This window comes from Micropterus salmoides, unplaced genomic scaffold (assembly GCF_014851395.1).
Source record: "Micropterus salmoides isolate LMB-PRFRI ecotype aquatic unplaced genomic scaffold, ASM1485139v1 Ms_hic_scaffold_16, whole genome shotgun sequence".
NCBI lineage: Eukaryota > Metazoa > Chordata > Actinopteri > Centrarchiformes > Centrarchidae > Micropterus > Micropterus salmoides.
The window spans coordinates 3,851,213-3,983,094 of NW_024040707.1; the positions used below are offsets into that span (position 1 = coordinate 3,851,213).

At 40.3% G+C, this 131,882-nt stretch overlaps 5 protein-coding genes, 1 long non-coding RNA gene and 11 other non-coding genes across 21 annotated transcripts; 4 read left to right on the forward strand and 13 right to left on the reverse strand.

The window, feature by feature from the left end:
- The first annotated feature begins 1,460 nt into the window (after positions 1–1,460).
- Positions 1,461–71,150, forward strand: LOC119905023 (neural cell adhesion molecule L1.1-like). Of its 3 annotated transcripts, XM_038721703.1 has the most exons (29): positions 1,461–1,646; positions 18,076–18,432; positions 20,217–20,231; positions 21,955–22,057; positions 23,017–23,186; positions 25,523–25,645; positions 26,285–26,455; positions 27,086–27,200; positions 29,271–29,455; positions 30,534–30,665; positions 31,880–32,023; positions 32,133–32,244; positions 34,769–34,929; positions 53,414–53,573; positions 54,103–54,230; positions 54,363–54,464; positions 55,832–56,038; positions 56,736–56,806; positions 56,904–57,129; positions 59,203–59,309; positions 60,347–60,605; positions 60,718–60,840; positions 61,820–61,996; positions 62,162–62,275; positions 62,653–62,802; positions 63,571–63,702; positions 63,792–63,855; positions 64,983–64,994; positions 66,713–71,150. In XM_038721703.1, exons 2-29 carry the CDS (start codon positions 18,294–18,296, stop codon positions 66,969–66,971), a joined length of 3,861 nt encoding a protein of 1,286 aa, XP_038577631.1. In that variant the 5' UTR covers positions 1,461–1,646; positions 18,076–18,293; the 3' UTR covers positions 66,972–71,150. The 3 variants fall into 3 exon arrangements, with proteins under 3 accessions (XP_038577631.1, XP_038577632.1, XP_038577633.1); XM_038721704.1 differs by lacking the exon at positions 64,983–64,994; XM_038721705.1 differs by lacking the exon at positions 20,217–20,231.
- On the reverse strand, positions 37,630–37,702 carry trnak-uuu. The gene has a single exon. It is a non-coding gene; the product is annotated as a tRNA-Lys (tRNA).
- trnak-uuu lies at positions 39,250–39,322 on the reverse strand. Its single transcript has one exon. It is a non-coding gene; the product is annotated as a tRNA-Lys (tRNA).
- Positions 40,871–40,943, reverse strand: trnak-uuu. Its single transcript has one exon. It is a non-coding gene; the product is annotated as a tRNA-Lys (tRNA).
- On the reverse strand, positions 42,495–42,567 carry trnak-uuu. Its single transcript has one exon. It is a non-coding gene; the product is annotated as a tRNA-Lys (tRNA).
- Positions 44,124–44,196, reverse strand: trnak-uuu. The gene has a single exon. It is a non-coding gene; the product is annotated as a tRNA-Lys (tRNA).
- On the reverse strand, positions 44,819–44,891 carry trnak-uuu. The gene has a single exon. It is a non-coding gene; the product is annotated as a tRNA-Lys (tRNA).
- trnak-uuu lies at positions 46,439–46,511 on the reverse strand. The gene has a single exon. It is a non-coding gene; the product is annotated as a tRNA-Lys (tRNA).
- Positions 48,063–48,135, reverse strand: trnak-uuu. The gene has a single exon. It is a non-coding gene; the product is annotated as a tRNA-Lys (tRNA).
- On the reverse strand, positions 49,684–49,756 carry trnak-uuu. The gene has a single exon. It is a non-coding gene; the product is annotated as a tRNA-Lys (tRNA).
- On the reverse strand, positions 51,313–51,385 carry trnak-uuu. The gene has a single exon. It is a non-coding gene; the product is annotated as a tRNA-Lys (tRNA).
- trnak-uuu lies at positions 52,008–52,080 on the reverse strand. The gene has a single exon. It is a non-coding gene; the product is annotated as a tRNA-Lys (tRNA).
- Positions 55,077–55,817, reverse strand: LOC119905026. Its single transcript, XR_005444775.1, has 3 exons — positions 55,707–55,817; positions 55,326–55,430; positions 55,077–55,218 (listed from the first exon to the last, which is right to left on the reverse strand). It is a non-coding gene; the product is annotated as an uncharacterized LOC119905026 (long non-coding RNA).
- Positions 71,151–75,438: 4,288 nt separating the features above from the next.
- LOC119905024 (6-phosphofructo-2-kinase/fructose-2,6-bisphosphatase-like) lies at positions 75,439–91,466 on the forward strand. Of its 2 annotated transcripts, none has more exons than XM_038721707.1 (14): positions 75,439–75,839; positions 79,980–80,105; positions 80,696–80,792; positions 80,989–81,055; positions 81,634–81,708; positions 81,799–81,855; positions 82,924–83,045; positions 83,963–84,170; positions 84,265–84,411; positions 84,615–84,719; positions 85,812–85,941; positions 86,550–86,612; positions 86,727–86,791; positions 88,379–91,466. In XM_038721707.1, exons 1-14 carry the CDS (start codon positions 75,758–75,760, stop codon positions 88,436–88,438), a joined length of 1,404 nt encoding a protein of 467 aa, XP_038577635.1. In that variant the 5' UTR covers positions 75,439–75,757; the 3' UTR covers positions 88,439–91,466. The 2 variants fall into 2 exon arrangements, with proteins under 2 accessions (XP_038577635.1, XP_038577634.1); XM_038721706.1 differs by lacking the exon at positions 75,439–75,839 and adding an exon at positions 77,933–78,505.
- A 571-nt stretch (positions 91,467–92,037) lies between these two features.
- Positions 92,038–98,825, reverse strand: ndnl2 (necdin-like 2). Its single transcript, XM_038721708.1, has 11 exons — positions 98,724–98,825; positions 98,369–98,432; positions 96,998–97,117; positions 96,825–96,888; positions 96,313–96,392; positions 96,109–96,203; positions 95,357–95,436; positions 95,218–95,260; positions 94,495–94,557; positions 92,503–92,617; positions 92,038–92,415 (listed from the first exon to the last, which is right to left on the reverse strand). Exons 2-11 carry the CDS (start codon positions 98,417–98,419, stop codon positions 92,326–92,328), a joined length of 801 nt encoding a protein of 266 aa, XP_038577636.1. The 5' UTR covers positions 98,420–98,432; positions 98,724–98,825; the 3' UTR covers positions 92,038–92,325.
- Positions 98,826–100,703: 1,878 nt separating this feature from the next.
- Positions 100,704–110,299, forward strand: si:dkey-150i13.2 (mitochondrial carnitine/acylcarnitine carrier protein). The gene is made up of 9 exons (XM_038723725.1): positions 100,704–101,075; positions 104,014–104,106; positions 105,502–105,629; positions 106,521–106,611; positions 107,291–107,408; positions 108,002–108,074; positions 108,186–108,295; positions 109,463–109,584; positions 109,724–110,299. Exons 1-9 carry the CDS (start codon positions 100,974–100,976, stop codon positions 109,784–109,786), a joined length of 900 nt encoding a protein of 299 aa, XP_038579653.1. The 5' UTR covers positions 100,704–100,973; the 3' UTR covers positions 109,787–110,299.
- A 1,311-nt stretch (positions 110,300–111,610) lies between these two features.
- Positions 111,611–118,512, forward strand: taz (tafazzin). Of its 2 annotated transcripts, XM_038721710.1 has the most exons (13): positions 111,611–111,694; positions 112,544–112,611; positions 113,056–113,198; positions 113,339–113,467; positions 113,547–113,592; positions 113,697–113,782; positions 113,872–113,952; positions 114,524–114,565; positions 114,659–114,721; positions 115,397–115,449; positions 116,629–116,706; positions 117,721–117,756; positions 117,854–118,512. In XM_038721710.1, the coding sequence occupies exons 3-12, from the start codon at positions 113,090–113,092 to the stop codon at positions 117,730–117,732; spliced, it is 699 nt and encodes a 232-aa protein (XP_038577638.1). In that variant the 5' UTR covers positions 111,611–111,694; positions 112,544–112,611; positions 113,056–113,089; the 3' UTR covers positions 117,733–117,756; positions 117,854–118,512. The 2 variants fall into 2 exon arrangements, with proteins under 2 accessions (XP_038577638.1, XP_038577637.1); XM_038721709.1 differs by lacking the exon at positions 117,721–117,756 and having other exon boundaries at positions 111,612–111,694.
- The last annotated feature ends 13,370 nt before the right edge of the window (positions 118,513–131,882 follow it).

The following is a 131,882-nucleotide window of genomic DNA, read 5'->3' on the forward strand; positions in this document are numbered from 1 at the left end:
ACATGAGTGTCACAGGCCTTCATAGTCTGGGTGCAAGAGGACAGAATTTCCATTTGAGAGAGGGAGAGGAAGGAGTGGAGGAGGAAGAAGAGGAGGAGCCAGCGGGAAAAACAATACAGTGGAACAGGGTGAAGGAGATTTATGGGTACGAAGATGTGGACTGCTTGTGCTGTGCTGTCTGAGTGCAGCAACTGAAACCGATCTTTCAATCAAATAGAGGTCACCCGGACTTTTGACCGAGTTGGAATTCCATATTAGTGGTTAACAACAGATTAAATATGTTTTCAAGAAAATTAAGAACATATAAATAAGAGGTGTTTAATATTCTATTAAGCCGTGTAAATCACATTTTTTTATTTAACATGAAATAATATGAGTAATATTAAATAATATGATTTATCATCTAGTCTGCTGCCTATCAGCCTCTTTTAGCTCATTCCTTTGTTTTACTGGTTCGGTCTCACAGCTCTCATCAGCCCTGTGTTTCCGGCAACAGCAGCTTTCAGAAAACAAGCTCTGAAAAACCCACTGACAGACTAGCTGGTGAAGAAGGTTTAACATTTAGCAACTCAAAGACCCAGATACTTTCTCATTGATTACTTAAGATCTCCACAGAGATGACAGAAGTTTGTTTTAGAGTCGTCTTCACACTTTGTTAAGGCTGTAAAATGTCCTGATAGAGGTGATTCTGCAGCATCAACCAACAGCAGCTCTTAAAAATTGTCGTAAGTGATGATGCTGTCAGTGTAGTTATCTTGATGGTGAATTTCTTAACTTTTAACTTAACTTTTAACTTTTTCATGCTGTGGTATTGTTTCACTGACATAACGTCATCGACACTGTCAAGATGCAATTTACAATGTTGTAAGGCCATTATGAAAGACTTTTACTAACTGTAATGCTGTGGTTTTATTGGATAAATGAAAAATGCATGCATGAAATCATTAAGCAAGAAAATCACATCGGAAAATGTTTAAAATCTTGTATGAACATCATGATCACGAATGAACAAATTCCAACATTATTTTAACATCATTCCTCATCATGACACATAAATGATTGCATAAAAATAATAACTGACAGGCAAAGTGCATTTTTAAAGGATTTTTTGGAAGTAATAAACACAAGTCCTACATTTGAGTTTAAATTATTAATTCAAAGTGAGCTGTACCGTTTTTACCAGATGGTTAAATGTAGTTTTTATTCACTGATGTTCTTCCAACCAGCCGGCCGCCAGTAAGACTAGAAAACCAGAACAGAGAGGAGACACAGAGGGATGGAGAGAGGTAAAAATAGAGGGGGGGGGGGGGGGGGTGCATGGAGGTAAAGAATAAGGGAGGGGCAGAAGGTACCAGGGGAATAGAGAGAGAGAGAGAGAGGATGTATGAAAGAGGCTGATGTCATTGATTGAAGCAGCCAATCAGAGAGCAGCAGGAAGGGAAGGAGGGAGGGAGGAGAGGCAGAGCTCAGAAGGGTGTGTTTTATGTACCACTGCAGCATCAGTGCAAAAAAAGACACGAGAAAAGGCACGACAGACAGGAGAGAGCAAATAAAGACAGAGACCGAGAGAAGAAGAGAGACAGACGAGGAGAAAGGAGGATAAAAGAAAAGCAGAGAGAGAGAGAGAGAGACCAACACCTGCGGAGGTAAGAGGAACACAATAGCATCCCACCACGCTGCTTGTGTCTGGGTTTCCATGCACGACTGTGTGTGTCTATATCTAAGTGTGTGTGTGTGTCAGTGGGCCGGAGGGGCAATGATGTCTTACATAATACGATGGCAGGTATGAACAACTGTGCACTGAGATCAATACTGTAAATATATGTGTGTGTGTGTGTGTGTGTGTCACTGTAGATACATTCGTGTGTGGGTGTATGTCTGCTCTCACTCTCTACACCTTTTGGACTTCACTACATCAAACATAAAACGACCATTCATGATTTGCCGCGTGTAGACAAACGGGCTCTGCTTTGGGTAAATCAGCCTTTAGGGAGTGTCTGACTGACTTGATTCAGCTTTTTAATGTCTGATATGTCATCTCCTGCAGCATGTTTTTATTAATATTAAATGAAATGATGCACTATAGAACATTACAGTAATTAATTATTCACGACTGGTTTGCAGATTCCTTTTTTTCAAGTGTTCAGGGCAGAGGTCTGTCAGGTCGAGTTTGTCGCTTTTTTATCCTTGCATTGCAAATAAAATCCTGGACATAAGCAGCACGATGTGCATCCTGGCTTCTCACACTGACCACCACTATCCCTTCATCCCCTGGTGCTGAAGACTGAACAGGAGATTGTTGTTTTGAATTTGTTTTCTTATGTTAGGGAGTTAGAGAGGAGCGCCACAGGGCAGCGACTAGGACTTTCTCACCTGCCAGCTCATATTATTTGATGCAACTAAGAATAATTTTAATTTTTGATTCATCGGCAGATTATTTTCTCAATTATTCGATAATTGTTTTCTCTGTAAAATGTCAAAAAAATTGTGTAACAAGCGTCAAAGCCATAACGATATTCAGTTTAGTAAGAAAAGCATAAAATCATCTGTTTTAAAAAGCTGGAAGCCGGATATTTAGGAATTTTTGCTAAAACAATTATTCGATTATCAAAAAGTTGCTGATTACTTGTTGATCGACTAATCTTTACAGCTTTACTTTGATGTATGAAATGCTTTTCATAAAGTTCAACAAAGAGGATTCATTCCACTTTGTCTCTTTCGCTCCCTGGTGCGTCGGCCCCTTTCGCACTTTTCAGCAGGTTTCTGTTTGACTGTTTACTCTTGAATTCCTCTTTTCACTCGCGGCAACGTCATTTAAGCCACACAAACATCTCCCCTTCTGTCGTTTGCATTGTGGGGTTTTTCTCACTGCGATTGCTTTGGCAGTGGATCACCTCAAATTAGGCCAGAACCTGAGAGGAGGAGGAGGAGGAGGAGGAAGAGGGGGAGAGACTGAAGGAGAAGATGAGGAGGTTGAAAAGCAGGAGAGAGCGAGTGGTGGAGATATAAGAATGAAAAACGGGCTAAAAGGCAAGGTTGAACAGGGGAGGAGGAGAGATTTAACCCAAAAGAGAATGACTCCAAAAAGAGCAGGATGGGGAAGAAGACCGAGAAATGAAAAGAAAGTCTGGACTGGGAATAGGATGAGACAGTTGAGAGGAGGATGAGGAGGTGGAGGGAAAGTTACAATCGACTGGTGTAGGAGGATTTTTCTGCCCAATTTTTTTCCTCTCATGCTTGGCATTAGTCAAGATGACTGAAACCATCTGGTGGGATTTTATATTAGCGCTCTTTTGTATTTCACAACCCACAGACTGACAGACTAGAGGACAAATAATATGGCATAATAAAGGAGGCAGATTTACTGCTTAAAAGAAATAGTCATTTTTTGAACAATAATATCTCCGGCAGATGAGAGAACCCTGTACAAAGGTCTTTAATGTGCATAATTATTGGGCAACTCCATGATTGTGTGCTGAAAGACTGAAAGACTAAAAAAAACAAACTGAAAATTAATGAGTAGTAGGGGTGGTGATGGCGCAATGGATAAGATTCCTGCCTTTGGTGTGAGAGACCCAGGTTCAATCCCTCACTGTGACCCATCCATCATTGTCCGCAAGACACTTAACCCCTCGTTGCTCCAGAGGCGTGTGACCTCTGCCGCTAAATGTAGTGTGGTATTGCAGAATGGTCCTAGTGTCATGAGCATGGTTCTGTAAAATGTAAGATCAGGCTGGTATGTTGTTCTAATGTAACCCTTACAGCTTAGCTTCTAGAAAAACTGGGCAGGCAACACAGCAGCCAGATGTTTCAAATAGTATATTACTACATAGTACTACTTTGTGGTTCAAAGTTATCTGAAGTATGCTTGAGTGAAAAACACATGTGTTTGTCATATTTAAATAATTAATATTGTAGCAAGGGCTTTACTGTACAGAGTTTTTTGCTGATTCATTGCAGTGAATTTTTTATCACTTTTAAATCAAAGTGAACTTTTCAATCAAAGAGCAATTATTATTTTTTACATTGTATACTGCCCTGTGAGCATTTAAGGGATGGAGGTTTGCAGAAAAATCATCTAATTGTCGAACAGAAAATGCAGTTTGCAATAGCAACACACAAACACAAAGGTCGACATGCATATATTTACTGACTTAGGTTTAATCGCTAACTTCTGTGACGGTAAAGGTTAGGGTAAGTTGCCTCGGGGGCTCTGTGAGATGTGGCTATTGAGACGTCTTGCGTACAGTAGCCACGTTTTTTCCAAAGCATGTATGTGTGACGCCTGAGCATGAGAACAGGCTGCAAATGAATATCAAAAACTTTTTACTGTCCCCAAAAAGTAGGTATCAGGTAAGGCGTCTTCTCAGCTTCCATTTTTGTCCTGTATCTGTACTAGTTTACATATTTTAGGGTCAAAATAACTATTCGGCAAAAAAAAAGCTTCAGAATCCGTGCAGTGGATGGCTTCAGCCGGCAGCTTCCTTTGGGACAATTGTGCTTCTTTTTGCAACCGACAGGCTCAGACTGTTATAACAGGTGTCGGACAGCATCGTGGAATGGTTCCCTACGAGGGACTCCTGGTGACACCCTTTGTTTTTAGCTGGAAACTGAAATTCGGTGAGAGGCGAGTTGCTGCAGGAAGACGACGGTGGAGTGAGTTGTACATAGTGGAACTCATAGCAAGACATTATTTCCTAACATTACTCCAACAAAAACAAACTTCTCTCTCCAACTCTGACTCACATTTGTGTCGTCTTCCTGCAATGCCGCGTCTTACGAGACTTCGCGTCTCACGAGATTTCAGAGTGAGAATTGTCCTTGAGCGAGACTTCAGTTTCCTGTTAAAAACAAAGGGTGTTACCGGGAGTCCCTCGAATGGATCCTTTCCTTGATGTTGTCAGAAACCTTTAATAACAGTCTGAAGCACTTCTTGTGGACGTCAGTTTCACGAGTACTTACTAGTCATTACAACCCCAAAACATCTAAAAATAGGGCCCCAGTCTGGCCTTTGTTTTCTGCCTGACTGTTTAAGCATCATACTGTACCTGGTAAACTGCAAACAGACAGACTGTCTGCCTTCCTGGTAGCATCCAGATTTGTACGATAGTGTGCGGAGCGAAAGGACAACATGAATTTCTGTTGTCCTGGCAAGTCTATCAAGTCAATAAAAGTCCCAGGAGAAAGGTTGAGGAGGCAGTTTGGAGCCAGACTAAAAGGTTTGAACTGCAGGACTGCGGGTCAGAGGGAAGTCTGGGCCAAGAAAATGAGATTAGTCTGACTTTTGCTCTTTCTCTGTTCCTCTCAATCTCTGATTCTGGCTTCCTCTATGTTCCTCATTGTGCTTGTTCCCATCCATCTTCATCCATCTCTCTCACGCCCCCGCTCCCTCCCCTCTCTTTCTCCCTCATCTTTCCTCTCTTTCTTTCTCTTTCTTTTCCCCTTGCTTTTTCCATTTCTCTTCCACAGAAAGAGGCTTTTGTGTTGAGAAATGGGAGGAATGCCCCTTACTCTATTTCCCCCCTTCTTCTTCTTCTTGCTCTTCTTCCGCACGTCTTCTCCTTCCTTCAACCCTTCTTTTCCAGTGTGTGTGTTCCTGTTTGTGCGTGTTGAGTTGTGTGTTTGTGTGTGTGTGTGTGTGTGTGTGGTGGGTTTGGGGGTGCATCCATTAGTTCGGATTAGAGACTGTAGGAGGGTCTTAACAACCCCTCTGTGTTTGGGGTTTTAATCTCCTCAGAAACAGCTAATCTAACTTCAGTGGCTTTAACATGTACAGTGCACACACATGTGCAAACACACACACACACACACACACACACTCATACACTTCCTCCTGCAAATATGTGACTTCTGACTGTTTTTCTGGCCACTGTGGTTGAGTCATAACAAGAGTCCATTCATGAAGTGACGACAAACACAGAGGGCACTTTATCAGCCAAATATCTGAACAACAATATCATAAGTCACTCCGATGACAAATAACCACATGGGGCACATTATCTGTACAGTGAGCAGCAGATGACTGAAATATGACATACATCTGACTCAACCCACCAGAGTGTTTTCACAGACCTGGACTCTATTAATTAATTTGATCAGGAGCTAATTTTAATCCATATCTTTGTGAAATACCCCAATGCTGTCCCATGTGCAATAATAACTGGGTTTTGTCTTGCAAATCTTGCTCATTCAGCAGAGATGAATTGATTAGTTGGTCAGTGGTTAGCACTGTCACCTCACAGTAAGAAGGTTGTGGGTTCAAACCCAGGTTTCCCCGGCCGTTCTATGTTGAGTTTGCATGTTCTGCGTGGGTTCGCTCCAGCTTCCTCCCACCATCCAAAGACATGTGGAGGTGGAGGACTAGGTTGATTGGTAACCCTAAATTGTCATTAGGCGTGAGTGGTTATTCATAAAAGAAAATATCAAACATTCTCTGGTTCCAGCTTCTCAAATTTGAGAAATTGTTGCTTTTCGTTGGTTTCTATGATAGTAAATGAAATATCTTTGGGTTTTGCACTTTTAATAAGACAAAACAAGACAGATGAAGAAGTTACATTATTTTATAGACAAACAACTGCTCAATTAATTGAGAAACCAAACTACAGATATATTTGTGAATATGAAATATTTGTCTAATATAGTTGAACTGAATCACCAGTGACCAGTGTCCAGTGTCATTCAACAGTGAAAGCTATTTGCATAAAGGTTGGGTTCATGACATTCAGTGTATCATTTTGCACCAAGACATCAAGATGCCAAAAATGAATGCATTGTTTCTCAATTTCTAACTCTTAAAAACATGAAGAAGATGATTTTACTTACTTAAATCTATCTTAGTTAACTAAGATCAGCTGTTTGGGTGGCACTATACTAATGAATTCAGAAAAAATAATTGCTGTTATAATAACAGTGTAGAGTATCTGCAGAACCTTTCTTGGGCAAAACCACAAATTTCTTAGTCTTAATTAAATGCGCTCTATAATTTCCCCTCCTTCTGTTTCTGTTTTTGTTTTATTTTATCTTGTTTTCTCAAACCTGCAGTTAGTCCCTGATACCATAACTTCTCCCCAAGCTGACCATCTGTCTCCTTGTATCTGCGGGATATTGATGTGTTTGTGTCGCTTCGCTTTAAGAAACTGCACAAAAAGTAAAAAAAATTAAATAATGTTTTCCCAAAACCAGACGGGTGCTTTGACACACTGCAGACCAGTCGAGTCAATCTGAGGAGACAATAGCAAGAGAAATTGTGTGTATGTGCATTTATGTGTGTGTGTGTGTGTGTGTGTGATTCAGAGAGAGAGAGAGGAAGAGGTGAATCGAGGAGATGCAGGGAGTGGCACTGGAGAGAAAGGGAGAGGTGTGGAGGGACGGAGTGGGGGATGGGAGAAAAGAAGGAGGGGCAGCATGGGGGATGGGGGAGAGAAATATTGCTGTGTGCTGCTGGAGTCAGGGGGTTACCATGGTGATGGGGGAAAGACGGAAAGGGATGGGAGAGAGAGAGAGAGACTGGCTGCACACATATGCATACACTTACATGCAATGCAAATTGACATTTTCACCGACTGATTGAATAATGTGATAAGCATCAAATCTCCTTTTAATTTAAACCTTCCTTCCTGTTATCTCAGGGTCGGGGGGTTGGGGGGGTGGGGGGGAGAACGGGAGATGAAGAGAGAGAGAGACTCTCTGACTTGAGTGGAAATGGAGAAATGCGATCTCCCACCTGGGAGTGGTGTAACTTGGAGATAGAGTTGTGGCTTTTTGGATAAAGGGCATAGAGACGTGATGTCAGACGCTGATTTGAAAGTGCATCCAGGAAGACTTTCACTAAAGTATCATTTTTAACATCTTTGTACGGTGGCCCTGAGAGCTCAATGCAATGCAAGATAAAACAAAAGCAAATGAGGAAAACTTCCATTTGTCAAAACGCTGCAAATACAGAAGAAAAGGTGGCACAGAAAGTGAAGGAAACAAGTTCTAAAACCATTTCGTTCACATCATGGAAATGAGCTACTGCTGTTTTGAAGTTTTAACACTCTGATTACATGATTGAGATATCATGTACCATTCTTTGAATTGGTAAGCTAGTAATCAGCAAGAGGCTGACGCTAGGTTAACAGCAAATATCTGCAATACTGTCTGAATTTTTTTTTAACTCAGCTCAGTTGTGATGTGCATCTTGCAGTGTTTCTGTATTTAGTTGTGTTTTCTCACTTTGCAGCTTTTTTTGTTTGTTGTTGAAACTGTTTCTTCGTTTGCTTGTGTTTTGTCTCTTTCCGTGTTGTCATGTGCTTCTAAAGTTTGCTGTGCTTTGAGCTGTCAATCTTTGCTCAACAATTAATCTAAAAAAAAAAACTCCAGATCTAAAATGTTTGCTCCTTTTTCCGGCCGATCCTCTCGAGCTGGAAAGCAGCCGTCGGGTCTGACCCCACACCTTGAAGATCAAGAGGATGAGGTTATTATGTGAAGAGCCAAAATCAAAGCACAGGGTAACTTCTTCTACCTGCCAGCAGGGATTAGGTGTGATGTGCGTGGCTGCTGAAGCTGCTGGGAGTCTCGGCTCTCAGTGGATTGGCAGCAGCTGTGAAGAACAAGGTTCCGCCAGACGAGCCTCTGGGTTGTGGTGGGTGTGCGTGGGTGGGTGGATGTGGTGGGATCAGGAGAGAATAGGCAGGTGGATGATTATCTGCGTGTGTGATGAAAACTGAACATTTCAGTGGAACATTCTATTTTGGCCTATTATTGCCTCAGGCCTCAAAACGTTTTACAGCTTTCAAAAGGAGCAAGACTGCCCAATCAAATTATTTTATAGAAATAGAGATGTACAGATATAAAGATATGTGAAAAACTGTTATAATGAATATCTTTATATTAATAATGGATCAAATAAGTACATGCATGTTAAATGGGTCACTTGTAGTGATTACCAGCCATTCCCTTCAGCTGTATGAGCTTTTGCTTTCATGGCCTACAACTTAAATGTTGCTTCACTCTCATAGTTCTCATCACTGTTGTTTCCAGCAGCAGGCATCTGTTTTTTAGCAAAAAGGCTTTGAGAAACCCACTGAACATTACCTTCCGAGCACCAAACAGCACACGGACACAGTTAGAGACTAGCTGGTGAAAACAGTGCAGCACTTAGCAGCTAACTCAGGAGTTGGTGGAGACCAAACACAGACCTAAAAGAGAGAGAATATTCTTATTGATTACAATGTTTGCTATGTTGCTATGTTTTGCACAAAAAACCCCCAAAGAGAATCAAACTGTGGCCCAACTCGAGGCTGAGAAGAGGGAATCAGCAGGTTTATACATTTTATAGCGCTGGCAAATGACACTTTCTAGTCAGCTCGCTCTCAGTGACTGTTGCAAGTTTCTGACTTGAGGCACCCTGATTTTGGTTCCAGTCAGCGCCCTTAAGATTATGTCTGTAAACCCCTCACACTACAGGACAATTTGGGTGATAATCTGTTCCGAACAGATGATGGTAGGGCCAATCGGCCCAATTATCCTCTAGTGTGCAGCCGGCATCACAGTGTGTCACAGTGTTGTCGCTTCATAAACAGATTTATTTTTCAACAGTGTAATAGTTTTGAAAGGCACAGACAAATTACTGAATGTCTATGTGGTGTTGTATTTTATAGGACTTGTTGGCTGGCTTCTTTTTTAAAATTACAACAGCTGATTTCACCTGAATAATAAGAACAGATTTATGTTTTATGGTAGATTCCTTTTGTGCAAAGACATTATCAGATTTAGAAGCAACACACAGAATTTCAACATATTAGGATTTATGCTTATGAGAGTAACTGTGTCTCGGCAGATAATTATCGATCTGCACGTGTCGGAGGCACTTCCTCTCTCAACTCTGTTTTTTTTTTCACTTCTCTCTTGGAGTAAAAGCAGAAAAAGCAAATGAAAGAAGAGAAGAAGGAGTAACAGAGTGAGTGAGGCAGTGTTTTAATGGCGTTGGTTAACTGGGCCCGTCCCAGCCATGTGATATACGATCATGTCAGGTATTGATTGACATGAGAGTACAGCAAACCTTCCCACTAGCTCAATAAGCTGGGTCGAGGCTGGACAGCATTATTCTGAGTTCACCACTAATAACGTTGATGATTTCATGTTTTAATCCAGGCTGTGTTGATATCATTAGATTAGTTTAATCAGTGACTGTCTGGTAATAGGATTACATCGTTTTAAACTAAGATCATTCTCTTATATGACCTGTTTCCTGTAGATCTTCTACTGTTATTGTCAATTGAATTCATTAATAGTTGCATTACTGTATAGCTGTCTTGTCTCCGCCCGAGTTTATTTTGTGCGAAAGCAGTGATAGATGTATTGCCGTGGGTATTGTATATACCGCCCTGAGCGCTCCGTTACACTGTGGCCCTTCACAGCTGGTGCCACTCGCCCCACAGCTAAATTTAAAAGACCCCAGCCGGGCCAGAAAGCCACCCAGCGCGGGAGCCGCTGTTTATCCATGAACATACCGTCACTAATGACTGATTTATGCGCTCCTATGCAGTCGCTTCGTTTGTCATGTGGAGAAACGCAAATTAGAAACAAACATGCAGTACTGGCTTTGTGTCTGCGGAGGTGTGTGCGTGTGTGGGTGGAGGAGGGGTTAATCCAGAGGTGGCTAAACAATGTCACGCCAATAAGAGCTGATTTGAATGTGAAAGGCGTTGGTTTGTGCTGTGGGACCAGTGGGTAAAGACTTCCCCCCTATCCCATCTGAAAGGCAAATAGAGAGAAATGACTCACTGGTAAAGGCTGATTTCTCTACACTGGAAATGATTTGTCGTTTCTTTTAATTAGTTTTATTTTAAAGTACAAATACTAACATTTCTAATTTCAGATTCCCAGTTGTGAGGATTTTCTGTTTGCTTTGCCTTGTGCGATCGTAAATTGAATATCTTTGGGTTTGGAGCTGTTGGTCGGACAAAACAAGCTACTTGAAATACTTGAAGTCACTTGGAAAAGTGTGATTGATTAATGGAGACAATAATCAGCAGGTTAACCAATAATGAAAAGAATTGTTTTTTTTGTCTTATTTGGTCTTGCTGCTCATGTTAACTACGAATTTCTCCGTCTTTTTCTTTATCTGTGTTTACTCATTCCAAGCAAATTGTTAAGATTGATCAGATTTCAAGTTTCAAAAGTGTTTATAGTTGATCTGAACAACCACACTGGAAGGCCGATTGAAAAAAGCCAGCTGTCATGGAGAGGGGGGAAACTCAATATCATGTAATTATGTAGATAACAGCACACACTTCTAGACCGTCGTGACTTTGCTGATCCTGTCAGAGGATCAACAAAGTCAGTAGGCTTCATCCTGAGGGAAACATTCTGTCTGGACTAAATGTCATGGCGGTAAATCAAATATATGTTGAGACGTTCAGTTTGGACCAAAGTCAAAAACATCTCTGCCAGCGATTACACCCATCACCAGTACATTTTTCAGGCAAATGTAGAGTGTCTCAGCTAATGGGGGTTGGATGCTCTTCTTCTTGTTACAGCCTTTCTTTTGTGGTTGCAGCTGATAAGACAGGCCAGTTTTCGTGTTTAAGCCTCGCCTTGAGCAGTTTCACAGACATATCACTGGTGTGGAGCCAGTAAGAGAAGCTGCACACAAGCAGAACGGCAGCAAAGTAGGTAATGACGGAGGAACAGACACAAACAGAGAGAAAACAAAGAAAGAGAGGAGACTACAGTGGGTGGTTGGAGGCCTGTCAGTTGATGTGCTTTGTTTCAAGGTCAGAAAGCTCCTCGTGTTTATTGAGTTATTCATCCCCTCTCTTCTACAGGTACTCCCACTCTAGTTAGACATGGGCACAAAGACACTTGGCTCTTTGAGTGTAGAGGTGATGGCGACATGATGATGACATCAGAGGAGTGACTTGTTCAGAGTGTCACGCCGGAATAAAGCAGCGAACAATCGAGTGTGTCCTTTCACCGGAAACACACTTAGTTGTCTCAAGACTGAGTGCTCGGAACAGGATATGTTGACATCCCATTTCATACTGGGCATTGAAACATCCAGCTGCAGCAGGCATCCAAAAAAAACAAGAGATGCGGACAACAAATTCAATACTTAGGACGTAGAGCATACACAGAAGCATGTGTTCACCAGGCAGAGAAAGCCTAAGCAGTAAGTCCCTTTACCAGAAACATACTTGGCTGTTACAAGACCGAACGCTCAGAAACGGATGTGTCGAAATCCCATCTCATATTGGGCAATAAATATCCAGCTGCAGCAGGCATCCAAATAAACAAAAGCCGTGGTGACAACAAACTGAATGCAGTGTCCAGTTTCAGTTCGTTTGTTGCCAGAACTTTAAAGGGGCATTTAAAGGAGCCTAAGTCTAAGAATGATGTCATAGTGTCATAGTGAGGTCACCAGGGTCATCTCTGTTCAGCCTAGGACATTTTTTTCAACAGATAGATATATACTTTATTGATCCTTCACAAGAAATTACATTTCTTTCATAAGCAGCTATTGAGTTGCATTATGGGACATAGTTGTTGTTGTTTAAACTGTCTCTCATAAAATCCCCCAATTTTAATAATACTAAATAATTCTTTATGCTTGACAGTGATTGAGCCATCACAGCTGCACACAGAACAAAACCCTATTCCTGTGGTTGAGGTTAGGAACAGATCAGAACAAATGCAGTAAACAGTGTCATGTCTCGGGTGTCAAGCCACTGCTGATTGCTTTTCAATATTTAACCAAGATCATGATCTTTCTTCAACCTTAACCAAGTAAACATAATCATAAACACAATGTTATTAATTTCTGCAAGCAGGTATTGTATATGCTACGAGTGGATATTCAAAACACATTTGCTTTTCTAAATCGGTACTATGTAAGGGTTCTTCACACACACACACAATCTCCCTCCCATTCACACACACAGACATGTTTAACTCAGCGGTGCTTTATAAAAATGACAGCTCTATCACATATTCATGAGGCCTGATGTGAAGGACATCAGCAGTGTGATCTACAGACTTAGATGAAATCACCTATAGGTGGCTCACCCCGCCTCTTTGCTTCAGGCTGTAGCATGGTCAGCATTTATGTGCATGTGTGTGTGTGTGTGTGTGTGTGGAGTACTAAATGTGAGGTATATAATGAATAATGAATTTAGGTGAATTTAGGTCACACAGCCAACTGGGAGGGACAAACTGGAAATAGCTCTTTCTTTCTTCATCTTCATGTGTCCCATTGTGTGTGAATCTGCGTGTGCGCTGGGGGGGAAGTATATCCTCCCTCTCCTCCTTGCCTTTGCTTAATCTCCCCATCCACACTTCCCAATTCTTTCCTGCAGATCGGAATCTATCAATGAATTAATTTCTCGCTCTGTCGCGCACTATCCGTCTACCTGCACCCCCACCCCCCACCCTCACTTTGAGGTCTCCGCCCCCCTGATCCCCCGTCCCGCCTCAGGCCTCCCAATAGACTGTCCCACCTGCACCCGCTCTGCCTCCCCTCCTCCCACACCTCCCCACTGGCCTCCCAGTGGACTGGCTGGTCCACCTGCCCGCCCTCCAAAGCCCTCAGGTTCTGTGGGACAGCTCAGGACTCTGGAGTGGGGGGTAGGGGTTGGTACAGTATGTTTAATGTTAAGTGGTACAGAACGGAAATATGGCTGCCTGCGGGGTCGAAACTGTTTGGGGTCCTGGAGACCACTGGCTGTCTTTAATAGCGCCGATTCATCAGCTTGAAACTTCATGACTTTTCCTAATTTGCTTATAAACATTGACATACAACATTTTTCAGAGGTCTGCTGGAGAAAATGAGATATTCTGTTTGGAGCTGCTTTAAAATATTAATGCTCTACAGTATGACAATGGTTGGTAATGACAGCACTACACCTCCCAAATACCAAATCTGTTTCAAATCAAAAAGCATTTGAGGTAAACTTCTCTGTGGTTTAACTGACTAACTGATTTGTGTTTTATATTATGAGTAATATGACTACATAGGATAATATTCTGCAGTTGAAAAACATTTAAAGCAAAATAAAAGTTAATTTTGCTGTTTTTCCCCTATGTTACTTTTGAAAGAAGACATAAGACTCTGTTCTTAAAAATGAAAATTTGTATTCATGAGAAGTAAAAGTCACTCTTGCTCACGTCAGTAAGTTCAGGGTTTAGGTTTAGGTCTGTTGTGACATAAAGCATTAAACATCATCCTGTAACAATAGTGACCGTCTATAAATGATTATCTACAACCTTGTTCTTCCATTCCAAATTTATATTTTTCTACATTTATTTATGTTGACTGTATGTTTGTCTACGTGTAGCACCTTATCACCACAGCAAATTCCTCATATGTGTAAAACACTACTTGGCAATAAAGCTTCTTCTGATTCTGATTCTGATTCTGATTATTTTTATTATCAGTTGTCCTGCAAGTTATTTTCTCCATTAATAGATTTATTGTTTGATCTAAGAAAGTTCAGTCCAAGGTGACTTCTTTAAAAAATCTTCTGTCCGATGAAAAGTTAAAAACTTGCATTTGAGAAGCTGGAACCGGAGAAAGGTTGTCATTTTGCAAACATGCTTTTCAATGCAATCATTGTTTTTAACTTTTGATACTTCAACAATTAATCCATTATCAAAATTGTTGCCAGTGAACTTTCTGTGGATCGATTAATCAACTCAGCTCTACAGCTATTATTATGATGTTTAGACATGCAGCATTGTGGTGTGTACATGGGACAAACAATGCGTAAATAAAGTCATTGTCAATTGAACACAAGGGTTAAAACATGAACCTTTAATATGTGTACAGTATTGTTAAATATCTCTACCATGCATGTGTGTGAGGCTGCACTTTATTCATCTCTAAATGCTAAATGGACTTTCCTCTTCTAATGGATCCATGTCTGATTGAATTCAAGAGGCCATCATGCGCCGGGGACACTAACATTGGCGCTGTGATGCCAGCGTGCGCAGTGAGAGGATTCTCTGTCAGGAGAGGTCAAGTATCTCTAAGCTGCAACCTCAATAAAGACTCAGCTACACTCCATGTGTGAAAAGGAGACAATCTGCCATCATGCATCTTTAGATTAAGACTTAATACATTAATGAGCCCTCCCCCCTCCTTAACTCAGCGCCACAGCAGGACCTCCATTAATATTTAAATTAAAGGAAGTCTGCATGAATTAAAACCATAAACCAGAATCGGTGTGTTTACTGTCACCATATTATTACTGGAACTGGAGCATGCCGGGACATTTCCATCACCACCCATCATTTATTTTCTGTATGTCTGTTACGTTTTCTGTCTGCCCCCATTACATCTGGGGAACCCCTACTGCTGGTCGTTATCTTCCCCTCGTTAATGCCCAACACACACACACACACACACACACACACACACACACACACACACACACACACACACACACACACACACACACACACACTTTATATCCCACTGTTCTGTTTGGGTCATTTATTTTGTAAATAAGCCTGGCAGGTAACAGCAGCCCCAAGAGCCTGGGGCAGGTGTGTGTGTGTGTGTGTGTGATTAAGTGACCATGAAGCAGTGCAGATGTGTGTGTGTGTGCGAGTCAGGAATCATAATTGACAACAACAGCAGACTGGATTGGTGAGGACCTGGTAACAATAGGAGCTGAAATGGGGGTCATGTATGTTTCCTGTCTATCTGTGTGTGAGTGTGTGCTAGAGAAAGAGAGAGAGAGAAAGTGAAATAGAGAGACGTGTGCTGGGGACAGGTTGCGTAATTATGAGATGTAGGCGGGGGTCTACATTAGCCAGCTGTCACTCTTTGCCCCTCACCCCTAGTGTGTGTGTGTGTGTGTGTGTGTGTGTGTGTGTGTTTTAAGGCAGAAGGACTGCAGGCGGTTACATTCAGAGATTGATAAGTTATGACACCTTCTGTAACCTCCTCTGCCCTTGTTGTCTGTTCTTCTTTCTGAGTAACCAGCGTGTCAGACTGGTGTCAGTGCAGTCCGACCAGTTTGAACCGGGCCGGCGGAAATTCCTACATTATTTTTCCTTAGCTGACACCTTTATCCAAAGCGACTTACAATAAGTGGATTTCACCCATGTGGATACAACCGAAAAACTTAATCAGACATGCTGAATTGCTTGCGGTGCTACATTTAGAAACAAGTTTTTTATGGGCCACGGTGCAGTTGGAGCAGATTAGTTTTCAGTCTGCTACCAAAGATGTGGAGGTTTTCTGCTGCCCTGATGTTAGTGAAGAGCTTGTTTCACCATTGTGGAGCCAGGACGGCAAATAGTCGTGCTTTTGTTAAGCAGTAGCTGGGCCACCCTCATAGGGAGAAAGTAGCAAGCCGATTGGCAGTAATAGATGGACTAGTATGATGTTACCTTGTCCTGGATGTATTTGGGCCAGAGCCATTCAAAGCACAGCAAGGAAGTACCAGTGACTGGAATCTGATTGGAGCATCGGTGGCCAGTGCAGGGTGTGGAGAAGCTGTTAAGTGTGGCGAACATGGTTGAAGGTTGAAGACCGGCCGGGCTGCTGCATTCTGGATGAGCTGCAGAAGTCAGATGGTCAGAGGTCACACAGAGCAGACATATGTTTAGGCACTCAGAACACTTAAGGTTAGGGAAAGTAGTCTTGTTGAATACTTAAAAAGTCAAACCTGACTTAAGGCACGAGACAGGACTTGTTTACTTTGTTGACATTTATTGAAACCTTTCGCATTCTTCTTCTTGTAAACAAAAAGTTGAATTCATGAGAACTGAAATGAACCCTGGCTCAGTTCAGGACACTCCGGTACAGGTATTGCTGCTGTACAGCCTTACTTGGTCCTGTGTGGCCAGTATGGTTGCTAATATTAGCTTACTTTATGTAGTTGATAGATGAGTCAGTTTCCTGACTCTGTGCTACTGTTACTCTACATTTTTGCATTTTCCTGCACTTTATACGCCAACTATCCACCCTTAACACCTCTCCACAACTAACACTAGCTGACAAGCAGCACATCCTTTACTAGAAAAAAACATTGCAAGGGAACAAAATAAAATTCCCCATTTGCACCAAGTGCAAAATGTGACTGGCAAAGAAAGTTTGCAGTAAATAAACGTAATTTCTTGGAGGTAAGAAAAAGATAAGGAACTCTGTTTTGAATTTGTAGACTCCGTCTGTGCCAGTTCGTTCATCAGAGGGATCTCCTTGACTTTATTTCATTCTTGTTTAATTTCATGTACGTATTCCCATAAATGGAGCCTCAGCCTGACATCAAGGGCTTTGAAGTGCCAGTCAGTTGTTTTTAGGAGTGAATGGTGCGGATTCTGAAAGGATTTTGCAAGCTTTAAAATCAACCCACGGAGGGGCGTGTAATCCCCCACTTCAAGTAAAAACAAGAAAATGACCAAACTTGGAGTTGTGAGGTTTTGGCCCTGCATGGCGAGACGGCGATATGAAGGAACAAAGGGGGAAAGCCTGATCCATCTGTGTCTGCTTTCACCCCCAGCCCCGACACTCCTGCTGTCACGGGTCAATGTTCAGTCAGCAGCCAGGGACAAAAGAGAAGATGTTTAGATGAATGGAAAAGCGGTCGATGTGACTAAACACACACACACACACACAATCTCTCTTTGTAATGTCATTAGCTGAGATGATGTTTCCTGCTGCTTTGATCTGATCTTCTGTCTTTATCAGGGTGACCTAATGCCTTCGTCTTTCACACACACACACACACACAGGCATCCACTGTCTGAAATATTTGTGTATTACAGAAATATTTCGATTCCAAACTGTGTTTAAATATTAAGATTAATGTTCAACATCGCACACACTCACATGCCCTGGAGTTAATTGTGCATTTTTTATTTGTAGGTCAAATTAATTAAAATCTCTCCTTTGGAATAGATTAATATTTGTCTTGTTCTGGGATGACTTATGTTTGATGAAATTAATGATGTCTTTTTCTCTCTCTCTCTCTCTCTCTCCCCCTGTCTTGTGCGCCCTCCCTTCCTCCCCTCCTTATCCCTCCTTTGTTCTCGGGGTCAATCCTCCCTCCTCCTCTCCCCTCTTCTTCCCTTTCTCTCCCTCCACAGCCGGAGAAGGGATCGCATCATTCAGAGCTTCACTTTGGGCTGTGAAAGCAACACACACACAACTTAAAACGCTGTTGTTTACTCGTCACCTTTCTCCAGAGGGTCTGGCCGGTCCCTGGAGTGTGTGTCTGGTTGGGTGCATAAGGAGGGTGTGCGTTTTTTTTATGTGTTGATGAGTGTGTGGGTGTCTTGCGTCACTTTTCATGGGACATTGAAAGATGTGTGTGTCACAGCGTCGGTGGACGGGCTATAGGGGGCCATGCTCCCCCGCCCTCCCCCTGATCCTCCTCCTCCCTCTGTCCTTCCTCTCGTCCATGCCTCTTCTTGCTAAGGGAGCCATTCACATCCCCCCAAACTGTGAGTACTCCTCCACCGTAAACATCCCTCATTGTTAATAAAGAGATGTGAAGTGCGTTCCCCCGTTCACTGTTTTCTATTCATTTCAGCTTTGTGTTAAAATCAACTTGGAGTGCAGTTTGAAAGCGCTGACTGCTTTTAAAAGTCTGCATACATTATCACACACAAGATATTTGTGAGAAAAATAAAAGTAGACCACATGCAGGCCTGGAATTTCATAATTTGAGGGGCAAAACCACATGCCAGGGCACCAGGGCCACAAGACAGAGAGAGACTAATGTTAGCAAGTTCTGGCAATCAGGTAACGAAATGCTTGCTAAAAGTCACAAACAAACTAGCAACAAATCAATGTACCTGCTGGTAAATGTATAGTTTGATTTGATTTTGCTTTTACGCTTTCGCTAACACTTACCGTTATTATCATGTCGTCTTCGGGGTCACGGGCTCGCTGTGCTGAGCACCTTTGCTGTCACCAAAGAAGGTCGTGATGTGCATGTGCAACTCTCAAAAAACATCAGAAGGAAGCGAGGTGGCTCACTCGTTAGCTGCCTCATCATCAGCTCCAGAAAAAACAAAGCGTTTAATTCAGAATGTCATTTATTAGGACTGTTTTTTTAAACAAGTTTCAATGTCTTCTGGATGCAGTCTGATGAGTGTATATGATTTTGGTGACTTATGTTTTTACCTCATAGCACAGATGCGTGAGACAAGCGTATTCACTGTATAGAGTTCACATATTTTGTCATATGTCAGATTTATGTATGTTGTTTTTTCTCTAGCTGATGATGTACAAAGTTAACAAATGAGTCATTTCAGTTCCTTCTCACCTCTGCTGAGAGTTGCACAGTACCAATCGGGCAGAATGTCCTTGCTTCAAAACGAGAGCTCTTTGATGCTTGCATTTTTGTTGGTCACACCAAACATGATGATTGTGATGCTGTTTAATCAAGTACATTCTGTCGCCGGGGCAGACATGACAAGAAAGTGTCAACAAGGTTCTTTTCATAACTCGCTAAAATGAAAGTAAACAGGAAATGACTTTTGGTCTTACTTCTTTTTTCTTCTTACATATCCTTTTCTTGTCTGGTTCATTTGTCTGTTTGCTCTGGTCTTTGTTTGAAATAGCCTTGTGACAAATCTTAAAAACACACAAAGACAAAATGTTTGCACCTGTTTTTAACAAAGAGAAACTTAACATTTAAACACATTCACATAAGCGCAAGCACAAACACACTTACCCACTCAATCAGGTTTAGATTGACCTCTGGTCCCTGAGGTTAAGTTCAAAGGTCAGCAGGTTTTGCTACGATGGTCCCCAGAGGAGAGGAAGGAGGGGACGAGAGGAGGAATCGGGTTCAGGGTGACCTTCAGCCAGTGACCTCTGGGTGTGGCAGAGAGAAGAAGATCCAGAGTAGATGAGGATGGAAATGAAAGACTGGGAGCGCTGAAGAGAGGGAACAAGGAAGGTGAAGACAGAGTAAAGAGGAGAAAGATAGAGGGAGGGAAGGGTAGGGAAGGAGACACAGACTGGAAAGATGTAAATTGATCAGGGACGCCAGCATGTCTGAGACAGGAAACCGAGTCATTATAATGTCAGCGTTGTTTATAATCAAGTCAGTGACTAAATATGCTCCAGCTCTGATCAATCTCTGTTTAAAATCTCTCATCAACATCAGCATCTTTAACTCATATCTGTGTGTGTGCGTCTACAGCATTTAAAACATTTGCCTTTGTCTAAAATTTCCTTTCTGCTTTCTTTTCCTTGCTTTCGTGCGGACAAACAGATAAAGGGCAAAACAGTAAGTGACTTTCCTTGTTGTGACAATGAAGAAGTGTGCGATGGCTCTCGACCGCTCGTGTCACTTTGTCCTATTGTTTCTGCTGTTATCGCTGACTGTTTGTCCTCCATCATCCGCCCCTGCTGCCCTGAAGTCACACAGAGCAGACAGTGAAGACCGGTACACCAACACATTTCTTGATTTTATGTGTCAGATGGGAAACTTTTGCAGAAAATAGCTGCAGCGTCTCAAAGTTTAGACACTCACGGCAGAGGTTGTCTCTGCCCACACAGACAGGTAGACCATCCAAGTTAAAAATAAGTCACTGATGTCAAAATGAAATAATGACATTTCTCCAAAATGCCTACTTCTCCAAAATTAAAAAGGATCTTATTTAAGTGCTGATCTCGTGCATTTTTTTGTTTTTCCATTTAAAATTTCATGATGGGTTTAATGAAATATTCATTTAACCCACAAATTAAAGGAAGAATTTGACATTTTGGGAAATATACGTATGTGCTTTCTTGCAGAGAATTAGATGAGAAGATTAATACCTTTCTAATATCTGTATACTAAATATGAAGCTAGGGCTAGACCAGTTAGCTTAGCTTAGCATACAGACTGGGAACGGGGGAATCATTTAGCTCCTTAACTCCTACCAGGATCTCTAAAGCTCATAACGTAACAAGTCTTAATTTATTTGTTTAATCTGTACACGAATCGATAAGTTAAAACAAAAAGTTCTGCTTTTTCAGGAGGTCATGTGGTCAAGCTAAACTGCTGGCCCCTGGCTTCAAATTGAATGGAAGGCAGGCAGACGTGAGAGTGGTATCAATCTTCTCATCTAAATCTTGGCAAGAAAGTGAATCAGATGAAAATGATAACTTTCCCACAGTGTTGAGTTATTGCTTTAACAAGCTGCAGACTGCAAGCTAGCTGCAACAGTTTTTATACACTTTGAACAACTTGTTATTATGAAATTAAACATTTGCTATGCATTTTTTAGCCTCCCTTACAACCGTCTAATAAACCCAGCAAAGTTCAAGAGATGGAGAAAACTAGTCATGACAAATCAAGCTCAGACTTACAGCTGGTTACTTCAGGTAGCCTAGTCTCAGTTAATTCTTAACTAGCTAGTTAAAAATAATGGATGCACAAAAAGTTACTGAAACTAAACAGTGAGCTAAGCGTAACGGACAAATTGTCATAATACTTTCTAAAATTAAAAGGTGAAATTATTTAAATGGTTAAAGAAGTTCCAAAAAGGTTTGAAGGTTAAAATTTTTAAGCATTAGCTAAAAATAATGAATAAACAGGTGACCTGGATGATAAAGGATAAACGGTTTAGCTAAAATATATCATTGAATGGTTGAAATAAATAGTCAACAATAATGCATAAACAGTTTAATTAGTTCACTAAAAGTGTTTGATAAATGGTTGTAACACTATGCTTCTGTCACTCCAAATAGTATTAATATAAATGCAAACTAATAGTGTTTAATATTTGGAACATGACAGGTGGTGCTGATGAAGGAGTACTTGAGCTCACCTGACAGGGCTGTGGTGGCACATCACCCCTGTAGATCATGGATGTCTCCAAATATAGGAGAATGTACTCCTGTATTTTCTTGCCTAAACTCTGTATTAATTACTGCACATATATCTGTACATCCAACAAGTATTTCATTACTGTGTGTGTGTGTGTGTGTGTGTGTGTGTGTGTGTGTGTGTGTGTGTGTGTCAGTGTCAGAGCCTCCGGTGCTGACGGAGATGCCGATATCCTCCACAGCCTTTTCTCGAGAGGACATCAATCTGCCCTGTGAGGCCACTGGTAACCCGAGACCCATGTACGTACAGCAGCTAGACCTGTGTGTCATTTACCGTGTGTGTGTGTGTGTGTGTGTGTGTGTGTGCGTTTCTGGGTGTATATATATATATAAAACAGAGTTGATAAATATAATGGAAAAAACTGTTTGTCCACTTCCTCCCTCCGGTCTTTCTGTTGGCATGGCGATAAATGTTCTTCTAATAAAATCACAGCAATAACCAAATCATCTCTCCATTTTTCCTTTGTATTTCCCTCCCTCCCTCCTTCTCTCCCACTCCTCCCTGCTCACTCTCTCTTCTCCTCTATCCTCTCACCTCATGCCCTGCTTTTCTCTTTCCCAAATTTAAGCTTATTAGTTTAGGGGTCTCCAAACTGTTTCGTGTGAAAAAATCTTACATTAATTATCAAAAGGAGATGTACAATAGCCTAAATGTGAGTGATTTGGTTAAATAGATATCGTACTTTTGGGGTATTTTACAGTTTTTCCCACATTCCCAGATTTTGATAAATGCTATAAGACAGGCCTTCATTATGTATTTGGTGTTGTCTGCGTGGTCAAACATCAATAATAGGTTGTCCTGGCTTGATTATGTCTGTCTATATGATCATATAAGTAAACTAAGGGAGGGGCAGCTTATACCAAGCTTTTTCTGAGGGGAGGCCCACAGTCTCATTTCCTCCAATTTGTTTGATTAAAACTACAAAACAATATATTTGTGAGTTTTTGTTAATATTTAGGTCTTCTGCAGGAACCAATGAGCTTGGATCTGAGAGCCATAGACAGGAAGTCAGAAAGTACTGAGAGACAGACTAACACATTGTCGGTTGTGGTCTTTTTCATGGAGTTTGTTGACGCTAAGAAAAATATAGAATATTAAGTGCTTCCTTTTTCAGTGCCACACGTCACCAAGTCTACACATGTATTGCTTTGTTTTTTTTGCCATGAAAACTAAGGTATCGTCCCCTTTTTCTCTGTAGTTTCCGCTGGGTGAAGGACGGGGAGCCGTTCGGGGTGGAGCGTAAAGAATCCGGGACGTTGCGAGCCGAAGACGATGAGCCCCTCGAAACGTATGAAGGCTACTACCGCTGCTACGCCTCCAACATCCTGGGGACCGCCATGACACAAACCATACAGGTCATAGTGGAGCGTGAGTCTCTCGCACACACACACACACACACATACTGTATACACACAAACACACAGAGTACTGTATATCTAAAGTGATCTTCACTCGTGCTGATTCATAGACAGTTCACAGTTACATGAATGAAATGTGATGTATGATGTACAGTAAGGCACAAATCCCTCTCTGTCTATCTATCCTCCACACACAAACACACACACATTTGAATGACTCAGTGAGGTTGACTCGGGCCACCTGTTCTGCTCTCTCATCTCTTGTTACTGTGGCAACCATTTCCTGGAGACAGAGCAGTGACGTCACTCGGCCGGGAGGGTGCATGAGGTTATTGAGCAGGAGATGGTGCTGGGAAATTATTGTGTCACCTAACCTGAGCATAAAAAAAAAAAAGATGGGACGTATCGACTGCATTTACAGCGGCATAACGTCCAGCGGGAATACTTCGTTAAAAAATGTTGATATGCCCATCTGAGTCTCCTTTAGTTATCACTGTGCGCTCACAGAAAAAAAACAGACTCTTTACCAGACTTCCTTTGCCCTGGATTTAACCTCTCAGGCATTATACTGGCTACCTCTTTAATGGTGGAGGTTGTTGGGGCTGTAGACAAAATGGGAAGGAAGCTGTTTGCACTACTCAGGATTCAGGGCTGAAAAAGTAGCTTCATCTCTCCATCTCCATGTTTTTGACATCTATTTTGTTAATCACAATATTGTCCTAAAACAGCCTGTCCTCCCCAGTAAAACAACAATATAGGTTGTTTGTTGAAAGATGTTAATTTACTGCATATTTACTTTTAATGGGCCTGTGACCACTAGTGGCTTTTTGACAGAGCTAAGACGGAAGTCAGGTGATGTATTATAAATGCCGAGATGGGTCAGACCCAGGGCTTTCACACAGGAGACTCATGTGAAGCCGAGTAGGCCTAAATGAGTTTTAATTTAAAGAGCATTACTGACTTTTGTCCCGTGAGTGAAGTCACGTGATTTAAGTGACTTAAGTCATGAGATTTGTGTCACCTGACTTATGCAGTGTACTTACTTTAACCCAAACCACAATGTTTTCCTAAACCTAACCAAACTGCAACCATTTCAACATTAACCGTGGGAGGTTAACATGACTCATATAATGTAGTTACGGTCCGGTCACCTGTTGCTGGACTGGTACAGGAAATACTCATCTGTGTCGTTTTGGGAGGCATTGACATACAACCTATTTTGTCATTCAGAGGACACAAAACTTTTTTATTCATCATAAAGTATTAGGAAGGAAACTAAATGTGATTATAGTTTTGTTGTATTTATAGTACAGTATTTTAAATAGTATCAGCATATATTTTTTGTTATACTACCATTAGGACAGAAAGCATAAAAAGCAATTTCAATCATAGTTTGTTTATTGCTAAATTGTTTGAAATGTATGCACAAGCAGGAAATTTTGTGATTATGGTTATTGCTGCTATTTTGCGAACTGCCATTGCTGTTGCTGGAAACATTTACAATCACCGTGTACTAAAAATGTTTTTCCAGAGGTTTGTAGTGCAGAAGATCCCTCACTGGCTTCCCACTTGTGAACGCATAATATATTTAGACAGATTACTTTACAGCCGAACTGATCTTTATATTACCGATGGAAAATTATTATTTTAGTTATCCAGCCGGAGCAGGCTGCTGCTTACATTAAAAAATCTCTGATAAACCAAATGTGTGCTACGAAAACAGCAGACAGAAAGTTAGAAACCAGCTGGTGAACATAGTGAAGCATTTAGAAGATAAAGAGCCAGATATTTCTCTCAGGAGCTGGTAGAGACCAAATCAGATCTAAAAGAGAGTCTGCTGGATTTGTAAATATGAAACTGTATGCTAGTTTGCCATATCAACAAATCTGCTTTAAAGCACAATAACCATCAGGATGTGAAATAACAAAGGGTGAACAGTCACATAACGATGTAAATAAGCTGTGTTTTCTATGCATCTCTCATTTCATTCCCCTTTTGATTATGAGAAATCTTGCCATTGTTGGTAAAGTCAGTTTAATGGTAACAACCTCTGCTAAAATTGAAACAAAAAACTGTGAGGACAGGAACACTGACTGACTGCAAGCTTGCTGCAGCATCTTGTTGCATTATTTAGCTCCTGAACAAAAGAAAATACTGCAAATGTGACAGAGAGATAATAGATAGCACTGTTATTTAAAGAGCAGAATGTAATCCAGACTTTTCTGTCTTTCTTTACTGAATCAACAGGAAGAGTGGGACAGTATAACATCTCATCAGAAACATGTTGATGATGTATGTTGAAGTATATAAAGTTCTTAACTAATAATCTGTTTCTTTGTGTTTCAGCTCAACCAGTTCTTCTAAAACAACAAAAAATACATAAAAGAGCTTCAGAGGGAGACAGCATCATCCTGTCCTGCAACCCTCCAGAAAGCTCCACTCCTCCACTCATCCACTGGATGGACAAGAGTGAGTCTGTTTTTCATTTTGGCTTCATGTTTTCTGTCCAGTGTATTAGCTGCCATTCCGTGTGACAGACAGGCGGACACTTTGTGTATATTGGCTGTCCAGTCTTCCTGTTTTACTGCTTGTCTGTCTCTGTAAGTCTCTAAAATCTGAGCAGCTTTGTGGGAGTTACTCCGCATCTGTCATTCCAGCTGAGGGCCGTGTTGGAGGGATTTGCATCGCTACGCTGCATTGCAGAGCATTTCCACTCAAACTAATGAATGCAGTACTGTCAGCTGATTTTTCTGGGCTCTTTATATTTTCCTTTTCTTGTCCTACCTTCTCTCTTTCTCTCTCTCTCTCTCTACCTGTCTAATGAAGTAGTGCCTTTCGAGTTGTCAGTTTTGTTTAACTTGAATGAGAAAGTCAATACAGCAGTGCACTAAGTTCCTCCAACTTGATGCCATAAACACAAACATAAGCAAAGCTTTTGTTTCACTGGTGCACATTTAGGATACTAAGAGTGTTTTTGCACCACAATGCTCACAGTCACTATATATTACATGACAGAGTCTTCCAGTTGCAACAACTTTTACAATTTCTTTCCCCCCTCCCGCCTACAGTTGTACCTTAACTTTCCTGGTTGTGTCTCGTTCACCTCAGGGATGGTGCACATCAAGCAGAGTGACAGAGTGATGGTCGGCCTGGATGGGAACTTGTACTTTTCTAATCTTCTAGTGACTGACAGCAGAGACGACTACATCTGCCATGCCCAGTACACAGCAGCCAGGACTATTCTCCCTGAGACTGCGGTCAGACTCATTGTCACGCCCAGTGAGTGCACACAAATACACACACTTTCATACTTGCATTTCCCATAATGCAACCCCTAACCACCAACCCTTACTAAAAGCCCACTTCTGTAAAAAAAAACCACCTCCACTGTGAAACGTAGGTTTTCTGTTAAGAACTGTAAGTCGAGATAACCCTGATGACATCATCACACAATTCCCCAGTTCTGCCTAATGAGGTCATACTCAGGTGCTGGTTTAATAGGAAGACAAGGCAAGTTTATTTGTATATCAGCAACGAGGCAAATCAAAGTGCTTTACGTAAAACATAAAAGCATTATAGGGAAATAAAAAAAGACATTAAAATACAAATTTAAAAAAGATGAAATAGAAAATAAAATAGGATAAAACAGGACAGTAGAAATTACAGTGCAGTGTAAGTTGTGAGTGAGATTAGGCTAAATAACAGAAACACCTCTCTGTGTACTGCAATCAACAAACCATTAATCCTTCCATTTGATCTAAAATCCATAAGAAAATTCACTATTTTACAAGATTCTGTAGCAAGGGGGGAAAAGATCATGTGCACTATCACAATGATTTCATTTGTTTAGAGTGTATTGATTTCATATGCTCTCTCTCTCTTTCTCTCACCCACTCTCTCTCACTCCAGGTAATGATGTCGTTCGTGGTAGAAAACCCCACTTCTTCCGTCCCACTGACATCCACACCTCTGTGCTGGCCCTCAGGGGACAAAGCCTCACCCTGGAATGCATCCCCAAGGGCCTGTAAGGATCTCAGTGTGTGTTTGTGTGTGTAAAAGTGTGTGCGCTGTCTGACACACTGTGTCTTCCTATCTTAACTCCTCCACCTTCATTTCATATCCAGCTTAACATGTGACCTGTTGAGGTCATAGTGACGGGAAATAACACTCATTTTCAATAATGTAACAATAGAAATATGTCACAGCATCAGTTAAGTTTTAATTAATTTTTAAAGTGACTTTACTAGTTTGTATGTTTTTTGTTTTTTTTTAAATGCTTAGTTTTAGTTTATTTTTTAGCAGGATAAATAAGTTTTAGTCTTTGGGCCGCTTTCGTCAGGAACAGCTAAGAAATTTGAAGATAGATTTCATATCCACCTGAAATACTAGGCTTATGTAGGGCCTATTAAATTAATTGACAAAGACAAAAGCTAAAGATACTTAGTCTAAATTTTAGTTTATTTTAGTTAGATTTGAAAACACACAATACATTTTCACAAGCCTCGTTTGTATTTATTTTTTCACACCTAGTTTCATTATTTTATTAACTATAATACACTTGCTTGATATTTTGGAAAACAGACATAGAGCACTATTTTAATCACATGAGCACGGCAACAAGTGCAGAGCAGCAGCTCTCGGGCGCACAGACTGTGTGGGCATCTCCACCTGCTGTTTTGGTTCATGTATGTGCCGCAAGCGCAAAGTGCAGAAAAGGTCTGGGTGAAGGTGAATACAGTGCAGATGGTGTGGTGAAAAACAAATACACGCTCAGCCAATCACATCATCTCATCCTCTGACAAAGCTGAGCCAATCACGGTGAAGCATGACACCAACAGCTCAGCACATAAGGTAATGGCCTCATGTTGTTGTCTTTATGGCACAGCACAATGTGAAAACACAGAACTGTAAATCTGCAGCCATGGAGGTGGGGCTTAAACAGGTTAACATTTAGAACAGCAATGATAGAAATAAATATAGTAATAAAATAATGCTTGATGAGGAAAGCTGTTAATCCAGTGTTATTTCATAAATGGTCGAATCATATCGTACTTGATCCAACACAACAGCATTTGCACTGTAATTATAAATTTAAAAAAATGAAATGCCACATTTGCTCTGGTAATCCAGCGTCTCTATTTAAACACCGAGTTATGCCTGTATCATTTGCATGTAGTTTAATGAAAGTAGACACTGTTTGACGGTCGTGCTTAATGACTCTGACTTCTCATGTCAGAGCCTGCAGATTTATCAACATGTATCCTGCTGCCTTCAGATGGCTGCAGGAATTTAAAGAACTAAAGGGGAAGTGTTTCATGCAGTATGAAGAAGCTGCAGAAAATAGATAAAGAAAGAATCACCCACATTAACTGTAGACTGCTTTAATGGCTTTACTGCTTTAACAACATTAGATGTAGATTTCAGATGCAGATTTGAATGCATCTACTGGTTAGAGTGTGTTAAGGTAGGATATATAAAATTAAAGCATATGCGTGAGTATGTGAAAGTTCAAAATAGTGAAATATACAGTAGGTGTGGCACCCAAGCATCAATTAAAGTCTAAGAAACAGCAAGTGAACACTACATGCTACCTGTGACCTGTAATCAGTCGTTATTCATGTTAAGTAATTTCAGAAATGTGCTCATATCTTCAGCTTGAATGTTCATTACTGAGTGTGGTGATAGCAGTTTGATGTTTAATTAGCTATTTCATATCTTTAATGTTTGTATCTGGCACCAGGTAAGCAACCAATCCTGGTTCCCCACACACGCACACACGTACACGCACACACAAGTTTGATACTAATCCTTTTAATTAAATAATTTTATCTCGCCTCTGGTTCATTGCTATTTTGTGTTCGCTCTAATTATCCTCCTTCCCCGGAGAGTTCAGTCTCCATGGCAATAAATGGTGAAATAGGATATTACATCATTAACATGATCATCTGTGTTCATTCAACTCTAATTTCCTCCATATCTCTCTCAATCAATTCATCTCCCACCATCGCCCTTCCCTCCACGATCGACTCTGTCATCGTTCTCTTTCTGCTCTCCTTTCCCGTTCCTCTTTTCATTCTTATCTCTGTGTCTGCAGACCCACTCCAAAGGTAGAATGGAAAAAGAAGGACAGTGCGCTGGGTGAAACAAGTGGCAGACTGGAGAGCCACAACCGCATGCTTCACTTCGAAAGCATCGCCCTGGAAGATGACGGAGAGTACGAGTGTACAGCCCTGAACAGCCACGGGTCCGCCACACGCTCCTTCACTGTCACTGTGGAAGGTGGGCTGCTGGACACACAACAGCAAACAGTACATGACTGCTGCTGTATGTTGAAAAGTCACTGCCATGTTAGTTCTGAGACTTGAGTGCTTGGTGGCAGAGAGCAGAAAGATGATGCTTTTCTTTCTGAGGTTGTTTACTAACCTTCACTTTGAACATGTTAAATTAAAGCCAGTAAATGTTTGACAGACTAAAAGTCCCTCAGGAAGCATCAAAGGGAAATATTTTCACAGACAACTTTAAAGCGGTACTTTAAATGAAGTGTTGCATTTTTTTTTTAGTTGTGGGATAGATATCTTGAATTTTTTTTTGGTATCTTGGTTTTAATATTTGTCCTCATCTGTATCCTAATATCTCCATGTAAACATATCTGCGGAGAGAAAAGACGTTGGAGCCTAAGCACCAAACTGTATGTTCTGCTGTAATAGACATTTCCCGTGAGTTGTCTGGCTGAACTAAAAGTAGGTGAAGCGCCTTTGGAACCTACATTTCCCATAATGCAACATAATAGCTTTTTTTATTAGACCCTCAGTGCTTGGTAAATTGCCATGTCTATTAAACGCAATGCCCCAAGTCCACAATACAGGCGTTTTGTTATAAATGTGTAGCCCCTCCTTTCTGAGATGACCCCGATGACATCATCAGGGTTATTTCTCTGATGTTAAAGGCTCCCACATGTATGTACGCTGACAGCTCCCCCCAAAAATGATTAAATAATGTTAAAAAACCTTCACACATTGGCTCAAACTCACCGTTAACTTTCCAACATCAGCAGTGAGTTGTTCTGTAATTTAGAGATTTTGTTGTGCTATTACAAATGTGTATCTTTAATTTTGTGCTATTATTTTCACCTTCTTTATCCGTCTCTGTTCTTGTTTAATTGTTTCATAGGTATTTTTCCTCACGCTGTGTTGTTCTGTACTGCATCAGTAAAAGATGTAATGCGGATGATTGGTTTAAGTTCATGTCTTTGCCTCAGTTTTCTTTTAAATGATAAGGGGATTTTATAATTGAACTGTTACATCAACAGGTCTGTAGCAGCAGCAGTAAATTAGAGTGGTTTGTTGTGTGTTTGTAGCGGCTCCCTACTGGCTGAAGCAGCCTCAGAACCTGCTGTACTCTCCCGGGGAAACTGTGCGACTGGACTGTCAGGCTGAAGGGATCCCGAAGCCCAACATCACCTGGAGCATCAATGGGGAGCCAGTCGCAGGTACGGCTTTCTTTTTTTATGTGTTTATTTGTTGTCCAGTCTGCTTGTGTTATTTTTACTTCTATTCCTGAAGAAAACAGTCAAGTACTTGATGAGCTTATACTGAAGTACTGTTTAAAACTATAGCTTAAAATGTACATGTGAAAAATGCCAAACAAACAGAACAAACAGCCTTTGAGACAAAATGTATTTTCCTGCTCTACCTCTACCTGCAAATGACTTAAACTGTTCTGTGGTAAAGTTCTCTGCCCTTTCTGACTCTGATGCCAAATTAAGTCCAGTGATCAGCACTTTTCATGATCAACTTTTCTTATGGTTCACTTAAAGTCTGACTTTATATCACACAAAGCTTGATGACCAGAGAGATTTCAACGATCATTTCCTGGCTCCACTCTGTCCACTACAACAGAGAGCCTCTTTTGCTTAGATGAATTAGACAGGGTACTTTTGTTGAGATGGACTCACCAAGATCCTCATCTGACTGACTGAAAGAACCTACAGGAAGGAAGGAGGAAAGAAAGGGAGGAAGAAAGAAGGAAGAAAGGAACGAAGAGAGGATGGTTGGGTGAAAGGAAATCAAAGAAGCAAGGAAGAGAAGGCAGGAAGAGAGGGAGAAAAAGAGGGAGGAGGAAGAAAGGAAGAAATGGATGGTAAGAAGGAAGGAAGGGAGAAAGAGAAGACAAGGAAGACAGAAATAAAAAGAAAGAACGAGACAGAGAAAGGAAAGAAGGAAGAATGGAAAGAAAGAAGGGAAAAGGAAGCAAGGGAGAAAGAGAGGAAGGAAGGAAAGATAATAAGGAGGAAAAAAGGAAAAAGAGATGAAGGGTGGTAGAAAGAAAGAAAGTAAGATAGTAAAGAAGAGTAATAGACAGGAACAAAGGAAGGAAATGAAAAGAAAGAAAGAGAATGAACAAAAACACTTTGGCTACATTAGAATTACACCTATGCTAAAAACACAAACAGGAGTTGGAACAAAATTTAAAAACTGAGAACCACAGCTGCTGAAATGAGACAGGAAACAGAGGAACAGAGAGACGAGGAGCCTGAAACAGCTGCTGCTTCGTCCGTTGGACGACAGCTTCTTGGTCAAACAGTTCTTTGTATGCAGCCTGCAAAGAGTTTCTGTTTGACAAACTCACAGTAATGCTCTATTTTTAACCTCTTCGCCTGCTCCGTCTTCTTTCTCACCGCTCTTCTCCTCCCCCGCTGTGTAGAGGTGGACGACGATCCCCGTCGGAGTGTATCGGGTGGTGTGTTGATACTGAAGGACGTCGAGTACGCTGACACCGCTGTGTATCAGTGTGAGGCCACCAACAAACACGGCTCCATCCTCCTCAACACCTACCTCCATGTCGTTGGTACGCTGCAACGTCACTTTCCCCTCAGCCTGTTAGAAGAGAGCTGCTTGTTCTCATAACATGGGATGGATTAGTAACTGTGTTTATTTCTGTCCTCTGTGTCTCTCAGAGCTTCCTCCTCAGATCCTGTCCTCTGATGGAGTGGTGTACAGAGTCACTGAGGGCAAAGACATCAAGCTGCACTGTGAATCCTTCGGCTCGCCACGACCACATGTCACATGGTGAGACACATACACACACACACACATTATTCAAACTCAAAGGTAGTGTCTGAGCAACATATTCTCACTCCCAACTCGTCACATATTGATGCTGGTCAAGGCCCCTTTTAACACCTTAACCACCTCCTTACTCTTTTCTGTTAAACATCATATACCTACCTTTTTACGCTACAGGACTTCCCCCACTGCGTTGAACTATGACGCTAAAGGGATCCCCTGGGCATTGCAAACTGACACTTTATGGGTCTTGACCTTGCGTCCACATGTGACGAATCAGGGATTGAGAACGGGTTGGTCTAAGAGCGCCTATAATACATTAAAACTTACTGGGAACAAGCCTACGGAGAGTGAAGGCCGGCTATGGTCCAAAACAGGTAAGAAGTCCAAACATTAGGACAGGTGCAAACAATCAACCAAGGACAATACAAAGACGGGAAGTAAAGGTTCAGACGCGACCGAAGAGACTGAAAACTTTTCAGGTATTTATCTGAAGCTTAAAGACCTCCATCTAAAACTCTGAAATCTGCATCTGTATGTGCTGGTGAACCCATTTGGTCTGAGTGCAGCAATGTAACTACATATAATGAGTATCAGCAGTGGTGTAATCTAAGTATATTACTCAAGTGCTGTACTAATGCAGTGCTCAAGTACAATGTTGAGGTACTTGTATTTACTTGAGTATTTTCATTTTATGCAACTCCACTACATTTGTCCTACAGTTACCAGTGAATACTAGTACTACAGTACTGGTGTGGATCAGCTGAAAAATGCATCGTCACGAGGTTGAAATATAGAATATAATGCACTGCTGTAGATTAAACTACCCAGAAGTATATAAAGGAGTTAATATGAGCTCAACCTTAAACATCTACAGCAAAAACAATGCAACAAAGACATTAATGCAGCAGCAATGTTAATCCAGAAACATCCAATGTAATAGTGAAACTCTTACAGGAACATTTACTGCACAATGAATACTTTTACTTTTCATACTATACGTAAATTTTGCTGTTACATACATTTAACAAAGTAAGGTTTTAAATGCAATACTACGTTTACCAAGACCAGTTGACCTTGATTTTAACCTTGCTTTGATAACTATGACCTGGATAACTGATCTGAGACTTTCTTTTCCCCAAAGACATTTTACAGAAGGAAAAACTCCGGTGGAAATAATAAAATGAATGTTGGTTGAATTTAGCTGCTCTCAGTCAGACTGTCATGATCTTCTGGGACACCTGAACAGACAATGCAGCCATCGATGTGATTATTTACACCTCTGCTGGGCCTGTAGAAAAGGCCCATTCTGTGGTTATCCAACCTCAAGTGACTGCTGCTGCTGTTACAGTCAAATGACTGGCTTATTAATGGACACTAACTAATCCCATGTATCTACTAGCAGGTTCTGTGTGTGTATCACAGTCTGATCTCTCTTCTTCCTCTGAGCCACAGAGCTCCATTGTTGTCCAAAAACTATTAAAAACACATCAATGAGCCTCACTGTCGCACTGGGTGACGTGTCAGCATATCTGGTGTTTGTCCGTCCCTCAAAACTTTCTGACGTTCTTCTTATCTTTTAAGTTGTAAAACGAGATCTCTAAAGTATCAGATCATATTTAAAATTCTTTAAAATCCCTAAACCTTGGAATGGAGTCTCTATCTTAAAGTCTATGTTTATGTAATACAGCCTAAGGTATTTTCTCTCAATGGAGCAGCGCCCTCAGGTGGTTGCATTAACAAAAAGCACTCCGGGAGCAGCCACATCAGTCAACTTCAATCAGCCCCTTCAGGGTTCCGTGTTTATTGTTCTTATGAAAAAAAAAAAAGCTAAACTTGTGTAACTTAATTGACAAATTTCAGTTGGTTTGCAATTTCCTGAAAGCTCATATCACCACTGTATGTACAGGGCCGTAGCTCCCACTGAGGTCACTGAGGTCACATTTCTGGGAATCTGAGGGCACATATATTACACATGTTGTTCTTTAAAGGCTGATTCTGGTATTTCTTTAAAATTGACTGTTTTTAAGCTAAAACATGTACATACCTGGCAGAGACAGCAATTTAACATTTAGACCATAACAGAGAACACATAATAGAAAAGATAAATGAAGAAATATCATGTTAAATTATGATTTTGGAACAGTTTTCTTTTTGCTGTCAACTCTTTCATATTAATAGAACACTGTATTATGTATTATGCAAAGTCTGCTTTTCCCCAGTGAGAGGTTGTTTTGCAGGCTTTAAACATTATGCTCACAATGTGCAAACTGAAATAGTTTCTTTCTCTCTCTCTCTCTCTCTCTCTCTGGTCATTTATTGATCTTTTTCCATCTACCGTCCATTCACTGATGAGCCGGGAAACACACTTCCATTGATGGAGTTACGGGAATTTACTGTTGCTATAGTATTCGTTTCTGGGCGCCTAATGTTGTAATAAACCTTGAAAGACTCAGGAGGGACACCTCTGATTAATGTACGTAAGGATCAATATCTGTGTGTGTGTGTGTGTATGTGTTCTTTGTAGGGAGGGTGAGAACAGGATTCCTCTGCTGTCGGACCCTCGTGTCTCCCTGCTGACCAACGGGACGCTCGAGCTGTCCAATGCTGGTCATGATGACAGCGGAGAGTACACCTGCTCTGTCAAACACTCCAACATCTCCATCACTGCTCACCTGGAAGTCTTCAGTGAGTCTCACACACTTGCCATAAAGTAATCCTCAGCTCTGAACAAGCAGACTAACACCTGTGACAAAGTATAGATTGCTATTATTAGACAGACATGGATCAAAACAAAAGAAGAAGACATAACAGACAGAAGTTATGATATGAATTTGGTTTTTAATTGCTTTTGTTAGTGGGAGATCTATGAATAGATATTTCAAAATTTGTATGTGTTTGTGTGCATGAGTGAAAGTGAGTTGTGTATTCATCTGCATAAATAAGTGTGACAGGAGGAAGGTTTAGGTATGTATGAGGATGAGGCGGAAAAAACAACTACAAAATAACAGCAACAATATTGATAAATAAATTAGATGATTTTGTTTAAAGAACAAAAAGTAATGAATAGAAAATATATGTATGTGCACACTATGTATTTAATATAGTAATACTACAGTATAGTAGAAAAGGAAACTTGAGTTTTGCATTTTTATGGTTTTTAATGTTTTGGAAGTTGTCATTTAATGCAGAGCAAATATTCATGTACCCATATTGTTGGGTTAAATATGCAACAAAGGTCACTTGTTGCTATAATGCGGCATGCACATTGGACAGTAACCACCGGGCTGCCAAGGCTCTCCCCACTTAAAATTATATGTTGAGTTGAAACCATATGATACTGAATTAAAACAAAACTGTACTGGACAAATAGACAAAACTAGAGAGGAACACGTTACAGAGTTTTTAAACACAAGAGAAAAACACAGTTGGAGAACACTGACTTCTTTAGAAACTTAAAATTACACAAATATTTCTTAAAAGAGATTAGGGAAGCAAATATTGACAAATACTTAACCGAACAGAATGACAATATTAAGTTTAAATGATAAAAAAAAAACAGTAAGCAGTAGGCAGTGTTTGTCATTATGCCAGAAGGAATAACAGGAAATTACAGATACTTCCTGAGAGGGAAAACGGCAATCAGTCGTAAATGGTTGCATATTGATCCGCCTAGATAATTGGCTTGAAATCATTAAAGAGATCCATGAGATGGAAAGACTGACTTATATTCAGATTGAGAGATGATTTATATCTTGGAATAAAATTGATGCTAAATTTGTTGGAAAATTTAACACATCCAACTTTTTCTCCTTTGTATTTGATTCAGCCTTCTATTTAGGTTGTATTCTCCAATCATGGATATTTATGTGCAATGATGTAGAGCTACATAAAGACTGTGATGTGGGTGTCATGATGCCTGATAACAGTGTTGTTCTTTTCTTTGTTAACATATTTTCTAATAAGATTTAATCCTTAAGAGCCACAATTGAAAGTCTACTCACTTCCACTGTACTAGAGCAGAGGCAGAAATCGCCCAGGTTGTTAAAAACATGCACAAATGAAATATTTGTGATCTGTCCAGAAGGCACACAAATATGTGGCCATGTGCAATGAAAGTGTTAAGGATAAACAGGGTCTTTCACTCTTTTTTACTTAACATTCATGTCAAGAAGCTCAATTCTTACATTTATCAATAATGAAGATAGTAGACACAACCCAAGACTTTCTGCAAACTTCCCTGCCCAGCACACATGTCCGAATAAACCAAGCTTCCATTCATGAACACTGACACTGGCAGGCGCAACAAACTGGTAAAGTTTGTTGCGCCTGCTAAGACATGCACAACAACCTGTGTAAAATAGTCATTTTTCATGGTATTGGTATGAAATTGAAACTAGGACAAGGTGAGGCTTTATGCCGTGTCCCTACAGTGCTTTCCAGATAATAAGTCCCAGCTATAGTTGTCTACATGCATTTGTTAGCAAGCATTTTCAAGCGGAAATGTAAAGTATATTAGTTTTAGTGTCTTTAAACTTATATGAATCAATTACAATCATTCTGACCTTTGTGTTAGACACTCCAGAGTGTTATCTTTCAGAGAAACTCAAAACCAGGCATACACTCCAAATGGTTCAAGAACTGCATTGAATTTACTTTGGATATGCCTTGAATAGGTGTTTGACATGAATTTGACAGGAATGTTAAGAGGTTAAAAGACTTTCTAAAAACCTCCAGGTGCCTTTGTTGTGGTGCAGCTAAACTGTTATGCTTAGAATAACACTGCTTAAATGGAGACGTTGCTGTTCTTCTGGCACTTTTGACAGTTTACAATGAGCATTAGGCCTATTACCACCTACTTGTCGAGTGGGTAGGGTCGACCCTTATTTGCATGTGGTCTTCGAATTACAATCAGATTTATGATCAGGCTAGCACAGATGCAAATATGTGCAGTGTGTGCTAATGACAAGGGTAAAGGGGGTCTTTTGGACTTGTGGGTGTAGCACGCACATCCAAGCATACCACCCTGCCATTCATGAACAATGACACTGGCAGGCGCAACAAACTGGTCGCCTGAACAGGGACTTGAACCCTGGACCCTCAGATTAAAAGTCTGATGCTCTACCAGCACTTTTGAGAGTTTACAATCAGCATTAGGTCTATTACCACCTACTTGTCGAGTGGGTAGGGTCGACCCTTATTTGCATGTGGTCTTCGAATTACAATCAGATTTATGATCAGGATAGCACAGATGCAAATATGTGCAGTGAAAGTGTGCTAATGACAAGGGTAAAGGGGGTCTTTTGGACTTGTGGGTGTAGCACGCACATCCAAACATACCACCGTGCCATTCATGAACAATGACACTGGCAGGCGCAACAAACTGGTCACCTGAACAGGGACTTGAACCCTGGACCCTCAGATTAAAAGCCTGATGCTCTACCGACTGAGCTATCCAGGCTTCACGAAGACATGCCTGACAAGGAAATCATCACGCTAAGTCCAAATCCCAATTTACATACCACTACACCAAAGAGGACTATGTGGATTGTGCACTTTCTTTGCAGTTTGTATTCAAGAAATGTTTTATCTTCACCAGGCAGTCATAGCACAATCTCACATGGTTCAACACGTTCTGAACTCTAACCTTTCGAGTGACACCAAATCCGACCCAATAGGAGCTCACATGTCCGTTTCACAGCCTTCAATAGCCAACGAGCACCCGCGCTGTAAGGAAGGGCCAGCCCCTATTATTTCGTGGGTAGGCCGAGCCAATCGCAAGCAATTGTGCCGATGACTGGCACTTCGTGTAGCCAATAAAATTCTGAAAATAACGATATCCAGCTTTAAGTAGGAAGTCCATGATCTACCAGCAAAAAAACACATCTGCGTCAAACTACGGCGTGATGCAGCAGCAGCCGCCTGCCGCCAAGGGGTGGTGCTGTTTTAGAAAAAGTACGCTAAGACATGCACAACAACCTGTGTAAAATAGTCATTTTTCATGGTATTGGTATGAAATTGAAACTAGGACAAGGTGAGGCTTTATGCCGTGTCCCTACAGTGCTTTCCAGATAATAAGTCCCAGCTATAGTTGTCTACATGCATTTGTTAGCAAGCATTTTCAAGCGGAAATGAAAAGTATATTAGTTTTAGTGTCTTTAAACTTATATGAATCAATTACAATCAATCTGACCTTTGGGTTAGACACTCCAGAGTGTTATCTTTCAGAGAAACTCAAAACCAGGCATACACTCCAAACGGTTCAAGAACTGCATTGAATTTACTTTGGATATGCCTTGAATAGGTGTTTGACATGAATTTGACAGGAATGTTAAGAGGTTAAAAGACTTTCTAAAAACCTCCAGGTGCCTTTGTTGTGGGCAGCTAAACTGTTATGCTTAGAATAACACTGCTTAAATGGAGACGTTGCTGTTCTTCTGGCACTTTTGACAGTTTACAATGAGCATTAGGCCTATTACCACCTACTTGTCGAGTGGGTAGGGTCGACCCTTATTTGCATGTGGTCTTCGAATTACAATCAGATTTATGATCAGGCTAGCACAGATGCAAATATGTGCAGTGTGTGCTAATGACAAGGGTAAAGGGGGTCTTTTGGACTTGTGGGTGTAGCACGCACATCCAAGCATACCACCCTGCCATTCATGAACAATGACACTGGCAGGCGCAACAAACTGGTCGCCTGAACAGGGACTTGAACCCTCAGATTAAAAGTCTGATGCTCTACCAGCACTTTTGACAGTTTACAATCAGCATTAGGTCTATTACCACCTACTTGTCGCGTGGGTAGGGTCGACCCTTATTTGCATGTGGTCTACGAATTACAATCAGATTTATGATCAGGCTAGCACAGATGCAAATATGTGCAGTGCAAGTGTGCTAATGACAAGGGTAAAGGGGGTCTTTTGGACTTGTGGGTGTAGCACGCACATCCAAACATACCACCGTGCCATTCATGAACAATGACACTAGCAGGCGCAACAAACTGGTCACCTGAACAGGGACTTGAACCCTGGACCCTCAGATTAAAAGTCTGATGCTCTACCGACTGAGCTATCCAGGCTTCACAAAGACATGCCTGACAAGGAAATCATCACGCTAAGTCCAAATCCCAATTTACATACCACTACACCAAAGAGGACTATGTGGATTGTGCACTTTCTTTGCAGTTTGTATTCAAGAAATGTTTTATCTTCACCAGGCAGTCATAGCACAATCTCACATGGTTCAACACGTTCTGAACTCTAACCTTTCGAGTGACACCAAATCCGACCCAATAGGAGCTCACATGTCCGTTTCACAGCCTTCAATAGCCAACGAGCACCCGCGCTGTAAGGAAGGGCCAGCCCCTATTATTTCGTGGGTAGGCCGAGCCAATCGCAAGCAATTGTGCCGATGACTGGCACTTCGTGTAGCCAATAAAATTCTGAAAATAACGATATCCAGCTTTAAGTAGGAAGTCCATGATCTACCAGCAAAAAAACACATCTGCGTCAAACTACGGCGTGATGCAGCAGCAGCCGCCTGCCGCCAAGGGGTGGTGCTGTTTTAGAAAAAGTACGCTAAGACATGCACAACAACCTGTGTAAAATAGTCATTTTTCATGGTATTGGTATGAAATTGAAACTAGGACAAGGTGAGGCTTTATGCCGTGTCCCTACAGTGCTTTCCAGATAATAAGTCCCAGCTATAGTTGTCTACATGCATTTGTTAGCAAGCATTTTCAAGCGGAAATGAAAAGTATATTAGTTTTAGTGTCTTTAAACTTATATGAATCAATTACAATCAATCTGACCTTTGGGTTAGACACTCCAGAGTGTTATCTTTCAGAGAAACTCAAAACCAGGCATACACTCCAAACGGTTCAAGAACTGCATTGAATTTACTTTGGATATGCCTTGAATAGGTGTTTGACATGAATTTGACAGGAATGTTAAGAGGTTAAAAGACTTTCTAAAAACCTCCAGGTGCCTTTGTTGTGGTGCAGCTAAACTGTTATGCTTAGAATAACACTGCTTAAATGGAGACGTTGCTGTTCTTCTGGCACTTTTGACAGTTTACAATGAGCATTAGGCCTATTACCACCTACTTGTCGAGTGGGTAGGGTCGACCCTTATTTGCATGTGGTCTTCGAATTACAATCAGATTTATGATCAGGCTAGCACAGATGCAAATATGTGCAGTGTGTGCTAATGACAAGGGTAAAGGGGGTCTTTTGGACTTGTGGGTGTAGCACGCACATCCAAGCATACCACCCTGCCATTCATGAACAATGACACTGGCAGGCGCAACAAACTGGTCGCCTGAACAGGGACTTGAACCCTCAGATTAAAAGTCTGATGCTCTACCAGCACTTTTGACAGTTTACAATCAGCATTAGGTCTATTACCACCTACTTGTCGCGTGGGTAGGGTCGGCGCTTATTTGCATGCGGTCTACGAATTACAATCAGATTTATGATCAGGCTAGCACAGATGCAAATATGTGCAGTGCAAGTGTGCTAATGACAAGGGTAAAGGGGGTCTTTTGGACTTGTGGGTGTAGCACGCACATCCAAGCATACCACCCTGCCATTCATGAACAATGACACTGGCAGGCGCAACAAACTGGTCACCTGAACAGGGACTTGAACCCTGGACCCTCAGATTAAAAGTCTGATGCTCTACCGACTGAGCTATCCAGGCTTCACAAAGACATGCCTGACAAGGAAATCATCACGCTAAGTCCAAATCCCAATTTACATACCACTACACCAAAGAGGACTATGTGGATTGTGCACTTTCTTTGCAGTTTGTATTCAAGAAATGTTTTATCTTCACCAGGCAGTCATAGCACAATCTCACATGGTTCAACACGTTCTGAACTCTAACCTTTCGAGTGACACCAAATCCGACCCAATAGGAGCTCACATGTCCGTTTCACAGCCTTCAATAGCCAACGAGCACCCGCGCTGTAAGGAAGGGCCAGCCCCTATTATTTCGTGGGTAGGCCGAGCCAATCGCAAGCAATTGTGCCGATGACTGGCACTTCGTGTAGCCAATAAAATTCTGAAAATAACGATATCCAGCTTTAAGTAGGAAGTCCATGATCTACCAGCAAAAAAACACATCTGCGTCAAACTACGGCGTGATGCAGCAGCAGCCGCCTGCCGCCAAGGGGTGGTGCTGTTTTAGAAAAAGTACGCTAAGACATGCACAACAACCTGTGTAAAATAGTCATTTTTCATGGTATTGGTATGAAATTGAAACTAGGACAAGGTGAGGCTTTATGCCGTGTCCCTACAGTGCTTTCCAGATAATAAGTCCCAGCTATAGTTGTCTACATGCATTTGTTAGCAAGCATTTTCAAGCGGAAATGAAAAGTATATTAGTTTTAGTGTCTTTAAACTTATATGAATCAATTACAATCAATCTGACCTTTGGGTTAGACACTCCAGAGTGTTATCTTTCAGAGAAACTCAAAACCAGGCATACACTCCAAACGGTTCAAGAACTGCATTGAATTTACTTTGGATATGCCTTGAATAGGTGTTTGACATGAATTTGACAGGAATGTTAAGAGGTTAAAAGACTTTCTAAAAACCTCCAGGTGCCTTTGTTGTGGTGCAGCTAAACTGTTATGCTTAGAATAACACTGCTTAAATGGAGACGTTGCTGTTCTTCTGGCACTTTTGACAGTTTACAATGAGCATTAGGCCTATTACCACCTACTTGTCGAGTGGGTAGGGTCGACCCTTATTTGCATGTGGTCTTCGAATTACAATCAGATTTATGATCAGGCTAGCACAGATGCAAATATGTGCAGTGTGTGCTAATGACAAGGGTAAAGGGGGTCTTTTGGACTTGTGGGTGTAGCACGCACATCCAAGCATACCACCCTGCCATTCATGAACAATGACACTGGCAGGCGCAACAAACTGGTCGCCTGAACAGGGACTTGAACCCTGGACCCTCAGATTAAAAGTCTGATGCTCTACCGGCACTTTTGAGAGTTTACAATCAGCATTAGGTCTATTACCACCTACTTGTCGAGTGGGTAGGGTCGACCCTTATTTGCATGTGGTCTTCGAATTACAATCAGATTTATGATCAGGCTAGCACAGATGCAAATATGTGCAGTGTGTGCTAATGACAAGGGTAAAGGGGGTCTTTTGGACTTGTGGGTGTAGCACGCACATCCAAGCATACCACCCTGCCATTCATGAACAATGACACTGGCAGGCGCAACAAACTGGTCACCTGAACAGGGACTTGAACCCTGGACCCTCAGATTAAAAGTCTGATGCTCTACCGACTGAGCTATCCAGGCTTCACGAAGACATGCCTGACAAGGAAATCATCACGCTAAGTCCAAATCCCAATTTACATACCACTACACCAAAGAGGACTATGTGGATTGTGCACTTTCTTTGCAGTTTGTATTCAAGAAATGTTTTATCTTCACCAGGCAGTCATAGCACAATCTCACATGGTTCAACACGTTCTGAACTCTAACCTTTCGAGTGACACCAAATCCGACCCAATAGGAGCTCACATGTCACAGCCTTCAATAGCCAACGAGCACCCGCACTGTAAGGAAGGGCCAGCCCCTATTATTTCGTGGGTAGGCCGAGCCAATCGCAAGCAATTGTGCCGATGACTGGCACTTCGTGTAGCCAATAAAATTCTGAAAATAACGATATCCAGCTTTAAGTAGGAAGTCCATGATCTACCAGCAAAAAAACACATCTGCGTCAAACTACGGCGTGATGCAGCAGCAGCCGCCTGCCGCCTGCCGCCAAGGGGTGGTGCTGTTTTAGAAAAAGTACGCTAAGACATGCACAACAACCTGTGTAAAATAGTCATTTTTCATGGTATTGGTATGAAATTGAAACTAGGACAAGGTGAGGCTTTATGCCGTGTCCCTACAGTGCTTTCCAGATAATAAGTCCCAGCTATAGTTGTCTACATGCATTTGTTAGCAAGCATTTTCAAGCGGAAATGAAAAGTATATTAGTTTTAGTGTCTTTAAACTTATATGAATCAATTACAATCAATCTGACCTTTGGGTTAGACACTCCAGAGTGTTATCTTTCAGAGAAACTCAAAACCAGGCATACACTCCAAATGGTTCAAGAACTGCATTGAATTTACTTTGGATATGCCTTGAATAGGTGTTTGACATGAATTTGACAGGAATGTTAAGAGGTTAAAAGACTTTCTAAAAACCTCCAGGTGCCTTTGTTGTGGTGCAGCTAAACTGTTATGCTTAGAATAACACTGCTTAAATGGAGACGTTGCTGTTCTTCTGGCACTTTTGACAGTTTACAATGAGCATTAGGCCTATTACCACCTACTTGTCGAGTGGGTAGGGTCGACCCTTATTTGCATGTGGTCTTCGAATTACAATCAGATTTATGATCAGGCTAGCACAGATGCAAATATGTGCAGTGTGTGCTAATGACAAGGGTAAAGGGGGTCTTTTGGACTTGTGGGTGTAGCACGCACATCCAAGCATACCACCCTGCCATTCATGAACAATGACACTGGCAGGCGCAACAAACTGGTCGCCTGAACAGGGACTTGAACCCTGGACCCTCAGATTAAAAGTCTGATGCTCTACCAGCACTTTTGACAGTTTACAATCAGCATTAGGTCTATTACCACCTACTTGTCGCGTGGGTAGGGTCGGCGCTTATTTGCATGTGGTCTACGAATTACAATCAGATTTATGATCAGGCTAGCACAGATGCAAATATGTGCAGTGCAAGTGTGCTAATGACAAGGGTAAAGGGGGTCTTTTGGACTTGTGGGTGTAGCACGCACATCCAAACATACCACCCTGCCATTCATGAACAATGACACTGGCAGGCGCAACAAACTGGTCACCTGAACAGGGACTTGAACCCTGGACCCTCAGATTAAAAGTCTGATGCTCTACCGACTGAGCTATCCAGGCTTCACAAAGACATGCCTGACAAGGAAATCATCACGCTAAGTCCAAATCCCAATTTACATACCACTACACCAAAGAGGACTATGTGGATTGTGCACTTTCTTTGCAGTTTGTATTCAAGAAATGTTTTATCTTCACCAGGCAGTCATAGCACAATCTCACATGGTTCAACACGTTCTGAACTCTAACCTTTCGAGTGACACCAAATCCGACCCAATAGGAGCTCACATGTCCGTTTCACAGCCTTCAATAGCCAACGAGCACCCGCGCTGTAAGGAAGGGCCAGCCCCTATTATTTCGTGGGTAGGCCGAGCCAATCGCAAGCAATTGCGCCGATGACTGGCACTTCGTGTAGCCAATAAAATTCTGAAATTAACGATATCCAGCTTTAAGTAGGAAGTCCATGATCTACCAGCAAAAAAACACATCTGCGTCAAACTACGGCATGATGCAGCAGCAGCCGCCTGCCGCCAAGGGGTGGTGCTGTTTTAGAAAAAGTACGCTAAGACATGCACAACAACCTGTGTAAAATAGTCATTTTTCATGGTATTGATGTAGCACGCACATCCAAGCATACCACCGTGCCATTCATGAACAATGACACTGGCAGGCGCAACAAACTAGTCGCCTGAACAGGGACTTGAACCCTGGACCCTCAGATTAAAAGTCTGATGCTCTACCGACTGAGCTATCTAGGTTTTCGAAGACATGCCTGACAAGGAAATCATCACGCTAAGTCCAAATCCCAATTTACATACCACTACACCAAAGAGGACTATGTGGATTGTGCACTTTCTTTGCAGTTTGTATTCAAGAAATGTTTTATCTTCACCAGGCAGTCATAGCACAATCTCACATGGTTCAACACGTTCTGAACTCTAACCTTTCGAGTGACACCAAATCCGACCCAATAGGAGCTCACATGTCCGTTTCACAGCCTTCAATAGCCAACGAGCACCCGCTGTAAGGAAGGGCCAGCCCCTATTATTTCGTGGGTAGGCCGAGCCAATCGCAAGCAATTGTGTCGATGACTGGCACTTCGTGTAGCCAATAAAATTCTGAAAATAACGATATCCAGCTTTAAGTAGGAAGTCCATGATCTACCAGCAAAAAACACATCTGCGTCAAACTACGGCGTGATGCAGCAGCAGCCGCCTGCCGCCAAGGGGTGGTGCTGTTTTAGAAAAAGTACGCTAAGACATGCACAACAACCTGTGTAAAATAGTCATTTTTCATGGTATTGGTATGAAATTGAAACTAGGACAAGGTGAGGCTTTATGCCGTGTCCCTACAGTGCTTTCCAGATAATAAGTCCCAGCTATAGTTGTCTACATGCATTTGTTAGCAAGCATTTTCAAGCGGAAATGAAAAGTATATTAGTTTTAGTGTCTTTAAACTTATATGAATCAATTACAATCAATCTGACCTTTGGGTTAGACACTCCAGAGTGTTATCTTTCAGAGAAACTCAAAACCAGGCATACACTCCAAACGGTTCAAGAACTGCATTGAATTTACTTTGGATATGCCTTGAATAGGTGTTTGACATGAATTTGACAGGAATGTTAAGAGGTTAAAAGACTTTCTAAAAACCTCCAGGTGCCTTTGTTGTGGTGCAGCTAAACTGTTATGCTTAGAATAACACTGCTTAAATGGAGACGTTGCTGTTCTTCTGGCACTTTTGACAGTTTACAATGAGCATTAGGCCTATTACCACCTACTTGTCGAGTGGGTAGGGTCGACCCTTATTTGCATGTGGTCTTCGAATTACAATCAGATTTATGATCAGGCTAGCACAGATGCAAATATGTGCAGTGTGTGCTAATGACAAGGGTAAAGGGGGTCTTTTGGACTTGTGGGTGTAGCACGCACATCCAAGCATACCACCCTGCCATTCATGAACAATGACACTGGCAGGCACAACAAACTGGTCGCCTGAACAGGGACTTGAACCCTGGACCCTCAGATTAAAAGTCTGATGCTCTACCGGCACTTTTGAGAGTTTACAATCAGCATTAGGTCTATTACCACCTACTTGTCGAGTGGGTAGGGTCGACCCTTATTTGCATGTGGTCTTCGAATTACAATCAGATTTATGATCAGGCTAGCACAGATGCAAATATGTGCAGTGTGTGCTAATGACAAGGGTAAAGGGGGTCTTTTGGACTTGTGGGTGTAGCACGCACATCCAAGCATACCACCCTGCCATTCATGAACAATGACACTGGCAGGCGCAACAAACTGGTCGCCTGAACAGGGACTTGAACCCTGGACCCTCAGATTAAAAGTCTGATGCTCTACCGACTGAGCTATCCAGGCTTCACGAAGACATGCCTGACAAGGAAATCATCACGCTAAGTCCAAATCCCAATTTACATACCACTACACCAAAGAGGACTATGTGGATTGTGCACTTTCTTTGCAGTTTGTATTCAAGAAATGTTTTATCTTCACCAGGCAGTCATAGCACAATCTCACATGGTTCAACACGTTCTGAACTCTAACCTTTCGAGTGACACCAAATCCGACCCAATAGGAGCTCACATGTCACAGCCTTCAATAGCCAACGAGCACCCGCACTGTAAGGAAGGGCCAGCCCCTATTATTTCGTGGGTAGGCCGAGCCAATCGCAAGCAATTGTGCCGATGACTGGCACTTCGTGTAGCCAATAAAATTCTGAAAATAACGATATCCAGCTTTAAGTAGGAAGTCCATGATCTACCAGCAAAAAACACATCTGCGTCAAACTACGGCGTGATGCAGCAGCAGCCGCCTGCCGCCTGCCGCCAAGGGGTGGTGCTGTTTTAGAAAAAGTACGCTAAGACATGCACAACAACCTGTGTAAAATAGTCATTTTTCATGGTATTGGTATGAAATTGAAACTAGGACAAGGTGAGGCTTTATGCCGTGTCCCTACAGTGCTTTCCAGATAATAAGTCCCAGCTATAGTTGTCTACATGCATTTGTTAGCAAGCATTTTCAAGCGGAAATGAAAAGTATATTAGTTTTAGTGTCTTTAAACTTATATGAATCAATTACAATCAATCTGACCTTTGGGTTAGACACTCCAGAGTGTTATCTTTCAGAGAAACTCAAAACCAGGCATACACTCCAAATGGTTCAAGAACTGCATTGAATTTACTTTGGATATGCCTTGAATAGGTGTTTGACATGAATTTGACAGGAATGTTAAGAGGTTAAAAGACTTTCTAAAAACCTCCAGGTGCCTTTGTTGTGGTGCAGCTAAACTGTTATGCTTAGAATAACACTGCTTAAATGGAGACGTTGCTGTTCTTCTGGCACTTTTGACAGTTTACAATGAGCATTAGGCCTATTACCACCTACTTGTCGAGTGGGTAGGGTCGACCCTTATTTGCATGTGGTCTTCGAATTACAATCAGATTTATGATCAGGCTAGCACAGATGCAAATATGTGCAGTGTGTGCTAATGACAAGGGTAAAGGGGGTCTTTTGGACTTGTGGGTGTAGCACGCACATCCAAGCATACCACCCTGCCATTCATGAACAATGACACTGGCAGGCGCAACAAACTGGTCGCCTGAACAGGGACTTGAACCCTGGACCCTCAGATTAAAAGTCTGATGCTCTACCGGCACTTTTGAGAGTTTACAATCAGCATTAGGTCTATTACCACCTACTTGTCGAGTGGGTAGGGTCGACCCTTATTTGCATGTGGTCTTCGAATTACAATCAGATTTATGATCAGGCTAGCACAGATGCAAATATGTGCAGTTTGTGCTAATGACAAGGGTAAAGGGGGTCTTTTGGACTTGTGGGTGTAGCACGCACATCCAAGCATACCACCCTGCCATTCATGAACAATGACACTGGCAGGCGCAACAAACTGGTCACCTGAACAGGGACTTGAACCCTGGACCCTCAGATTAAAAGTCTGATGCTCTACCGACTGAGCTATCCAGGCTTCACGAAGACATGCCTGACAAGGAAATCATCACGCTAAGTCCAAATCCCAATTTACATACCACTACACCAAAGAGGACTATGTGGATTGTGCACTTTCTTTGCAGTTTGTATTCAAGAAATGTTTTATCTTCACCAGGCAGTCATAGCACAATCTCACATGGTTCAACACGTTCTGAACTCTAACCTTTCGAGTGACACCAAATCCGACCCAATAGGAGCTCACATGTCACAGCCTTCAATAGCCAACGAGCACCCGCACTGTAAGGAAGGGCCAGCCCCTATTATTTCGTGGGTAGGCCGAGCCAATCGCAAGCAATTGTGCCGATGACTGGCACTTCGTGTAGCCAATAAAATTCTGAAAATAACGATATCCAGCTTTAAGTAGGAAGTCCATGATCTACCAGCAAAAAAACACATCTGCGTCAAACTACGGCGTGATGCAGCAGCAGCCGCCTGCCGCCTGCCGCCAAGGGGTGGTGCTGTTTTAGAAAAAGTACGCTAAGACATGCACAACAACCTGTGTAAAATAGTCATTTTTCATGGTATTGGTATGAAATTGAAACTAGGACAAGGTGAGGCTTTATGCCGTGTCCCTACAGTGCTTTCCAGATAATAAGTCCCAGCTATAGTTGTCTACATGCATTTGTTAGCAAGCATTTTCAAGCGGAAATGAAAAGTATATTAGTTTTAGTGTCTTTAAACTTATATGAATCAATTACAATCAATCTGACCTTTGGGTTAGACACTCCAGAGTGTTATCTTTCAGAGAAACTCAAAACCAGGCATACACTCCAAATGGTTCAAGAACTGCATTGAATTTACTTTGGATATGCCTTGAATAGGTGTTTGACATGAATTTGACAGGAATGTTAAGAGGTTAAAAGACTTTCTAAAAACCTCCAGGTGCCTTTGTTGTGGTGCAGCTAAACTGTTATGCTTAGAATAACACTGCTTAAATGGAGACGTTGCTGTTCTTCTGGCACTTTTGACAGTTTACAATGAGCATTAGGCCTATTACCACCTACTTGTCGAGTGGGTAGGGTCGACCCTTATTTGCATGTGGTCTTCGAATTACAATCAGATTTATGATCAGGCTAGCACAGATGCAAATATGTGCAGTGTGTGCTAATGACAAGGGTAAAGGGGGTCTTTTGGACTTGTGGGTGTAGCACGCACATCCAAGCATACCACCCTGCCATTCATGAACAATGACACTGGCAGGCGCAACAAACTGGTCGCCTGAACAGGGACTTGAACCCTGGATTAAAAGTCTGATGCTCTACCAGCACTTTTGACAGTTTACAATCAGCATTAGGTCTATTACCACCTACTTGTCGCGTGGGTAGGGTCGGCGCTTATTTGCATGCGGTCTACGAATTACAATCAGATTTATGATCAGGCTAGCACAGATGCAAATATGTGCAGTGCAAGTGTGCTAATGACAAGGGTAAAGGGGGTCTTTTGGACTTGTGGGTGTAGCACGCACATCCAAACATACCACCGTGCCATTCATGAACAATGACACTGGCAGGCGCAACAAACTGGTCACCTGAACAGGGACTTGAACCCTGGACCCTCAGATTAAAAGTCTGATGCTCTACCGACTGAGCTATCCAGGCTTCACAAAGACATGCCTGACAAGGAAATCATCACGCTAAGTCCAAATCCCAATTTACATACCACTACACCAAAGAGGACTATGTGGATTGTGCACTTTCTTTGCAGTTTGTATTCAAGAAATGTTTTATCTTCACCAGGCAGTCATAGCACAATCTCACATGGTTCAACACGTTCTGAACTCTAACCTTTCGAGTGACACCAAATCCGACCCAATAGGAGCTCACATGTCACAGCCTTCAATAGCCAACGAGCACCCGCACTGTAAGGAAGGGCCAGCCCCTATTATTTCGTGGGTAGGCCGAGCCAATCGCAAGCAATTGTGCCGATGACTGGCACTTCGTGTAGCCAATAAAATTCTGAAAATAACGATATCCAGCTTTAAGTAGGAAGTCCATGATCTACCAGCAAAAAAACACATCTGCGTCAAACTACGGCGTGATGCAGCAGCAGCCGCCTGCCGCCTGCCGCCAAGGGGTGGTGCTGTTTTAGAAAAAGTACGCTAAGACATGCACAACAACCTGTGTAAAATAGTCATTTTTCATGGTATTGGTATGAAATTGAAACTAGGACAAGGTGAGGCTTTATGCCGTGTCCCTACAGTGCTTTCCAGATAATAAGTCCCAGCTATAGTTGTCTACATGCATTTGTTAGCAAGCATTTTCAAGCGGAAATGAAAAGTATATTAGTTTTAGTGTCTTTAAACTTATATGAATCAATTACAATCAATCTGACCTTTGGGTTAGACACTCCAGAGTGTTATCTTTCAGAGAAACTCAAAACCAGGCATACACTCCAAACGGTTCAAGAACTGCATTGAATTTACTTTGGATATGCCTTGAATAGGTGTTTGACATGAATTTGACAGGAATGTTAAGAGGTTAAAAGACTTTCTAAAAACCTCCAGGTGCCTTTGTTGTGGTGCAGCTAAACTGTTATGCTTAGAATAACACTGCTTAAATGGAGACGTTGCTGTTCTTCTGGCACTTTTGACAGTTTACAATGAGCATTAGGCCTATTACCACCTACTTGTCGAGTGGGTAGGGTCGACCCTTATTTGCATGTGGTCTTCGAATTACAATCAGATTTATGATCAGGCTAGCACAGATGCAAATATGTGCAGTGTGTGCTAATGACAAGGGTAAAGGGGGTCTTTTGGACTTGTGGGTGTAGCACGCACATCCAAGCATACCACCCTGCCATTCATGAACAATGACACTGGCAGGCGCAACAAACTGGTCGCCTGAACAGGGACTTGAACCCTGGACCCTCAGATTAAAAGTCTGATGCTCTACCAGCACTTTTGACAGTTTACAATCAGCATTAGGTCTATTACCACCTACTTGTCGCGTGGGTAGGGTCGGCGCTTATTTGCATGTGGTCTACGAATTACAATCAGATTTATGATCAGGCTAGCACAGATGCAAATATGTGCAGTGCAAGTGTGCTAATGACAAGGGTAAAGGGGGTCTTTTGGACTTGTGGGTGTAGCACGCACATCCAAACATACCACCCTGCCATTCATGAACAATGACACTGGCAGGCGCAACAAACTGGTCACCTGAACAGGGACTTGAACCCTGGACCCTCAGATTAAAAGTCTGATGCTCTACCGACTGAGCTATCCAGGCTTCACAAAGACATGCCTGACAAGGAAATCATCACGCTAAGTCCAAATCCCAATTTACATACCACTACACCAAAGAGGACTATGTGGATTGTGCACTTTCTTTGCAGTTTGTATTCAAGAAATGTTTTATCTTCACCAGGCAGTCATAGCACAATCTCACATGGTTCAACACGTTCTGAACTCTAACCTTTCGAGTGACACCAAATCCGACCCAATAGGAGCTCACATGTCCGTTTCACAGCCTTCAATAGCCAACGAGCACCCGCGCTGTAAGGAAGGGCCAGCCCCTATTATTTCGTGGGTAGGCCGAGCCAATCGCAAGCAATTGCGCCGATGACTGGCACTTCGTGTAGCCAATAAAATTCTGAAAATAACGATATCCAGCTTTAAGTAGGAAGTCCATGATCTACCAGCAAAAAAACACATCTGCGTCAAACTACGGCATGATGCAGCAGCAGCCGCCTGCCGCCAAGGGGTGGTGCTGTTTTAGAAAAAGTACGCTAAGACATGCACAACAACCTGTGTAAAATAGTCATTTTTCATGGTATTGATGTAGCACGCACATCCAAGCATACCACCGTGCCATTCATGAACAATGACACTGGCAGGCGCAACAAACTAGTCGCCTGAACAGGGACTTGAACCCTGGACCCTCAGATTAAAAGTCTGATGCTCTACCGACTGAGCTATCTAGGTTTTCGAAGACATGCCTGACAAGGAAATCATCACGCTAAGTCCAAATCCCAATTTACATACCACTACACCAAAGAGGACTATGTCGATTGTGCACTTTCTTTGCAGTTTTCAAGAAAGTATTCAAGAAATGTTTTATCTTCACCAGGCAGTCATAGCACAATCTCACATGGTTCAACACATTACAGTCTGACACAAAGACCTTTCAAAAGACTTTCTGAAAACATCCATGGAGCTTGTTTTTTTGGTGCAGCTAAACTTTAAAGGTTAGAATAACACTGCTTAAGTGCAGACGCTGTTGTTATTCTGGCAATTTTGAGTTCACAATCAGTGTTAGGTTTATGGCACTTACCCATTGCTGGTAACAGCTCAACTTGACTCTGCTCGACTTGTTTTTGTGCCCTATCCTCTGTTTTCCATTGCCGACATAATACCCCCTCAGTATAGTTAGTTATTGTGGTGATGTGGCACAAAACTGCCATGACGTAATCTTCATCATGACATACACACTTTGGCCCAAACCTCTCCACACATGTACCTCCAGAGACGGCAGCATGGTTTTGCGTTTTGCCATAATAATAAACAAGGTAATAAAGTACATAGAGTATCTTTACAGTTATTATCTCACATTCTCTGGATAAACTATTGCAAAATGGTAGGTTTCTTCGGGACACCCCATCTGGCGGGTGCAATGATTATGCAGTGAATAGTGACAATTCTCTCTGACAAATCAGGAGCCTGCAGTGTTTTCAGACCTTGTTGTGTCGCCACTGCTCGCTTGGAACCTCGACTTTGGTGACACCAAAATTTCTACAAGGTAAACATCTACCAGGTAGATTCTGCCCAATGGGGAGTCCTAAAAAGGTGATTAGAGTCAAGGCAAGTCGAGCTGGTACCATCCGGTGAAAAACTGACTTAATGAATACACCATCAACTAGGTGGATAGGTTACCAAATGTATCATCTTTACTTCACCAGGCAGTCATAACACAATCTGGCATGGCTCAACATGTTTATTACAGTCTGAGACAAAGACAAAGACTGTGTGTGTATGGCTGAGAAACTATGCTTTTTCATAAATTGAGTGAACTGATGCTGTAAGAGTGACCCATCATACCCCTTCTGCGCACATTTCTCCCCTTGAAAATTATTTTTAGAGTTAAGTCATGAATAAATGCAACATGTATGAAATGTATTAATATTTATAAACGGGAGGAAATGACTGATGTTCCAGATGTGCACATGTAAAGCAGATACCTGAAAGGACAATATAAGCTCAGTATAAATAAACACACCTGCACACAGTAACCTTTCCTGTATTTTGCTGTCCCTGTCAGATCGAACAGTGATACTGACGAGCCCCCAGGACGTGCGGACGCTCAGAGGAACCAGCGCTCTGCTGGACTGTCACTTCCTCATAGACCCTCAGCTGCCTAATCCCCAGGTCGTCTGGAAGAAAAATGGACAGAAACTGCAGGCATCGTCACCAGATGACAAGTAAACACACACAAACACACACACACATACTGAGATGTTTCATTAAAAAAAGAAACTCTTGATATAACATATGTTGGTAGGTTGTTATAACTGGACATTTCCATATGTTGTGTAAATGAGAAAAACATCCAGCCTAGTATATTATATTATATTAGTGTTACTAAAATACTACTACTATTGCTGCTGCTAATGTAGCCTAACCCAGCTGCCTGAGTGTGAAGCAAGGAATGACTAAAAGATTTATGCTAAGTTAATCAAAATTTTATTGAAATTATTGACTTGCAAAAACAGGCAGATGTCACAGTGCTACCATTTAAAAAACTGATGAATGTTACTTACACTTCTTCCATGCAGTTTATAAAATACTTATAAGAAAATAATGCATTTAAATGAGAAGCAGAAACTTGTAGCAGTTTAATGGTAACAGTATCCCATTAAACTAATACAAGTTAACTAATTTGCCAATTAGTAGTCCAGCCGCTAAAATAATAATGTATATAATTGTGTACATGTGTGTGTGGATCTGTAGGTACACTGTCCGTGACAATGGCACCTTGAAAGTGACTGACATCCAAGCAGACGACAATGGTTCTTATTCCTGTGAAGTCATCACCGACCTGGACAACATAGAGGCCAGTGGCTCCATCACTGTAGTCGGTATGTCACTGTGTGTGTGTGTGAGAGAGAGAGAGAGAGAGAGAGAGAGAGAGAGAGAGAGAGAGAGAGAGAGAGACTGACACATGTGTTTATGTAAAGGTGTGACAGTTTAGTTTTCTGTTGGGCCCTCAGCACCCCCGGACCCCCCCAAAGGTCTGACTTTATCTGATGTTGAAGACCACAGCCTCACTCTCAGCTGGATCCCAGGACACTCACACAACAGCCCCATCACAGGTACTGAACACACACACACACACATACACAACCCATACAGCAAAGACTTGTTCATTATTATTATATTGACTACAGTGTTAGTGGAAGAAGTACTCAGATCTTTTACTCAAGTAAAAGTACAATATATATAAGTACTCCATTATAAGTGAGAGTCATTAATAATGAAATATCCCTGTTTTCAACATTCACTACTAAACCTTCCAGGTTTTCACCACAGACAAACAAAGATTATAATATTAAATGTGCACTTACATAGACATTTATCATGTTCTGTCCCACTCATTATTACCTAACCTGATATAACATCATCAACAATGCACCACAGCCATGGTGCGTGCTGAAGCTCATACAATATGGTCCCCCTAAACTGATCACCAAAGCAGTGATCAGCCTCTGACAAATGTTTGCACTATTCATTAAACAGCCATAAACACAGAGTAACAGAGTGAGCTGTGTTAAACTGTCCACCACCTTATTAATATCCAGGGCTCTGACCAGATAGTTAGATGCTAAAAAACGAATTCTGCACTTAGAGCAAACAGGGTATCGAGCAACATCGAGTTATTGTTAGGCCAGGCTGTCTAGGATTCAGGAGTGGACACAGAGGCACGGTTAGAAACAGGTACAGGGGTTTTATAGAACAACAGGTAGGAGTGGTGCTTTGAAATCCTCTGTGAGGCTGGGGCTGAGTGGGCAGACAGGCAAGAGGCTGGTCCAAAAAACAACTTGGTTCTTCCAGAACTGAAGCGGGTATCTGGAGCAGAAGCAAAAACATGCAAATTCAGACAAAGATCAAAACAAGAGATTCAAAAGGCAGACTAGGCAAAACACTCTAAAGCTGGCCGTAGCAAAGGTTACTACTTGGGTAAACGGACGATCTGGCAGAAACTGGTTGGAAAGCCGGGGTTTAAGACAGGAGAGGTGATTGTAGAATCTGCTGCAGGTGAGTAGGAAGCCACAGGTGTCCTGATGAGGAGAGAGAACCAGGAGCGTTATGCCCACACAACACACGACAGACAGGTGACAAAACAAAAGCATAAGGGAGAGGGGAAACAGACAGAACACACTAGGACTGGGGAGGCAGCAAGACAAATCATGACAGTTATCCTTCTTTAGATATTAAACAGTTTCCACCAATAACTTTTGCACTTTCTACACCTTAAGTCACAAAAACAACTCAAGTTGACCTTCTTACAAGCACTCAGTCATTCTGGTTTGTTTGCTACCAACATTGCGCCATACCGTATGTGGGGACTTTGCTATAGCCTGTCAGTAAAGGGGTCCCTCTGGCTATCCTGTCAGTTTCCTGCTCAGGGTCCATAGTTATTTTACAGGATGTAGTATTAACATCATGGCGTCTGTCTCAGAGTTCATCGTGGAGGCCCGAGAAGAGCAGCACACAGAGCAAAAGAAGTGGCAGTGGGAGGAGTGGAAGAGAGTGCCCGGGGCCTTCAACCATTTGGAGCTGACCCTCCACCCATACTGCACCTACCGCTTCCGGGTCATCGCCGTCAACGAACTCGGCCGCAGTGACCCCAGTGAGCCCTCAGAACACCACAGCACGCCACCAGCTGGTAAGTGACACCAGGTGCTGACACAGTTATGATTTGTAATTTTGATTGAAAGTCTGTAATGTTTTGATGACATTTTCATTAAAGTCCCACACTTGTTTTTTCTACTTTCAGTTAAGTTAATTCTTAAAGAAATAATTCAACATTTTGGGAAATAAGTAAGGGGTATCTTGTATCTGTTTTCAAATTAAAATCCCTCTAGTTTCCATGCAGACTCCCTTTATTTCCTCACAAAGCTTTTATTGAGAAACATTTGCATACTGTTGTGGAAAATTCAGTCACTTGCAAGGTTCTCATAAAGTACTTTTAACTCTTGCCATCTTGTGCCGCAGGCACCAAGAGTTTATCCACCATGTATTAGGGGCCAGCCTTTATTTGTTCATGGCCCCCAGCCAATGTTTGAGACCCGGTTTATTTGAGAAAACCCAGTATTCACTTTTTTGTTAAGAGTTCGTTGAGAAGATCAATGGCAGTCTCATGTTAAGCTGAATGTGAAGTTACACCCAGGATAGCTTAGCTTAGCACCCAGCAAAGAAATAATCAGGCACATAACCCCCCTATAAACCACAACTTGTTTTGACACTTTTAAAGTCCTGTTTGGCTGTTTTGTAACTGTTGGATAGTCTTTGTACAGAAAGCAAATACTATTCCTCAGCCTATCTCTGTAAAAGTGTCTTTCTCCCTCTGCCTCCTTCCTCAGTTCCTGACCGTAACCCCACTGGTGTGCGCAGTGAGTCCATAGACCCAAAGACTCTGATCATTGCATGGGATGTGAGTACTTCAGTTTGTATGCACCTGTGTGTAAGCATGCTCTGATGCACGCCAAAATGTGTCTAAATTAATTGTATGTTCCTGTGTGTCTTTGCAGGAGATGGACAAGCGGTTCCATAACGGCCAGGGCTTCCTGTACAAGGTGTCATGGCGGGAGGCTGGGAGGAGCAGCATACACTGGGAAAATGTTGATGTACAGTCTCCGCCGGTCGTTATAAACAACACAGGAACGTACACGCCGTTTGAAATCAAAGTCCGGGCTGTCAACTCACTCGGAGACGGGCCGGAACCAGAGCCTGAGATCGGATACTCCGGAGAGGATGGTACGTCACCATAACACTGTGGATCATTCATTCTAGTGTCAGAGCCAGAGATATAGTGATGAGAGGGCAAGTCTGAGCTAACATCTATGAGCTCACAGCATCAGGCTCATGAAACTGTGCAGTGGGCAAGTGATTAAATACACATAAACACTGTGTATAGTAATCATCAATATGCAAATATAGCTGTGCAAACACAATCAATTTAGGTGCAAACATCATTACAAAGAATGATGCGACCAAGCACTACACACTGGTTAACAGTTAAATTAAGAAGAAAAAAATAAAATAAACTGGTTATGTGGGTACACTATATTCTTGTTGGTCATTTTCCCCCAAAAGGAAAACAAACAAACAAGTTCAGTTTCAAAACATATGCATGAAATTTAGCACCTCAAATTTCCATCTGGACTGAAAGTTCACTGAGTGAAACGTCTCTGGTGTCAAGCAGACTCTATGAATCAGATTAAATTGTAATTAGCTGCATCTACAGCCCGTTCTCATTCCCTGAGCGTCAAATATCTACGCTTTGTCACGTCCTTCGGCGTCTGGAAACAACACACATGGCAGCTTTAGCGCAATTTTTCAACACACTGGGTAAAGGCCTTTAATGCCATTGTTCAACGCTAAAAGTACAACTATAAATGACTGGAGAAAGTCTGGAGGTGGTTCCTGTTGGATGGCTCAGAACTGGGCTTTCACCCAGGGGACCGGTTTTTGTTTCCCACATGAAACAAAAACTTGACATTGATTCCTTTTAGCGTTGTTACGTCAGTAGCATTATTTAACTTACATAATTTAAGTCACGTAAGTAACGTAGTTATTTTAAGCCAGACCTAACCTATAGTTTTGTTGCCTAAACCTAACCGATCTGCGACATTTCACAACGTTAGCACTAGTTTTATTTTGAAAGTGTAAACAACCATTGCATATTTATTCTCGCTAACTTGATCGCGGAGCCCTACACGTACAACAATGATGCTTAAGGGTACCCGGGGCGTCTTGAGAAAATATTCATATGTGATGCCCGCACGTTAAGTATGCAAGTAAACGTCTCCATGGCCAATAAGAAAAAAGTCAGATGTTTTTGAAAATAGTGAAAAATTCCATCTGACTAGATGTCGTGTCTGATCTGAGTAATGCCATTTCTCCCAAATTCTCACATATAAAAGGAATGAAATCATCTTACAATAAGATTGCTTCACAGTGTATCCAATGTCTCTCTCTTTCTTTGGAATTAAAGTAGTAACTTTTCAACATGAATGCTGTGGTCTGTTGTGATCTGGTTTATGGGGGAAAGCAGGCGTTCAAATATGCAGTTAGACAGTGAGATAGTTGCTGCCAGTTGTCTGAGAAAAAATGTCTTTTGGTCAAGACTCAAGATCCTTAATGAGGGATGGATAGGCATTCAGTGGAAACAGAACTTCATGCCAGTGTGAGGGAAAATTCTCCCCATAATTGTTATCCTGCCTTGCTCTCTTGCTTTATGCATTGAGAATAGAAGAGTCTTATGCATCCAACATTGTGAAATCATGCTTAAGTTGCCGGGTAACTAAATATAAGTAAACTTAAAGTCCCTGCAAGTCATATTGGTGTAAGGCTGATGATGGCTCGTGCTTGCAAGCATTGAAAAGATCTGCTGAGAAGAAACATTGAGTCTTGACTCTTGTTACTTGAGTACCGACTGCAATAGACAAGAACAGATTTTTCAGTTTCAAGTTTTAAGAATTGGGAGTGCGCTCTCTGCTGGAGCCCTTTGAGTTAACACTTCATGTAATTCATTAATATCAATAACCCACTCATTATTCAAGTGGGTGCTACTGTCACAAATTTGGGTGGCGCAGGCCCATGCAACCCTACAGGGTCTGACTATTTCACTCAAATGACAAGCTAATTTATTTAGTAAAAATAATGTCTGGAGTAATTTATAGTAAAAATACACAATGTAAACTCATGCAAGAAGGATCACACAGTAGTAGCCTAGAATATAACACATGTTTTCTTAATTTAAATAATTTTGCTGTTTTTTGAATACCGGCAAGCTCATCATCTTCCTCTTCTCACTCTTTCTCTCAGAGCCTGAGGAAGCTCCTACTGGAGTTACAACAACCGTGATGAACAGCACAGTCAGAGTCAAGTGGAACGAAGCCCAGAATGTCCGAGGTCTGCTGCTGGGATACAAGGTACCGGTTCCTCTCTTGTCCTGAGCAAGAAAGGTAGCTGTGCTCTCTGTTGGCTCATACCACAGAAACTATGACTTAAAATTAACAGAATTCAACAACATTTTGTGGAGAGTTCGGCCATGAGTCAAGGTGGTGCATATAGCACCCCCATGTGGCCACGTTTAAGCAATTTTTTCTGCCTCCCTTCTTTGTCCCCTCTCCTCTAAGGGGATTGCCAAAATTTTATTATCTAAACTTTTGACTTCTGACATTTTAAAGTTTTGCCTTTGGCAGTCGCAATTTAATAACAGATAAATACACCTTAGTTAGTTTATTAGCAAAATGCTTAACTTTCCATCCCTGTACTAAGACTAACAATGACTGACAGGATTTGGGTGTTCTCCAAAAATCATAATGTCTATATCCAGATGCATATTTAAAGTATTTCTGTTAATTAAATTACAATTTAAAACAGAGGGTTGTGCAGATGTATGCTTTGTCTGAGAACTTCCTAGTTATCCACAGTTCGTGATATGCTTTCTAGTAGAACTGCAGCAATCGTTGATTGAGAGAAAAAATGTTAAACAGCTTCTCAAATGTTAAAATATGCAACTTTTTCTTAACATAATTATAAACTGAATATCTTTAAGGTGTGGACCATTGGTTGGACAAAACAAGATGATGCTTTCTGCTTTCTAAAGCTTTGTAGACCAAATGATTATAATATTTGTTATGAAAGCCCCACTTCCCAGAGACACCTTTAAATTTTGTACAAATTCTGTTGATAATGATGTAAAACAGAGAAAAGTGTAAAGCATCACCTTTAAGAAGCTGACACCTGAGAATGTTTAGTATTTTTGCTTCATAAAAGACTACAATCGCTAATTAAAATTGTTGCAAATGAATTTTCTTTCTCAACTAACAGTTTCAGCTGTTGTAAATGTACAAAAGCAAAAGATAAGCCATACTATAGTTCCATCACTAATCCCTCATTGTTGTCCTGCTCGAAACACTGGTTGACCTGTACATTAATTTAATTTTGTCTGCCTCCATGTCAGCTCTACATCAAGAGGTTGGGTCCCCAGGTGCAGAGGGAGCGGAGGTCTCTTGGAAAACAGCATCAGGGGAAGGAGAAAGAGGGGAGATTTGAGCAAGGGCAGGAGGGACACAGGGTGGTGCTGGTACCCAGCATGAAGACCTCAGAGGAGGTAACAGGGCTGCAGCTGTACTCTCGCTATGAGCTGTCTGTCACTGCCTATAACAGCAAAGGGGAGGGCCCTCACTCCCCCCCTCACCACTTCAGCACCCCAGAAGGAGGTGAGTTTAAAAGCAATGTTTTGTTTTAAATGACTACAGTAAGTACTTTCTTCTGGATGTATTTAGCAGATATGCTAACTGCTGTACGCATGTGTCCCATGTGTCCGTGTAGCTCCTGGTCCTCCTGCGTCGTTGACGTTTGAGAGCCCATCAGAGAAATCGCTGATTCTCTACTGGACCCCTCCAGTTGAAACCAATGGCATGCTGCGGGAATACATGGTGCAGTATCAACGAGGTAAGGTTTGCAACTGTAGAAAACTTATTTGGGTGGGATGAATTTATATTCTATTTCATAAAAAAGGCAAGGCATAAGTCATGTTTCCATTGGATTCTCCTCTTGACTTGAAACTGCCAGTTTAAGAATTATAGTCTAAAGGAGTAGAAGGTGAGGCAAGGCATGGATGGTTCATGATGAAGCAGGGGATCAGAATTGTATTTAGGCCCTAAACTATTCAGTGCTTTAAAAACCAACAGCAGTATTTTGGAATAAATTATTTGACAGACAGGAAGTCGGAACTGGAGTGATGTGATCCACCTTTTTGGTCTTAGTGAGGACTCGAGCAGCAGCGTTCTGAATCAGCTGCAGCTGTCTGATGGATTTTTTAGGGAGCCCTGTAAGGACGCTGTTACAGTAGTGAGAGAGTCCTTTAATCCTTGATATATTCTTCAGGGGATAGTAGGCTGACTTTGTAATTGTCTTAATGCGGTTCCTTAAATTCAGGTCTGAGTCCATGACTACACCAAGATTTCTGGCTTGATTTTTGGTTCTTATTACAGATAGAAGCTGAGCACTGACTTTCAATTTTGGCACATCCAATCGTTGACCTCCTCATTACAGTTACTCAGCGCTTGTATGGGATCCCGGTCCCCTGGTGAAATGGTTATGTAAATCTGTGTGTCATCTGCATAATTATGGTAACATATTTAGTTGTTTTTCATAATCTGAGCCAGTGGAAGCATGTAAATGTTAAACAGAAGAACCCCAGAATGGAGCCTTGTGGGACCTCAACAAGAAATTTTTGTTAGCACAGATGTGTGATTACCTATAGACAAAAGTAGTCCCTGTCCTTTAAGTAGGATTCAAACCTGTGCTAGAAGCATAAAATAGAATAAAATGGAAATGCTCAAGTAAAGTACAAGTACCTCAAAAAGGTACTCAACAAACCTACATCCCACCACTGCTGACATCTTCCTGGTTTGTGTTTCCTCTGTAGAAGTGGAGACCAGAGACCACCTGTTGCAGATAGAGAGTATCAATGATCCCAGTGTGACTCAAATTGAGTTGGACAATCTGGACCCCAGCAGCTATTACATCTTCAAAGTCATAGCACGCACCAGCGCTGGAGATGGACCCGCCATCACACGGAGGGGCGCCACCCAGCTTGAAGGAGGTGAAATCAAAGAGATATTTTTTTTTACAGCCAAGTGCTTTTATATGTTATTGCCTTACAATTTGAATTGATAGAATTTAAACTTTAGCCGCACCTTTCATAAATTCCTCATTCCTGTCCCCCTTCCTTTCTCCAAAACCTCTAACTGTGTTTGTGTCCTTTCAGTTCCTCCATCCAACATCTCCATAGTTTCCGGTAACACATTACTCAACCTGAGCTGGGTGCCCGGAGAGCGACGCAGGAACCACGCCTTCCACATCCGCTACCTCAGGAAAAGTGGTAAGACTAGGGTGGGAGGAGGAGGGGGGGAGAGAGAGAGAGAGAGTGAGAGAGGAGAACACAAGGTGATGATGGAAGAAATGCAGCTTTTACTTTTCTGCATAATGACTAAGAGAAAAATGGAGGAGGGGGAAGCAGAGAAGGAAATGGAGACAAAAGAGGATTCCTTTATCAATTATTAAATGTGCACATGTGCTTTTAGGCTTATCCATTTACAAAGTTACCTGCCTTCCAAGATCAACACGTACCTGAGGCAACGACGAACGCGTGAAAATATTGTTTGGTAGAAAGACAGAAGAGGAAGAGAGTTAAGAAATGTTCATGAGGAGAACTTTACTAATCAATGACATTCCTGTGTGTGTGTGTGTTTGCTGCAGCCGGTGGTCAGTGGGAGGAGTCAGAAGTGGTGAACTCCACGCAGGGTTTCTATTCACTGACAGGCCTCCAACCAGGAACTCAGTACCACCTTGTGATCATGCACGGAAACGACACTCAGTGGGAAGATGAGCATTGGACCATAGGACCAGGTATTTGTCTAGAAACATGCACAAACACACAATATTTGGATTTTCCTAACTTGATACTGTAAATTCTGGCTGGAACGTGAAATTACCTGCAGCCTACTAACAGAGCTGGCATGTAAATTGTCCACAGCACTAATTCCATCAGTACACGGTGACGCAGTTGAACAGTGGAATGGAGGGAGAGACCTGAGATAATGTGTGTGGTGAGAGGGACAGGTGCATGCTGGTGTTCTGAAAACCAGAGGAAGTTGTAGTTTAGCCGCTGATTTGGCCCTTTATCACAGTCAGTAGTTGGAGCTGCAGCAGTGGCTGCGACACACAGCTCACACACAGCTCATGGAGGTGATTATGGTAAAGCAGCTGCAAGCGACCATTTGCCAAGGGCATCTACAATCTCCGAATAATAGAAAAAAGACTGTCCTTATAACTCCAGAATATGTCTTCATCAGGTTTTAAAGATTTCTTTCTGTATGTCCATGGGTACACTGCAAACAGAAGAGGTAATAGCTCACATTTAGCACACATTTAACGTGCCAATTTGTAAACAAATACAAGCTAAAAAACAGAGCTCAAGTAGTAACCCACAGCTTAGTTCACTGAAAAATTTAACTGAATGTCCTTTAATTACATTACCTAAACTTTAAAGTATCATAATGCCCAGAAAAGAATAGGAGTGACAAATTGCATTATTATTAACTTTGCTTGGGTTGATGGGGGGTGTTGGTATTAATCATTTTCTAGTATTGCTGATGATCTCTGTCCGTCTCTCAGCGCCGACGGAAATGCCCAATAGGTTCCCCGCCCAAGGTTGGTTGATAGGACTCATCAGCGCCATTTTACTGCTGGTGCTGATACTGCTCATCCTCTGCCTTATCAAACGCAGCAAAGGCGGCAAATACGCAGGTAAGACAAACAACACACACACACACACACACACACACACACACACACACACACTGAGGTACAATCAGACTTTTGTTTTTTTCCAACAGTGAAGGACAAAGAAGACAAAGAGATGGACTCAGAAGCTCGTCCGATGAAAGATGAGGAGTACAGGTGGGTCTTTCCTCACCCTGAGTCATGTAATTGTTTCCAAAGGGAAACAGAAAAGCATATGAACATTAATAGTGTTTTATTATTATAAGGAAATGACAAAATGTATTTGAGGAAATATTAGAATGGCTCTTACAGCAGCTGGCAGGCTGAGCTCTGGCAGGTGAATGTAGCTACATGTCATGGGAAGACAGTGTGTTGTTAGTTGCTGGACCACACCAGCATCTAGCCAGAACAAAGGGATGTTTGCAGGTATGTTTACATGCTGTTTAATGTGCTGCAGCTGAGCAGCTAATTAGCTTACTTCAGTGTCTGTGGCTCTTGTGTTGTGTAGCAGGCTGCTGGCAGTGTGACTGTCTGCTCTGCCGCTGAATTCAGGGGGTTTTATTGACTGTATGGGTATAAGTTGTCCATATTACAAAGATGAAGAACTAGGAATATTGCAACAAATGAATGCAAAGAATCATCATGAAACTTAAACATATATATAAATATTTTTCTCCATTTCTTCATTTTGGTTTCTGACTTTTTTTCACACACATTTCTCACAGTTTGAGAGCTTTACAGAGCAGATATGTGAAGTGTAATTTATGTTGGACTTTAATGCAGTGGGGTAGAAGTATAAAGTAGCAGACAATGGAAAAGTAAAGTAGCCTACCTACCTTCCTAATTGTACCTATATACTTATAGGTACTTATAACTTATTGTAAGTAGTCAGTATCATGAGCTTTTCTCCTAAGTGTACTGAGATTTATGATGATGCTGTGATAGTCTGAACACAAGTTTCCTCTCAGGAAAGGCCAGTGTGGACTCTCCTCTCCATTACAGAGTGCACTGCTTCTAAGAGGAAAGACAGGAGCTTATTTGATCGACTCAGTGTCCGGCCTCTGGCCCTGTGCTGCTTTACCTACTTTTGTAACAATGCATCACTGATTCAGTCAAACAGGAATCTGAGCGGTTTAATTTAAAAATAAATTACTGTTCCATCCATTTCGATATGTTCTCGATATTTTTAATTTTTTTGTACTAATGTTTTTAGCTGCTTGCTTCATTAAGCCGTACAGCTCTAACACTCCCGGCTCTCCTTCCTTTTTACACTTTTCTTTCTTTCCTTTATGCTGTGCCTGCAGATCCCTGGAGAGGTGAGGAAGTTACCTGCCTCTTTAACTCTCACATGCATGTGTTGCTTCTTGTGCCCATGACTGTGTTGTGATGGTGTGTCATTTAATTTAATTAAACTACCACAGTGGTAGAGAGAGCCCGACCTTTATTCCTAATTTCCCCTGTTCCCCAGTTAATGCACACTTAACGCTTCCTCCTTGTTCACTCTTTGTCTTCGCACATTCAGTATAAAGTCCATTTCCACTGCAGTAATTCTGTCAGTGCAACAAGAGTCCTGTCAGGTGTTCCACTTTGCCTGTTTTCCTCAACAATGTTAAGCTACCATAAATTAAAACTCAACACTTACTTCTGAATTTTACTTGCAGCCTTCATTTAATAGATATACTTTTAATGTAAAAAATCCAACAGGAAGTCCTGGGTTTTGTTGACAGTTTAACATTGATCAGGAGTATGACAAAGAAGAGCTGGAATTAACCGGAGTAGGAAACATTTTCTCTGTTAAAAAAGACAAACCCAGAGCAGCAGAGTGACGAGAATTCCACGACTTCGTTGTTGTACTGATGAAATTAGTATCATATTATTATTAAGTTATATTATTATATTTATACTAAATTAAGTATGTGGGCTGTTGTAGTAAGGTAGGGGAGACCGGGGATTGTTGTAACACTTTTGACATTTCTTTCTGTATCTTGGAGCTCTTTTAAACCAGTATGTTTAAAATCTGAAACTAGTAACATTTGTGCTATTAAACGGTGTGGCTGTCATCTCTGCAACACAGACAGAAAATGTCTCAAACACAAGGAGTTAAACGTTACAATGCACCCCATAGTCTGGGTTAGTTGTAAATACACTGTGGTGAAATGTAATGTATGCAATAAGGAATATGAGAATAAACTGATTTGTAAAGGTTTCAAGATTCAACAGTTAAATTATAATTTTATTTTTACAGTAACAGTGACATAGTAGTGAATATAATAATACAATTTAACAAACTGTGCAAATCTGCACCAGCTGAATATTAGTGTGAGTTTGTGCTTGTTTGTCTTGCACCGTCACAGTGGTGATCGACATATGGCACTCCAGGAGCGCACATGTGCTCATGGGCCCCCAGAGAAGCCTACAGGTCTGACACTAACATTTGAACATAATAATAAAACAATTCATCATTACTGTGTGTGTCAGACTCATCCAGAAATTCAAAGAAAACATATAAATAGAACAAAATATAATCTTGGTGTAGGTTGTAACATTTACACTGCTGTAACTATTTTAGACTCTTGTAGCCATGACCTAGCTTACCTTTCAGCTAAAACTTTGCATAAAGGATATCTACATAGACACAAAAAAAACATGATGTTCGATGAGTTTAACTACAAAGCTGAAAAAAAAAAAATGAAGCAAAATGTTTTTTTATCTCAAAATAATTTTTGACCTTATAAAATTGGCTGTGCTGCCACAGTTTGCTACTTTTTCCCATGCAGAATAAGGACTAAACTGAGCATGTGCAGAGTGAATCAGGTGATTCGTAACTTGTTTCTGATTGGAGAAACCTGGATGTGTTACAACTGACCTGGGTTACAACCACCCCCGGTCTCCCTTACAAGTCTCCTTCCGTGTGCTTCTATCAGGGACCGGCCCTTTAGGTCCTTGCTCGCCATGGCCTATTATTTGAATTCCAGCTTTTATATGAGAGTTTACAGTAATTACTGACGGTGTTTCTCCCTCTGTTGTCTTTCAGTGATCCAGATGAGAAGCGCTCAGACAGCCAGCCGTCCCTGTGCCCGGAAAGTAAGCTGGGCAGTGACGACTCTCTGGCTGAATACGGGGACAGCGTGGACATCCAGTTCAACGAGGACGGCTCTTTCATCGGCCAGTACAGCGGCCGGGGGCCCGTTCCCCACGGCAACGAGAGCTCTGGTCCCGCCTCCCCCGTTAACGCAGTCCCGCCCCCCCCCATCGCTCCATCCATGTCGAGCATCCTGAACCGGCCCACCTAGACGCACACATTACAAAAACACACACATATACACTGCCTGCCTGCAACAAAACACAAAGGGACAGACCACTCCTGACTCCACTGCCTGTGATCTTATTGTGCAAGAATACACACATACATACATACATATACACTGTCTCAATACATTCCACAGGTTTATGCAGTGAAGATGTTTACAGGATGTCTTGCCTTTTCTACTACAAGTTTACACACACACACGCACACACAAACAAACACACACCTACAAGCAAACACATACAACCAGATAGCCCTTCACTCTTCTATAAGAAAGAAAGACAGAGGGAGGTGGAGCCAGCTGCACCAGCTGTTTGTAAATTCAATATTAGCCAAGAAAGTCTTTACTAAGTCAGAATGTATGCATCACTAAATTAAAACAGGTTGCACCACACAAACCTGTCGTAACGTGGAGAGAAGACGTTGCTAAATATTCACATCTTGTAACTCCCGGATGTTACGGCTGAGTAGCTGATAACCAGCTGAACAATTTGCCTGCTACAAGAATAAAAAACACATACAAAAGTTTATTTAACTTTATGATGGATCTCTGGCTGAAACATGATGCAGTGGGAGACTTCCTTGTTTCCATTTGTGAATGCTTTCTGATTGGACAGTGCCATAGCGTTTTACTTAGTGCCTGATTGACACATTAATAAGTGTTATACTAGCTCAGTTTGAAACTAACCAGTGGTTATCTGTGAGGGTTCTTAGTCATCCAGGTCAAAGTTACCCAAGGAAAGTTAAAATCAGGGGCAAGTGGTTCGAGAATCTTTAACCAAGTCCAGTTGCCCTTGATTTCAACCTTCCTCGGATAACCAGTAGTTACTAAGAGCTTATGAAAGACTTAGCGTGTCTGAAATAGTGACAGATTTACAAACAGCTGGTGCAACCCGGTCCAGGTGAGGAAGATGATGGCTGATGTAATGAAGAGTGAGGCAAAAATAAAGAGGGGAAAAAGTCATTTCATCCTGTACAAACATACCATCTCTTTCTGTTCCTTCATTAATACATTTCATATCATATATCAATGTCAAATTCCTTTTTTATATAAACATCATCATTTTTAGTTTTAGTTTTTTTTTACTTTTTGTGCATTATTGTCAAACATCACCACTATGTGTCTTTGTTTATGCTCTTTGCGAGCTATTTATTTGTGTTTGCGTGCATGCGTCTGGGAATGATTTAGCTATTTATGATGTGTGCGCGGACGTCAGAGTGGCTCCCAAACCTGAGATGCATGCCCCTCCCTGAGGCATTTAAAAACCCTTCCGTTGATATTTAGCATATGAGTTTACAGACTGACTGTTCGTGTGTGCTTGTTCACGCTCTCCGTCCCTGCCCTGTAACCTGCAGCGATGGGAGATCTGTTGCCTTAAGAGAGTCCAGTTGGGCCTCCTCTCCTCTCTCTTTCTGTCCATCCATCTGCCAATCATCCATTTCTTCCTTTTCCATCATCCTCCTGTTTGCTCAGCAGGTGATATGCAGGACCAGGATGTTACGGTGGCCCTGAGAGCTCATAGTGCCGCAAACACATGCAAAGAGAGAACACAACAGAAATGATTTCAATTCATGTCATGGACACAAGCAAACATATTCAGATATTATGTAATATTGTATGAACTAGTAGGCTAGTAATCAACAAAAGGCTAACGTTGCATCCACAGCAAATATCTGCAATAATACCTGAATGTGCAATCAGAATGTGAAAACTAATAACCAACAAAATCAAACAAACCCTGTCAACAAAAAGTGTGTCCCAGGTGTGCTTAACACTTTCGGGTGTCCCCTGGAAGCAGTTCATTTGTAACTAATTCACACTGACTTCTGTGCGACTTGCAGCATATTTCTGCATTTTTCCCCTAAATGCTGCACACTTGTCATGAAATTGTTGAAGCTGTTTTCTCTGTATGTTGCAGTGCATTGAGCTTTCTGGGCTACCGTAGATTACAAAACAGAAAGACACTCCTGTGCACGCACACACACACACACACACACACACACACACACACACACACACACACACACACACACACACACACACACCATGCATACACTTGTATACTGATGCATGCATAAAATGGAGGCCTCTGGAAACCACATGGAGGTCCGGTCCTCTGTAGCAAAACCATATGGGACAGGAGAGAGGGAGGATGGAGGAAGAGGAGGACAGAAAAATATGAGGAGGAGGAGTTGACAGAAATAGAGAATCTGATGTATCATTCTCTGAATGTAAATAGAACCTTGAGATTGTCATTTTTTTTATTTCCATTGCTTCTTTTATAAGATGATCAAATTGTAATTGTTTTTTTTTTTAAACGATCTGTTGCTGTGTTTGATTTTGTACTGCGGCGCTCCTTGCTGACCTGCCTTTATATCATGCCACATTCCCACCCCTTCCCCCACCCTCCATCAGCTCCTCTTAGCTTTTCCTCTTGTGTAGCCCAGACACATTTAGAGAAGACTAGAATCATAGCGAGAACAACCACCCCTCCCTTCATCGAGTTTCTTTATAGCGTTTAGCGATGCAGCAGATTATATTGATTATTAAGAAGTCATGTCATAAATGTCAACATTTATAGACCCGGCCAAGGCAGTGCTGTTTAATGGTCATGGGCGAGATGCAGTCGTGGATGGACCCGTACTGGAAATCAATCTTAATCCTTATAGGGTTTCTTTTTGTGGCTACACTGTGCCAGACAAACTCAGTCTGACATTATGTGAAGCAGGATTACCAACCAAGGACGTCCCATGTGTTTGGACCCAGAGCTGAAGTTTGTTTTCAATGTTTGGGGAGCAGAGAGGGACTGTAGGGATGAGCCTGAGGAGTCATTTCACACATCTTGAGCATTATTGTCAGCAAATCTGAAAAAAACCCAAAGCTAACAATGTTGCTGTCTGACTTTCCTGTCTGTGGTTCTCAGCCTCAAGCTCAGTGGTTCCTACTGGAGGCCTAAATATTAAAAGATCCCCTCCACACATGTTTTAAGACATAAAAATACTCTGCTTTGAATAATAATTTGTGTCTGATGTGGTTTTTCCACAACACGTTTAATCAACAATTAGCAAAACACGTTTTTTTTTTACTTGAGGGCGTCACAAATATATAGTTTCATTTTTTTAAAGGCTCAGTAATTTTCTAAAACCGCTGCACACTGTAGTTTCTAACAAATGTAACTTACACATGAGGTAATGTTGCATTTGTTGGGGACTATTTTCGGCAGCGGATGAATCTGCTCTCCAGTGAGTATTTGGGGCAGCAGGATCGTGTATGTGGGACTGAGTCAGAATAAACTACAGTGTGTGTGTTCATGTTGATGAAGGAACATGTGACCCAGTGCAGCAGTGAGGCTCACAGATATACTTGTTATTAGGTACATTGACTTTGTGTCCTCAGAACAACATTCTGTTTTCATGTGAAAACAACTTGCGCCCTCATGAGCGTTTCAGTGTGGTTTTAGTCTGTCCACAGTGAACCACCAATAGAAAACCAGTTAAATCTCGTCTTCTTCATCCTCTTTTCAGCCGGCAGACAACAAAACGGCATCACAGCCAACATCTGGTGAGGAGTGGGACAGACAGACATAAATCGGTGTTTTATAACTGCAACGGCATCTGGAAAAATCACTATGAATCCAGGTTCATGACAACAACTTCTTCAGTTCTTCCTAATTTTACTGCCACGCAACCCCCGACCTTCACTGGGCAGGTCACATCATCATTTTGCAAAAGCTGTGTTTTCTCCTCACATGCTGAAACGCACCAAGTCGACGTTTTAAGATTTATACACTCTGGAAACGGCTGAACCGGAGAGAAAAGGTTTACAGATTTAGCCAGCTTAGTGTGGGCGCACTCTTAGCGCGTCTGATGTCGGAACATGAATTAGCAGGATGTTTACGGGATGTTTACCTTTACTTGCCTTGTTTTGTGTTGGAATCAGCCCGTCAAACAAAAAGACACAGGACTATTGAAAAAACTGGCCTGCTTCATTAATCTCTCAGTGTAATAATCCGCCATCCAACCTCAGCATGTCGCCCTGTTAAATGTCTCCCAGGTCTGACTGTACAGCCCTGTCTGTCTGTCTGTCTGTCTCTGTTGCAGCCTTCTTTTATACATATAAACACCTTTGGGGGGGGGGGGATTAAAACAGAAAAAACATTTTAGGTATAATAATTATAATACTGCTTATAACAACAACATCAGTGCTATTATTGTTACGATGACGCGGTCAGTATTGTCATCAGTAGCGATATGATCAGTATCACAGGATCTAGCAGGGACATGATTCTACTGGGGATGGGAGTGGGGCTGCTGGGGTTTGTATGTTTGTGTGAAGTGGGGTTCAACACTCAAACACACACACACGAAGGTGGTGGGGAGGGGGGGGGGTGTACTGCAATATTGAGGGTTGCTGATGTTGTACCTGCTTGTTGCATTGTGCGCTGTACTGTAGCTGACAAACTAACCCCAGACTGTCAACTAATAAATAAACATGGACTACGCATATCCTGAACAGACCTGAGCCGGTGCTTCGTCTCTTCTGTGTGTGTGTTCTTGTACGTGAGTCTTTATGAGGACCAGCGTTGGTTTTCGATTTTGTTCATTCTTTTGTTTTTTGTTTTTTTTACGTCAGCACACAGACTTAAAGATCTTGGACTGCCGTTTGTCTGAAGGCTTTGACAGCAAACTGTACCTTTCTTCAACAAAGTGTCCAAGAGACAAACAATAAAACCATCTCAAAACTTAATAGGGATCTAAAACAAATGTCTCTCTCTAAAATGAACTAAATGTAAGTCACTTAATGCAACAGAAAGTGACAGAAACCTGAGTGTACCAGAGGAGGAATGGGAGAATGTATGTGAGCTACAATAAAAAAATGTAGCTTTATGGAGAGAGTTTTGTTCATTACTCCGGTTCAAAAGACTCATTTTATAAAATCCTCCAGTTGTTGGAGAGGAGAGTGTGGGTGTTTTGACCTTATTAGATTCTTACTACAGATGCATCAATGTCAGGGAAGCATTTTACTGTTGTAGCAGCTCGAGGTGGAGCTAGTTTTAACTGCTTCGTTCAGTACAGTTCAAAACCCAAACAAAAGGCTGTGAGATAATTACAGTTTTTTTCAGTTGCTACATGCATTGGTCACTCATAACACACAGACCTAAAAAACACTTACAACAGGGAGCATTATACATAAATGAAGAACATTTATCTCTGAAGTTGGAATGATTTTTCACATATTTCATTTAATTTATTGACTTTACTAAACTACGTGTAAAAAGAATGAAACAGAAATGCACTTGTGAAAAACAAAAAGTTGAAACACAAATTCCTAAAATGTCAGTGCTGCAATGCAGTTTTTCTCAGTGATTTACACAATAACACTTGAGACACAATGACCACAACCTGCAAATCATGTACCAACCCTCTGAACCAATTCTGCTGAAATACAAGCACATTTCCTGCTTTACACTCAGACTGCAGTTCTAAACCACACTTTGTTGAAAACGCACAGTTCCCTATGCACCATAGACGTGAACATACATTTTACTGTAAATATTCTACTAAGAATTTTCTGTTTTTAATGTGTTTTTGGGCACATTGTGTTGGCGAAAAGTTGAAAAATGTGCTGCAAACATATAGTGTTGTGCAGCTGGTGGGAGTGTGAATGAGAAAATGGTTCATGAATGTTGGAGAAAGTGGTCACTGAATGCATTTTGTATGAAAGCAATGAAAAATGATTTACCACATGCACTTTTGTTTCTCTGACTGTGTGAAGACTTTTGACAACGTGACTTCAGTTTTGACTGATGCATGTTAGCAACTGTGAAAAAACTGTAATGGGAGGAATGAAGAAAAAACAAAAGTCTGTTACATAATTCTTTTTCATTAATATGTACCTTTTTCATGAAATGAAAGTTTTGCCCATTAAGGCCTTAAAATGAAACTGTGAGAAGTCTCAAAGGGAAATCTCTTTGGGGGGAACTGCTAAAAACCAAACTCAGAGCCTAAAATCTCTGCTTTAATCTTTGACAATGTGCTGTATTCGACAATGTTATTATGTCTTTGAAGATTCTCAGTCATCCAGGTCATAATTATTAAGGTTAAATGCAAGCGCCGCTGAACTGATTGAAGATACTTCAAGATGTTTCGCCTCTCATCTGAGGTTCTTCTTCAGTTGTGACTGTCAAGGAATCCCAGCTATTTAACCTCTGTGGGAATGTTAAACTCAAGATCACGCTCAGAAAGATACTGGTCCACCTGAAAGACCGCACACCCAAACACCAGAAATGCAATCTAGTGTACACAGAAGGACTAACACTTCAGGTCAAGACGTAGCAGTTTACCTACATTTGAAGGATAAAGGCACTCTCTTTCGATGATAACCATGTACATATTTTGAACAGGGAGGACAGGTGGTCCGAAAGAGGGGTGAAAGAGGCTATTTCCACCAGAATAGAGAGACCATCCAGAGGAGGAGGGCTAAGACACCAATTACCTCTCACCTTCAATGCCGCCCCCTAATCTCTTCCCAGGAGAGATAATAAACACTCACATTTGGTCTCGTGACAATGTCAATGACAGTCATTCAGACTTGGCCCTCATGTGACTCCAACGACCACAACGACTGTCGTTCCAACAGCCAGGAGCACTAACAAACCAAGTGGTATTCATTACCTTGATAATGACCCCCCTGGAGGTTGAATGGCTGGGATTCAATGCCCGTCAACGGAAAACGTCTTCAAGTATCTTCAACCGGTCCAGTTTCCCTTGATTTTAACCGTCCTTGAATTTTATGCTAAACATTTATCCTAAAAGCAACAACAATGCAGTGGAGTAAAGAGTACAATATTTCATTCTGAAAGTAACTCTAACCGCCTCTTCTAAATTATTTTATCACATTGTTTCACAACTCAATCTGGGGTCGGCAATTTCTTTTAGAAGCATATTTTGTCATGTTGGTTGAAATTCTCTTTACATCCTGACAGCTTTCAATAAATCAAATGCTCAACAAAAAATGAAAAACATCTGGTTTGTGCGGCTGTCGCACGACTCTGATAAGCACGGCCAGGAATGCAGTGGAGCAGGAAGCTGCCTTTTCTGACTTGCAGACCTTTACGTTAAATCAGAATCAGAATACTTTATCAATCCCCAATTAACATGTCGGTCACGTGTCTTTCATTAAGTCATGACAGCAATCGTACAGGTTGGACCTGTAACACAACACAAGCCTAAAGTGATTAATGTAAATGCTCATTAAACATGCAGAGAGAAAGAGAGAGAGTTTTCTAGGATCACTGTAAAACTTTTGTCATCTCACGCACACAGAAACAAAATCAGTTCTTCTCAGATCAGTCTAAAAATACTTTTCTTCTTATTTTACATACAGAGGAGTCCCTATTTAACTTCCTGTCATGAAATGTACGTCCGAAATGATAAAACAGGCAGAACTGGATCTCTAATAACGTTGAATGCTGAATTTGAAGTGAAAGTGTATAAGTGGATTCATTAAGAGAAGCGGCTATTGCTAAATATCACAAAGCACTGTGTCTTTTTAGATAGCCTGTCATGTCTAAATGAAGTGAAAAACAGTAATGTAGACAAAAAGCCATGACTTTATAGATAGATGGAGAAGAAATGTGACGTACTGCAGGACTGAAAAGGGCTTCCTAAAGTCGAATACTTATATAGGAAAGTCTCCACAAGACAGATTTTTAAAATTGTCAAAGTCAAAGCAGCAGAAGCTGAGATGTCCTGATTTCTAGTCCCTAATACGCCCCCTAAAAACTGATCCTATATTTCCCATAATGCAACCAAAAGCGTATTTCCTTCTTCCTGCCTGTTCAATGGTCACATTTTTCAACCACAGCTTTAGTTTGTAACGTATTCCTTCTGATGTAACTTTGTATAGTCTCTAAGCACAAACTGAGATGCCCCTGATGACATCACTGTGACATCATCAGGGTCATTCCACTGAGCTCCTCCACGGCCACAGAGCAGAAGACATACAAAGGTTTACCATTTGTTAAACAGGTGGAGTGCTCCTTAAAGTTTTGACATCTTCATTGCATCATGAACAGTACAGAACTAATAATTATGCAGTGATGGAAAAAGTACTCGGATATTTTACTTAAATGTAGCAATAGTACAGAGAAGAAATACTCTGTCACAAGTAAAAGTCCCGCATTCAAAATGTAATTACTAATAAAAGAACAAAAGTATGAGCATTAAAATACTTTTACAGTAACAAAAGTGTATTTCAGAATAATACAGTAGCATCAAATAGAAATACTCATGTAAAGGAAAATACAAGTACCTCAAAATTGTACTCTAGTAAGGCTACATATGCACACATACCATCATCAGGAAGCTGACAGATGAGAGGCGGGGCGGATGATGGGAACAATTGTTTACAGAGACTCGGAGGAGCCGTTTATGGCCGCACAGGGAGGAGAAAGGAGTTGAGAGTAGATAACGAGGAGTTAAACCTGGAGAACTAGTTTCCCTGACGCAGACGGAGGCTGTGTGTGTGTGTGTGTGTGTGTGTGCTTGTGTGACCGGAGGGATAGCCTACTAAATCGGAGGGAGCACACGGAGGAGGAGGACCAACATTTTAGGACTCTTTGGCAAGCTGCGACTTGCCTGCATACCGACTGACCATCATCACACAGCCACGGAGCAGAGGCAGGCACACACAGTCTGTCCGTCCAAGCTGCATGCACACAAACACACACTCATAACACACACACGATCCGCCAGGAATAGATTTGCACCATGAACGGAGCGACGATTACGCAAGACCGGGCTGAGCCGCAGGGGGGCGCGGGGAGGACGCTCCGGTTCCAGCGGCCGCACGGTGAGTGACGACACACACACACACACACACACACACACACACACACAGCTGATTGCGGTGCATGCAGGTTATCAAAGCAGTAACTCAATTGCGTAATACAAACATGTACGTGCCCGCAGGATCGCACACACACACCTCATCTTATTTTCATTCATTAGTGTAACACCGTGAGAGAGGGGCTGTGTGCGCGTGCGTGGCCCAATGACGCCAAAATACATTAGCTTTTATTGCACAGAGCGCGTGGTTATCGTCACCGCCCCTCCAACGGGACTGGAGCTGAATAAAAACAAAAAACAAATACAATAACATCATTCAGCCACATGCGCGCTCACACCCCAGCTGCACAACTCGCGCACAAATGCACCATTATGTAAGTGGTAGCCTATGATATTTTTGGAGCCGTCTAACATATAGGACACCGTGTCCTGCTGGTGGCCTCCCCAACACCACCCCGCTCCCCCCTGGCCCGCAGAGCGGAGGTGGTGTGGGAGGTAGAGGGGTCTGCCGGGGGCAAGGAGTGGACTACAGAGCAGAGAGTGTAGCTGCACGCTGAAAGAGGCTGGCGGGGTTGTCAGGCGTGTATTTTGAAGGGGGTGGGGGTCGTAAGATCAGGAGCCAACCACGTGTTTTCTGAGTCTCTGCTTGAAAAAAAGAAATGGAGTCCAAGAAGCAGAGGGTGCCACATGTGCGGCGGCTGCTGCGCGTGCGACGCGAGAGCACAGGTGAGGTTTGAATCGGCAGCTTGAAGAGCAGAGAGATGAATAACCTGCTGTCAATCTATCTCTCTCACACACACACACACACACACCTCCCCAAACACACTCACTGCATGAAATGCTGCATGAGATGACTCAGTGATTAAACATTTTTCCTGAGACATAAGGCTCTGTGAACTCTGGTTAATGGGAGGTGACAGCAGTAAGAAGTAATCACATGCTTTATGGAAGTAGAAGTACTGCAGTGTAAAGACAAAGTCCTGCATTGGCACTTTTGACATTCATTTGAGTCCCTCAAAAACTATATCCATGTTGGTTGTCATACGGTTCTCACATACATTAGAATATATTCTTTATATTAGATCAGTTTTTAAAAATATGGCATATTGGTATAGATTAAATTATCCAGTATACAGTAACAGTAGATAAAGAGGTTTAAATTAGCTATAAAAAAGTTAAACTACTTAAATGCTATTAATACATTATTATTAATAATAATTATAGGCCTATATAATTATAGTATATAGGCCTATTATACATGTCAGACATGTATTAAAACTAGAATGGTCACAATCGAAGCAGCAGAGGTCGAAGATGTCTTGACTTTTAGTCTCTAGTCTTGGTCATAAACACTGAATCCTACATTTCCCATAATGCAACTCACTAGCAACTTTAATCAGCCGCCTAAATGTCCACACCGTTCAAATCCCACACTTCCGGTTTGTACTGCTTTTCTGTGATGTTTTAAGGTAAAACATTTTTTTAAAGCCCAGGTAGAGATAACCCTGTTGACATATGACATAATCATGGTTGTTCTTTTAAAGTTCAAATTACACATTATACATAATATATACTTTTGATATATTAAGGTAGTTTTACTTGTTATACTTCTGTACTTTTACTATCAAAGCCTTTGTCTACAGCTACTTTTAATTGTAATGGAGGACTGTATATTTACATTGCAAGTCAAAGTCCTGCATCAAATCAGTTTAACCAGGTAAAAGAACAGAAGTATATATATCAGTACATATCAGCGAAATGTAAGTATCACAATAAGTAACGAGTACTTGTGGCCTCCATATATTATAATAATGCATTTTAACCTCTAAACAGCATTTTAATGTAAGTAGTTGGTTGGAATGCAGCTCAGTTTTTTAAGATGGTTTGTCTTGAATGAAATGTTTAATCTGAAAAGTAGCTGTAGATGTTAGTTCAGTCTAGCAGTGCAATATTTCCCTCTGGGATGTACTGGTGTAAAAGAATAAAGTAGTGTTAAATGGAACAAGTACTTCAAAATGTACAAAAAGTACAGTACATGAATAAATGTACTTAGTTAACTTGCACCACTGGGTCACGAGCTAATGACTTTAACAGATGTTTGTCTTCACATATATCTGTTTACATCCCTGGTGGCCAAACATGCACCACATTAACATCAAGTGTTACTCATCTGCTCCCACACACACACACACACACACACTCTATGGGCTTGTTTATGACATTACAGTAGCCATCCGTTAAAGTCACAACCGAGCTGCTCAGCATTGATGTTCCTGGTCTGTGACGCTACGCCACTTCCTGTGTGCTTCAGATTTTAGATTTGCCCTTTTTTTTGGCGGATGACCTAATTCAGGGCTTTACTGGGACGTTCATGTGAATGACATGTAGTCCCACCAATCGGGACCAAACAGGTGTGCTGACGACTCAAATCTCCTCCCCTACTGACATCCTGTGAGAAAGTTCAAAATGTGTGTGCACCTGGAGAGCTCCTCTCTTTACTTTTCATCCTCCTGTCAAACACACACACACATAGAGACAGTACAGAGGCAGATACACAAACTCACTTGGCTGTTGAAGTCATGTCAGAGACACAAAGAGCGCTCACACAAAATCCTCTGGAGAAGATCTGGGTCCCATGGATGAAAAGCAGACTGAGCCAACGCAGAGGCTGTGAGTACACACCCACACATACACACACGCCGATCCTGCATTGTTTGCCTTTGTTTCATGTCACTCGAGTTTGACAAGTTAATACTTGTGCACTCACAGAGGTGTCAGACAGTTTTTGAGAGCAGAGCAACTTCACTTGTGAAGCTGGGTTCAGAGGAGCACAGGGTCCCTCTCTGGGAGAGACCGCAGGGCCGTTCACCCCACAGGTTCTCTCTGAGAGCATGTGTACGCTCTTTCATCAGGCTAATGTGACAATCCCTTTCAATCCCCCTACTTTCACACGATTAATTACCAGGTTTGAGACTGATGATTGATTCAAATCTGATTTTTGATTCTATCTAAAATTAAAAGATTGTTAAAACTGACGCATCAATGTTAGAACAGCATTTTACTGTTGTAGCTGCTCGAGGAGGAGCTAGTTTTAACTTCTTTATATACAGTTAGTTACACAGGTAGTTTAGTCCAAGGGTCCTTTCATGAAAGGAAAAAAGAAAAAAACAAGTTCAGTTTTTGTACTAATTTTAGATTTTTTGTGAAATATTTGCAGACCTTTTCCTTTTTGGCCTCAAAAACCATGTCAGAAGTTTACAGGGGAAATGTGTTTTTGGTGGAAACGCTAACAAATTAAATACATTTTATTTAATAAGAGCTAACAAGACAAAAAGGTTGAAAACTTTTTGTTTTAAGTGGTTTATTGCGTTTTCAAATGTACAACCTAAATTTTAAAAGTAACAACAGCTGTCAGATAAATGTAGCACAGTAAAAAGCACAATAGTTCCCATGAGATGAAGTGGATTAAAAGTAGAAAGTAGCATTAAATGGAAACACAGTGAAGTACAAGTATGACAATATTGAGTAAATGTACTTTTTAACACTGGGTTAACTTTATTATCAAGAGAAAAAACTTGCAAATATGCATATTTGAGATGATAGAACCAATGCAGCTGATTAAAGAAAAAAATGGGATTTTAAACGAGTATTCGATTATCAAAGTATTTGTAGTTTAGATCAACTCATTGTTTCAACTCTAGATTCAGCTTATAGTCGTAAAAGTGTAAACATTTGCGCGTTTAAACATTTGTAAACTTTAATGGGGAAGTTATGCAATAACCCGAAGGGCTGAACAGACGAAATGAATATCCAGAGAAAAAGAAAACAAACAGAGCAGCCGGTTAGTTTTATGTCCCTTAGCATAAAACCCAAAGACTGTACAAAAAAAACAATTCACCATTTTACAGGGGATTATGTGCTCAACTGTTTCTTGCCTCAGAGCAGTTGCAGATATTATCCATCCCAGTCAAGAAATAGTTTGGCACAACCCCCCCCCCGAACTGTAAAATTGGTAATTTTATTAAAAAAATGTTGTTAATTAATGAGCTTCAGAGGTGCTGGTAGGCCCCCCTCCTTTCCAATCTTTGTCTTGTCTTGAAGCGCAGGTGTTTTAACTGTCTGTTGTTGTGTTTGTGTGCTTCAGCATCGGTGCCCCAGTTCACCAACTCCCCGACCATGATAGTGATGGTGGGACTCCCGGCGAGAGGGAAAACCTACATCTCCAAAAAGCTCACCAGATACCTGAACTGGATCGGCGTTACGACTAAAGGTATCACCTGACAGTACAGGATTACACCGAAACTCCGATTTCACAGGGACTCACGCTCACTACCTTCAACCATCATGTAATCACTCTTAACATTTGGTCTCCATGCTTCTTCTTCCCTATTTGTACTGCCTCACAATAAGTAGTGCAGATTCTGTCTGTTTGATTATGCAAAAACATTTGAAGTGGTTACACACACTAACACGAATAGCTATGGCTGGATATTTCTTTGCATTAAACTGTAAGATGTTCAACAGTATAATGCTAATTTATATATTTGTTACTTATATACTTATATTTGTTACACATATTTTACTGTTACAGCTGGACAAGTGGAAGTGTTCCTTTTATGTTGGATCTAATTGAAATTCTGCAGCATCCTAACATCTGTACTTCCATGAGAAAATGTCGGCATAAACTCTGCTGATTGATTTTCTGTTAAACTTCAGTTTCCTTGCACAATACATCCCAGATATTCCTAAAAATAGAAATAAAATAAGAAATAAATGATTCTAAAGAGAGTTTCTTAAACCTTGAATGAATCTGTGGTTACAGAAGAGGTTTCTGCAACATCATTTCTCTTTCTTTTACAGCGTTCAATGTCGGGCAGTATAGAAGAGATGCCACACGGTCCTACAAAAGCTTCGAGTTCTTCAGACCCGACAACACAGAGGCCATGAAGATACGCAAGTATGAACCTTCAGCTTCACGGAGTCTCACTGCCAACAGCGTGTGTGTCTTTGTCTCATCTCCTGGTTATAAAAACATCTTAAATTTATATGAAACAAGTAGGAAAGCGTCCGTGCGTGGGGGAGTGACTGTAATCCAAATCAGACTGTTTTTGAAATACTGCATAATTCATGTTTTTTTCTACTTCTGCGCACAGGGCCTGTGCCATCACTGCCCTCAAAGATGTGTGTGAGTACTTCACCAGAGAGCAGGGGCAGGTGGTGGTGAGTGAAACATTATGTTGCTATCCTTAAAGTGGATGTAATTATTTATTTTAGATAATTATTTTTATAATAACAATGTATTAATTGACGATGTTTCAACTTTACTGGTCTGGTTCACTCTCACCACTAAAATTATGTTATATGCTAGGGACTGTCTTGGTAGCTGAAGGGTTAGAGTGTGTGCGCATTGCTGCACAGTTGCAACCGTCACCAGTTTGATTCTAGCCGGCGACCTTTGTTCAATGCCATACTCCCCTCTCCTGTTTCCTATCTGCCTCTTTACGGTCTCTATCAAATAAAGACACAAAATGCCTGCCCAAAAAATAACGCTATATGCTGTGAAAGTGCAATGTCAATCATACTTGTCTAACAAATACAACTTTAATTGAGCTTTCATGATTTTAAAATGAACATTTTTATAGTAAGATTTATTTGGTCATACATGAAGTATTTATGTATCTTTCTAAATCTGAAGATTTTAGTTTGGACCTTACACCATTAAACCCTTTTCAGGTCTGAAGTCCAAATAGCACTGGTACATTTATTCACTAATGACTAATCTCATTTGTCTCTGTAAGGTTTTCGATGCCACCAACACCACCCCAGAGCGCAGAGAGGTCATCCTCAGCTTTGCCAAGGAAAACGGTTACAAGGTTTGTTGTTTTGCTTGCTCTGTTACAAATGGAAACCTGAAAAATCCAAATTCTGCTACAGTCTTTCTCGCTGTTTTCCCACCTGTCCAGGTCTTCTTTGTGGAGTCCATATGTGATGATCCAGAAATCATCGCTGAGAATATTAAAGTAAGTGAGAATATTAAAGTGTGTGTGTGTGTGTGTGTTGTAGTGAAGTTGTGGTTCCAAGATCACAGTGAGAGCTGTGCTTTGAGCCAAGAGCTGTTTTGAGCCAAGGCCCAGCGTGTTTCTTATTTGTTATTCGTGGAACAGGCTGAGCTGAGCACACCGTGGTCAGATTCTGTCAGGTCACGTGTGTCTTGGCAAGATCTGGTGTGACGTTTGTTCCAAAACGAGATAGTTTTCACATACGGAGAGCAGTTCTCCTGCTCTTATCCGTCTTTTACCTTCTCTGCCCTTATTTATTTCCAGTTCAGTTTAGCTCAGTCTGTGAGTTAGTCTGCTGTATATGCGGTTCATATCTTGTTTAATACCTCAAAAATCAAATCAGCATCTGTTATTTCCTCCAGTCTTGTCCTTTAGACATCCACGCTAAGCCATCTAAATTTTAAAAACACACGTTTCCATGTTGTTTGAAGCGGTCTGAACAAGTTACGTTACGGTCGCAATGTCATCTGACAAAATTAACATAAATATGGGCTCATAACAACAGCTGTGTGATCTGATATATCGACGTTTAAAATTATTACAGAAAGAGTTTGAGGCGACAGAAAGTCCTTCTTAACTTTACCACACTACCCTCACTGAGCTTATGTTATTGTTTTGCAAAATTTCTGTTTAGCATTAAAGATTTTTACACTCTAAGATGACACTGAGAGAAAAATATGCGTTTACAATTTAAAAAGCTTTTTGTGGATGGACTTTTTCTTGTTTTACTAAGTTCATATTTTAAGAGTCCTTCTAGGTAGATGCTTTAGACTCTGCATAAAGTGCAAGAAAACCTTTCCTCAGCACGAACGAAACAGACATAAAGTTGAAATTAAATCAGTTTTAACACAGGGTATTCTGAATCGAGCAATAAATAAGTGCAAACCTGATGGATGAAAGAATATGAAAACAAAACAGGTCTTTAATGAGGTCCACTGTGTCCCCTAAAGCCTGTTAGACATAAGGTGAGGACGTGTACTGTGGTTTTATGTCTCTCAAACCCTTTAAACTCTCTCTTTATCAAAACAGCAAGTGAAGCTGAGCAGCCCCGACTATGCCGACTGTGACAAAGAGGAGGCTGTGGCTGACTTCCTGAAGAGGATCGAATGTTACAAGTTGACCTACGTCCCACTGGATGACAACAAGGACAGGTGACAGCATCCAGCCCAGTGGTCCAACTTACATCCACACTGGATGATTCCCACCTCACGATTTTGATGTGCAGCGTGTCTGACTTTCATGCTGTAGACTGGATTTCGTGTCCCTTTACAGTCCTAAACGTTCACCTTTTTAGTAATGGTAATTGGATTAATAGTTCGGCATTATGGGAAATATGGCTATTTGCTTTCTTCCCGAGAATTAGCTGAGATGCCTGTCGTTATATAAAATTAATTAGAGGTGCTGATAGGTCACTCTGTGACCTTGGACTGTAGCAGGCTAGATGCTTCCCCTTGTTGTCAGTCTTTATGCTAAGCTAAGCTAACCAGCTTCTGGCTGTAGCTTAAATCCCTACACAGATGAAAGCGGTTTCCCAAAATGTGGAACTATTACTTGCGAAACTTGTGTAGTTGCCGGACTCTAACCATACCTTGCTCATAATTCATTATATTTATTTTACATAACCAAAGTCTTCTAGCAGCCACGACGGTCCGGAGCTGTTAAATTAAGCCAAATGCCCAAAACATGCAGTTCTTCTAATGGCCACTTGAGGCTGGCTCCAAAAGCGTGGCTCCAAAAGCGTGTCAGTCCCCACAGACCCCAGCAGAAATTACAGCCTGGCACAAAAACATTTTGGCCTTTAAAGTGAATTTCCCTCTTCGTAACAGTTGTGCAGGGGGTGATTTTGAAATAACTCACCCGTTTAAATTATATTAAAGCTTAACGTTTTGCATAATTAAGGACGCGGGCCCTCTGAGGGACAGGTGGGTGTCCTCTCAGGTGGCTAGCTGCAATATTCAAATTGAACCCTGTGATCTTCAGAGATAATACATGAAGATTGACGACAATGTGCCGCTGTTTGCCGCGTTTGTATACAATTATTTTCCGCCCTCTTTGTCTCTTTATGCAGGAACTTGTCCTACATAAAAATCTTCAACGTGGGCAGCAGATACCTGGTGAACCGGGTCCAGGACCACATTCAGAGCAGGATAGTCTACTACCTCATGAACATCCACGTCACACCAAGATCCATCTACCTGTGTCGCCACGGAGAGAGCGAACTCAACCTCGTGGGTCGCATCGGGGGAGACTCCGGGCTGTCGCCTCGCGGGGCAAAGGTTAGCAGTCTTTAGCGCTCGTGTGTGTGTGTGTGTGTGTGGATGTGGACTGCATATTATCATACATCCTGTTTCTATTCCTACATCTTCTCAGTTTGCCAGTGCTCTGGGTGAGTACATGCGTGGGCAGTGTATCACTGACCTGAAGGTGTGGACGAGCCACATGAAGAGGACCATCCAGACCGCAGAGGCTCTGGGAGTCCAGTATGAACAGTGGAAGGCCCTCAATGAGATAGACGCTGTGAGTGTTGAGAATGTGTGTGTATCCGTAGCATGTTTGTGTCTACAACATGTACGCCACTGTTCCCAGTATAAGTAATTGTACAAATATTTATACAGTACTGTTTTCTGCTCGTTTGTGTAGGAGGGGTTGAGAAGGTGACGGGTCAGAGTTTTGTGTGTGTTATTTAGACTTGCTCTGTTTTTCGGTGTTTGCTGCCTCAGGGGGTTTGTGAGGACATGACATATGAGGAGATTCAGGAGCATTACCCAGAGGAGTTTGCACTGAGGGACCAAGACAAGTATCGCTACCGTTACCCTAAAGGAGAGGTGAGGAAAGAGAGTGTACAGGAAAATGTTGTCCCTTTTCTCTTATGCTCTTTAACGTACGACACCAGTGATTTAGCTGAATTGCGTTTGTCAGTGTAAAAAGACTTAAGCTGAACTAAACCTGAACTCGAGCTGACACCAGGACAAACTTTGTCATTTGCACTTTATTTTTTAAAAGGTCAAAAAGCATCTGGAGTATTCACATGACTGTCCTGATGATCAAATAATTATCGGATTTAGTGGATTAGTTACTTTACTATTACTATTATTAATACAATATATAATCCACAAATAAATGATGTATTATTATGTATTATTATAAATAAGCTAAAGAAACCTCTACCAGTGGCAATATTAGCAACGGTTACACATTAATGCATCAATAAGTAATATAAAGTATATTATTCTGAAATTGGCCGTTTTTACTTTTGGTCAATTGTGGTATATTTTGATGCGAATACTTATGTGCTTTTTACTTAAGTAATATTTTTAATGCAGAGCTTTAACTTTTAAGGAATAGTCTTTTTACACTGTTGTATTGCTACTTTTACTTAAGTTAAAGATCTTCCACCACTGCTTTGGACATACTACAAAGAATCAAGAGGGACCACCTCTGCTTTATCAACGAATTGTTCCAAACATACTTCAAAACAGTTTTCTCTAAACTTTGTGCTATAAGATAAGACAGGAATTTGGACATGGGACCCTGAATCCTGCTAAAGTTTTTCCAGTTTAATGAGCCACATGATACTGAAGTGAGTAGTTTATGAAAAAAGGACAGAAAGAAAGATTCTAACTATTTTTCCAACACTGTAAACTAAGACAGTGACCGCTATGATAGTCATTACGGCTGCATAACATCAACATGTTAGCACTGTCATTATGAGCAGGTAAGCATAGCCAAACATAGATTAGCATTTAGCTCACTGCACTGATAAAGTTCTAATTGTTAATTAAAGAATTTTGATGAACTGATTTGTTTAAACACTAGTTTCTTGCTTTTTCAGTACTTATTTGTGTAAGGTTGAACGACGGTTGAACTGAACGTGTGGACATTATAACATACCTTCTCTCCGTTTGTCTGTCAACCAGTCGTATGAGGACCTTGTCCAGCGTCTGGAGCCGGTGATCATGGAGCTGGAGAGGCAGGAGAACGTATTAGTCATCTGTCACCAGGCTGTGATGAGATGTCTGCTGGCCTACTTTCTGGACAAGAGTGCTTGTAAGATTTACAGTAACACTTCTCAGGACTCACCACTTTCCACGTAGCATCCCACCTTTTTTAAATGATTACCTCCAAAATGAATGAGCCTCCCGAGATCCTGCAGAAAACTCAGAGAGGTTTACTGGATTTCTAGTGTTCTTGGTGTTAAAGGATACGTCTGGTGATATTTTGGATCCAACACTTACTACCAAGTCCTGTGTGTGTATCACAGCCTGATATTTCTTCTTCTTCCTCTGAGCTGTAGAGCTCCTAAGTTGTCCAAAAACTATTAAAACCCAGCTGTGAGCCTCACTGCTGCACCGGGTGACATGTTCCTTCATCACCATGAACACACACACAATAATTCACTGGAGCAATACATGACGATTCATCCACCACTAGAAATAGTCCCCAACAACTGCGTTTTCCTCCAGTTTGAGCGGTAAAAAACTACAGTGAGCATATTTGTGAGGTGTTTTAAAGGTTTACGTCTTCAGTAGGAACCAGTAAGCTTGAAGCTGAGTGACAGAATAACATGTCGAGCCATGGTGTTTTCATTGGATTTGTACTTTTTACAACTACATCTATATTATATCATGTGACTGTTCTTTCTCCCTGTGTGTCAGATGAGCTGCCCTACCTGAAGTGTCCTCTCCACACAGTTCTGAAACTCACCCCAGTCGCCTACGGTCAGTCTCTCTGTAAATAGCTCCCCCTTTAGGGTTCCCTCTGCTTCTTCCTTTAATTTCCTCATCTGTCATCAGCACCAGAACGCCCTAAAACTTTGCCTTTTCCTCTCTCAGGTTGTAAAGTGGAGTCTGTCTTCCTCAACATTGAAGCTGTTAACACACACAGGGACAAACCAGAGGTAAATGTAATGTTTATTTTTCTTTTCTTTTTTTAAATATAGAGGAGGGCAGGTAGTTTTCCAAGATATGAGTCGTGGCCACAGAGCTCATATCATCAGCCACAACATGAACCACATATCATGGGGTTACAGCAGCCTGTATGTGGCCTGACAGGTGAAACCCAGGGCAAAAAAAAAAACCAAATAACTTTCAAGTAAAAGTCTCCTATGGAAAATTCTCTTAATTAATAGTACAGCAAAATGTACCTAAAGTAAATATACTTGCTTCAGAAAAATGTGTCCTTTGAGAGTTACGCATATATTTTACTGATGTATTAATGTGCAAATAGCATTTTACTTAGAACTACTTCTTAAACAAAGACATTTACATATGTTTGGATAGTTTCATTTTATAAGCTGACTACATGTCCGACTTTTTATTTTCTACAGTGTAAAAACAGTAAATTCCTGTTTTTACTCTGTAGCTCTTTAGGATTTGTTTAAAGCAAATACAAATATCTTGGTATCATAATCGATGACAAACTCACCTTTGAGCCACAATTTGACGCTGTTTGTAAAAAGAAATCACATCAACGCATGTTTTTTCATCGTAAACTTCGCAGTGTCAGTGTCGATAAGCCTTTTATGAGGATGTTTTATTGTTGTTTTATTAAAAAATATTCTTTCTTTTGCCCTTGTGAGCTGGCTTGGGTCCCTCACTCTTAAAAACAAAAACAGGCTGAAATATATAGCTAAGGTGCAGAAATCCTCTGACTGATTTAAATTCTTTATATGAGACAAGGACCCTTAAGACAGTCAGTCCTGACCAACCCAAGTCACCCCCTGAACAGCTGCTTCATTTTGTTGCCGTCTGGCCTAAATGCAGGACAAACAGACACAAAAATTATTTAGTTCCTGCTGCTATAGCCTGACTTAATAATTAAATGTGAAATGTGGAACTTTTATGTAGTATGTACCTAATTTCTTTCTTACTGATTGTGGTTGGTTGTTTGTATATGTGTTATTTATGTTACATCCTGCTGCTGCACAACGAATTGCCCCTCAGGGATAATAAAGACTCCTTGAACCTTAAATATAAAGTGCTTACAAATAAACATTTTTCATTATTAATCAAATTATATTGTGGATTAAAAAGTACAATATTGGCCTCTGAGATGTAGTGGAGTAGAGGTATAAAGTAGCAGAGAGTATAGTACTTGACTAAAGGTACTAAGTTACATTCCACCACTGCCATTTAACAGCTGTCCACAGGGGCACTTACAGTGATGTTAATTAGGCTAAAATCACTTTCATTCACAAACACAAAACACAAACAGAGAGTTTACAGTGGGCTCAAATTTACTGAGGTAGCGATGGCTTCTACAGCGGTGGCCCCGAAGTTTAATGAAGATCAATGTATCAACATTTTTATAAACTTGGTAGTAGGAGGACGGTGTTAACAGAGATGTTAGCAAGCAAACCAAAACTGAAACTGTTAAATATGTGGGTGAGGGGAAAAACATACAGTACACTGAGTTCACTGAAAAAAAAAAAATTAAAAACACACCGTGGCCTCAGATTTACAGCATGCATTTGTGTCTCTCTCAGAACGTGGACGTGAACAGAGAACCGGCAGAGGCGTTAGAGACGGTCCCAGAACACATCTAGAGGAGGAAACGCAACAGGGACCTGGATCATTTCCATCCACCCTCATGGAAAGTGGCCTTTTTTAAAATTTAATGAATCATACTGTTCATTGTTATTGTGGTCATTGTTGTGAAATAGACAAACTTTATCTGATATGTGAAAATGAGACATTTCACCTACAGCATTTCCACCGTAGATGCACTTTATAATGCAGGGCTCAGGTCAACTGTCTGTGATATAAAGAAGAGGAGTCCTTTACTGTGAAAAACTACTGAACACTGTCCAGAGGACCAGGATTACTGTGGGAATATTCTTGTATATTTCCTCTTCCCTTCTTGTACTATAAGTACTTGTACTCTTAACGTGAACTGGCATGTCGGTTTGAGCCATTTGCAATCTTCCTCCACATTCAGAGGTATATTATGAGAATCAGATGACTGGTAAGAAGGTATTATTTCTGAGAGGCTGTGGTTTTGTTACTCGTAGTCACAGCGGTATGAAGAGGAGAAAAGAGTTTTCACAGTGTTGACTAAAAGCTGAAGGAGACTTTAGGGAATATTTTGACATTTTGAGAAATTTGCTTTCTTGCCGAGTTAGATGAGTCAATACCAATATCAATACCACACTGGTGTCTAAATATGACGTGACAGAGATATGACAATTAGCTTAGCATAGCATAATGACTGGTAATCGGGGCAACAGCTAGCCTGGCTCTGAGAAATCTAACAAAAATCTTCCTACCAGCATCTCGAAAGCTCAATAGTTAACACCTTATATCTTGTTGGCTTTATCCATGCAAAAAAAACAACCTCATATGCACAACAAGACTCAAAAATATAGCATTGAATTTTAAAGTAAAACAAATGTAGTTAAGTTTACATTCACACATGTTGCGTATCCTTCCACCTTCCTTGTTTTAAATTGAGAATTGTTTACATCCGTGTTAACTAGTTGCAGTCTTCTTCTACACTGACTTTGTGTTTCCTGGTGCCACCAACTGTCAATCAGGAGAAGAGCGTGAAACCAACAGAACGATGTGAATCGTAAAAACATCGCTCCAAAGTGTTACTAGTGGTCACACTCCACAGGACCACCTTTTTTAATTAGCTTCACCTAGAAAGTAAAATTTCCTCAGGAGACCCTTGTTTCAATAAAGGACACGATAGTGTAAATAAATTCATGTACTTCTTTCCTCGTGTCTCTAGATTTGGTCTCTAGTCAGAAAACATGTGTTTGTAAACACAGTTTCAGCTCTTACTGGAGTCTGCACTGGTTGCTTGACTCCAGGAAGTCACCGCTTCCTTGGTAGATGTTGTTAACCTTTGGACAGACCCGAGCTAGCGGTTTTCCTTTGTTTCCAGTCTTTATGCTAAGCTGAGCTAACCGCCTGCTGGCCCCAGCTTCGTATTTACCATACAGAGACTCGGGTGGCATCAATCTTCTCATCTAACTCCCTGCAAGAAAGTGAATAAGTGAAGTGTCGAACTATTCCTTAAACTTAAACTGGCCTGTAAGTTCGAGTCATTTTGTGTCATGTCTAAATTCACAGAGGAACATCATACAAGTATCCAAATTACTCTGGTAAATGGCTTTTGGGTGGAGGTGGTGGTGTAACTTGTTGCAGTGGACATGTCACGGTGTTGTACGTTGGTATAAATGCTGAATGAAACTAGAAGGGACATTTGGCACTTTAACTGCCCAATACCATGATGTGCCTCACACAAGTCAAATCTACATGAGTACTCTATGCACCCTCCATACAGACTGGAGGCAGATGCAGGCCTTGTACTCTGTGTGTGTACTGTACTATGTTTTTAACGAACACACCTGAGGGGATCTGGTGCAAACGTGTTTTATTTAAAATTTGGAACTATTTTACAGATGACTGATGGCTGTTTGTTAAACCTTGGTGAACTACATTATGTTCATGGTCTTCATGATCAGTTTAGTGCAGCTGTGTAGTGATCAGGGTTACTTGGGTCTTAAGTCAGGATCTGGGGCCTCTTTGGTTTACCTGGCTTTACTGAATCCAACATCAGGGAACCTGGAATAACTGGTATCACGAAGCTGCTTCTCAGCAAACTCTGTCAAACACTCAGAAAGTGATAATCACCAATATACAAAACAATTAATCGCACAGCTTGAAGAGAATAAGATGCTGTAAAAACATTCAGAAATAATATCCAAATATTAAAAGTAGTGCTAAAGCTCCTAATGTGGGAAAAGTCGTAGCCTAAATGCCAACGTAAAACCAACAAAAAAGTGATTCTGCTGCCAGACATCTGACCAAAATGTTGCACTTATAATTGATTGGGAACTAATTCACCTGTGGATTTTATTTTCTGATAAAAGTTAACCGAGGGTATACTTTTATTTCCAGTTATCATCATAAAGTCGTCTTTTTAGTCCTGAGCTGCAATGATTTTAAAAAGTTGGTTATAACATATAGTTTGGTGAATTATGCCTCAGCTGTTTTAAACTAAAACAGACACATGTAAGCTCTTTCCCTTTTGTTTTAGATAGGATCCCATAGGAGTAATTATGCTTTATTTTTGCCAATGATACTACTGATATCAGCCCGATACAGACTCAAATAGCTGGATCCGGTATCAGTGACGAGATGGTCAATCTATTCAATTACACGTGTACTACACAATGTGTCAGCAGTGGGCACAATGACCCAAACATTTTGCTAGGAGAGCCACATAGCATTTTGTTTTACAAAGTTAGGAAGCAATGTCAAGCGTGATGTTGCCTTATACATAAAATATTGATTTCCAGTCTCGTCCTCACAGTGAGGATTACATCTTCTTCATCTTCTTTACACTTGTATGAGATCGGTACTCAGCATCAGCCGATACCCAAAGTCCAGGTATTGTATCGGGACTGAAAAAGTCAGATTGGTGCATCCCTACTGACTGGTCAGTAGTCGAGCTCTTGACAGCTTATGATTTTTTCCTCTGAAGTTAAACTTCTGGGGAGCTGATTAGCCCTGCAGCATAAGTTAGCATCATTAGTGATCTGTCGCAAAAAAAAAAAAAAAAAAAAACATAATTAAAAAAGTGAACCAGCTTCATGGTACCAGAAAACCCGAGTTAAACCCAAAGATCGCCGGCTAACCTACAAATCTCGCTTTCTGATGCAGGATCCTGCTGTTCTGCTTCTCAAAAGCAGTAGTATTCAATTCAACAGTTACTTTGGGTCACCTGGGGGAGCAATAGCAAATACAATTTTCTCAGGAGAACTTTATTTAATGAAAATAAAAAGGGATGCCAGCACACGTCAGTGTAAATAAATGCATGTTTGTCTTCCAACACAATGTGACGAGTGTCAGAAAACTAGAATCTAAAATATCAAGTCGTCCCTTTAAAGCACATGTTCAGCTGTTACGGTCAGTGGCAGCAAATGCAGTGTCAAATCAGTACACTTGTGCTTTTCAAACTGTATCTAAAGGTCACAGCTTTGTCATTATGCGTTTCTCTATGTACATGTGCAATTGTGCCTGTGTGTCCTGAGCTCTGTAATATGTAGCAACTAGGACGTCAAGTAGGTCCGTAAACAGGACTGTCTTCTTGTGGAACAGCAACAAAAAGTCAATCAATGCAATCACTCATGTTGAATCTGTTATAAAAGATTTTATTTTCAAGTCCAGGCAATACAATAAAAATGGATATCTGACAAGTGTGTGTGATATTAAATTATTTTCTCTTTAAAAAGACTACAATCTCAGACTTAACAGACTAACTGCTAACAAAGTATGAACATACAAATATGTATAATAATGAGGATTTGAATTGAGAGTTTAAACTGACTCCCTGGATTTATATGTCTCGTATTGCAACTGTAGATTTGTCTGTCTTCACTATGAAAACAAAAACGTAGCTTCTCTCCTAAAATAAATAAGAAGGTCATCTCTGGGTGCTGCCGGCCTGTGTTGGGTTGGATTGGTGGGCCTCTCTGTATTGCTGCCTCCAACTCTGTGGATCCTGTTCATGGAGCTGAGATCAAACACCAAATCTTCATTAGGTCCAAATATCCAGTTCACTGACTAACAACAAATAATTACTTCACTTATAGTTACTTACTTCACCCATGAACTCGAGGATTTTGGCTTTTGACACTTCAATTTCAGCACGTTGACCCCATCTGAATTCATGCTCAACTGGCTCTGTGTGAGGGATTCGCACATATTCCAAGTACCTACACGCACACACAAACAATAAGCATATCATTTGTAGCCTAGTTCTGCACATTCATGAACAAGTGAATGAACTGCTGAAAGGCACTAAAAACTGCGTACACACCTGTGCCAGATTCAAAGTGTAAACTGATGAAATATGATGCGGGAAGTCAAGTTTGAGCAAAAGTCCCAGGTATCAGGTGCCAAAAACACATCACAGTGCTTCATAGTAGTCAGAGAGGATTTTACAACTGCAGAAGGTTTTCACAGCGCCGACTATTTAATCTTTCCTCACGTGTTCACGTTACCAAGAAATCTAGCAGGGATGTCCACCTGCACGTATTTATATACCTGATGACTTCCCGTCACGTTGCAAGCAAGACTGAAGTGGCTCTGAACACGGCCCAACAGTCCTTACAGTAAAGCTTTGCAGTTTGTGCACAACGGTATACACTGGCTTCTTGTTTCCAAACGATCCAGGATGCTTGCGCAGCAGTGTGTGTGTGTGTGTGTGTGTGTGTGTGTGTGTGTGTGTGTGTGTGGTGGTTTATTAGCTTTACAAAAACTATCCACAACCGTCTAAAATAGTTTTCTTTTCGTACACTGAACTAAAAGGGAGGTGTCCTTGTGAACTATTTTCCACCCACATCGCAGTTTAATAGGGGTGGCAGGGGGGAAATCGATGCAGCAAACTAACGCAGTATTTTCCATGGCAATATTGTGTCAATACATGAACGTCAAGTATCAATCTTTTCTTATATATATATATATATATATATATATATATATATATGTACATGAGAATTTATACTATAAATAATAAAATCAGTTCCTTTTTCAGTCCACTAGAAAAAGAGTTTTCCTTTGGGGACACAATTTGAAGTTGGGAAAAAAAAAAAAAGAGTAATAAATTGCAATATATCGCAATATGTTTAAAATCGCGATAATATTGTATCGTCACATGATTATTGTGACCTCTGGTGATTCCCACCCCCACAGCTTAAAGCATAAAAACAACTCCACATGTTGATGCGCCCACAAGCAAACAAACTTGAGTTGAATTGAAAAGCAGCGTGTAATCTCTCTGTTGTATTTAAATCACTTAAAATAGAAAGTACTATCATTTCAAATGTTAGCCAGCGGTTTGACGGGACAACAATAACACAATGTTGGCACACAAAACGCAGTCATAATGTTGGAGTTAGTGCTGGTCCAGCCACAGCTGTAGTGGTCTGGCTTCTTTCACTCTCCTGCTGCTCTGTGGTGTGGTATAAACCAGAGTCTATGGTCTGACAGACACTGGCTCTGAACACACCAGTACAATGTGATACAGGGATCCTAGCAGGGCTTGAACCCATGACCCTGTGATCACAAACACACTGGATTAGATGAGTGAGCTATCATCCAGTTTAATGCTTCAAATTCACACTTTAGGGGTGGGGGTGCGTTTACAGGTAACAGGATTCCTTAAACTTCATGTAAATGAGAAATCTGGTTCTCGTAATCAGAGGAGATTACAGAAACCTGATTTTAGGAATCCACAAGAAACAAGGATAGTCGGAGAACATGTCTGCATGTACTGAAGTTACCTGGTTACATGCAGCAGGTCAGTGACCCTAATTTGGAAGCAAGACTCACATATTTAACTGCAGAGGTCAGACAGAGCACAGCTTTTCATCACACCGCAAATGTGTCTGAATTTTACAGTTAAATGTTTAGCGGTGGGAACCAACAAAGAAGATAATGCTTCCAAAATGTCAATGACATTTAAAATATGGTAGGTAACAAAATTAAATAAAATGGTCATACGCAGACTGTAAATATGTAAGCTGGTTCTTTGCGTGCGTGTAAACAAAGCTAATGAGAGTGAAGGTCTTCCTCAAGTGTTCCTCCTTACCTTTGACGCACAAACTCGTCCGTGACCACTTTCTTCACGTCACCAAACTCTTCATGTTTCTCTCTGGAGAGATTTTCGATCGTCGCAATAAACAGAAATAAAAGACAGCATTTAAAGTCATGAATAAGTCGAGTCATAAATTATCAGACTACACACATACAGATTAGAGCCCGAACGAAATGGGATTTTAATGGATTGATATTTTATTTTACAATCCGATATATCAGCCAATATTCTTTTTCTAAACAAACATTATCCCTAACATTTATGCAGTGTAAAAATAAACTTTTTTATTGTCATAAATAGCACTTTGAACAAAAATACAGTTGCAGAGCGCCCTGTGGTGGTCAAACTCTGCAATAACATACGTACATTACGTTTATTCATTTAGCTGACGCTTTTATCCAAAGCGACTTACAATTGCTATACATGTCAGAGGTCGCACGCCTCAGAGACACAATAGTGGATGTCACAGTGGGAATCAAACCCGGGTCTCTCACACTAAATGCATGCGTCTTATCCACTGCGCGATCCCCGCCCTGTATAATAACACTCAGAACATGACGTATCCCATCTCTCCATTTCTGTTTACATTGTCATTTATCAGCTTTTATAACAACCGATAAAGATTAATCTGCAATTAGCTCAGATCTACCCATAAAATCGGCACACTGATTTATCAGTCGACTCTAATAAAGATGTATTAAACATATCTTTCCTTACCCGGGATCAACACGGAGTTTCTTGAGAGTATTCCAGATGAGGTCTACAGCACAAAACACAAGCAGACATGTTTTCACTTGGTGTTGTTTGCACACACACAGTATTGCAATGAATGAATGCAATAGTTGGATGTTCTTACTTTCTCTGACAACGCCTCCTTTCATGAAAATGACACTCAGGATCACAAACAGAAGACCCATCTTTGGATTAGTGGGGTTACTACACACACACACACACACACACACACACACACAGAGGATTTTTAAGAATTGATGCAATAACAGAGATACAAACAGTAGGGATGCACAGAATGTTTGACAACCAAAATTAATCGGCCGAATATGGCAAAAACAAATTAAAAAACGCTTTCGGTTTTCGGCCTAACAAGCTGAATAAATTTTACTGAACAATTATGTTGACATGCCGAGAAATACGCACAAATGGCCGTTTGCAGACACAGAATTGTGCTGAATTGTCTCCTAGCACATCCACTCCCTCTGTGTCTGATTTCTTAGAAAAGGCAACAAACAGTCTGACCCGCTTTGAGTGTTTGTCACTCATTTCTGAGAAGGCGATTAAGCTAGCCGTACCTAAATTTGGAGTGCACACGTATTTAAGCCTTTACGGTAAATCCACTGAAACGGAGCAGAGCGAGCTGACAGGCAGGTTAGTAATTTAGTTACCCACCATACTCTCAGCAAATCCTGTGGGAAACACGGAATAAAAAAGCGCATTTTGACTATTTAATTTATGCAAAGGTAAAAAAAATTTTTACAAAAACCTTGTTCGGTATTGGAGAAAGTTTTTCATTATATTCGGTTTTGGACAAGAATTTTCATTTCGGTGCATCCCTAGCAAAACATTTACAAATATAAATTTAAGGATGCTCACGTTATTGGTGAGGCTGCCTCAGCTGTCTCAAACCTATTGATCAGTATGTACATGTGATTTTTGGTGTCGATTTCGACCAGTTTAAGGCCAAATACCTGGTTAAAACAGTGGAAAACAACAACATTGTGACAGTTAGTAGTTCTAATGTGATATTTCTTTGACATGACAATGTTTAGTCCACTGATCCTCTCAGACTGAACAAACCGTCTCAAAAATGCGGGCTGCTCTCTTCATGATCTCAGGGTAGATGGTTCTGTACTCCTTCACCACGTGTTTCACAAGGTCTGAGAAGACATAGAAATGGTTTATTATACTGTTATTTTATATTGTCCCCTTTACACTGTGAAATTATGGCCTGTCCCAGACGATCGTTGTTCTACCATCAGTAATGGTGGTCTTACAAACACGTCCACCAATGGACGATTTAGAGGTTTGGCGAACAAAGAAGGTCAGAAACTTAGGACCAACATCACAAAAAGTGGCTGCTTCTACAACCTAGATTTCAAACCAATTAATCAACACTCTCCTGCTCTTGAGATTTGTAGATATACGTGCCAAATTATCGTTTTCAAAACACAAGCTGGATGACGCACGTTGATCACAGCTCTCTGCTTGCATCTGTTTTTTTCCTCAAAGTTTCATTGCAATATGATTTGTCACACAGTTTGACAGGTAATGAACTTGTTGTTGCAAGGTGTGTATATATGCGGCTGTACCTGCTCGCCGTATGGGAATCTTCTTTTGGTCCTTCACCAAGAAGTACTGCACAACCTCAGCTGTCTGCAGGACAGACAGGACAACATGTGTAAATAAATCATTAAGGAAAAGAAATGTAACTTTAAAGATCATTTAAAATAACACCCTGTGTGGATTTATGTACATCTATTACCTTTTGGTCGACCTGTGAAGGTGTGAGCTTCTCCAGCCCTCTCTGGACCTGTGACGTACTTGGCTGAGTGAAGGTTGTGTCTTCATCTTCTTCCTGAGCCGCTACAGTGCTCGGTTGCCTCTGCATGCAAAAACTTCAGCTGAAACCAGCGACAAATAGTCTAACACAAAACCACACTGTCACAATCATTCACAGAAAAGATGATAGCCCAGAGAGACAACTTAAATTAACTGTCCCTGAAAATATTATTATGCCTGGGGTTACGCTCAATACCTAAATGTAGGGCTGGATAATGATAATTATCTTGATATAATTTTCCTCAATAACAATATAACAAATGTTCAATAAATGTTTGATTTAATTCATTTGAATCATGAACTAATTAGCACTTAATTTTTTCTATGAAGAATTTTGTTTCACTGAGGTTAAGGGACAGAAAAAAAAGATTGTACTTAATTTTACTCATGAGTATTTGTTGAAAAAAGATTTTATCATAATTAATTTAAATGTTCTGTCTCAAGTGATCCACTGTTTGGCATCAATAGTGTTTTAGCCAAGACTTCCCAAACCGAGACCAAGACCAGTTCCACACATTACATGACACACAATAAAATGTGGAACGACATCACAGGTACTTCTCAAATTGATCAGAAAGATCCATAAAGCCATTAAAACACCCACATTAAAATACTCAGAGCTGAAATCAACGTGAGCATCTTTATTCCTTTTCCATGTTTACCATCACGGGGAGGGGTGACAGTCGTTAACAACACGTTTAATTAGGGTTACTGGTTGCATTTGAAGCAGTACGTTTTACATCCAATCAAAGTTAGGATGTTAACAAATAAATCAGACAATGCAAAAGGCATTTATGGATATTCCCAAAGTTATGGTCTTGAAATAAAATCCTGACCGACCGAGACAAGACCGAGTACAAATTCGGTCAGGTCCAAATCGAAACATCAAAACGTGGTCTCAAGTACTATCATGTGTTTGTTCTGACCATAAAGGAAACTTTCACTCAGGAGCTATAAAAAAAATCTGCCTTTAAACTTGAAAGAAATGTTGATTTGACTTATTTTTTTTAAATCCTGGTAACGTTTTTGATTTTATATCAAGCAGGTAGATTTTATATGAAAACATGTCTGGAGCAGATCTTCAAGGGAGTCATTTCAGAAATGAATAACCAGATAAACACATTAATTTACAGCTTCATGCCGTTACATTAATATTAAACAGTCGATTATGAACTTGTTTCCACACCTGTACTCGGCAGGGGTACACATGTTTACTGCTGAAAGAGGGCAGGGCTGTAAAACACTCAAAATGACATAAACAGATGCAACAAGGATCTAAAAGAAAGGCACTTACTCTGCTCTGAGAGGAGCTCTGTGTGTTGGACAGCCTCTTTCTCTGCGACATGTCGACACGCCGACTGATAAACACAGTAAAATACAAGCACGGTCAGGTCACTATGCTTTATGTGGATTAAAACAAACAAAACACAGCAACTTAAACATCTTTCCGCTGGCACGGCGGATAAGGAAGCGGCACAGCGAGGGCGGATGCTAAAGCAACGTTAGCTAGGTTAACCTGAGACCGTTAGCTAAGTTAGCTGCTAGAAAACAAACGTTTAACGTTTAATATTCGCAGTCTCTGTCTCAGCGGACCGCAATAATGCCACTCGAGTATTAAACAACCCGCCCTGTTAAAATTATTCACTCACTTTGCCTAAATGCAAACTTCTCAGCCGTTTCCAAGTTGTGCGAACTCCCGCTGGTGGGGTTTGAAGACGCCTGTTGATGACGTAAAACGGGCGCGCCCGCTGTTTATTTATTTATTTTGCTTTATTGAAACTTTCTAAGAAGTGACAGCCTTCGGGAATATGGAAGAAATATTAAAACAAACAAATAATTAAAGCCAATACATAATAATTTGAAACAAATAAAATAAATGAGTTCATAGAGTTCTTAACATCAACCAGTCTATTTAATCTTCTTCTGCATGTTTTTCAGGTAAAATAAAAATGTACATGCAATACAATGCAATTTAATCTGGATTTGTAGTGACAGTCAAATCACTTTAGCATTTAAGAAATGATGGTGATGAAATTGCCTTTTCTATAGGCCCATTAATGGCAGTGTAACAAAATGTTAACCTCTGCAATGTTGTTAATGTAGTTTAGTTTCATTGATAGGAATAATGTTGTACTTGTATCTTTACTGGAACGGACTCTGTGCTTTGCTGCGTCATCTCAATAAATCTTTTTAGAAATATATTAATTAATAATATTTAGTCATTTAGCTGATGCTTTTACCGAAAGCGACTCACAATTGCTGTATATGTCAGAGGTCGTACGCCTCTGGAATAACTAAGGGTTAACTGTCTTGCTCAGGGACTCGGAGAGTGTCGCAGTAGGACATATTTCTTATAACAAAAACATGTAGAGAAGGTGGATTTACTTTTTCTTCCCCTTAATAGCAGTGGTAGAAGTATTCAGATCCTATACTTATTTAAAAGTAGCATTACCAAAATTTGAACGTTGAAATTCTCTGTTACAAGTAAAAGTATCAAAATATACTAAAAGTAAAAGTACTAATTTGGCAGAACGTCCCATTTCAGAATAATAAACATTATGATTCTTTGTGCATTAATGTGTTCATCACTTTAATGTTGCAGCTAGTAAATATATGCTAGTTTTAATTTATATACTTTTTTTGTTTTAGATTCTGTTCTGTAGCTTGTGAATTTCGCTCCAGAGATCAATAAAGTCTTACTGAGATTATATAATCTATAATGTCTTTGTTGATTATATTTTGTTTTCTTAATCTGAAAGGAAACTGAAGTTATCAAATACATGTAGTGGAGTTGGTAGTTCGAATAAATATGTAGCTTAAGTATTACATATAATATGGCAGTTCTTTCTCTATTAATTGATTAATTGTAAAAATTCAGAAAATGTAAAAATAAAAAATTAATTGAAATAGCAAATTCACACACATTTGAGAAGCTGAAAACCTGAAATATTTTACATGAAAATAGAAGGTCAAAATAATATTGCCATGTTCTGTCAATCAATGAATCAGTTAATCCACTGCTTCAGCCAACTGATGGGTAGTTTCATTTGCAAAACATCATATTATGTAAGCTAAAGTATAACAAATATATGACATATAATATGATTAATATAATACATGTTAATTTGTCCAACAATTTTCAACTCAGGTGATAAAGTGCTTTACACTAATTAAAATCTGTATTACACACATTGGTGTGCAACGAATAAAAAAATCAATGAATGAATGCAATGAAAAAAATCAAGTCAATCAATCAAGTCAATGTACACTTAAATAAAAAGTAAATAATAAACATATTATATAAACAATAGTGTGAATGCTGGATCAGAATTTAACTTATTACCCACCTCATAGTGGTTTAAAGTCAATAATATTATTGTATCAATGAGTCTTAAGAAGTGAGAAAGATAAAAAGTACAAAGTGGCATGAAAAGAAAAAAGAGTAAAGTAAACTACTTGAGTAAATGTACTTAGTTACTTCCCACCACTGTTTATACATTTTAACTATTATAAAAAAGCCGAAATCACCGCCAGAGTTCGCTGTTTCTTAGTCTGAGTCGGTGGACGCAGTGTACTTTAGTGTGTATACAAACAATATAGAAGCACACACTCATACCCACGTCAAGTAGCAGCAGCAGAAATATAATTAAATATTAAATAGTATTTATAATATTAAGAGATGAGTTTAATATAGCAAAGAAGTAACTGTTACAGGAAAAGTTGCTTTCAGTTTCACGCAGCTCTCTGAAGGCGAAGTCCAGCGTCTCACTGTACGTGGCAGACAGACAGTCAGACAGACAGGCAGACAGGCTCGGTGTCAGACGGAGAGAGAGACAGGACAGCGGCGGGGTGAAGTGTACCGTGGTCCGGCTGTCTGTGCTGGCCATGCAGGGGAGAGGATGGGGGAAGACGCAAGAGTTTCTCCGCTCAAGAACTTCGTAGCTGGGGGGGTCGCCGGAGCCTGTCTGCTGCTGGCCGGACACCCGCTGGACACCATCAAGGTAAATGCTGTTCAACACGTGCTGTGAGATGATCTGCAGGCAATTCAGCAGTTTATTTTATTATAAGTTTATTTATATCTTGGAGGACATCACTTCATTTGTACTGTACCTACTATATATACTTCCTGTTTTGGGCTGTTTTGTAGAGTTTGTTCTGGCCTTTGAGAGATTCACACTGAGGGGAAAAGTCAGCTATCAGATGTACAGGAGGTGTTCAGGGGATTATCGATAAATCAGCTTAGAGTGTCACCAAGGCCATGAGGCAGCTACAAGACAGACACAGCAAAGGGATAGTAGTTTTAGAATAGGTTATAAGGGAGAACTTCAAATTACGGCTGCAATTGAAGAATATTTTATTTTTTATTGACGTTTATTTTTACGTTTTGTCCATCAAACGTCTGTAAACTTTGGGAAATGGCCTGTTAAAAATTTCTCGGAGGCCAAGATTATTCAAATGTATTAAAACAGTCCTAAACCCAAAGATATTCACTTAACATCCCAAAGAAAAGCAGCATCATCACATTTTATTTTCAGTTTCATTTTCTGTCAATCCACTAATTCATTAATCGACTAATGATTTTCAGCAGATTTAATAGCAGCAGTGTCACTTTGTCTCTTAAGAAAACACAAATCCAAACAAAATTAACTTACTTCATGACACAAATGAAAACATTTTAACATGATATGAAGTAATAAAAGTTGGACTCAGTATGTAAAATGTACACTCTTGTTCCCTTGATCATTTTCTTGATTCATTGACAGTACTTTTTATCCAGATCTCAAATGACCAAGATATTACTATAACATTATTATTGTTATTCACTATTACTTTCACTATTAATTTATATTCTCAATTAACAGATTATTTATTTATACCAGCAATACAATCACAGGAAATTGTGATAAATGTTCATCAAAATGTCCTAAATTCCAAAGTGACATCTTTAGATAGATAGTTAGTATTTAGTTTATAATTATATAAAATGGTGAAAAGCCTCAAATCCTCTTTTGTCTGAAAAATGACTGAAATGACTGTCCCACAATTCATCTCAAATAACACATTTCTTTATTCTTATCAAAACAAGTTAGTATCATTTCAGATTCAACGTTTACTTTTTGTCAGTTGTTATGCAGCTCTGACCCATTCAAAATTATTGCAGTTGTTTTTCACACTGTAAAAGAAAATATCTAGCAAAGCTTTATGTTTTAAGAGAGGTGAAGAGAAGGAACATTTCAGACGGTGGGAGGGGGGGTTATTGTGACGTCTTTCTATTCATAGCTAAACTTTCGGTGTCATTCCCCGTGCACTTTGCTGTTGTGTGTCTCTCACAATGACACAGTAAGAGGTGAATCCATCCCTCTGTATACATAGATAGTTCAATTTTTTCATCATTTTTGTTTTCATCATCATAATTTTAATTTGTCCAATAATTTAGTTTATGTGAAAATACATGCAAAACTAATCACATTCCCACGAGCCTCCACTGCAGTGGGGAAGTTGAGCTGACCTTAAGTTCCATGAATCTGATTCAGGTGACATAAACAAACAAAAGTGCTTTGATTCTAGCAAGACTATCTTGCTAACCCGAATTATTTGTGTACTTAAATCACCCGACTTCTTAATGATTGATAAAAATGAATGGTTGACAATCAATGATTTGGTGTAGTTTTTCAAAATGTTTCTGTCCAAACTCCCTTTTCAAATGTCAAAAAAAAGTTCATGCCAACCCACTAAACAGGTAAACAATATTGGGGGAGCAACAAATAAAAAAGATCCCATTTAAATTTGATTGCAATAAAAGAAATGATTCAGGTCAGCAGGACAGCAGCAGCAAAGTGTTGTGTATTTATTTCCCTACATAAAGCATGTTCATTCAACTTAATTCCACGCCGTCTTTTTCCCTTGGTCATCCATTCCCCCCTGCAGTAGTCATTTGCCCCCCACAGTTTGACAGCCACTGCACTAAACTAAGATGATGAACATGGTGAACATCAGGCTATAAGAATATTTATATTTATCCTTTATTTTGGAGGCTCAAACTGCTGTTGGTGTGTCATATTGATGTAGTGGAAAATAAAAGGTGGGTCACCTGTGAACCCACCAAAGGTCTATGAATAAACCAGATCGTTTTATATTATAGGTCTGTAATTTCTCAGTCATTTAGAGTTCTAGATAGAAGTATGTAATTTAGTATCAATCATAGGGGAAAATAGATACAGTATTCATTATGTGCACTTCCAATGATTAATGGCAAATAACTGTTAGCGTAACTTAGAGAGTCCTGCAGTCGGCAGGACATACTGTATTTCAGATATATCAGTTTTATTTAGTTCAGCTATAAAATGTCTCGTTCGGTACATCTTGGTCACAAAAAAAACTTAAGGGATTCTATAAAAATATTTATGTTTAATAAATACTATAAGCTGATATATCTTTTTCTGATTTATATAAATATTGACATCTGACTATAGCAAAAATGTCTGTCTGTCAACAGGCGAGCATGCAGTTCAACAAATATGAAGAGTAAAATTTCCAGTAATTACATCATTAATATTTACTTGGGTTTTTATTTCTCTAAAATAATTAAGAAAATATAGACCTGTAAAATAATTCCCTCAGCCTGAAGCCGCTTCATACATCAATACATCATTAAATCAGTGTATCAGCATTACACAATGCCCTGATGTTAAGCTAAAGATTGTGTATTTTATTGTAGAGTAATTGATCTAAATGCCTAACTGTGAGCATGTTGTCTCTTATTCTCACAGTAACTGTCAGAACACCCTGTTTTTTATCAGTGACCTCGAGCAGCAGACATTGATGGGTGTTTCCCTTCTTATCTTACAGCAATCCTCCCCTCCAGAACACATGGCCAGAGAGCTGTGTGTGTGTGTGTGTGTGTGTGTTTGTCCTTACTAATTAAAGTCTGTTGTCCAGGTGAGGCTACAGACGCAGCCCAAAGTCTCCGGCGCTCAGTATGTGCTCTACACAGGAACGTATGACTGCTTCCGCAAGACCGTATCCAAAGAGGTGAACACACACACAATCACAAACACACACAAACTGTTTATTACAGAGCACATTTAGCCACGTTTCCGTCCAAATTTAGTTTGAAATCAAAACACATTCCCAGTAAATCAATAAAAATCAGAATTATTTCCGTCCAATGCTGTTCTATTGATAGAGATAAACAGTTGGTGGAGCTAATTCTGCAGCTGCTGCAAGGAAACCATCACAGAAAGGTTCAGTGAGTAATATTGACAGAAATGCAATATAATATAAATAACTATGTTTTCAGTGGTGTATAAAGACCTTATATAATGAATCTTTCTGTTTTTATTACCTTAGAATGAGACATTTCTATCTTACATGGACGTCATCATGTTCTACAGTAGCCAAAACGGACAAACTGCTCTACAGAGCGCGTTTTGTCACTATGTTGAATATGTACAAAGAAGAACAAGAACATGTAACATTAGTAGTAGTAGTCGACTGGTTTTATGAGAAGTGAGAAAAGAAGAGACATTTGGACAAATGGAGGACCACACGTATTATTTATCAGAAAAGTTGACAGAGCGTGCCGGCCAACGTAGCTTCTCCTGCGCTTGGAAAGTGTGAGCGGAGACAGATGGTCCAATCACGAGGCATTTAATTATCAGAATCTTTTTTTCCTCCTTAAATCGTTATTGCGAAAAAAGAAATAATGTGCACATAGGACATGAAGAAGTATAACTAGCTTCAGTTCATGCTAAATCACGTAATATTCTGCAAACATTTAATTTGTAATATGGTTATAATGGTTATTTTGCTGTCCATGTAGAGTGAACTAGACGTCTGTGTGTTGCTCTGATAATGTTAATCCAACACATCTTTGTAGTAGCGTCCAAATTGATTCCACTTTGACTTCAGAGCACATGAACACACACTGAAGTCGGAAGAACTACTTCACAACTTGGGAAATGGGACCCTCCGAGGAACACGTGAATGCACCGCGAGCCACTAGTTGCTATTCGCAACCCCCACCACTAGGTGCCACTAAAATTTAGGCACTGAACCTTTAAAGAGCTCCAGTCAAAGCTCAAACGAGGGGAAGAACATGATGGAAATCAGTCATTTCTGTTAATTTCATGTGTTAATGTGAGGGAGGTCACTGCCTCCTCATCGCTCCTCACAGATCTCATGCTTCATGTACGTCACCATTAATTTACAGACCAACTTTTACACCACAGACAGGAAACATTTTTTACATAATTTATTCTTATTTAATATAGAAAGTTTCTTATAAAAGCAGGTGGATGGAACATCACTTTTTGAAAGGCCTCACAAAAATAAAAATAATCCTAACTCCTAAAGAAGACTGGTGAAGTAAGTCTTGCCGTACATTTACAGCTTAGGATAACTGATTGATTGTTTGTGTGTATCCAGGGTATCCTCGGCCTCTATAAAGGTATGGGGGCTCCTCTGGCGGGCGTGGCTCCTATGATGGCCATCAGTTTCTTTGGGTTTGGTCTGGGCAAACAGCTCCAGCAGACAGACCCTGGCAAACCCCTAACGTAAGTCAAACCACACACACACACACACACACACGCACACACACAGTTGTTAGTTTGAGTTTTACAGTGTGTTTGTAATACTTGGAATACGAGCTCTATATATAACAATTCCTCTGCTGTCCTCCCCTCTGCTATCATTCGCTAATGTGAAGCAACACACCCCCTCTACACTCCTTTCCTCATGTTACCCTGCATGTTACCGTCCCACCACCCGTGCTGCCAGCTCCTTTTATTTCCCATCTGCTCCTCTATCTATATATGTATTTGGCAATGTCACTAGTCCTTGTGAGTCCTTAGTCCGTGTGTTTCTCAAAACCCCTCTGTTCAGACAGTACTGCAGTCCCTCCTCCCTCTCCCTGGCAACACTCCATGTACATTTCTCTTCTGTTAAGTTTTACTGGAAAGCTTAGGCATGTGGACCTTTGAAACTTTGTATTGTTTTGTGCTGTGAAGTATTTTATCATCAGGTCAACATTTCAGTGTGTCCAACACTTTGGTTTACAAACTGCAGATTCTCGCTGACCTCCGCTGTACTCGCGTACCTGTACCTGCTGATTAGTGCCAAATGTTAGCATGCTACATATTGAACTAAGATGGTGAACATTAGGATATTGGCCTATCTGCTAAATATCAGCATGTTAGCATGCTATTGTTTGCATCTATCCTAATGCTCAACCTCAGAGAGCCACTAGCGAGACTGTAGACTCGCTGTTTGAATATCATAATGATTTATGGAAGGTAAAATAGTTCCCACAGCATCTTTTAAAGCTGCTCTAACCAATATTTTGACTTTGAGGCCTCACTCGTGGCGATGAACCCACAGAGAAGTATCACATGGCTGTGTAATTCCCCCCCAGCTCTCTGAAAGAGATTCTTTTCTTTTCTATTCAGACACACTCAAATATTCCTGTCTGGCTGTCTGGCAGGGGTCTTTACTACGGTGATAGTGGCTCCAGGAGAAAGGATCAAATGTTTACTGCAGGTAATGATTATTATCACTCATGCATTCATGTAAAAGCAGGGTGTTACTGCTGGAGCTGTAGAGCTAATGATTATTTTCACTCGGGGTTAACCTGACAATTATTTTCTTCATTAATCAATGGATTGTTTGGTTTGTAAAAATGCTGAATAAAGGGAGAAATGCAGTCACAATATTATCAAAATAGTTGGCAATACATTTTCTGTCAATCGATTAATCGATTAATCATTTCATCAAGGCAAGGCATGTTTATTTGTATAGCACATTTCAACAACAAGGCAATTCAAAGTGCTTTACATAAAACATAAAAGAAGCATAGGGAAATATAAAAAGACATTTAATACATTTAAAAAGAGTTAAAAAAGATAAAACAGGACAAAAATACAGTACAATGTAAGATATAAATCAAAAGCCTTAAATTTCCTTTAATAAATCAAGTTATATAAAATGTTGTTTATAACAAAACATCATATTTTGTAAACGTATGATATGTTTTGTGTGCAGAAATCTTCATTTGTAAAGAAACTAAAGCTGGAAACAGAGTAAAACTTACAACATTGCCTGTACAGGAATAGAAGTACAAAATGGCATGAACAAAAAATAAAGAATATAAAGAATATATAATAAATGCATAAATTAAACATAAACATAAAATAAAATTATTGAAATGTGTGTTTTCCAGGTGCAGGCTAGCAGCGGTAAGTTGAGGTACTCGGGTCCGCTTGACTGTGCAGTCACGCTCTATAAGAAGCAGGGGCTCCGCAGTGTCTACAAAGGGACTGTGCTCACTCTCATCAGAGGTGAACATCAATGTGCATGTGTGTGAATTTGTCAGTGGTGGAAGAATTATTCAGATATTTTACTAAGTACTATGTACTAAGTATTATATTTTGTTTAGGATGCTTATGTTACATTATGAAGTATTCTGATTTAGTGTTTTTGTGATCCTGTGTCTGTGTTTGTAGCTCCCTCTTTTGGAAGTAATCCCACCTCTGTGTAATTAAGTGTCAAGTTGCCGTGTACACGCTGAAGAAGGTCGTCTGGCCCAAAACGTCCGTGTGGCATAGTAAAGAGTATCATGGGAGTGCTGTCCTAGTTTTTCCTCCATGAGGAAAGCACAAGGAACAAAACTACAGTGTAAAAATACTCTGTTACAAGTAAAAGTCAGAGTAATGTTTCTTATATTCTCAGATTATAATTATTGATGCATTCATGTGTTCATCACTTTAACTTAATGCCAGTAAAGGTGGTGCTAATTTAATTACGTCATATACTGTTGGGGACGCTAAACCTCTCTGTAGGCGTTATTTTGTAATCTGTGTTTTTCTGTGTGATTGTTGAATCCAAAGGGCAGCGTGAATTTACAGCCTCATTGTGTCTGTCTCCCTCTCAGATGTGCCTTCTAATGGTCTGTACTTCCTGACATACGAATACCTCAAAAACTTCCTGACACCTGAGGGTCAAAGGTGAGTAACCATCGTAACAGCGAAGAAGCTTATAAAATTTCAAGGTCCTTTTAAATGCTGTAAACCTCACCTTTGATTTTATGTGTGTGTGTGTGTTTCTTTATGCTTTAGTGTTTCTCAGCTCAGCACTCCCAACATCCTCCTGGCTGGTGGTGTAGCGGGGATATTAAACTGGACGATCGCTCTTCCTCCAGACGTCCTCAAGTCCAACTTCCAGACAGGTGAGAGAGCAGAGGTTGCGCCACACTGAACTCTTTGTAAGACACAGAAAAAGGAAATAGCACGTTCTAGACAGGGCAGGAAAAAGAGACAAGGAATGTAAGCCTCTGGATTTAAACTAGGGATGGGCGATACCAAACCTTTTTAAATTCAATATTCTTTTTGTTAAAATTTTACTAGTACAGATACTGATAATTTCTTAAATGGGAATGTGATTTAAAAAAAATAATGGTAATTATTTGGGGGGAAAAAGATCATCACCCTTAAAGGCAAATCACATGACACATACCAACCATTAAAGGTTCAGTGTGTAATATTTAAGAGGATCTATTGACAGAAATGTAAATAATATTAATATATTAATATAACAAAGACCTTACATCATGAACAGATAAGTCTTTATTACCTTAGAATGAGCCATTTGTAGTCGCAATGGTGTGCCACCATATTTCTACAGAAGCCCAAGCGGATAAACTGATCTACAGAGCGTGTTTCGTCACTACGTTGATTATGTACATAGAAGGAAAAAGTTGTAGTAGTAATCGTCTGGTTTATCAGAAGTAAGAAAAAAAAGAGAAATTTGGACAAATGGAGGACCACTCGTATTATTTAGCCCAACAGCTGACAGAGCGTGTTGGCCACCGTAGCTTCACTTGCACACTTGGAAAGGGAGGGGTGAGCGATGACTTGAGCAGTTGGTTGCAATTCGCAGCCATCATCACTAGATGCCACTAAACCTTACACACTGAACCATTAATGACAAATGAAAGGAAAGTGCTTAGATTAGAACTTCGCAGAACTCAGTTTCAAAGAATTCTGTGTAAATGAAGACTTTTTTCAAACAAAAAAACATGTCTGACCACTCAGAATATCCAATATAATAACATATTTGCTTTCTGGAAAAATGGACATTTTCCTGCAACATTCAGACAAAAAACAAACAAACAAACAAAATGATTTTTATATAAATTGTAACCGCATTAAATTGTGTTGACTAGATAGATTTCCTTGGATAAACATTGGATTAATAATAATTGTAACAAAATCCAGTTTTTAATGTAATGAAAAGTGTTAAATAACATACAGTTTAAAATCTCTGGATCTCTTTGTGAAGTTTATGTGTGTGTTTGTGTGTTTGTGTGTTTGTGTGCGTGTGTGTGTGTTTACAGCTGCAGAGGGGAAGTACAAAGGTCTGGTCGACGTCCTGAGAACGCTGCTCCGAGAAGAAGGACCAAAAGCACTCTATAAAGGATTCAATGCTGTCTTTCTGCGAGCTTTCCCTGCCAACGCGGTAAACCTTTGCTGTCATTTTGCTCTTGTGTTCTACTATACTCTACTCTCATATTTTTGCTGCTATACTGCCTGAAAACTACAAGCCAACAACATCACCTGCCTTTCATTTACTCACTGGAATACCTCTTTCTCCTCAGGCCTGTTTTTTGGGGTTTGAGGTGGCGTTGAAGGGATTGAACATGCTCGCACCCAGTTGGTGAAATAAGTCTGTGACTGGTCACCAGTCTGGACCAGGAAACAAAGATCTCTGCTTGTCTATACCATAAACTGTGTTTTGTGTCTTTGGAGTCATATTGAGGATGTATTCTTAAATGTAATGTTACATTTATTTTTACAAATGAATTAATTTAATTGTCATCCTTCAGAATCCAGATTTTTACTTACTTTTTGTGTATAATGGCACAATATAAACACACATTATTGAATGTATAATTTTATTGTGAGGGGGGGTCTAAGCCTTCTCTCATTTTTTAAGTGTTCACAAACTATTTGTGATGTTTGTAAAATGTCAGCTGATTAATTTTTTAGCCTTTCAGTTTAGTATGGATTTATGTATGAATTAGTTTAAGTATTTTTTAATCTAAAAGCTCTGCCAAAAACCAGTATTACTTGATGCTTCTTGAAGAGGTTTGTTTGGTCTGTGTACAGGCTCAGGGAAGTTTTATAAGCTTTGTGATTAACGGGTTTGAATAAAGTGATTTTTGCCATACAAAGAGTGTGAGTGTCCACTGTTCACCCCCAAGGCTGGATTACCAACCGGGCAAAGTGGGCAACTGCACGGGTTCCCTGGTTGTCTGTGTTATAATAACTTTGTCATCATTTGTTTGGTAATATAAATCACTACAGCAACTAATGATCATGGTGTCTTGTGTTACTGTATATAAAATGTTAAGTCTTGTAGAGGGCCTCTGTGACAGAAAACTAGTTTTAATATCTTAATATTTCCAGTTATATATTGTGCTCACTGAGTCTTAGATCTGCTTGAGGTTTCTACATAGCCACTTTTGCCAAGTGCTTGCTCATCGCAGGAAAACTGGTCGGTTCTTGGACTCTGGACAAACTGTTTTTGGGGAAACATATATGGGAGCCTTGGGGAATGTATACTGTACAATAACAGAAGGAAGGACAAATCATGACCAGCAAAATCCTTCTTTGTGTTCTTGTGCTTTTAAACAGATTGTAAACCGGTGGGGTACACATACTCCTGGTTGGGGATCATCTAACTATATCACTAAGAAAAGGACACATGTACACATCTGACATTACTCCAAAATAAGAACAGCAGGATTTTTGTAGTACTTCTTTTGTTTTTTAGTTTCACTTTATTGACAGAATTAAATGTACATTATTTTCCAGTGTGCATTGGAAAAAAACACACACACAAAAGAAAATAAACACTATGTGAATTTCTGTATTGTACAAAAATATTTTTCACTGCCTTCTTTATTCAAACATATCTAATTGCAATAGAATATTCTTCTTCACAAATGTGTAAAAAAGAAAACATTTATATCTTAGATGGATACTTTGCTCAGTCTTTCTCCTTATAATATATGCTTCTGTGTGTGTGTGTGTGTGTGTGTGTGTGTGTGTGTGTGTAAATAAGCCTACTCTGGAAGAACAGATGGAAAATGGTCACTAATATATTCAATATCCAGTCTAAGCCTCTCAAACACATGTTTTAGGATGCAAAATATTATATTATTATAACACAATAATATTCATATTTACAACTATTTTTATTCTAGTTATTCTCCATAAAGATAAACCTAAAAACAGCAGGTCAAAGGTCCAGATTAGAGGCGCTTTACCTCTGACCTGCTTCACAGCATCCTTTTATAGATCCGTATTTCTCAACACGGAAGCAGGTTGCGGAACTACATTAAACACGACCTGTCAAAAACACAACGTCCGTTATCATGAAGCTGTAAAATAGACTGTATATAAAAAGAGCTGTAACCTTAGAAAATACAAAGTGAAAAAAAACACCCGGCGCTCACTGCAAGCAGGAAGTCGGTTTCTTGTCTCAAAAACTACAATACCTATAATTCAGGTGCGTGACTTTCACTTCCGGGGTCGTTGACCATCAGCCTGTCAGCAGGAGAAAGGTGAGGAAAATGTTTGATCTTGTGATGTTTTCTGTACTTAACAAGTTGTTAAAGTCTTTAAATATATTCGATAAGGTCTGATAGAGCTCCCCGCCACGTTATACGTATATTTAAGAGCGATAAAAGCGGTTTATTTGGCTGTTAAGGCAAAACAATAGTGTCAGCCATGAATAGAAATGCAGGCAGATAACTAATTTAATGATTAACAGCTACTTTTAATGTCAGCTGAACGGCAACTTACCCTTTGATATACCAGTGTGTGACTTTATATTATACTGGGCTAGCGTTTTATTTCATACCTGAATGTGTCAGTAAACTTTGGCTAATAGCTAAGTTAGCCAGCAGGCTAGCGTCGTCCAGCAGTTGTAAGTTACATAAGCTTGAATGTTTTGACCTTAGACGCGACTGAGAAAATAATAACTGGTTAGTTAAATGACTAATGCAAATGCGACAGGCTCGTACTCCTCCATAAAAAATAGATTTCTCCTGGTTTGGATTTAGCAAAGATTGTGTGCTAGAAAAGCTGAGAGGTCATACTTCTGGGATTAGCTGCTTTAAAGATAGGGTGAACTGTCACATAACAAAACTGCAGTCGAGGAGTTTTAAAAAAGGAATATTTATTTTTACACTACGAGCTTCTACTACACAATAAGAAGCGTGATTAAACATAAAAGGTACTATTAGATACTATACATGCCAACATAAATAGTAACTATAAAAGGGTTCTAAAACAAATAATTTGAGGAGACAAGGAAGTTGCAAGAAAGAAATGAATACAAAAGTTATACACTTGGTGGTGGAGAGTGAGTGGTTGGTGGTTCAATTCCTGGCTTCTCTCTCCACATGTAGATGTGTCCTTGAGCAAGACTCTGAACCCCAAATTTCTCCCGATGTTGTGTACGCATGGGGAAAAAAATGTAAGTGACTTAAGTTAAAAATGAGTTAATATAATGTAATTGATTAATACGTTTTCTACAGAACTACTTGGTGATGACAGGAGGAAAAGGTTGACATTTGAGCAGCGGGCTGAGATAGCCAGAGTTTTTAGTCTCTAGCTTCAGGCTTCCATAAACACTGGATCCTACATTTCCAATAATTAAAGTCAAGATTCAAGATATTTATTGTCATTTTGCAAGGACAATGACATTAACCTCAAATGGTGCATTATGTTCAAGATGTGACACATATTTACAAAGAATAAAGAAGACAAGTCTTTTCATTTGATCCTCCACACCATCCTCCGACACCAGGGTTATTTTTGTAGAACACCTCGGTGAAGTGCCCCTTTAACTTAGGCTGAAACGTTTGGTAGTTTGTAGTTTTCTTCTGGCTGTTGCTCATTCTGTTTGGGGCTGTGGCAGGTGTTATTGGATGTAGTGTCCCTGGAGTGCTGCGATGCCGCTGGAGGTAAAATGGCCGTTCCCACAGTGCCCGGCTTTGGCGTGGAGAATCTCCAGCTCACTGATCATGGGCATGGTGGGCTCCTATTCCTACTTCTGGACCAGTAAGTTGGAATATACAACATACAGACCACATACCATCGCAATACCATCACAATACCAACAACAACATTCTCTCTTGTTAACCCAACTCGCAGACGTTTTTTGTTTCTTGTTTTACCGTTCTCTATCTCTCCATCTTCAGAGTACATGAACTGCTTGACGGTCCACAACCACAAGGTTTTGTTTGATCTGATTGACCAGAGGCCCTCGGACTCACCCCTCATCACTCTATCCAATCACAAGTCTTGTATGGATGACCCCCATATCTGGGGTAAGAACATTTGCATAATCTGAAATCACACAGGTCTGGAGAGTAATATCAGAAAACAAATCACATCTGTTTGTGACAGGCATACTGAAGCTCAGGCATTTGTGGAACTTCAACAAGATGCGGTGGTGAGTTGTAGGATTTCCACACCTCATTAACTCATTGTAGCAATTAGTGTGATTTTTGTCTTATTATTCAAATAACGTGAAATAATTTACCTGCTATTTGGTAGGACTCCAACAGCAGCTGACATCTGTTTCACGAAAGAGCTGCACTCACGATTCTTCAGCCGTGGAAAGTGTGTTCCCGTCTGCAGAGGTGAGTTGTTGTGAGTTGGCGTCATCCCTCAGCTTTGTTTTACTGTCTGTTGAATGAATGACTGTGTTGTATGTATGTGTTCTCTGTAGGCGATGGTGTTTATCAGAAAGGCATGGATTTTATTCTGGAGAGGCTGAACAGAGGAGAATGGGTGCACATTTTTCCAGAAGGTATTTTTAACCTTCCTCCTCGCATGAACTCTTCTTGTCATCTTGTTCTCTTTTTCTGTAGCTTTTTTGATTTGAAGTTTAATTTATTGTTAGGATAGCCCTTGTTTTCAAGGGGGTCCTATGGAATCAAATACAAAATAAAACGCATACAAACACAAACCTCACGCAACAAACTGAACATACGTAAAAGGAAAAAATAGATACAATGGCCGTCATAATAAATGCATTACAAGAGCATGGATTGAATTGTCTTTGATTGAAAGTACACACAAGTCAAAAGTTAGGTTGTTTTATGATAATAAAATAAAGATGTCCTAAAGCAACAGAAAGAGGAAATAGATCTCATTATAAAGATAGGCATTAAAACAGAGAAGAGCATTTTGATTTAAACCAATAGAATAGAGCACATCAGGGAAGCTGTAACGGTCAACCATAACAAAAGTTTTGGAAAGATTGATATGATTGATGATTTTTATTTTATCTAAAGCCTGATTGGGGTGGAGATGAGATTCAGATTCAGCTTTAGTATTGTGGAAATAAGCACGTCACTCTCTCCTTCCTCATTTAACAGGCAAAGTCAACATGACTGAAGAATGCATACGGTTAAAATGGGGTGAGTACAGTGCATGTTTGAGGGATCACACTGAGCAGAGCTTTGGAAAGATGACGTTTTCTGTGAGACGATCATTTCTGCTTTGTTTTTCAGGTGTGGGCCGGCTAATAGCAGAGTGCTCCCTTAATCCTATTATCCTGCCGCTCTGGCATGAGGGTAAATAACACCACCACCACCACCACAGTTCACAAAACGTGATCTCTCATGTTCGCTCGTGTTTTCTACACCGCAGATGGTAGAAACTGCCAGGGTGAAAAGAGAAGTTGGAACATAAAGTGCACAGAAATTGATTTATTTTCATTGCTTCAGACAGTATTTTGAGGTCATTCTTTTTTGAGAGCTGATAGATGGAGAATGATATGCAGCAAAGTTCTCAGGCCACACACTGTAGTCTCACACCGCCCTGCTGCCCCAAGTACTCACTAGAGCACCACATGTGGATTCATCCGCCGCTGAAAATAGTCCCCAGGTTTTATTTTTTATTTAAAAACTGTAGTGAGCAGCTTGTAAGGAAATTACTGGGCCTTTTTTTTATTTTATTTTATTTTTAGCATATTGTTGTGACCAGTTTTTAAAGATTAAAGTATTCAGAAGGAACCAATATTGACAGACTAAAAGGTTGGTTTTGTCATGGAATTTGCTGACATAAAAAAAAAAAAACTGGATATCAGCCATTCCCATTATATGATATTATGATGTCAGGTAGTAACGACAGTGGTGGAAAGTCTGCCGAGAGACTAGTCCATCAGTGAATGATGGAGATACTGAAGTCAGACCGATTCGTTCATACAAAAAACAACTAGTTGTCTTTTCCTTCTACTTTTGTCTCAGGTTTGAGTGACGTTCTGCCAAATAGGACGCCCTACGTTCCTCGGATTGGCAAGGTAGAACATTTCCATCTTATCCCAGCAATATTTTTCCAATCCATTTATTTGTACATAGCACATTTAAAAAAAACTGGTTTACAGTGCTGCACAAGGAATGATACATAAAAACATAGACAACATACAAACAAATTGTTCACCAACAATTGAAAGGCAACAACAGAAGACCACACAGCTCACATGTCGGATTAAAAGCCAGGGAATAAAAGTGAGTTTACAGACCAGTTTTAAAAGTTTCGAGGGTGGGGGCCATTTTGACCTGTGCAGGTATCTCATTCCATAGTTCAGAGCTACTGAAAAAACGCCTTACAAGTTTACACTCCCTCAAGGTCACTGATGAGCTGCGGCTGGTCGCCCTAAAAACAAGGCTAAAAATCACATCCCCACATCCGATTTTTTTGTTTGACAGATCATATTATTGTTTAAATGTGGCCCATATCACACTCCAGAATAAACTGTCCGCGGCCTGAATTTAACCCACACACGCAGCACGCTGTTGTACTGCGTCCACTGGGACAAGTAGCATGTACGTAATTCAGAAGAGAGCTCGCGGCCTGGTGGATTTCAGGTGTAAGAAAGGGAATTTGTGGGCATATGATGGCAAGGTGTAGAAGAAAGAGAGCCACGTGTTTAAGACTGGCATTTTGTGAAGCTTTTTCGTTCAATGCGGCTCCGTCTTCAGCAGAACTGTGATAACAGCTGCTCTAGAATGACGTCGCATCAATTCCGACCTGAGTGTCCAGACTGAGGTCGCATTTAAAAAGATCCGATATGTATCGGATTTGGACCACATAAGGAAGTGGCCCAAATCTGAAAAGATCAGATTCCATGTGACTTGGCCTGTTCACACTGTCTTAAAAAGATCAGATCTGGGTCACGTATAGGCAAAAAAAAAACAACCTCCGATTTGGGTCACATTGGCCTGCAGTCTGAATGTAGCCTTAGTGACCTTGAGGGGGCGTAAACTTGTAAGAGGTCTGACCTATAACAAGGCACCAACCCATTTAATGATTTAGATATTAAAGATGTATTAAAATGTAATCTGAAATGGACCGGGAGCCAGTAGAGTGAGGCAAAAACATTCTGGAATAACTGTAGGCGTAATAGAGAGGATTGGTTTACGCCAAAGTAAAGTGCATTTTTATATAATGTTTATCTTGACTGCTGGTTTAATTCCAGAGAATCACAGTCTTGGTGGGGAAACCGTTCAGTGTGAAAGACATCGTTGAAACCCTTCGAGCCGAAAACAAGAGCCAGGTGAGGCACATTTATTACACATGTACACACTGGGCTGGATAGTAATGGAGTACTTGTAATGGTATAATGGATGTATTTTAATACACTTAAGATTTAGCTATATTTCATTATGTTATATGAATATAATATATTTGGTTATACAGGCAGATTGAGAGAGATTGCAGATTTGTTTCTGTACCCAAAGTTTATTCGCCATGAAATGTCGTTCTGCTTCAACAGAGGTTCAACAGAAGAATTATATGAAATGTATTTATCATTATATTCAAATGATGTTTATTGCCTGTTTCAATACATAAAGACCCCAACTTTGTTTGTCAATTGGATAATTAAATAAGTAACTAATTAATTAATTAATAGGAAATCAATTTGCAACTATTTTGATTATTGATTAATCATTAAATTTTAAATGATTAAACTCTCAAAGTATCTTTTGGTTTTTGGTCAAGACATTTGTAGATATCACCATCAGCTCTTGTAACTGGGAATTTTTTGCTATTTGCTGATATCCTGTAGATGATTATGAACTAATAAAGAAAATCTCTTGGTAGATGAATTTATAATGAATAAAATTAGTTGCAGCCCTAGTTTTAGGGATCCACATTTTCTCTAATCAACAATGGAAAATAATTTGGTTTCAGTTAATGTCTCATTATTTTGTCTCAAATCATCTACCGATGTGTTTTGCTTTTTCTCGATTGATCGTTTTGCCTAGGAAATTAGTTCTTGTGTCATAAAATCGTTTTTAAAAAGCAGATCACATTTTCCCAGGGCCCAAGTGATGTCTTCAGGTTGCTTGTTTCTGCCAAACCCAAAGAGACCGTAAAACTTGAATGAAAAGCAAAGTCCCAATTAGATGCAAATAAAAGCCTGGGCTATTCATTTAAGTTCTATGGTGTTCAAATACTTTAAATGAAAAATAAGCAAATTTTTAAAAGCTGGAATAAGCAAATATTTTTGGTTGGGGGAAAAAAAACCAAAAAAAATGGTTGTTGACTAATTTTCTTTCCATAATAGTTTCAGCTCTAGTTGGCATTACTGGTTACCGTTATGGTAGGTTAAAGCACCACATGAGGCATTCACAAAGGTGTTTTAAAAAGAATATTTTAAAAAAAGTGCAACACATATATTTTCACTTTTTACATTTCAGTTGGAAATGAGGAAGACCTTGACTGATTTCATCCAGGGGGAGTTTTGGAGCCTGAAAGCCCAGGCCGAGGCCCTCCACGGGCAGACCAAGTCCTGAGTCCCAGCCTTCCTGCTACACTTCTCCCCTCCAACAAGACTGAAGCCAATACCTTTACTCCTGGAAGCCCTCCTACACACAGGACTGTCTGTGACTACTTTTTTTTTTGGTATCCACTCCCTTTCTTTTCTCTGCTGGATCACACACCTCCACACTGCAATGTCATCGAGTTTCAACAAGCTTAGGAACGTTTTTGGGAGAATGTATGCAAGTTGTGTTTTGCTGATTCAACAGAAATGCCATTACATTTTGTTTTTATTCAAAGCTGCAAATACATCATCCAGTTGCTGCAATCCACAGCCACCCAAAGCAGGACAATAGATAAAAAAAAATAGATTGATGGATGAACTACAATCGATGCTGTGTGACTTTTTAAGCAGCCATTTCTACAGTTGATTGGGCATTAAATATCATTCATATATCTCATTTAACTGGTAATTTGAGCTTCTCCGCTTTGTTTCAGTTATTATCCCACTGGTACCATCAACACAGCCAAGTGTCGGAGGAATGATGCACATTTTGGATGATTTCATGCCTCACAAATTACATGCAGTGCCAATGCAGGAAGTAGTGTCTGTTTTATGAAGCGAGGTGCAAAGTAACCCTCCACTCACTGACCTGCAAGTAACGTTCATGTTTTATTGACCGTAATTATGATCTTCCTCTAACCTTAAAGTTGTTATCGATAAGATTTCAGTCTCCCACGGTTACTGGTGACAACAGCAAGTGCGGTTCAGTACTACAGAAAACACTCGTTGAGCAGCTACTTTATCAGAAATAAAGATAGAAAACAGAAGGGCAACAGGTGTATCAGTTTACAGCCCAGCCAAACAAACTCAGGTTGTTTTTAATAAAGAATACATAAAATGCCTTTTTTCCATCACGCCAGAGCAGCCCCCATCTGATTTCATGCTGGTCAAATAGTTTTCAACACAACAGCAGGGCGCAATAAAAGCAGTTGTTACCCTGTTGGTTGGAGGTGTTCATCATTGTGGCTGCTCCTTCAGGTTCCAATACTCCCTGTAATGTTTAAAACCATCCCAAAAAAAAGATCACAGTAAATCCTAACCTTGGTGGCAAATACGTTGTGCTTCCTTTAGCTGCTTAACAATAAAAGCCACCCTGTGTTTTGCCGGTTGAACACTCTTTACATTAAACAGTGATAGAAAAGTGAGGCCGAGATCACTGAGATGAAACTACAAACAGTAACGCTGCAATACATGCTGCATCGTTTCCTGTGATGACTTCTTGCATGGGAATGGCGGACTTCTCAATTTACCGTGAAAACTACTAAAGCTAAAGGTAATTACAAATGTAAAAACCTTATATTGCTATTGTAGAAAAAATACTGACCTAAAAAAATGTAATCCAGGCGTTTGCAGGATCGTCCCAATATCGACTTTCTTGTCTGAGATTAGGGCAGCATCAGCTTGTTACCCCATTTTATTCTTTACACAAAGCTGTGGTTTGTTTAAATACTAAATATGAGCATACAGTGTGCTCCTCTGCGCATACACATGCATTGATATAATAATAATAATAATCCTTATTTGTAGAGCACTTTTCAAAAACAAGTTACAAAGTGCTTTAACAAGTGTAAAGAATAATACAAAAAAACAAGAGCATGAAAAATTAATATAAAATTAGTGAAATAAAATAAAAGGGATAAAATAAAGTCAAATAAGATCGGGAAAGGCTCTCCTATAAAAGTACGTTTTAAGAAGGGACTTAAAAGAGTTCAGACTCAGCCGACCTGATTTCCTCGGGCAGGCTGTTCCAGAGCCTCGGGGCCCTGACAGCAAACGCTCTGTCCCCTTTAAATATAGATTCCTAATTTCTAGTCTAATGAAGTTAGTCAGCAGGACATCACTATACTGCATGGTTAACTTTCACAGTCGTCATAGGCGAGAGGCATGCTGAGTGAATGATTGTTTGGAAAGAATGCTGTCATGTCCATGAAGCTTTAAAGAGGTGGTATTATGCTTTGTGGCTTTTTCCCTCTCCTTTTTTTTGTGAATGTAATAGGTTTGTAAAGTGAAAAATCCCAAAGTCCAGCCCAAAGGGAGTTCCCATCTCCCACAGCAAACTCTGCTCTGAACTGCCTGAGAACAGCTCGTTTGTAGTCCAGCTGTTCCCCTATGAGCTGCTAAATTCACCTCACATAACGCTCGCCAAGCAGCTGCTCCGACACGCCCTCAAAAACACTGAGCGGCAGCACACACCACTACTAGCTAGCTACCCTCCAGGCAGTTAGTGGACATAAAGTTGTTACTGTGATGTAGAGACAGAGCTCAGTTAAAACTTTATGGATGAAAGATATTTTTGTTACCGCTCTGAAACTCTTGGTCCAGTCCATGTTGCTAAGCTGGTAAGGGGATATACAGCTGAACCGAAGCTGTGTTTACTGGCTTCTTACTGACCCGCCCTTATCTGCTGCTGATTGGCTAGTAGTCCTAAACTAGGAACTCCCATCAAAGATCATGGAGAAGCAGGGTGTATCACTCCATATCTAAAACATGGCGTTCAACACGCAGGGTAAAAAGAGGAGCTGCAGCAATGTGCAGTATGACAAAAAATATGGTGTTTTTTGAAAATTAATTCATGTAAGCCTGTTTTGGTGCAACCTCTAAGATTTTGAACCTGAAAATGACCAGAATACCACCTCTTTAAATCAGTCCACTTTTGTGTCCTGCACTGTCTCTGTAATCAAATCAAGTTTGCAAATCATCTCTTAGTACTGTAGATCGTCAAGGATTGAAATGCATGGTTTTCTGTAGATCCTTTAACCCTCTGAATGCACAGAGATCAATGGTTTTTGTAAGGGTGTTAAAGCTACAGATAAGTGATCTGTGGTGATTTTATAAATCTATGGCCTTACTGTGATTGCCACTCTTTCCTATTGTACAGTATGTGAATGCAAATAAACTATTCAACTTTTTTTTATTTTTTTTTTATATTTTTGGTGGAACTGCTGCCGTGTTTACAAGACATTATCTAAAGTGTTCTCTCTTTATGATCATAGTTTTAAGGAAGTTACATGATATTGCTTTCTGCACTAATTTCTGCCTTTATTGCAACACTTTATGGTGGAAATGTTTTTATTTACATTAAGTGAAATTTCCATAAACATATAGATATAGATATATATCTAGCTAGCTCCTCTTTCAGCCCTTGGTATTTCTCAAGCTTCTCGTGTTCCTTCTTCTTGATGTTGCTGTCTCTTGGGATCCCACATCTATCACTGCAGCCTTCTTCTGCTGTTTATCGATCAACACGATGTCTGGTTGGTTCGCCATCACCAGTTTGTCAGTCTGGATCTTGAAGTCCCACAGGATCTTAGCTCGGTCATTCTCAACTACCTTAGGAGGTGTCTTCCATTTTGACCTTGGGACTTCCAGCCCATCCTCATGGCAGATGTTCCTGTACACTATGCCAGCTACCTGGTTATGGCGTTCCATGTACGCACTTCCTGCCTGCATCTTACACCCTGCTGTTATGTGCTGTACTGTCTCAGGGTCATCCTTGCACAGTCTGCACCTGGGGTCCTGCCTGGTGTGGTAGACCCCAGCCTCTATTGATCTTGTACTGAGTGCCTGTTCTTGTGCCGCCATGATTAGTGCTTCTGTGCTGTCCTTCAGTCCAGCCTTTTCCAGCCACTGGTAGGATTTCTTGATATCAGCCACTTCTTATATTTGTCTGTGCTACATTCTATGCAGCGGCTTGTCTCTCCATGAAGGTTCTTCATCTTCCTTGTCCTCACCCTCACTGCTTTCTGCCGCCTGAGGTATTCACTAAGCCCTTCATCTTTGGGGGCCATCTTCCTGGTGTACTCCTGGATCTTTGTCGATTCATCCTGAACAGTGGTCTTGTCCAGTCCGAACAACATTCCAATGTCGTTGCTGTAGATCCTGGTAGTGTGGATCAGTGAGTCGATGTCTTGCTCGTTTCTGGCATACAGCTTAATGTCATCCATGTAGAGGTGAACCGGTATCCGTAGACGGTGTTTGTGATGATCTGGCTGAGGGGGTTCAGGCCTAAGCAGAACAGCAGTGGGGATAGTGCATCACCTCGGTATATGCCGCACTTGATGGTGACTTGTGCAATTGGCTTCCAAACTTGTTTTCCACAGCCCCATTGAGTTCTCGATGAAAGAATTCAAGTATCCATGTATGTGGCATTGAGTCGTAGGCTTTCTTGTTGTCCTCGTCTTGCAGTCTCGAATGACTCTATCAACCAGTAGCTGGTGCTTGGCTCCCCTGGTATTACTACCCATTCCCTTCTGGGCCCTATCCATGTATTGAGCCATGTGCCTACTCATCTTAGCCACTATGATGCCTGACAGGAGCTTCCATGTTGTGCAGAGGCAGGTTAATGGCCGGTAGTTGGATGGGATTGTTCCCTTCTGGGGATCCTTCATGATCAGGACTGTCCGTTCTTGGGTTAACCATTCTGGGTGGGTCCCATCCATCAGCATTTGGTTCATTTGTGTTGCCAGACGTTCGTGGAGTGCAGTTAGTTTATTCAGGATCATGTCAGGGCCTGGTGCTGTCCAGCTCTTCATACCTGCCACTCTTTGTTGGATGTCTGCCGTTGTAATGGTTGCTGGATCTTGTTCTGGGAGATTGCTGTGATCTGTTCTTAGATCCACTAGCCACTGAGCATTGGTGTTGTGGGATGCCATGGTCCACCTGGATACCCCGCCCAAGTACAAAAGTCAGTTGCATTAACAATTGAGCTGTCTTTTGTTTTGTTTGTTTGTTTTTAGATTATTTAGGTTCAAATTTATTTATTTATTTGACAGGGACAATACATGGAGGCATTGTGTAATGTATATAGGAGAGAATAGGACAGGCCTAGACAAACAACTAGTATTAAAATTAAAGTAAAAATTATGATTAACAACAACAAAAGGTAAGGACAATATTTTTTTAATCTGTCTTTTGTAAGTACCAAAACTTTAGAGAAAAGCAATACAAATCACAGAAAATCTAAAAATTAATTAATATAGTAAATAATTAATAAGCTGTAAATCCCTTTTTTTAGATGCTTATAAAACACCATAAGTTGTGTCTAATGAGTCTGAAGGAGCGAGAAAGAGCTTCTTTTGGGCAGTTTTGAACATGGACAGATAGCTAATGGTCTATTTGTTTTAACAAAAATACTTAAATTCATTAAAAAAAATATTACAACACAAATAAGACTCTAGCTAAAAAAATATTAGCTATTGGACTGAACTACCATTAATAATATTTCTGTCTAATGAAACAGAACACAAGGCAATGCTAAGTGAATTTTATTTGTGTTTCACAGTGAGGAGGAAATTGATTCATTAAAATCAGAAAATCAAATTAATTACTGCGTAATGCGATATATTTATTTTCCATTTTGATTATTTTGTTAACTGTAAACTTTATGGCCAAAAGTATGTGGACACCTTACTCCAGTCCACTTGACTAGCCTGGTATGAGATGGTCAACAACTACATGAGTGTATTTTCCAGTGACCACATACTTTTGGCCATATGGTGTACTTGGAATTTTGATAGTTTCATTGGTTTCTTGATTACTTGTCTTTTATCATAAACTAAAAACATTCTGCTGACTCAGTCCGCCTTTTACTCAAAGCACGTACATTGTGATGTTTTGTTGTTTAATTCCCAGGTTCTGCAAAATAAGAGATAAAACATTGACTTCAGAGAGCACAAACATGTTCTGTTACTGCAGAACCATTTTACACACTGAGCATCAAAAATTATCATTGACCAGGAAATAGCAGTTTGACAAAAACAATCTTAACTCAAGGTCCACTTACTAGCTTTTTCTGGAGCATCACTAGGATAAAGACTAGTAAGTAAACCTTTCCTTATCTTTTACCCTTTGTTAAACCCAGCCGTTGTTCAGTCGTAGCTCAGCAACCATAGTGGCACAGCAAATTGGTCATGCTTTATATTTCTCTGGTGTTTATCTGCTGTAATGTAAGCTGCAAATGTTTGCATGTCCAGTTATAGGTTATGTTAGAAAAATACCTTGTTCTGGATTTTACTATATCAGAATTTCATCTAACTGCCGAACTACCCTGATTTGGGAAAATTTACACACCAGTAACCCCAGTGTATGTAACCGGAGACAGCGTCACCTTTGACAATTGTAAAATCCTTTATTCTTCAAATATTAAAAGTGAAAACATACTTTTTGAATAAACAATAAAGCAAAAATTTCATAACCATTGTAACCTCTGTGTGGTTTGCCCAGGTATTTTCTCCTGTAAAAAGAATCCAAAAAAGGGTTATGTTAGAAAGAAACATCTGTGTGATCTTAAATGTTCTCATCATATTGTATTGTAGGTAGAAAAAACACTGATCCTTTAACACAAACTTACTGAATGAGCTTTCCTTATTTAATGTTTTCGCAGTATGCTAACAGCATAATGTGGACATACTGTATCTTGTCACAATCCCATTTCCTCCGTATTGTATACTAAAGCATATTTTGCTTTTCAGGACCACAGATCAGCTTCAGTAGAGTGAAACAGCTACTTACATTGACATGTGTAAGCCACCTCCAGGTACTTATAAGTGCCAACACAGGGGTCTCCAAACACTGAGTTGCTTGCTCTGATAGTATAGCTGCTTTTCACGTTACAGCGTGAATACAGGTTTGAAAGTGCACAGAAGAATGTGAGATATGGGTGTCATCTGAGAGAAGATTAACATAGTATGTGCCCTTGATTTTAACACACCTTGGACAACTGAGAGTCTTACATTTAGCCGACACTTTCATCCAAAGCCACTTACAATTGCTATAAATGTCAGAGGTCGCACACCTCTGGAGGAACTAGGGGTTAAGTGTCTTGCTTAGCGACACATTGGTGGATATGTCATAGGTATTGAACCCAGGTCTCTCACACCAAAGAAATGTGTCTTATCCACCACGCCATCATCACCCCCTTCAACTGTCTTCATAGACAACATGTACACAAAAAGTGAGCAGCTGTACCTTTGAGCAACTTTGCTTGTGGGGTTTGAGCAGTCGACATTTTGGACCTGAGAGGCAGGTCGTTGGTAAGAGCGTGTGGTGGGGTCACGCCGTCCATAATAAGCACTGTAGACAAAAATAACCACTTATCCCCCACTTACAATGTCCTTTCATCACTTCCCAGGAAACTGACAAAGCATTTACACTTGGCCTCAGGTGAAGATACCAAAGATGGTCGTTCAGACTTACTTAAGAGTCCAGTTTTCTTGGGTTTTTTTCTAAGCAGGTATCAGCAGAAACATTTTTCTTTAATCTGGGAGCAGCAGAAACAGTCTGTGTTCAGTAGCAAGTTTCCCTTTTAGAGTGAGGTGAAGTGGTCGAGCACAAGGTGTACTGGGTGCGTTCCCGTGAAACTGTTGCCGTCGTGGTCGCCTCACACGCGAACTGTCTTGAACTTTTTGTACGCGACGCGCAGCACAAATCATAGGAAGAGAGACTGCTCGCTGTTTGTGAGTTTCCAGAATCTAAATAGTTATCAGAACATCAACAGGAGGGAATTCACATGGCAGAGAATCTCCGCAAAACTAAATGCAAGCCTATCAGGTTGGGGAGACCGGGGGCAATTGTAACATTTCGTTACATTTTCCTTAATAACTCACAGACTACTTGAGATACACAAGTCATCTTTTGATACAAGAAAAACATATATGTGCACTAATTAATAATATAATTAATATATTTTAACTTATAAGAAAAATACTATAATATTTAATTAAATGCAAGAAGTTATATTAACCCACTGTATGTCAAGTAAAAGCCTAGGCTAGTTCAAAGTAATTACTTTGCTGCTAATGCTAAAGAATGTTTTTATATGGTTCAAATTATTAAGTTCTCTGTTCTAACTTCATAAAATTGCTTTTCACAAGTGAACTAGTCATTTTCTTTGGTTTTGCTGGGTCTTATACAATCAACTACTTTAAATCCACTATATAGACAAACTGAAATTGAAAGGAACTTTACTTTTAAGATTAAGATATAAGATTCACACTTTCTTTTAAACGTTAACAAGAACGTTAACCTATGTTAATTGATGATTTGTTTATACTAGAACAAATCTATTTCTTTTAATACAGCCTTTTTTAATGTAGTTTTACATTTAAATTTAATGAAATATGTTCACTTTCTAACAAAAGTAGTCAACACAGACAAACAAGCTGCTTACATGTGGCTTGGAACATCAGTGAACATTGTGTTACAATTGCCCCCGATGTTGCAGCCATGATAAAATCTTGTATGCCCGCTAGACACAACCATATTAGCATAGTTTGTTAGTGTTAATTGTTAATCAGTAACCTAGAGATGAAATCTATGTATGTTTAAATTTTTGGTAATTTAAACTTTAGACACCAGAAGATTAATTACTGTACATCCAAAAATTTACTTTCATACCTTAAAATCAGTATTTAGTTAAAAACTTCTGCTGAGGTGAAATGATCCTGCTCCTTTTCAACAGGCAGAGAGAGAATCCTACTGAGCATGTGCAGATTAAGTGTCATCACTCTAGCTTGTTTCTGTTTGGAGAAATTGCCCCCTGATACAATTGCCCTAAAGTTAGCCTATGTATAATTTTAATTGAAGTTAAAAAGGCTACGGCTCTGTAGTATAACATTTGGTGCCAGTCATCCAATGCTGAATTATTTTATGGCTATAATTAAAACAGTGACTTGCTGGTGGAGCTAGATTCAAATTTTGAATTGTACCTTTTCCTCATAGCCTCCAAGGTGCCCTTCAGAGAACACTGTGTGTTGGCAAGCTGCTGTGGAGGTCGACCCTCACTGCAGGTCGTACTGTCTGCACGTCCATATAGAGCGGTCTGCACACTTATGGCTGCATTCTCTGTTACAAAACACAGAGGGGAACAAGGAGAGAGGAAAACAAATTTAATAGGGGAAAACTCACAGGATGAGGAGATATTTTTCTTTTTCTGAAGCGTCAACAAATCCCATGAAAAAGTCAGAAACTGACAATGTGTTGGTCTCAATATGTTCCAGCGCCCCCAGCTTCTCTGCAGCTCTCAGATCTGTTCCTACTGAATATTTAGTATTTACAGTACTTCCATATAAAAAAGCCTAAAACAAGTGGGCACTTTAGTTTTAAAAACAGGAGCAAATAGTGCACAACTAAATCATTTTGCTTTTTGCCTAAACAACCCAACATGTGTACTGCTGTGTGTACTTGTAGTTGTTTGAGTTCAGTCATACGACAACTCAGGCGGTGGACGTTGTACTCGTCATCACAGTCGATCACTCTCTCTACGGATGAGGGGGTTGGGGGAAACATGCTGAGCTTCTATAATTAGTGCATATTGGAAGAAATACATGGCTGCTGTGGAAAAACAACCAAAAAGACCAAATTAAGTTTAAAGATTCAGTTAGAAACTTTTGGAATAAATAAAACAGCAGAAAAAAAGGTCCAGTTACACCAGAGAATGGCAAAATTTAGAAAAATCACTTTATTCCCTCGATAATTGTCTGTAAAGCATGTCTCTGTTGTCGATCTGTTTATACGCTGACAGAGAAGGTTAAATGAGAGTGGATGGTGCATCACAACTGCTGACGTCTCCATACCCTTAAAGGTCAGCACTGTCAAGACTAATTGCTTTTTGTCAAATAAGCAGGTTTAAGTTCAGATAAACTGAAGTCATTGTGAAAAATGTTGCAGTTGCGAGCGAATTCATTGATTGCGACAATTTGGTCTTCACCTTTTTAATGTTAACGGCCTTTAATAGCGTCGGGTTATGATGGCTGCACCGCCTGAATATGACTGGATGTTACAAGTCAGCTGACAGCCACAAAGCTGGTGAAAGAGCCAGTGAGCATGAATGAAACAGCTGCGAACAGCTAATGCAAGCGTGATCAGTGCTGTGCTTCATCTATTTCAAGCCTCATTTGTAGCAACTGGGAGGAAATTTGCATCACTAATGTCAAGTGGCTTCTTTAATGGTATTTGTAAGGCTGTAATATGAGTCCTGTTGTATGTTTCTGTCCTTAGCAGAGGAGCAGGATGAGCATGCGATAGAGGCAGAAAGAAGAAGGATTAGTGAAGAGAATGAAGGAGGAGGAAACAGGAAATGAAAGTGACGGTGGTTTGTGAGAAGACAAAGAGCAAAAAAGTCAGTGTGTGAGAAGTTAATTTGCTGTTAAATTAATAATCACAGAACAAAATGCAAAACTGTGACTCATGTATTTGTAAAAAAAAAAGATGCATGACAACAATCATGATTCATTATGGTAGTATATTCCAAACTTGTAATACAAAATTCAAACATCCAGTTACCCCAAACACGTTGCTGCCAGCACTGGAAGAGAAACACACATTTTTAAAGTTTATTAGTCTTGTAATTTTTGTGTAAACAATGTTCTGGGAGTTAATGACAACACTATAAATCACAGAACTCTTTCACAGGTCAATATTTTGTTTTGTTTAATTAAAATATAATCATTTAAACTTTATGTCTTTGACTAACAATTATTGCCTGTCTGCAGAGATATTTTTTTACAATTGGACTTAAAATTTCCTTTACAAAGTTTGAATCTAAGGGCCTTATTTATTATTTGCTAATTATTATTAATAATTTACTAATTATTTAAACTATACATCATAATATTGACAGGTGTTGGTGTTTGTTCCTGTGACGTTTGCTTTGTTAAACTGATTTCATTAAATTAATTAACATGCAATGCACACTTAGCTTATTGTAAGAACCCTTTGACAGTTGAACTCATATTAATGAAAGTGTTGACTTTTGTAAAAGAAGACTGTCTATTAATCACATCATATTTTATCTGCAGACTTGATTGCTTATTCAATTTTGACACTTTCTGAATGACTCATCAGCCAGAGTTTTTTTCCCCTCAACCTGTCCAACCAAAATGGTTTATAACCTATTTATAAATATCAGTAAATGCTTTATTAACCATTAAAAGAGCTTATAACAACTTATGACAGATATATCACAGAGTAATATGTTATACATATTTAATTGTGGCAAAATTTTAGTTTGAGGTCTGTTCTATTAAAGTAGAATCAATTATTTTTTTAAAACATACAATGCAGACATTAGTTATTACGTAAAAAATCAAAAGTCAATCGTGCTGATTATATACAAACCCACATAATTATCATTTCTGCTGTATTTCTTAAGGAAACTTTAGAAAACAAAATGTCTGTCTTACAGAGGAGCAATAAAAAACATCCTGACTGGAAACATCCCCAAATATCATGAGATGGATAAATTGACCTTGTAGTTTGTTGTGTACGTACACAGTGTGGTGCTGAGTCTGGAGTGGAGCATGGTGTCAGAAGATCTGGTTTGAGGTGAAGCGATGAAGTCAATCTGAAGAGCTGAAGTGATTCTGGTGGAACAGACGCCTGCTATTTATTGTGTTGGGGGGCAGGGGAGTTTCCAGGCTCTTGAAACATTGCGAGCTTAGCCCAGCCCTTAAATCTTTCATGTTTTCACCTCCTTCTGCCCAGCCCCACTCTCCCTCGCCCCACCCCCACCGCCGTCTACCCACAGTACATCTATTAAGCAACAGCAAATGACCTCTACACAGTAACTCTATCAACTGTCTCATTTTCTGTTGCTACCTTGCTATGCCATTTTTTAAAAAGAACCTTATAACCTAACTTATTTTACCTATAAATCACTGAGCTACATCGTAATTATTAAATATCATAGGCCATAAATACATCCATCCCTCCATCATCAACTGCTGAAGCCAATCCCAGCTGATATCGGGCGAAATGTGGCGTACACCCTTAATTATGATTTTTATAATTACTACTGATTAATTAGGGGGGTCATCCCCCTGAAAAATCTGGGCTTTAAACACTCAAAGGCAGGGTAGATAAGTTTGAGAAACTAAGAAACTGCTAGGCATCCAACAGCGAAACTCCCACCCCCTCCCTTCTGGGCTCCTACCAAAGCCACACCCCCGAAGCATAGCCGACACCACTGTTACATTCAGTAACAGTCCCAGCTCATTATTGGTTCTTCGTCTGTAGTACTTTAGTCTTTCGCCAAATCCTCTGTAACTACGGACCAAACCATCTGCTTCATGTTTACACCGGCATGTTCATGCCCAGTGTACGTGAACGCCCACTAGATGTGCGTTTTCAGTCGTTTTAATGCTATTTTTTAATCAGTATTATTTCTGATTCATTTTGAATAGAATTTTAGACTTAATTTTTTAGATGCACAGCTGTGCTGTACTAGCATTGTTCTAGGATACAAATGACTAAATGTTTGAATGTTGTTAGAAATAGAAAATATATAGATAATGAACTGGCAACTAAGTGTTTATGTACACCTAGCTAAAACTAATGTAATCTAATACACGAGCCTGCAATAAATCCTTCCTTCCTTTGTGCAATCCTGTTTTCATCTTTAGCTAGACACTGAGATTTCCTTGCATTCTGGAAACATATATACAGTAAGTGCAGTTGCTAGCGTGTAAACAACTAGAATGGATAATGTGCAGAACTGCAACATATCATAAAGCAGGTAAGTTAATAAGGACCAAGCAAACATTAAACCCTGTTGACAGAGAATATCTAAACTGCAGATTACACGACTTCTAAAATCATTATCAATATTGTTATATTTACCACAGTAACAACAAATGAAAAATCTTCATCCTTCCTGTATAATCCTGTATCATATTTACCGAAGACAAAGTGTGCACACAAGAAGAACAATACATCATGACAATACTGAAGCTCCATTACAGTTAAAGAATACTGTCACCAGCCCTGTGTCTTTCCTGTTGGGCTCATGTGTTCTTGCATTGCATTGAAATGGGTTGTCTTATCACATGCCTTTGGTGTGGGAGACCCAGGTTTAATTCCCACTGCGACACCAATCTGTCCCTGAGCAAGACACCTAAACCCTAGTTGCTCCAGAGGTGTGCGACCTCTGCCATATATGTTTAGCAATTGTAAGCCGCTTTGGATAAAAGCGTCCGAAAAATGAGTAACTGTAACCAACGCTGAGTCTCACTGGGTGTTTCCATATAGAACTTTTTGTATGTCACAAACCAAAATACAGTCAAAGTCAAATGTTCTGTGTAATAAATGTTTTCCTCCATAAGTCTTTGCACTGTTGATGATACAGGTACACACTGTATCCTGTATACAGGCCAGCACATCAGTCAGTACCTGCAAAAGGTTTCCTGCCAGACCGACAAACCACAGAGACATACCATAAGGACAACGAAGGACTCCTCACCAGAAGTACAGGTTTGTAGCTTCATATATTAAGACTACTTTTTTACGTTTTAGCAATTAGTTTGAACAATTAGCTATTGACCACAAGTAAATACTGCTGTCTTTCATATGTTAGCATTTAGTTGGTATTTATGAATAAACTCTCTAAACCATTTTAGAGTTTTCAAAGTGATAGTGGTGATCAAAGTGATCTGGAGGGTTTCTCTGCAGCCTCTGTGCTTTTGAAGGTTGCTTTCCTTTTCCTCTTGCCTGTGATACCCTACAGAGAGACTGTCCCGTGAAGCCTCTGCATCCAACCTCCACAGGTAAGCACCTTGTCTTCCAGCCTTGTCTGTGACAGTCGCTTACTAGGCCCTCAAATTGATCCTTTTTCTGACAAAAGGCCTCCTTCATCTGCTCTTCCCATGCCACCAGTCACACTTACCATGATGATGATCATAGACATTATCCTGTATCATGTCAACATAACATAATATTAGTTACTGACGTTAAAATATTTTTCTTCTTTATTTTCCTGAGGATCACTCACAATGTTGCTGTAGCCCAACAGTGTTTTTTTTTTTTGCATTGTCATGTTTAGTCTTTCCTTTACTTATTATTTTTGGGGAACCTATAGCAACACCTAATTAGCTGTTTGGGGAATGAACCCCTCACCATAGTCCTGTCAGGAC

What these genes read in the sequence shown, in the direction of transcription:
- si:dkey-150i13.2 (XM_038723725.1), top strand. Translation starts at nt 100,974, where the DNA reads ATGGGGGAAGACGCAAGAGTTTCTCCGCTCAAGAACTTCGTAGCTGGG. An exon ending in CTGACACCTGAGGGTCAAAG is followed by an intron (nt 108,075 to 108,185) that starts GTGAGTAACCAT and finishes TTTATGCTTTAG; the next exon opens with TGTTTCTCAGCTCAGCACTC. An exon ending in GAGCTTTCCCTGCCAACGCG is followed by an intron (nt 109,585 to 109,723) that starts GTAAACCTTTGC and finishes CTTTCTCCTCAG; the next exon opens with GCCTGTTTTTTGGGGTTTGA.
- taz (XM_038721709.1), top strand. Translation starts at nt 113,090, where the DNA reads ATGCCGCTGGAGGTAAAATGGCCGTTCCCACAGTGCCCGGCTTTGGCG. An exon ending in AACTTCAACAAGATGCGGTG is followed by an intron (nt 113,593 to 113,696) that starts GTGAGTTGTAGG and finishes GCTATTTGGTAG; the next exon opens with GACTCCAACAGCAGCTGACA. An exon ending in ATGCATACGGTTAAAATGGG is followed by an intron (nt 114,566 to 114,658) that starts GTGAGTACAGTG and finishes TTTGTTTTTCAG; the next exon opens with GTGTGGGCCGGCTAATAGCA.
- LOC119905024 (XM_038721706.1), top strand. Translation starts at nt 78,415, where the DNA reads ATGTCAGAGACACAAAGAGCGCTCACACAAAATCCTCTGGAGAAGATC. An exon ending in GAGGCCATGAAGATACGCAA is followed by an intron (nt 80,793 to 80,988) that starts GTATGAACCTTC and finishes TTCTGCGCACAG; the next exon opens with GGCCTGTGCCATCACTGCCC. An exon ending in CTTTCTGGACAAGAGTGCTT is followed by an intron (nt 85,942 to 86,549) that starts GTAAGATTTACA and finishes CCTGTGTGTCAG; the next exon opens with ATGAGCTGCCCTACCTGAAG.
- ndnl2 (XM_038721708.1), bottom strand. Translation starts at nt 98,419, where the DNA reads ATGTCGCAGAGAAAGAGGCTGTCCAACACACAGAGCTCCTCTCAGAGC. An exon ending in GATTCCCATACGGCGAGCAG is followed by an intron (nt 96,393 to 96,824) that starts GTACAGCCGCAT and finishes ATGTCTTCTCAG; the next exon opens with ACCTTGTGAAACACGTGGTG. An exon ending in CAGCCCGCATTTTTGAGACG is followed by an intron (nt 96,204 to 96,312) that starts GTTTGTTCAGTC and finishes TGTTTTAACCAG; the next exon opens with GTATTTGGCCTTAAACTGGT.
- LOC119905023 (XM_038721703.1), top strand. Translation starts at nt 18,294, where the DNA reads ATGTGTGTGTCACAGCGTCGGTGGACGGGCTATAGGGGGCCATGCTCC. An exon ending in ACTGGTAACCCGAGACCCAT is followed by an intron (nt 22,058 to 23,016) that starts GTACGTACAGCA and finishes TTTTCTCTGTAG; the next exon opens with TTTCCGCTGGGTGAAGGACG. An exon ending in GCATCGTCACCAGATGACAA is followed by an intron (nt 53,574 to 54,102) that starts GTAAACACACAC and finishes GTGGATCTGTAG; the next exon opens with GTACACTGTCCGTGACAATG.